General features: G+C 35.8%; 1 protein-coding gene and 1 long non-coding RNA gene across 5 annotated transcripts; both read right to left on the minus strand.

The window, feature by feature from the left end:
• Nucleotides 1–15,059: 15,059 nt before the first annotated feature.
• Nucleotides 15,060–31,162, minus strand: LOC121411454. Of its 2 annotated transcripts, XR_005969469.1 has the most exons (7): nt 31,076–31,162; nt 22,686–22,769; nt 21,854–22,140; nt 20,333–21,015; nt 19,678–19,837; nt 17,419–17,535; nt 15,060–16,727 (listed from the first exon to the last, which is right to left on the minus strand). It is a non-coding gene; the product is annotated as an uncharacterized LOC121411454 (long non-coding RNA). The 2 variants fall into 2 exon arrangements; XR_005969470.1 differs by lacking the exons at nt 15,060–16,727; nt 17,419–17,535 and adding an exon at nt 18,880–18,993.
• Nucleotides 31,163–33,357: 2,195 nt separating this feature from the next.
• LOC121411455 (cAMP-dependent protein kinase type II regulatory subunit) lies at nt 33,358–88,833 on the minus strand. 3 transcript variants are annotated; one of them, XM_041604200.1, is made up of 14 exons: nt 88,231–88,831; nt 85,743–85,778; nt 79,534–79,586; nt 78,272–78,355; nt 70,408–70,449; nt 64,930–64,994; nt 63,272–63,413; nt 55,215–55,316; nt 52,480–52,554; nt 51,731–51,796; nt 43,741–43,746; nt 40,517–40,574; nt 38,653–38,721; nt 33,358–38,105 (listed from the first exon to the last, which is right to left on the minus strand). In XM_041604200.1, exons 1-14 carry the CDS (start codon nt 88,436–88,438, stop codon nt 37,999–38,001), a joined length of 1,113 nt encoding a protein of 370 aa, XP_041460134.1. In that variant the 5' UTR covers nt 88,439–88,831; the 3' UTR covers nt 33,358–37,998. The 3 variants fall into 3 exon arrangements, with proteins under 3 accessions (XP_041460134.1, XP_041460135.1, XP_041460136.1); XM_041604201.1 differs by lacking the exon at nt 43,741–43,746; XM_041604202.1 differs by lacking the exons at nt 33,358–38,105; nt 38,653–38,721; nt 40,517–40,574; nt 43,741–43,746 and adding an exon at nt 47,729–49,064 and having other exon boundaries at nt 88,231–88,833.
• Nucleotides 88,834–144,179: the final 55,346 nt, after the last annotated feature.

Consider the following 144,179-nt stretch of genomic DNA (forward strand, 5'->3'; position numbering starts at 1 on the left):
AGAGAATTGATGAATTCGTGTGTATAGGCCTATTTTGAAATAATAAAAAAAACAGTGAGAAAAATATTGGAAGGAAAGTTGAGAGAAATTTTTTACAAGATCCATTGTTTTCCCATTATGATCGTGGTGATTCATTTTGAGCACAGAGTCTTGTTAGGCCCCTATTGCATAATGAAGCCCACTCAATCAATTTAGTTTTTGACCAAGGAATACCAAGGAATTCCGCTACACCACGGAAGCGCCGTAGTGTAGCGGTACTGACTCTCGCCTTGTTATCAGAGGGTCGTGTGTTCGAATCCCACCATGTCCTAGCGCCCTTTGGCAAGGCGTCAATCCACACTTTGCCACTCTCACCCAGGTGCTAATTGGGTACCGGTAGGAAACAACCGTCATTGTGGTTGGTTTGGCAAGTTTGCGCCTAACAGGCTGCTTGGAATGCTATGAATCCAGTGACCGGGTAATAACAATTGTGAAGCGCTTTGAACAGTCGTAGATTGATAAAGCGCTATATAAATGCCAATTATTATTATTCTTATTATTATGAGTAACTGGTAGAAATTATACGAGTCCCCAAATCAAGCATGTCCACGAAATAAATAAAAAGAGAAAAAAAATATCATTACCCTTCTCAAGAATAAAATGACTGAAAATAATAGAATATAATCTTTGTAATTTCTTATAGTTACTAAATGTATGAAGTAAGTGTGTGTGTGTGTATTTGAGTTTTGTCAGACGTGTATCAATCAGATATGATTATTTACGTCTGGGACCGACCTTTAACGTCACCATCCGAAAGACGTGACCAGGGCTCGAACCTCGAACCTCTGCATCAATTTGTAACTTCCCCACAGCTTGGATTACAGGCGCACGCCACAACGCCCAGTAAGTGCTCAAAGGGCTGTTTATAAATTGGAAAAATCGTTACCAAGAGAGGGCGCTACACACCAAATTTGAATTAAAGGATAAAAAAGTTATAGAAATTGTTTGATTAGAAAAGTTTTGTTTAGTTGTGACGACATAAACAAGCAGCTGCCCTAGTTTTGAGGACTCCATGATGATGTCTTTTTTTAAATCATTTTACTTTTGTCAACTACACATGCCCCATTTGTTATGCATAAATTTCATTTTTTGTAATGGTTCGTGATGACCTTATTATGTTTTCTTTCTAAGAACAGGTGTGAAATGATTTGTCTATAATGAAGAAACGGTAAAAAAACATTTTAAATTTTATGAGAAAATTACATTACATTGATTTTTTTACCATACGATATGTAGGACAGCTGCTCGCATATAACATCACAAATCAAATAAACAAAGGTCAAGTCTACCTCAGAAAAATGTTGATTTGAATCAATAGAGAAAAATCAGAAAAGCATAATGCTGAAAATTTCCTCAAATCAGATGCAAAATAAGAAAGGTATGACATTTTAAGTTTTCGCTTATTTTTCACAAGTTATATGCACAATTAATACCATGGTCACATTTGCTCTACGGTGGCTATACGGCGAGTCGAAAACAGCCGTTTTATTCATTTTTATTCAAACCACCTATATTTAGCTGGTACAAAAATGTTAAAACGGCTGTCTTTGACTCGCCGTACGGCCGCCGTAGAACAAATGTGACCATGGTATAAGTGACATGCAAATGAGAGAATCGATGATGCCCCTCACTATTTCTTTTGTTTTTTATTGTTTGAATTATTTAATATAACGTGGGGGCGTCGTGATCTAGTGGTTATACGGCTCTCGCCTTTCAATCAAAGGGACATGAGTACGAATCCCAGCCATGGCGTGTTTTCCTTCAGCAAGAAATTTACCCACACTGTGTTGCACTCGACCCAGGTGAGGTGAATGGGTACCCAGTAGCATTTATTCCTTGAATATGATACCAAGTATCAAGCGCAGTAGAGTATATGCAATTATAGTAGCTGCGCTGTACAAATGGAACATATAATCATTATCATTACATTTCAATTTTTACAGATTTGACAATAAAGACCAACTTGACTGAACCATAATGTTAAACAGTGGTAATTGCAAACGTGCTCAGGGAGAAATAATACTTTGTTTCACAGGAAAATGATAAAAAAAAGAATATTTCATATAACAAAATGGAAACGAAATAGTGACAATAAGTCAATAACGACCAACTTGACTGAACCACAAAATATTAAACAATGGCCATTACCACATGCTCAAGGAGAATTGATAATTTGTTTCACAGGAAAATGAGGAGAAAATAAGAATGTTTCATATTTCATATAAGAAAATGGAAAAGAAATACTGAGTGAGTGATATCATCGGTTCCCTCATTTGCATACCGTCCAGAATGTGTATATAACTATTTTGTGAAATTAGCGAAACTTAAACTGGTAGTGTGTTAATATTGTTGCGTAGACTCCAAGTGGTTTATAAGAAATTCCATTACATTGAATTGAAAAGTGAAAAAAATATCATGAAAATTGTATTTATTACCAAGAAAATGGTGTATGATGTAGCAGTTCTCAGTTTGAGGTATCATATAAAAGAGTAGAAAATTAACTTTTGAGACATGTGCTATTCTTTTTGAAAATTTAGTTACTGCCCGCTAAGCGAATTTTGGCAACCCTTTATTCAAATTGTGTATTCTTACTGATGCAAGAATTAAAACTTGATTTGGTAATAGCCGGCATTAAATGTTTATTGTGGATAAATCATCGACAATCATCGGTTTGATTAATGATTTAGGACGCGCTGTATTGTATTAACTTATTTCAAACTTATGGATTGGGCTGAAACTTTGAGGAGTAATCTTTGTCTGTTGATTTCCAATCACTTATTTTTTCAAAATTGGCATGAAAAAAGGCGAAAATGATCATGATGATCGACAATGTTTCACATATTTTTCCTTTTCTTTACATTTCTATCAGTGCAAAAATTCCTGGCGTGGACCAGTCCCGATTTCTGCCTGGTGAATCCGGAACCATGATAGTTAAAAGTGGAATAGGACATCACCAACAATGCGGCCTGGGGACCGTTTCATCAACATTTTTGTCCGACAAGTTGTCAGATCTGACATCTTTCCTTGATTCTGATTGGCTGAGAGGCACTGTTACTATAGTAACTGTCGGATAAAATGGGACTTGTCGGATAAAACGTCCGACAAGTCCTTTCATGAAACGCTCCCCAGGTCAGCGAGGAATAGAGCAGCTTTTGATCAGGATGGGAGGACGGGTCTGTTGGATAGCAATTAGGAGAACGTTTGCTTGGAAGGCATCCGCATGCCGTTATCTTATGGTATGGTGAAATGAGGTGGCGTCATCGCTGTATGGCCAATTGGATTTCCTATATCTAGAGTTTCCTACCCGACCTAGTTTCACCATGAGAAGGAATAGGATGTGGACGGTGAGAAGGACTATGATCGACGAATGCTGATACCTTGGTTGGAAAGTACAGCCGATGCAGTCTCATCATGGTGAGGGGTGATCAAGCCAAGGGATCCAGTCGGTATTCCGCCGGCCTAAACCCAGGGGCCCGTATTCTGAAGTCGGGTTTAGGAGAGCCAATTGGAGCACAAATCCCTTGCAGTACACAATGGCACCGACATTGTTCGTAATTTTCTGGAAATGATTACTGAACAATTTCTTCGTTATGAAAGCAAAATGAAACAAAATTGTAAACATGAGGAATATACAATGTAAACAAAATTTTTGCACGGAGTTTACCCGTTAAACCTGACTTAAGAATACGGGCCAGGGACTTTACAGGTCAAGTTCATTGCCCATCCCAGAAAACTGTTGATCAAAGTAACAAGCATAACGCTGAAAATTTCATCAAAATCGGATGTAAGATAAAAAAGTTTTGACACTGAAAACTTCGCGTATTTTTCACAAAGCAGTTCTATGCATAACTCGGCGACATGCAAATGAGAGAGTTAATGATGTCTCTCATTTGTTTCTTTAATGATTTATCAAGATTGCATTGCAGTATTATAGATTTGAAAAAAAGGATCAACTTGACTGAACCATAAAATGATGGTAATAAACAATGGTAAATCCACATGTTCTGGGAGGAATAAACTTTGTTTTACAGGAGAATGAGGGGAAATTAGAATATTTCCTTTGATAAAATAAGAAATGGTGCGTTGGTGACGTCATCACTACCCCCATTTGTATACCGTCCAGGATGTGCAAATATAGTTACTGTTCTGCTGAAATTAACTTCAAAATGTCATAAGCTCCTTATTTTCATATCTGACTTTGATGGATTTTTCAGTGATATGCTGCAATGTATAGTTGGATTTTTCATTTTTTCATTCAAATCCACAGTTTGTTAGGGTGGACCTGTCCTTTGTCCATGGTGATCACCCTAGGAATAATAATATTGACGATGAATTCATCAAAATGACGTGTTTAGAGACTTCAAAAGGCAATGTTTGGCAATTTCTCGGCCACTTTGCTTCCTCGCACATTCCTATAAAAATCGCATAATGTCTACGCCTGTGTTTGTTCTAAAATTGCCTTCTTATAGCCATGATTTTGGTTAAGTGTCTGCAGCATCCCTGCTTAAAAACATACAGTAGTTTGATACAAATGTTCCCTAGGGTGCATGGCAATTTAGGAGGGAGTAGTTGAAAATGCCGAGCAGAAAATAAAATGGAGAGAAAAAAAATCAGAATCTGTTATAGTTCAAAAAGGAAATGCGACAGAAATGCAGCTTGGGGTTTAAACTTTATTTATTTTTTTATCATTCGCTTTACTCTCTCGGGTAAAAATTGCAAAAAAATTGGTTTTGACCACGCTTGATCGCTTCTTTCCTTGTTTATGTGAGAAAGGTGTACATGGCTTGACCGTCACTTACATACTGTATCAAGGGTGTGAAAGGATGCATTTTTAATGTGAAAATAGGAAATCTTAATCCTACAAAGAAAATTATATGGATAACGCTTCCCCTTGTGGCACTTGTGGCATATTGGAAAAAAGCACTATCCTACGCCACTGATCTCTATCCCTTGTAAAGTTGTACCATGGACCTATTACGGTCCATGGTTGTACTAATTGAAATATATATACTCCTATTTCATTTCATTGATAATTTTGGATGCCCAAGTCAGCAACAGGATAGCGCCTTGCTTTTACATCGGCTTAATAGGATTTGTTTAGCCACCAAAATTGTTAATCAAATCGATGTTGCAATAATACATCTTGAAGCCTATAAATGAAATGTACATCGTAAATACAGGCTTGTAGCAGTGTATGTATTTTTTTTGTGACTGGGCGTATGATAATTCCATATGATCATCTTCAATGAGTGATATTCTTATAGCTATGGTTTATTTAACACTGGTTAACTTAGAATACACGTTTATGGAGTGCCACTGTTGTTAATCCACTCACCATGTAAAAATATTTCAATCTTACAGCAAAAGAAGGTGTAAACAAAATTGTTGTGTCGTGATTATAAGAAGAATTGGAATATACGAAAATATTATGATCTTTAATTTGATAATTGTTATCTTTGCCATGAATATGGAAGGAGTATCATGAAACCAAGCATTCCCTAGAAGTTTAATCTAAAATTCTACTTAAGATTAGGGTTAAACCTAGGGTTCGCACCATTGTTTGGTAATTTTGGTAAACTTCAAGGCACATAAAATAAGTTTACCAAAGGAATATTGTGCGCGTAAGTGGAAAAGGTGAAAAATAAAGGTATGCTTTCAATAAGCCAGTTCGGAGTTCTATTCTACGCATGATAAGAAGGAGGTCACTTTTGTTCTGAAGTGACATGGTGGTTTAATATTCAATGGGATAAGCACCAACTTTGATGCATTGATTATTCATATATTCTTTTTGTGTTTTTCCATTGGATCCACACAAAAAACACCAACGTCAACTAGCGAGTAGTATATCACAGTTGGCCAAGTACATTGTTGTTGTAGCAACATGCTAATACATTCAAAGTAGAAATGCAACAAATACCTTCATACATTGTTTATTAGTGTGTTATTCTGCTATGTAAGACATGCTTACATAATCTGCCTATCATAAAGGAAGAAATGAAAGGTTATATTGCCCATGAGGCAACTCCGAACTGGTCTATTGCTGGTATTTCCCTAACCCTATTAATAAGGTATGGTAGATCATCTGAAGTACGCTTTTCACTTGGTAAATCTGAACTCAAGTTCTTCTGTAAATGTCATTTCAATAGAATTTGTTATTTTGCCTGTAAAGTTGATAATTAAATTATCGTTTTCATTTGGCTACCGCACACCTTTCGATAGGTCTGCGACCCGATTTTGGAATATCTAATATCTAATCGTAATGACGTCATAGCAAAGCAGACGATCGACTACGATTTGAAGTCAGTCTTGCCTTTTCTCCAAATAAAGGATTGCAGTAATCCAAAAGTTCGGATTTTGATAACATTACAGTTAATTTGAACTACATATGAACAGAATCTATTCACTTGTATTTTCAACAATAAAAAAATAAGAAAATTCAAAGTGCGATTTGTTCCAAAGTCAGGTCAGAGAACGACCAGTCGTAAGGTGTGCGGTGGCCATTACAACTGCATTTGACTACTTGTCTTTATTCAGTACTAGTTTCATAGAAATGTTCTTCTTTCATCCATCCTCCTCTCTCTCTCTTGTTGTTATTCTTCTTCTACCTCCTCTTGTCCTCCTTCTTCATCTTCTTCCTTATCTTCTTCTTTATCTTCTTATTCATCTTCTTCCTTATCTTCTTCTTTATCTTCTTATTCATCTTCTTCTTCTCTTTCTTCATCTTCTTCAATCTGCTCCTTTTTCTTCTTCTTTTCTTTTCTTCCTTTCAGTTCTTCTCTTCTCTCCTTAAACCCTTCTCACTCTACATTCACACAGCCCTTGGAAAACAGAATGAACTTCATAAAATGTATGTCAAAATTAATAAATCTGATTCACACGTCATCTCGGCCAAAAAAAAATCAAATTCCTCAAATCCTAAACCTCTTTATGTTTAAAGATGAAAATTTCACTTTACCGTTTATGAATAACCTTTAGCATTGTCAGTTTGAAGTAATGTCTATTCTTTAATTGTAAAAGAGATGATACTATTCCTGCTTAGCATCTCTTAGTGCAACGTTGATAACTATTCAAGGATATTGATCACGTGTCTGACAAAATATTAAACACGTCAGAAAATCACAATCAGTTTTAAACAAAATTACATTCATTTTGTGAAGTTCATTTGTAAATAAATTAAATGAAAGATCCCCTATTTTTACCATCTGGAATGTTGCAAAGTGCATTGCTCTTGAGGTATTCACTATTGATTAAACATTTCACTATTCATAATTTTTCTTTGGATTATGGGAAAAACTTTGGGGGTGATTGAGCCCCTTTAATTGGGTGGACATTAAAAGAAATCAAAAGATTTCTTATTAAAATTACAGGATAGTTTACCATCAAAATCAATCCACTTTACAACATTTTAGAAAGTAAAAAGGGTACGGGAGCAGAATGACCCGCTGCAAGCCAAAATATGACATTCTTGAAATTACTCTAAAAGCTAAAATTATCAATTTTGGGGCGTTTCACTGATCCTGGTCATTCAACTGCAAAATTACTACTACCTTGTGTGGTTAAATATTTGGCTAAAATAGTGCAAAAAGGCAATCCAAATCAAGAGGACTGATTAAAATAGGAATTTTTTGTCTCTATTAATACCAAACTCTGTCCAAAAAAAAATTAGTCATTCAGTGCCAAATAACTTCATGAAAATTTTATCTTTTACTTCACAGCAAAACTGGGGGGGGGGGGGTAGAAATTATACAATGAGTAAACCCCACCAAATGTGGATTGCCTCTTGTGCATTGTTTTTGTTCAGAGATGCCAGTCGGTTTTATTCATTTGGCCTGGAAAAAAGGTGAAATTTCTAAAGCCCCCGAAGTTATTTACAATGTAAAGCCTGAGAAGGAATGTTATCGGGACGTAAATCTGGCAAAAACAAGGGGCCGATTGCACAAAAGGGTCTTTGCAAGGACCGTCTTTCGTGTCGCCCATCTTTTATGATGCGCCATGTGAAACGCATTTTGAATAAATCATCTGCAAACATATTTCATTCGTCCGTTAAAATAAGCAAAATATTTGTTTATAAAATGATATATCAGGAAATTGTATAAAATTTGATTTAAAAGCAAGCTAGCGAATCTTATTTTTTATCATAAATTTCAGAAACACCCCGCTTATAAGCGTATCATAAAAGATGGGCCACACGAAAGATGGTCCTTGGAAAGACCATTTCGTGCAATCGGCCCCAGGATACTAGCATCTCTGAGAGTAGCAATGATGAACTTGAGAGCTGGGTTTCAGGAATGTCAACTTTGGCTTGCAAAAAAGGTCCCATGACATTTGCTCCTGTGGTAATTGCCTCTTGGGCAAAAGTCACACTACTATGGTGCAGGCATGGCGAGTCGAAAATGGCAGTTTTAATTTCTAGATAAACCGCCAGGTACAAAAAGATTGCAATCATTAAAAAGGCTTTTATTTACTCGTCATGCAGTCACCATAGGGGAAGGGTGACGGCGCCTTAAGCAAAACCCTAAACTCTATCCCAATTATTACATTCTAACCAAAACCCCTAATATCACAAACTTAACCACATATGTTAGCGGAGCAATTGTCACAGGAGCAAATGTCACATTAAAAGGAGGGGGGGGATTGAACTTAACCAGGGGTTAAAATGGGGTGGGACAAGACATGGTGCACAAATACATTAATCAATACAGAGAAGCAAGCTTTTCATTTTTTCATGGAATTTATTATAAAAAAAAAAGGACCAGCAGCCAAGAAGATTCATTCAAGTAGGAGGTTTCCATAGCAACCGACCTCTCGATTCAATGGTGCAAACCCTAATCCTCACAAAATGAGAAGCAGCCTGGGGAGGGGTCTTCCTGCCAGAATCACTCAATTAGTGACGTTGCTACCCAGAGTCTAATTTTCAAGTGTGCTATGCGGGTGCACTGGACACTGTCATGCATGATATACCCCATCTCTAATGTAGGTGCTCCATTGTCAAATTTAATGATACTTTGTGCAGTCAAGTGTATGCAAGACAATGAATTGATTTTCCAAGCAATTGTGTAAGTTTTCCAAGGGTAATAGCAGGGGCTGCAGAACCATTGTTTTAAGGGGCGGTGGGGCTGACCATGCCCATAATCACAATCAGATGGTAATTTAACATTTTTGTAAAAGTGGGGAGAGGGGGAGGAGCAAAGACTCCCCTGGTTCTGTTGCCCCTGAATAGTATTGGGGAGCAAATTTTCAGCACTGAAACATCCACATTTTACCCTTTTTTAATACTAAAAAAAGCCACCTTATTTCCTTTATTTCCATCCCCTCCTCCCCTCTTTTCTCCCTCTTCTCTTGACAGATTTACCTGTTAATCCACTAATTGGGCTCTCCCCATACCTCCTTGTACTATCCATTCAGGGAAGCACTTTATGAAGATTTTCTTCAGTAATATTTACAGTCAGATGTTATAAGCTAGTGTAAATCATTGCATCTGATTGGCTGACAAAACGCTTCATGAAATGCTACCTGTAACTGTCAATCTTCTACTGTTTCACATCATTTCAACATTTATTATCCATGACTGATATTGAAATGTTCTAAGTAATTCATTTTATCTTTTTTTTATTTTTTTTTTATGGGGGGGGGGCTTGTGCATTTCAAATGAGCAAATGGAAAATTCTACAATTATTTTGAAAATAAATCAATCCCTTTATGTACATGATGCAGTATAGCAGTTGTGTTTATATGAACTGCAATGCACACTGCTTGTTGATTAATATTTAGAAATAAACCAATTGGGGGAAGATTTTTTTTTTCCAATTTTTTTTTTTTTAATTTGTCTTCCCCGTCATTTATTCATTCACCACCATATAGCAACCAAATGAATGCCTTCATACCGTATCCACCACTTGTTTCCACACAACTCTGAGAGATAAGGCAAAGGGCAGCCGAAATGTAAAGATATGTGATACGGGTTACCGGTAAACCCTGAACATAGGCTCATCCTGAGAAAGTGCACTTTATATCCCACAATGGTTTAAATAATTATGGTAATAATTAGAAAATTCAAATAGCGCTTAATACTTTGTTTCTAAGTGCTTTACATTGAAATTATTGTTACTAATGGCCCATCAATCGTTACAGTACAATGCATGTATCCTAGCCATAAAGTGCAATGTCAAATGTCAGAGACAGCACCCAACAAAATTTCAAAAGAAATTGTTCCAAACCAGGATGTAGGAAACCATCCTTTAGCCCAAGGGTCACTGGCAGAATAATATACCAGAAGAAGCAATGCCAGTTTTCAGAGGCAACACCCCTAAAAAGTAAAGAATTCTCACCAGACAGGGATGTAGGGAACCATTGGATCATGAAGAAGCAATGCAAAATTTTTTAGAAATGGCAACTTATCCAAAATGAGTTCCAGACTTGGTGTAGCTAGGAAACCTATTCTTTCGCCAAAGGGTCATTGACAGTTGAAACAACGTAACAATGAATCAATGGCATATTTTACAGACAGCATCCGACAAAATGTCAAAATTTCTTCCGAGACTGGGATGAAGGAAACCACTTCTTCAGCCAAAGGTCATCAACAGTTGGAACAATCTACCAGAAGAACCAATCAATTACACTCTCTATCTTTAAACAGAAACTTTAAAAACTAGGTTACTACCAGGCTCGAGTCCCCCTAAGACCCTGTCACAGTCATCAATCTGTTTGAAGATGCTGCCGAGGCTACTCAAAGCATGACAACCCTCTTTCAATGATCACAATTGTACCGTTTTGAAGAGTCATTTCGCTCTGACTTCTTGAGGGTGAATTCCTTGTGTGTGAATGCTGATTTCTCCGAGCCATAGATCCCTTCCCAAAGTTGAAACATCAAGAGTAAGCAAGGGTACCACCTTAGAGCACAGAATGGTCTTTGATCACTCCGATTTACCAAGACTTCACACCGACTTTTAATTTATTAGAGTCAAATGACTTTGATGAAATCCAATAACTAAAGGGAAACACCACAAATGGATGGAAAAGACTAGGAATGCTCAACAGAGACGAATAATTCCTCTAAAGGCCTCTGCACACCTTGCGACTGGTCCAAAATCAGATTGATTTGGGAACAAATCATATTTAATAATTTTCTGAAAATGTGGATGAATTATCTTTTTATTTGATTAAAAAAATAAATAAGAATACTCATAAAATTTCTTCATGATTGCAAGGCTTTATTTTGGAGTAAAGGGCAAATCAGTTTAAGATCATAGCCAATTGTACAATTGCTATGACGTCAATATGACTTTATATTTAATTTGCTTTTGATAGCATAGTCACAGATTTAAAAATAAGTATTCATACAATGACTTAGAACTTTAAACATTAAGATGTCTCCATGTTTGCAACTAAATTTCCTTTTTTTTTAAATTAGGTTGAAGACCAATCATAAATTGTGCAGTTGCCTTAAAAAACCCGAGATCTACGCTCTTACAAGATAGGAAAGGAATTGATACCATTTAGCCATATACATCAGAACATTATCAAGTCTCCAAATAATTATTCAGAACATCTGTATGACACAATATATCGGTAGAACAATCAAAGATGCAGCACCTTATGAAATATTAGCATCTGAAATCCCAATAGAAAATGTGTGACTTGCATGATGTTTTGAAGAGCACCAGATATCACATGTGAGCTGAAAAGAACTCCATCCCTCTTGGTCACACAGTACTTTGGAATTAACACATTACCAAGTTAGATGTTTCATAAAGCTGTTTGTAAGATACAAGTAAAATTATGAACGACTGGTGATCCTTTTCTATGGTAAATAAAATACACCTGATTTTCATTGGTGTTGATTAAGTTCCCAAGAAAGGGTCACCGATCATTCTTAAAGTCGCTTATAACTTACAAAAAGCTTTATGAAACACCTGCCAGATTTCCAAACACCGAATGCAAAGACTTCTCATGCACTTGAAACAAATTTTCAGATGTCAGCAATGTCCTCTTAAAAAACTGCTCAACAGATCCTTTCTTCCCTTCTTGGCGCAGCCACAAATGGTTATCAGCGGACCTGGGTCAATTTTAAAGTGCAAACCTGCCACAAAGTGGAAAGGGCCATTACAAAAATTGATAGGAGTCATCTAGAAACACTCAAATGGCAAGGCTCTTGTATATGGATTGAAAAGTAGATGAAGCTAGCAGGAAAGACAAATAAAATTTGACATTGCACTTCTATAACTAGATTCAAGACCAACATGTATTGCTGTGATTGATGGAGAATTTTTTGTCTGTTTTTGGTTTTTCTTTTTGTTTTTACACATTGTAGAATAACCATTTAAGCACGCAATCCTCAAAGAATGGGTGAAACCTTCAAAGTTTACTAGTAGGCCTATTTTTTTGTGTGAATACAATTTTTTTGGCGGACCAACCTATATTCATCACAAAATCCTACCATTTCAACGCAGGCCGTTATCTCCACACGTTCTGCGATTACATGATGGATACACACACGGCATTCGCACTAACGCTTTTGTATATGGTCCTGCACTCGGTAACAGCACAAACACGAGGTTTATGGCGGTGAATGAGGAAAGGGCCAAATTCGGCCGTGATAGAGTTTGAAATTTACTCTAATTAGTCTGTCCAGAAATTCAAATGTACAGAAAAGGGAAGACCTACACTGCAAAATAATTATTTCTTCTTTTTGATATGAGATCAAAGAATGTAAATAAAAGAAAATCACTATGTCTTCTTAGCACAATATTATATCAGTCATGGCAAATATGTTGCAACGGTGTGAAACAGATGAATTTAGACCAACAGCTACTGAGCAGATAGTACACGGAGGTAAAGACAGATGACAATTAATGGATCAACAGATAAAAGAATTATTGTGAGGGTGAGAGAGTGAAACATGAGGGGAGGAGGGGGCAGTAATGAGAAATGAAGAGTATTTGGAACAAAAAGAGTGGCTAGATCAAAAGGATATAGAAAAGGGGTGCAGTAGCAGTTACTTAAAGAAAAGGGCAATGGAAATTTTCTTTAAGCCGTAAAAATTTATCAGAATTGCCGTTAGGAATAGTTTTGTGATAGATTTTCACAAAAAGAATTTCTTTTTTTTTATCTTATGAATTCAAAAAGTGCAATTGAGGTAAAATATGGATAAAAACCCCGATGTGGAAGAAATAGCTCCCCAATATTTCCACAAAGATTATTACCCTCAGAGTAATAATTGCTGGAAAACCCATTGCATTGTCTAACATACTCTAGGCTACACAGAATACCATTAAACTCGACAAAGAAAGCACTTACATTAGGGAAGTAGTATATCATACACAGCAGTGTCCAGTGCCCCTCTCTGCACACTGAAAACTAGTCCTTTGGGTAGTGACATCACTAATTGTGTGATTCTGGCAGGAAGATCCCAGCTCAAACCAGACAGCAAGCCAAGTTTGTGAGGTTCAGGACTACACCATCACTCGACGAGGTCAATTGCTATGGTCCTCCAGCTTGAATGAATCTTCCTGGCTGCCGGTCTTACATTTTTATTTCAAAAAAAGAAAAAGAAAATCATGAATACAATGCAAGGATACAGTACAGACAACAATATACTATAGGGCAGGTCCAAGCTATCTGACATACAAGTACAGCTTACACAAGAGAAAAATCAGAGGGGTGTTTCACAAAAGATTCAAAAGTGGCTAAAAGAAAGCAGGTGTCAAAATTAACAGACCATCATATTGTTTGGACCATGCTCAGAGGATGCACTCTACTGTGTATTAATCAATGAGACTGAGCATCAAATATTGTGCACAGTGCACATGAATAATTAAGCATGACTTTTCTAGTTGGGGTTGTTCATTTGTGAAACACTCCCAATAATTATGTTGTGGAGGTCATAAACTTTCCATCTGAGAACATAGAAGCGCTTTGAATGCTATCTAATGTGAGTTTGTTTGTTCTATTAAGAAAACCCCCACATGACTTATAGATGTATATTACTATACATGTATATTACTTGAAATTTGAAAGAAACAGATGGAATTTTCAATGGCACACACCTCTGCTATGGCCAAATCCAGAATATATTATGCAACCAACTTCTAATATTTTGAAATTATGACCTTTGAACTTGAACTTGTGACTAGAAAATCTAATCATATCATCCTTACTCGACTTAAATGCATTATCCAAGATTGAAGATGAACTCTTAAACAGTTCTTCAATTAATATAAGACATATCATTGTTTGTAATGATCTATGTGACCTTTGACCTTTAACCCCTACCTCACAACCCCCAAAATTCCCCCAAATTTATAAGTACAATTGTCATTCCATTACACGTACACAATTAAAATTGGAAGCTGAACCATTAACCCTAGTCTACAGTAACTGGGCTATTTCATACCAGGTTTTTACTTCAGATCATGGACGCTGATCACGCGATTGCTGTGAAAAATTGCATGCACATAGAGCCCAATGTAAACTACAAGACTGTAGTAAAAAAAAATATATTTTTCATATTTTTAAAGTAATCAATTGTACAAATAAATGTATGAAATTATGTTTTTGCTTGTAACTCATTAGGTACCATAGAATTTTTTTTCTAAAAAATTATTCACAAAAATTTGCTTATCAGGAATTGTTTTGTGAATTTCTTATGTCTTATATTTTTCAATGAACTATGTTTGCATAATAGACAGAATAAAATAAATTCATTTTCAAACAGTACAATAATAAAATTATGATTTTTTGTTGAAACACAATTTGTATTAATTTACTTTCTTTTTTTTTTGGGGGGGGGACAATTTTTGGGTATATATGCATCAATGCATACATGTATAAAAACTTAATTTTGATTTTGGCAAAATGGGCTCAAAGATTGTTCAAGACTTGAATAGCGACACTCACAAAATTTTGCGCAGCATAGCAGCCATGAAATTTGTTAACCACAGGAATAAAATCTTCTTTAATAACTTACAAAACAAAATATGTGCATACCGATTTTCATTGCGATTGCGTAGTCAAAGTCCAAGACAAGTAGGTCCAGGGTAAAAAACCAGAGATAAAACTCAATAGGGAAAAACTCTGGAAAACCTTTGGATCCACTTTTGCAGAAGTCAACACAATATAAATGAAAATACAAACCTTGTCGAGATAGAGTTGTAAAATGAGTTATCTCCACAAATATCTCCCAGGCTTAATTACCACAGCTTAATTCTACTTGCCTATTATTTTCCAACCTTAGGCACATTATCTACTCCCAGAAAACATTCTTTACAAGTTACAAAGCAGGCATTTGTTCATGAAATAATACATAACTACGAAACTCTGAACTAGGGTTCTAGCTATAACAAATTTAGTGCTGGTAAGAATAATTATGAAGAGGCACAGCTGCAAAGCACAGATTGTACAACAAAATAATTTTACTTCAGATTGATGGTGACTGTCTTGGTATGATAATGCATGCAGAATTTGCACTTTTTTTTTGCAAAAACTAGGACTCTGATAGCTTGAAATACAATCTAAGTGGTGCATTCTCAGCAAATTTTGATTCTATTTTCAGAAAATTTGAACCGGGCGGTGCATCCAATTTCAACCCAAGAGCCAGGTGGTATTGGGCGGCTCTGCCCTGCACCACCCGGCACTTCCCAATGTGGCTAAAACCCTGCTCTAAAGTATCAGCAAAGAAAGAAAGAGCTTGGACCTGCCCCTTAGAGCTACATAAAATTCATCATAAAATAAATTAAAAATATGGGTTCATGAGAAGTGAATGCAAATGCAAGTCACCTATTTGATACTAAAAATGTTTCGAAATAAACTGAAATAAAGTTTGATCTTTTTCATTCAATTTGGCAGATATCTCCCATATCGATTGAAAACCTGAACTTGAATTCTAGAAAATGGGCCCTGGTAATTGATTGCAAATACAAAAATACTATGTTCTGAATGGGTCCTGGTACAATCTTGATTGGAATTAGTGTCTGGTTGTCACTATGTGTAACAGTGCCATTACATAAACAAAACCACTGGGGTATTAAAAGGTAGTAGCTTTGTTCAGGATTCAAAATCAAAATTAATTATTCAGCTGGTAATTCAATTATAATTGCAGTCCTTTAGACAAGTCCTTATTGGTAATTCAATTTAAATTGCAATCCATGAAATGAGTCCTTTGTTGGTAATTCAATTATAATCAAAGCCCTTTAGATTAGTCCTTATTTACACCTTCACTTGGATTAATTGTTCAGATAAAACTTCTTGAATTTTTTTTTCAATCCTTACTACCAGTCTAAGGAAAAAGTGGTTGACCAACAATTTTTTTTTAACTTATGATGATTAACACATTGATGGTGCTTGTATTGTGATTCGCACAAATAACAAGGATTTTTTTTCAGGCCGTAAAATAGCACATACAATATTTAGTTCACCAAATGGAATATACTGTAGATCACAGATTTTGAATGTACGTTTAACACTGGGACAGAGAGGGTAGATAATGACTGGTGTCTATTTTTTTTATCATACTTCACAAAAACACCAATAACTTTTCAAACCAGAAATTCCGGAGTTTACTAGCCAACCCTGCACGTAGATAAAGATTCAAGATTGGGTCCTTGTCTCGGGTAGAACATCTCTCATTTATTCCTGGAAGATGGTTATCACCAGTTAGGGGATGTATCCATGTTGTACACCGAGTGGTATTACTGCAAGTGTAAAGTGAAAGTATAAAATATTATTCTAACCATATTTCCTTTTCAAAACACACATTTTAAAGTTGCATTTGGGAGAAATGTACAATCACCAATATGGTATATATTTTTCTTTTCCATTTTCAGCTTGTTGATATTATACACATCATGCAGACATGATACGTGACAGCAAAACAGTTTTAGACATGTCATTTATTTAATATCCCTCTGCATCACTTTGGAAGTTGATATGGTTTATGTTATCCAACTAGAAGTTAGTAGCAGTGATGCACTTTGCCTTCAACCCACATATTACCCTTTTTCTTTGCTGTGCTAAAAAGAAATTGTGAATCTTTGTCTCTGTGCTACAAATATCTAATATCAATATGGAATTCAATTTACAAAAGATTGAACCAAAACACAATGTGCAATAAAAACAATATGTATCTGAAGTGTTACACATATCAAACTTCAAGCAAGATCAAAATCAAAGGTTTGAAATGGCTCCTTTCCAGAAAAGATTTCCTTCCAAAATCTTGTCAGATGATGTACTAAAAATGGGATCTCAGTTTTATCATAACAAAGAAATAAGACAATTATGTTGCCCAAGAAACTGTGATTAATGCTGGTTAATCGAGACTGCTGGTTTTACACTGGATAGAATGAACTATTATCAGCTCAAATAAGAAGCATGCTCTTGACTTACATTCAACAAGTGCCCTCACAGATTTCAAAAGTCGATAGGTCCTTCATGTTCAGCAAGTTAACCAATTGGTCAGAATCCATTCGTCCGTCTTCGGGCATTCTCTTTCCATTATACCGGCTACAGCAAAATGAAATAAAATACATCATCATTTAGTGGAATGATCAATAACACACCGAGTGATATACCAAATGCTTTCACAATATTAACCCTAAACAGACTGGGCTATTTCGACGCCTAAGAAGACTGAATCAGCCCCCCCTATGATCTCGGTCGTCGATCGCGCGATCGCGACGAAAATTGGCAAGCGCGTTACCCATGGCATTATCTACAAAATTAAAATATCAAATTCTGTGAAAAATCTCATTGCTCATTATTTATGCTAATTTATGCGTAAAATCATAAGTTTGCTCTAATTAATAAAATAATGCCCCTAAACTGCTAATTTTTGTTTCACATACTCTAGCTAAGCATCTGATCAAATTCATTTTTTATAAATTTCAAAAAAACATTTTCTTATGTATTCTATTGTTTTCTAAATTTTTTATGTATTTTTTTGTTTTTCAACTTTTTATTTTTTATTGTTTTTCCAATGGAAATTGTCGGGACTTTATTTGACCATAAACAAGATAAAATTAATTGATTTTAAGCAATGAAAGGAAAAATAATGCTACATTTATGAACTTTGGCTAAAAACACTATTTGCATTGGATTTGTACACAAATTCACGTTTTTGAGTAAATTTGGGTCTGCATGCACTTACGAAATGTTGCATAGTTTCGAAACCGTGTACCCGGGGCTCACAATTTTGGCCTCAAAAGTTGCGCGAGACTTGAAAGTAAAAAGTCAGTGAGCGACGTGGTCAAAAAATTTTGAGCGGCGGAATTATCACAAAAAATGTCGGGGGGATGAACACCTACACTATAACATAAAATGAAAACCAAAAAAATTAACTTCTGAAGGTTTCCATGGTGAAGAAGAAGAGAGAGTGCAAAGGACCATCCAAACTCAATGTTTCGACAAGTGTGTTCTCATCCCCTACTGGTATCAGCGGAGAGTCAGAGAAGCGTTGGAGATTGAGTAACATAATACTGTCCTTCAAAGACAGTGGCCTCCAACTTTAAAGTAATATATGGTTTACCGTTCTCCACAAAGAGGCTAATTACGACATATTAGCTCCCACACTTACACTATTGAAGACAACAAGAACACACTTGTCGAGTTTGGGTGGTCCTTTTCAAGACCAACATATAGCCATGAAATAATACATGGTATACCGTGAAACCCGCTACACTCTTAACCTAAAAATCATTTTATGGTGACAATAATTACTTATTTATTTGAGAATAAATAGAAGATTCATTTCCAAAAGAATTGTGATTAATGCTGGCTAATCAAGCCAGTTGGCTGCACCGTGAATTGTCACCAGATCAAATAAGAGTCATATTTTTTACTTACTTTCAACACCTTAACCGTCTCCTTAGCTCCTGTTAAAGAGTTCATCCTTTATGTTTGGCAAGATAACCGGAAGGTCAGAATCCATTCCTCCCTCCTCTAGCATTCTCTTCCTTGTAAGTGCTACAGTAAAAATAACACAGAAATCATCAATAGTACTATTAGAAATGAAATGTGCAATTATGATACACTAGGTGATATATTCCACCATATATATTTAGTCACTAATTAAACCCTAAAAGCAACAAGTGGAATGCGTCTGGCGGTCTCACCTGCATCACGCGATTCAATATAGCAGCAGTGCTGATTAAAAACTACTATAACTCACACAAGATGCTCAGTGATACTTGGTTACTCTTATGTCCACGTTTTATGAACTAGACCAATACACTTACAGAGATATGATGGTAATTCAACAAAACCCCCAACATGGCCAAAGTTCATTGACCTTACATGACCTTTGACCTTGATGATGTGACCTGAAACTTGCACAGGATGTTCAGTGATACTTGATTACTCTTATCATTTGTTAATGATAATGCAGGCACCTTGGGTATATTACAGTATGCAAAAGTACTTGGCAGAAGCAGCTTGTGCTTGTTGCCAGTTAGAAATACCCTTGAGTGTGCTGCAATGTCACAACACATAAACAAATGTGCATTATTTGTATAACATTGCACAGCAAGTTGCCTGTATGGGGAGTTGTCAGATTTTGACATACATGTATTGTGCGATATGCTCTAATATTGCGCAGACAAGCATTTTATATTGCCCTAAAAAAATAATTGTAAATACGGCACAACTTACCACTTGTTCTAGTGACATATTTCTAGACATTTCCTTGAGTACGTTGAGTTCATCCTCCATCATAGCGATGACTTCTTTACGATCTACTGTAGCTCCATATACCACGATTCCTGTCGGGCCACTTCTGCCAGATGAATCCTCCAATAGCACCCTGTGCTTGCTGCAGGGAGAAACATAAATTGAGAATGAAATTATGTTCTCAATTAAATTTGCAAATTGAAAAAAAAATATCTCAAAATGATTGTGAAATGTTTATAGAAATTTTATCATTTTTTCTTCTAATTTTACATGTACAACAAACTTTTCTTCAGGGTGAACTACCCCTTTAAGTTATACATGACCATTATTTCGCCATTAGATTTGCATCATGTAAACACAAATGGGGCTAGGTAAAAACACATCACCTTAAGTTCTGAAACTGTTTTTTACACTCTTCGTATTTTTGGGTTAAGTGGCAAGTTAATACTAACTAGCAAATCAGGCAGATACATCTACATGTAAATATTGAAATAAAAAAAATCTTACCTGATTTCATGAATTAATTAAATTAAAGTATAATTCACTAGTTTCCACCAAAGTGTCTGCCCAGTTTCATCAAACAGCATGATAAAATTAAATCTAACAACCCCCCCCAAAAAAAAAACAAGAAACTAACCTTCCATTGAAACTTGGGCTGAGCGGCAAAGGAGGGCCCATTCAATTGGATACTCAGTTACTTTGAGACCGGTGGACCGCATGAAATAAATATATACATTTGAAAGGCACAGCCAAGGACCTTAATTTCCATCTGATATTACAATCAAAGCAAGATCACCAAGCAGGATTTCTCAATTTCCTTGCTTGAATTTATCAGCCTATAACATAATAATTCTGTTTGCATGGGCATACCCATTTGTTTTGTCTGTTTGCAACTTATAGTTACTGGTATTCAGCTGTGGAAATACAGCAGAGTATCTAAATGTTACCAACAGAAAGAACATAATGGAAGTGTCCTCGCTACAAGATTAAAACGTTACAGGCTGGCAAAAGCCAAGCAACAAAATCAAGAAATCCTGCCCAGTAGGCTACTCTTATTTCCATGGTTCAACTTGGTTGAATAAAGGTTTTAAAACTATCATTATATGAAAATTTTAGAACAAGATTATAAACAATAGGACTCAAAGTGATTGGTCTTTGCAATCTTTGGTGACACTGAATTTCTTATGCATATTTTCTTTATTTCACTGGTCCACTGGTCTCCGCTTAAAATCACTAGCGGTCAGTGGTCAACAATAGAAATTGTAATGACTCAGCTCTCCTTGACACTCTTGATCCAATTCTCTTCATCACGTAGACGCCCTGTTAAGAAAATACATATATAAAGACAGATTGTTTACCTCTGCCTTCATTGCAGTTATAAGATTAACAAAATATGAGCATTTAAATTTTGTTTTTTAAAGCCAACCCAGGGTGTGATACTGTATATATGTGGATAGGTTCACATCAACAACAAAACTTAAAACTGAAACCCCCTGAAAATATGTGGTAACTGCACGTTACCATAAGAATGCCTTCAACTACATTTGAAATAAATCATCCACCTGAAAAAGGATGTGATATTCACATCAAATTTACTTGATCCGATTTCCCTATTATTAACTGAGCATGGTAAGGCCTAGATTAGATTGACAAATTAAAGACATTCTAAAAATAGGATCACATAGATGCCAACTAACACCTTACCCTGCTAACAAGCCTGTATTATCATTTTATAGGGGGAGATAAAAAAAATACATTTGCTTGGAGGGATGGGTTCTTACAAGTGAATATATTTGTTTGCCATATAACTTTTCAGACTTCAGAACACTAAAAATTATATCAGACAAGAAAAAAAAAATTGCACAATCCCATACATGTACATGTATATATTATTAGTGCTTTATATTCTTGTTTAAAAATGATTATGATCCCTAGATTGGAAATGCGATAAAACCTCAAATCACTCTTTATTTTTTTATAATTTCAAACATGTAAAGACATTTCCTATCAATCTCTACATGTACATGTACCTATTATTACTAAAAAAAAAACAATGAAAATAGTAATGTTGCCACTTTTAGTAAAATAAATGGGGATCGAAAAGGGCTTCAAATGATTTAATATGATTAAAAAGGAGCTCCTGGAATTAAGGACTTACCACTCTCTGAATTTGACCGCCTGGCATCGCCCTCTTCACAAAGATACCATGGTCATTCTCTGCAACATCCTCGTTGATAACTGCCAAGGATCACCCTCTTCAAAAAGACCCTGAAGTCATTCTCTGCAATATCCTCACTGTTACCTGCCAGGGTTCACCTTCGTCACAAAGATCCCAAGGTCATTCTCTGCAACATCCTCACTGTTTTCTGCCATAGTTCATCTTCTTCAGAAAGATCCCGAGGTCATTCTCTGCAACATCCTTGCTGTTACATGTACCACCAATTCCTGACAGATAGTAACAAGAATATTATCATCATTAACAATATTATCATTTTTTCCTGTATGATAGACAAGTTAACAATTGGATTGCATTGGAGAAAGATGTAATCATACAGATGCTTAACTTCATCCATGAAAAACTTAGCTAAGATTCCCTTGGTCAGTGCAAGTTGACAGGAATATGGTATGGACACTATGAATTACCAAAACCATTAAAGGTCCCCCATTGCAACAACATGCAACACTAAAGGGAGATCATTTTGGTAATATGATATCGAGAAATGATGAAAATTTGCAAAATAGTATTTAGAATGAAATTTGTCATCATTTATATTGATCTCAGAATACCGGAGGGAAAATATCTTAATCTCACAATCAGGTGAACTCTTATGTATTGGCAAGGGTGTAGGACTAATCTTCAATTTTGCTTTTTTATGGACTCACTTTCACTTTTTGTAACATAAGCAAAATTTCACCTTTTTTTAGCTTACTTCTTTTGTCGGCACATTGTATTATTACTAAAAAAATAAAATGACATCACAGATATTTACCTAGTCATGTTTCAAAGCTGCTGAAGACAATGGTATCCGTCTCTCCAAAACGTTATGGACTGTGACTGGTAATGTTCAATGATCCTAGATAACATAAACAAAAGAGGATTCAGGATTTCTTGTGTGATTGAAAATGGCGCTAAAGGTGACGAATTTGTCATTAATATTACTTATTTTCACAAATTTTGTTGATGCCAGGTTTTCAAGATTTTTGATAATTATTATAATACTAATTATTCATAATCATGTATTAAATTTTAGTATTTGTTAAATAATTTTTATCTATATATTGTTCTTCAAAACGGCAATTTATAACATTGATAATCGTAGCTACGTCATAACGAAGCGGTTCAAGGGTCAGACCTATTGTATTTGCTTTACAAACAGGTCGAGGGATCTACATGAGATTGGTCTGGTAAGATACCTTCAATTTTTAACAATTTTATTAACCAATTTTTGAGACCTTCCTACGCATTAGGCATAGAAAGGTGTAAAAATAAATATAATCACCACCATTTACGTGATATTTATCTTAAAAGATGGATTAACTAGGGAAATCCACTGGCTCACTGCAACCATCCTGTCTGTGGGGAATCTACAGGTAGGACTATGGTATGACAATGTTGTACATAGCACACACTTTAAAGATCATTAAAATATTACTTTTATGACCAAAATTAATAATTTCCATACAGTTGCAATTTATTTTTCATTAGTAACTTGGGAATAACATGTATTCACCAGAGTGCTCAAAACTTGAATTTTGGGCATATTTTTGTGTAGCCTACATGTATGCCCTCTAATCCATTGGTGGAAAGTAATATGGCAAGAAAATTTTCCTTTTTCAATCTCTATTTTTGATTAAGAAAAAAAATACTAGAGTTGAATTATAAGAGCCAATTTATATGATGAATAGCTGTAATGGAAACTGACAGTGCAAGCATCTGTATCGTAAGTGAAGAACAATAGAATTAGAAAACAAAAAACAAGAAAACATTAAAAAGTGCTAAAATGTCCCGCTTCAACCACTGAACTGAAAATACCGGTACGTATTTCTAGTTCAGTGGTTGAAGCGGGACATTTTAGCACTTTTTAATCTAGCACCGCTCATGATTTTGCCGCCCTCTATACGCGTCACGTAACTAGATTGCATTAACAATGGATCAAAGATGGCAATGACAACAAATGTGAGTAAACTCCCTTCTACTTTTATTTTTCTATTGCATTTCTGCGATATGTTCCATAACTATCCATTTTTTGCCAAACGTTGCCAACCGATATTTTTACCCATGTACAGAAGTGTTAACCTCAGATTCTAAACATAACTAGCAGTTTGGTGCATTTGTATAGTTGCCTTTTCCCTTGGTATGTGGGAGCCTATGTATTCGAGCGCCAGGCGTTAGTAGCCTGGAGGCGTCTGGGGAGTGTAAGTTTAATACTCTACGTATATCACTCCCCTAACGCCTGGATTTGCTTTACATGCCTCTCCGTGGAGGCCAGGATTACCCGTGTTGAACCTAGACCTAAATCACCAATTTTATTTTTTGTTTTTCGCCCAAAGTTATGTACATGGGCAAGTTTAATGCTTACTCCTATTTTTAAAAACTTTTTTGTACTTTTCATTAAATAAAAAGTATTAAAATTGAAAGAAGTTAAGAGCAAGAGCGTTCACTTACCCCGTCTGTTTACGTCGCCATCTTTATTTGTTTTGTTATTGATACCTAGATACACACACGGTAACACGCGTGCAGAGCTGCAACTTAGATTTAAAAAATACTTGCATTTGCCAATTAAAATCACGATTCGTAAAACATTTGTTTCGGTTGATAAATATCATAAAGTAATTTATATGATATTTATTGATTAAAACAAATATTTTGCGATTCCTGATCTATCTATCGGCAGATGCAAGTATTTTTTTAATCCAAGTTGGCAGTAGAGCTGCCAAATCGGCAGATGCAATTATTTTTTTAATCCAAGTTGGCAGTACAGCTGCCAACTTGGATTAAAAAAATACTTGCATCTGCCTCTCCACGGAGAGGCATGTAAATCAAATCCAGGTGTTAGGGGAGTGATATATGTAGAGTATTAAACTTTCACTCCCCAGACGCCTCCAGCATGTCCAGGCTAGGCGTTGCGTTAGGGGAGTGACTACGTACCGGTAGACGACTCCCCAAAGTATTTTTTTAATCCAAGTTGGCAGTAGAGCTGCCAAATCGGCAGATGCAAGTATTTCTTTTAATCCAAGTTGGCAGTACAGCTGCCAACTTGGATTAAAAAAATACTTGCATCTGCCTCTCCACGGAGAGGCATGTAAAGCAAATCCAGGCGTTAGGGGAGTGATATACATGTACGTAGAGTATTAAACTTTCACTCCCCAGACGCCTCCAGCATGTCCAGGCTAGGCGTTGCGTCAGGGGAGTGACTACGTACCGGTTGACAACTCCCCAAACGCCTCCAGGCTAAGTCTGTGCCCAGATGTCAGGAAAACTGGCACTCCTTAGACCTTCGTCCATATAATCGTGGTAAGTGCATAATTTCTGTTTTCACAATTCATTCGGAGAAATATTTAGACCATAAATCACGCTAGTCCCGTGAGTTTGGTCAAATACTAGGGTGTCTGGAGAAAAAAATTATGTTTCTTATTTCAAGAAAATATCACATTTTCTTTGTGAATTTGAAGAGAAATGACCTTCAGACTGACAGAAATGTAACATTTTTGAAAAAATTCCAATTATTGGCTGCAAAAAATAAGAATGAAATTAGGTCAATTTTCAGCATTTCTCTGCCATAGACTGTGTAGTTAAGAAATGGGACACACACAAATCCAAATTTTTAGCTTCCGAGAGCTGTTATACATTTATTATTAATGCCAAAAACTTGTCCATAAAGAGTCCAATAGATTTTTCATGCTCTTTCTGATGTTATGATTTTTATAAAGATTTTGAAACCAGATCACAATGAAAAATTGTGACAAAGTGAAAAAAATTGTGCAAAACAGAAATTTCATTTTCCCATAGAAAACGCATGGGGAAATGGCAATCTCAACACACACACAAATAAGGGTTTGCAATTTATCTCTAAATCCTTATGTAGGGACAGTGATTTTCCGCGATTACGGAAAACGGACGGAATTCACGGAATCGGCTGTTTAAAACGGAAAGTGGCTTTTCAAACGGAAAATCACAGAAAACACTTTTTTCTCAAAATGCACAAAATAGCAACAGAAATTAATCCCAAATGAGGCAAAACCTCAACAAAATACAAATATCAACTTAAAAAACACGATCTCACTTTGCAACAACAATCATAACAATCAACACTCGTAATTACACTCGAGCCTCTCCATCACTCAACCGTATCCAAATTAGTTTACACTCACGTCCGCATATAAGGCAGAATACGGCCGTGTGTTGCTGCCCTCTGCGTTCGGTCATAATATAATGATCACGGTGCATTCATCAAATCCAAAATGGCGGATAGTCGGAAGTCGTCGACTGCTCTAAACGATGTCCGAAAAGTCCCAACTTCAGCAATAAAATCCCATTTAACAATAAAATAATGCTAATAATATGAAAGGTGAGAATGTATTCAGTAGAGGCGCTGGTCAGAAAATTGGGATCGTCCCAGTTTACAGGGACTGTCTCAGTTTACAAGGATTTCTCACGCAAGAAATCTAGGAATGTTCATTCACCTGTCAAGTGCCGACACCAATCAAGTGTGCTAGTCAATGTAAACATATCAGGTTTCATAACAAGATTATTGGAAGACGGTAAGTCATGAAAAATAGACGGTGAACTGGGGGGAATTGAGGTCACTGAATCTATTTTTAGCACTCTCAATTTCCGTAATTGCTGTCTTTGTCCCGTAGGGGGAAGTGAAAAAAAAGTCCCCATAATGGCATAAACAAGGACAGTCTCAATTTATCAAGACATAATTTGTCTTGGTTTATGAGGATATCCTTGTTTTCTGGGACAATCCCAATTTTTTGACCAGTGCCTCTACTGGTATTCATGTTGATTATGTTTCTCTAAATAGTTTTTGAGCTCGAATCTCTTCGATTAACATGGATTTTAAAGCGATGTTAGTACATTGGTACATGTAGATGCAAATTTTGAGCAGCGCCACTCACACAACATGCGAGGTTAGTAATACTAACCTCGCACAACGCATGTGGTTCACTTGGACTTTGACGTTTTCATTCATCACACGAATGTGAGGGAATGAAAAACGCCAAACGTTTCAGCATTTCTCCACTATCGTACTCTTATTTTAATGATTTAAGTTTGTTTTAAAAATGAATTGGAAATTATTTATAAAAGTGTTTTTATCGCTTACCTCCAAGTCTCAACCAGGATACTCCGTTCGATCCGTCCTTAATACTGCGGTGGAAAGTACGCAAACAACAATCGAAAAGCAATTTTTTGTATCGAACATTCTCAATTCAAGTCGTCAGCGCATAATAGGAAATTGTACCAAAAATCAACAGGTTGCATCTCATGTATATACTTATTGGTAAAGTACGCCATCTTTTGACAAGATGATGATGAAAGTGGATTGAACGAACAAGAAAATAATGCTGATCACCTAGAATGCAGCTAGCTTGCAACACCGTAAACAAAGGTACGGTAGGCACTTAAGAACCAAGTTTGAAAGGACACTCGTAAAATTACGTCACTGTCGCGATGAATATTCATTAGATCGTGGTCGTGCGTGTTCAATACAAACTCTCTGCATGCATGCACTCAGTGTGTATTGAACACGCACGACCATGATCTAATGAATATTCATCGGCGAGAGTGACATAATTTTACGAGTATCCTTTCAAACTTGGTTCTTAAGTGCCTACCGGCTGCCTTGGTGAATATCGCGCGCCCTCTTTAGGCAAAAGTTGATATCAACGCTGTTCAAGAGGCATCAACGTGAAGATCACGAAAAATGCTCTTATTTTATTAAAAAAAACAGCAAAGAGAATTCAACAAACGATCCATATGGTTCGGTAAGTGTAATATAGAACAAGTAGAATTCTTAGCTATGATGTAAAGTCATAGTTATTTTAGTAAAAAGGGTGTGAAAGATTCGCGTGCACCAGGTGCATATGAATCCTTGGCTTCACACACGAGACGATTTGAAACCATGAGTGGAGCAGCGCTAGCATTTTAACATCGCTACTCGTTGCGTATTATTGGTTTTCTATGTCATATGGCCATGCGTTTTGAGTTGGGCCCATTTCCGTTACAACTCAAATTTTCCTCGAAAATCGCACCATTGTATACAATTGTATTTTTTTCTTATGTTTGACATCCTTTACCCATAAAAGTATATATATTCCGAAAGGAAATTGTGTGAGGAATTCAAAAATGCAATCAGAAAAGGCATAGGGTAATGTCATAAAAAGTTAAAGGTCAAAATATGTGGAAAACTGTGAAAAAAAACATACTTCCCAATAAATCTGAGAATCAGATAAACTTTACACCCTATAGGGAAATAACATGCATATTTCAATTCTTTAGAGTGAGACCTTTCCAGTGATATATAACTTGTTGGGGATAACTCTACCAAAATAACTGGGCGCAATCATCTTTTAAGACCAAATTTCACATCACAATTTTTGCGGGTAAATATGTATCAATGCTTGATTTACCCCTAAAATATTAATTAGTCTTGCCTTTAGTTGCATAAATACACTTGCAAACACTAACCAGTATATTATATTTACTGTGGTTATTATGAATAAAAAATGATTTCATTTGACTCAAATTGTGGGATTTGTCACCTCTTGGCTCAAAGACCGGTGGACCACAGGTTGGCAAAGTTCTGAGAGTCAGGTTTAAGATATAAATATAGGAAAATGTGAATGCACAATGAAAAGTTCTCATTACTGCTTACATGTAGCTTATTTAAAATTAGTGTGAACAAAAACAACTGACAAGTTATAAATAAATCCAGACACCTGGCAAAAATACTTTGATTATGTTATTTTAGAGTGTTATATTTTAAATATACCCTCTTGCTCAACATTCTGCAGGACATGGTCTCTTGGTACTGGGTCAATTGAATGTCAATGCACAGAACATATTTCTATGGGTACATTTGCCTCTGTTTAGTTTAATCTTTGTACCAGTTTCATTCTCAAGTAGTTTTTTTGTTTAGTTTTTTTTTATAATTTGGAAAAATATTCTCTGAACACTTTTGTGCCAGCCAAATATGTGTCATTTACTGATTTATAGAAGCAGTGTGATGTAACATTAAGAAAAAAGTAAATAGAATCAGATGAGGACTTTATTGCAACAAACAAGTTTTCATTAATAATTAAAATTGCATAAAAGGTGTATTTATATCTATTATGATACCAGAGTAATCTGAAGATTCTGACACAAAGTTATCATTATCGGTCTATGCTGTCAATATTGAAACCATGAGGTCATAATTATTAAAACAATAGATTGATTTATCTCTGAAGCCTTTAATTAGTTTGTGCTTTTCTTTTTGAAATTTATGCAGCTTCTAAATTTTATTCAAGGTGTAACCCACAACTGTATTTTATCTCTCCTCATTTCCTATACATCAGACAGTCACAATTTCAATCATGTTAATTTCATGTTTTACATCAATTAATGATACTAATTAGCTTAATTAGGTACCCTTTAAACTTAAAAGTTCAAATTTGACCCACTTATGATTGAAGAATAAGCTAGTGAGCCCCAAAACTATTACATATTTAGGTACTGTGATGTTACACATTTAGTTTCTTAATGAAATGAAAATTTATGCTCCCCTCGTCCACTCATGGTTTCAAATCGTCTCGTGTGTGAAGGATTCATATGCACCTGGTGCACGCGAATCTTTCACACCATTTTCACTAAAATAACTATGACTTTACATCATAGCTATGACTTATAATTTTTCTATAACACTTACCGAACCATATGGATCGTTTGTTGAATTCTTTTTGTTGTTTGTTTTAATAAAATAAGAGCATTTTTCGTGATCTTCACGTAGATGCCTCTTGATCAGCGTTGATATCAACTTTTGCCTAAAGAGGGCGCGCGATATTATTCACCAAGCCGGTAGGCACTTAAGAACCAATTTTGAAAGGATACTCGTAAAATTATGTCACTCTCGCCGATGAATATTCATTAGATCGTGGTCGTGCGTGTTCAATACACACCGAGTGCATGCATGCAGAGAGTTTGTATTGAACACGCACGACCAGGATCTAATGAATATTCATCGCGAGAGTGACATAATTTTACGAGTGTCCTTTCAAACTTGGTTCTTAAGTGCCTACCGTACCTTTGTTTACGGTGTTGCAAGCTAGCTGCATTCTAGGCGATCAGCATTATTTTCTTGCTCGTTCAATCCACTTTCATCATCATCTTGTCAAAAGATGGCGTACTTTACCAATAAGTATATACATGAGATGCAACCTGTTGATTTTTGGTACAATTTCCTATTACGCGCTGACGACTTGAATTGAGAATGTTCGATACAAAAAATTGCTTTTCGATTGTTGTTTGCGTACTTTCCACCGCAGTATTAAGGACGGATCGAACGGAGTATCCTGGTTGAGACTTGGAGGTAAGCGATAAAAACAGTTTTATAAATAATTTCCAATTTATTTATTTTTTTAAAACTAAAACTATTAAAAAGAAATCATTAGTGGAGAAATACTGAAACGTTTGGCGTTTTTTATTCCCTCACATTCGTGTGATGAATGAAAACGTCAAAGTTTACTATGAAACCACATGCGTTGTGCGAGGTTAGTATTACTAACCTCGCATGTTGTGTGAGTGCCCCTCGTCATGCTCCCCTCGTCTACCACCATGCAAAAATGGTCAATCGATGTTACATAATTGCTAATTACTGGTAAACGAAGTAATCTCAAGTATTTCTTTTCCTTTTAAGTAATTGGTATAAAGATTCCCTTTAATATGATACCAAATATACCCATGTAGCACATGTATTTCAAGTTTTATACCATTAATAATTTCTGTGCTTGTCGTGCAAATGTAACGATACCACCTATTTGCGGGCCCAACTTAAAACGCATGGCCATATGTAAACGGAATTGTCAATTTTTCTTGTACACAAAGTCTATGGAGTATGGGGGAAACGGAATTTCCTTTTTCAGGCCTGAACTTCCCGAAAAAAATGTGCCATATTCTTTTCAGTGTGGCTTCAGTTCAGACACCCAACAAATACACGGTACCGTAAGCCCCTGGGCTCCCGCCCGCCCGAGCGGGAGCTCCCTGGCCTGGCCTGGGTGGGTTATGCACACTGGCACCGCCACTGAGAAACTAAAAAACTGAAATTCTTATCACTTTATATCATCCACTCATACGAGATTCAAGATTCCAGGCCATAAATGAATAAATAAGATGACTCACCTCTAAATCACCATCGATTTGAAAGAAAACATCTTTTCAGTAAATAATTCCGAGCTTGCTTGCTTCTTGAATGTGGCGCCGCTCTTCTTCAACGAGCGTAGAGGGCGTCAATATTTTTTTTTTATTGGCAGCATCTCTGGAATCATGAACTATTATTGATGACGGTCCAACATCATACTATACTATTTTTATTTTTATGATGAATAATATGACAAGTACGATCACGATGATAAGGAGGGAGTACAAGATGATGAAAGTCATGGCGACGTTTTACGACCAAGAAAGAAAACATAAAGAAGGGTTCACCCGGGGGATTCACTCTTAAAAAAAAAACATGCAAAGAAAAAGGGATTGGTCAAATTCTCTATTTTGTCCGACCTAAAAAAAAAATTGGTCAAAATCAATCAAATTACTGGTAAATTTTACCCAGTAACTTAGTTGATCTGACTATTTTTCTCAGTGGGACACATTATTAGCCAAGAAAATTGTCATTCTTTTTCTGACCAATATATATATGTCATACTTTTCAGATAATAAAAATCTAATCACAAAATACAAATTTCTGTAATGAAAAGGTCAAAATTGCTCGCTTCATCTGTGAGCAGCTTTTTATAAATTTTGCTGTTTACACCGTGTCTGGAACCCTCTTTTCATTTAGACTCGTTATGTTACCACCCCTTAAAAAATCCCTCACAGAAAAAGACTTTTTTGTGTCATGCAGTCATCTACGCGGGCTGAAATTTTTGATATAGTAACAAACATACACCAAAAGGGACCTACTTTAAGAACTGTTTGGAGTGAATCATGGAGAGATAACATATCTTACTATAAACAAATGATGTGAGCGTGGAGTGCAGGCTAAAAATTATTGATATTCTGACTGAAAACTAAACATTTATGGTGAATTATCGGATGGTCTAATATCACTTGGTCTACTTATTTGTTCGTCCAACTTCACATAGTCTAAACTCATTTCTTCTAAAACCACTTCGGCTAATATCCAATAGACCAGTTCGTAGTTAACTTTATGGACAATTTTGGTCAAATGACCTTTAATTTCTTTCATTATGATAGGCAGATTTCAAAGCAAGATATTACGTAAGCATGCCTTGCATAGCAGGGTGAAGAAATTGAATAGACCAGGTGACCAGAATAGCACACCAATGAACACTTTATGAAGGTATTTGTTGCTTTCCTACTTTGAATGCATATCATAGCATGTTGCACAATGTACTTGTCAAACTGTGAAATACCAGTCGTTCGTGGACGCATTGTTGTTGTTTTTTATGTAAATGAAAATTCAATTCAAAAGAATATATGAATAATCAAGACATCGATGTTGGTGCTCATCTCATTAGATTTTAAACCACCATGGCACTTTAGTACAAATGACCTTCCTCTGATCATGTGCAGAATCTTTTGATCATGCGCAGAAAGGAACTACGAACTGGCTTATTCGTCTAATTCCCACTTGCTCTAATATTTTTTTGATATTGTGTCCCCCCTACTATTTTGGGTTGGGGGGGGGGGGATTTCCGCCCATGCCAACCTGATATGTAATAATCTTGAATATGATTTTTGTACAGGGATACTTGAAATATGTTTTGTTATTTGTATGTCAAAATGTACATCACAATTGTTGAAAATGGAAATAAATGGACCGAAATGAAATTTCACATGTTCATTAGGAGAGGAAGCTGAATGGTCTTGGCTAGAAGCACTGATTATAATTGCCATGACGTTCAGATATGGCTTCTCCTTGAAGAAATTGATATTAAAAGTACAATACCAAATGTTTAGAAAAAATACTTAAAATTTTGCTCAAAGCTTGGGGGTTTCCAGTTTCTCCCATTCAATTAGCATATTATATGCTTGACGTGTACCCCTCCAAACCAAGGGTTTGTGCACAATATTGTATATAAAAATTATTAGAAAGAGGTAGGAGGGGAAAATATATGTGAAGCCATGCAGCTTACTAATATATTGTGCAGTAAAAAAAATGAAATGTCAATTTTCTCAATAAATTGAAAATGGTTTTCATTTTATCAATTGGCAAATTATTTCATACTCGCTCCTGATGAATGTTTTTTAGTCATCGACAGGTGAACCATTAAAAAATTGACTTTTTTTCTCATTTTACATTTAATATGGGAAAGTTACTTGTAGGACTATATGATGCTACAAATTAATATTGTCAAAAAAATGGAGTTAAAATCCATGATGATACTCGCTTAAAAAAAGACACAATCAAAAATGAACAGTATGAAAACAAGAATTCATCATTTTTTTTAAGATTCTCATTTTTATTTGGAAATGACTAACACATTTTTGACAAGACAACAATGCTGTCAACAAATACAAAACCAACCTTTTCCAAAATATGATCAACAATGAAATAGTCATGAACAAGATGTCATGGTAATTGGCCTATACAGCACACTCTGTACTTCGCAAAAAAAAATCAATGACAAAATATCACTTTAGAATTTCTCAAAGTTTTAACATAGTGATAAGAATGGCAACATGAAAATGGCAGCCACAAGGTTGATTATGAAAATGCTTTATTTTGACTCCTTGTAACATGTTTTTGATCAGACAATAAAATAGTCCATTGATGCTAATTGGCAGCATATCACTTGAAAGATAAATCAAAGGTACATTTACTGCACAACAATTAATTTTGAAGAAAAGATACTTGTTTTGCTTGCCTTATAAAGAGAACAAAGAAGCCAAGTGTATTTCATCCAATAACAAGTTATTAATTTCTGGAAAAACAGAAGTGTTGTGGCCTTGAGGGCTAAGGATTGGCAGGTCGAGGGATCAAATCCTAGCCCTGACACAGCTTCCCTCACGCAAGGAAACAAGCTGATGTGTCCATCAATACCATAGTAACACAACCAATTCTTGCCAGGATATCATCTGTTACAGTAGTCCCATTCAGACTTGACACAACAAAGCCAAGGGAAACAACCCAGCAACGTTTCTTTTTTTTCCGTCTAGCTACGAAAGTTGCGTACCAGTCAAAAGGGAGTCAGCTATGAAAGTTGTGTACCAGTCAAATTTTAAAAGAAGTTGGCAAATGAACTCTGCACAACTTTGGATATTGACAATGGCAATAATGCCCTTTAAATCGAGTTGGCCATTAAAGCACAATTTTAATCAACCTTCATGGAAAAAAAATGTTGCTGGGCTTTGATTCCCCATTTCTGAATGGAGCTTTAATGTGAATACACGGAAGAAACATACCAGTACCTACAATGTATCAATATTTTAATGAGTTAATCATGTAATATCCTATGATTGTTTACACAAGGGCACCATTCATTGTGTAATGGGAATACATCATCCAAATATCACTTTGTTAATGGATCATATTTATCACTGAAAGAACATTAAACTTCGGGCAAGATGGAATGTTCTTCAGATACAACAAATAATGCATGTGGAAGGTGTGTTATTCAAGCTATATAGGGTGGATAGTATATAATTAGTACAGGAAGAATTGTGAGTAGTCATGAAAGAATAGGTGAAGAAAAACTTGTGTTAATACCCCTCTACAGTACACCCACTTGCGTAAACAAATCTTTGTTAGTCTGGAAATCGTGTAGAAGATTCTGAATGAATATGGCCATATAAATAACAAGGCCCATCGATACCCAATATCTATACAGGTTATTCACAGAATACATAACCGTTGGCAAATAATCTGATTCAATCAGAGAAATCGAAGTCCCGTCTTACAAAGAATTGTAACTGAACTGATTAATCACAACTATGAAAATCCCATGTCACAATTTTTCGCAAAGGAAATGTACACAATGTCCCTTTTGAAACAAATGAAGCACACTGTTTTACCGAGTCAATGATGCAAGTATGAGAATACAACATATTCAGAAAATGCCTTGACAAGACAAATGCATGTTGAATGTTGTTTTTACCGCCTTTCCATAGCTGTAATTGATCAGATCAATCATAAACTCTTTTGTAACACTGGGCCCTATGATCCAACAACTGAACCCTGTAAAATAGCACTCACACAGAAAAATAAAATGTTACCCAAGTTTGAGGCGTATTGAATAACCAGATTCAATTTGTGGCAAGGTTGATGATTAGTAAATAACTTTTCAACAACACACAAACAGCAATCATATAATGAATTCTCTACTCTTATAAATACTTTAATATACGTAGCTAATTTTTTTTGTAATCAATAAATCTGTCTGTGCTCTCTGTACCATATAAAATGTGCAAGTTCTGACATAAATTTTTTTACTAAAAAATGTGATATCTTTTACAATTTTAGAAATCACCAATTAGTTTAGTTACACAGGACATGCAACCTACAACTTTTGTGTAAATATAAATGAAATCTCTCTTTCTCTGCTCCTCCCTCCCTCTCTAACACACACACACACACACTCGCAGACACACTGACATATGCACACAGACTATCTCTCCCTTTCTATGCCCCCACCCCCTCTGCTAATCCTAGAAAATGAGAGGATAATGTAAGGGAAAATGTTTGGAACATATTACTTGCTGGGAGACAGGAAGGTAAGGGACTTTCACACCTTGACGTTTTAGCCAGCAGACTTGTAGCTAGCCGTTTTTTCCTCAAATCCATTTTTTTTATATATATATCAAGCATTCCATTCTTAATACCAAGAATTGCATTTTGAAACTACACAAATCGTCAAGAATTCAGATTATTTATATGAAAAATCCTATAGGTTGATATCAAGAAATTGGATCAAATGAACGGCTTGCCATAGCCTACATACGTCGGCATACGCTGGCTAAAGCACTTAGGTGCGACAACCCATGAAGTTATGTTTACATATATTTATACCCTTCTGCGCCTCATACATATATAATGTACTTAATCTTTTTTTAATTTGTGCAAATGTGAAAACAAACTTAAATAAGGGCGGGTGGGCCAGGGAAGGTGTAGACCACCTTTAGAAAATCAGAGCTAAAGATATGTGTTTTAGCTAATTTGGGGAAAGCCTTTCACAAGACCTAGAGAATCCAACATCTTGCCTGAACTAGTTCTGACCACTCATGTGTTTTAACAGAAACAGTCACCTAGGCTACCAATTTACTGTGGGATAATTCATCAGGCTATAAAATCACCTGAAAATATATACATTCTGGTTTCGTAATTTATCTTGTATGAAAAACCAAAGTTCATAAAAATGGATAATGGTTATATCAATCTGATAAAAATTTGACCGTGGCAAATTAAGCTGTTTGAAAAAATATAGAGTTGCACTCATTACACAGTACCATCATATGTTTATCTGTCAACTAATAAATCTAATGAATGCTTTGAACTTTGCAACAATAAAAATCCTGGAAGAATCAACCACATTGGACTAAAATATAAGCAAAAACAAATACATCTTTAGACAGAACGTACCACAAAACAATCATTTCAATTAATGATCTTTCCATGTGTAAGAAAATACTTCAAAATTGCATTAATTCGCTGAGCCATTTTCTTCTCCACAAGGTTCTTGTGAAAATGAGCAAACACAATACTCAAATATATTCTAATATTGAATTAATTGAACAGATACAACCTTTCATGTAAAACTTCTTTGATAATTTTATGTACAAACTATTAACAGCAAATTTGCATTCATGTTTTATACCACTAAATCAACAAAAGTTCCATGTCACTTTTGATTTAAAAGTCATCAAGAGGAGCAGTCTCCTCGACATAAATGATGTTCGACAATAAAAACCAGCTTGAAATACACATATATATTCCTATGTATATATTTATACATATAAAACCCATCCATTGTCGTTTCTGCAATTGACTTCGACAAAGCCATAAAATATGAACAATGAAACCATTCATTAAGAGATCGGATCATTATTTTCTGTGGTTTGTAATACTGATAAAATAATGTGAATCTGATTTCAACGTACACCAGTCCTTGAACGCCACGTTAGAAAAGTGGGTGTGGCCTGAAATAAACATGAGAACGCCACCTCACTCACAATGCCCATATACCTTCTGTAAATTCCCAGAGGCCATTTGAGATGTGATTTCATTTTGGAGGCAATTCAGACAGACAGAACATGGAACCGCCTACACACATTACAGTTTGATATATATCAGGGGGTATTGCAAGCAACTTCGATTGGAAGTCAAGTGCTGGTTCCAAAATTAATTAATCTTGCAATTAATTACTAAATTGTAATTGACTGCTGGGCCAGTCTTACAAAAAGATACGATTAATCCAACTGATCGTAATTCTACTGAAATCCCACAGTGTCATAACTTTCCAAAGGAAATTTGCAAAATGTCCTTTGTAAACAAAGAAGAACACACCAAATTGTCAAGAAATCGATGAATTTATAAATATACATTCATGTCTAGAATTTTTTTTAAAACAAACATGCATTTTATATATTGACATGGATCAGATAAATCGCAACTCTTTGAAAGACGGGCCCCAGGTGTATTAGCTTTTCTTTGCAACTGGAAGTCATGATAGGTTTGCATTAGCTAGTATTCTTCTATCAATTTGCCAATTTGTATATGACATTTGCAATTGATTGTAAAGAAATTGTTTTGCAACAACCCCTGATAGTATGCACAGATGCTGTGAAGATATCCCTGAAAGGTGACTAACATTAAAAATAAAAAAGAATTGACCGAAGCAGTTGCATAAACATTTCTCAAAGTTTCATCATCATGTTCACTATATCCCATAAACTTGAAGAAGTTGGCATTCAATATCAATGGGATATCCAAGGTATGTGCTTTGTGTTAGTATCTCGGATGCCTGTTACGTGAGCGAATGGCCAGCCAGTCTTAACTCAGATGTGAAATTTAATCAATGTTGCGCAACAGGTATGGGAAGCAGAAAGAATGGTTGGGGATGGTTGACTATGTGAAGGGGAAGGGGTTATTTTCCAAACAATCTTGATGTCTCCTGCTCGTAGTGCTCGATATTCCTCTTCATGATGTCCATGCAAGGACCCAGCAGCCGTTCAAACGCGTTCACGTCCAGGACTGTGGCAAGCAATACAAAAGAGGAGAGATTAAAAACATATCAGAAAATCGTAATAGACATTAACAAGTTTAAAGCCAAAATATAGTTTGAGTAAGGTGTCAATTGTATGAATTATGAGCAACTTATATTTCCAACATTAAATTCTTGCAATTTTGTGACCATTATTATCTGATTCTTTGTGTGAATGATAGAATTGAACTTTCAGATCGGAATCAGGTACATTTGAAATTCAAAAGATACGTGCAATACAATTTTAAATAACCTAATTATTATTGTTGAAAAGTAACCTTTAAATGTCATGTACAATCATTTAGCAATATTTTTCAGTGGCCAATTCTTGTTTTAAAAGGGAGAAAAGGTGGGGCAACTTCAGGCCAGGTGGGTGTTTGATTTTAAGTTACAAGACATTTTATAAAGAGCTGGTGACTCTTTATCAGGAGCTAAATCAACAAAATGAATGAATTGGTGCATCTCATTTTCTTTATGAAACAGCCCCTAGGTAGCGTTAAGTAAAAAATAAGCCACATTGGTTGAATGTATACTTACAGGCACATCGGACATCTCCTACAGCGTAGACGGAGGCAGCTCGAGGCTTGTTGGTAAGCAACGCTAGCTCTGTAATTAAAGATTGAGATCATTTCAAATTGGATCCGGGTATGAGATTATAGAACACATAAATACAATATTGATTCTTACAAGTATCGTGTACAGTTTCCAATGAAGATAAGCCTTATGATATGATAGTTATTATCTTAATGATAATTATTAGACCATGTGATACAGCACGGCATTGCACAGCGAGTATTGTACATAAGCAATATGCTCTGATACTGCACATGCAAATCATGCAGACCAAAATCCACATTTTAATGCACCATAAAATGGCCTTTATTGAATAATAATTCAAATAATTGAATAATCACCAAAAAAATAAATAACTTCAGATTTTGGAATTGTTCTAGGAATGAGACTATTAAGTATTAAAGCTCTTTAAATTTGATACCAAGTTTGTTATGATAGGGCGAATATTCGTCCTGGGTAAACGTGACATAATTATTATCATTATCAAATATCTCAAAAGATGAGAGTAATTTTAGCCAAGGACAATTTATAAACAAAATAATCGAGATTTCAGCTATTATACCCAATGCATACATGTATCTTTACAAATTATGAGGTTTATGATGGGAAGTTATATGTGTGAAACAATAACCTAGATTCTCAAATGCACACAGTCAAATTTTACATGTATGTCTCTGCAATTGCCAGGTTGAAAATATGTTGCAGTATGTTACAGAGTCACATTCAACTTCTGAAATTTTCCAAAATGACCTCTCTGTGACTTTTGACCTTTTGCCTCGTGACCCAAAAGCCTACTAAGAACAGCATCACTCCTTTATGTATACTTGGACAAAGCTTTTAGTTGATCCATAACATTGCTCTTAAATTATCACAAGTAAAAAAAGATGAACAATTGGACCCCCAGAGAACAATAAACATTAGGACTTTTGAAACCACCTTTATTGGATGCAGGCATGCAAGAATCGCTCATCCAAAAGTATGTAAAATAAACTAGGTTCGATGACTGAAATATGAGGTTTTGAAACCGTATCTGATTGTCTGATACTATTCCAAATCTGAGATCTGGATCTCATAACAAAGCAATATTGCAATATCTACAATTGTCACTTTTTGCATAGTTTTCGACAGACTTACATTTACAAGTAATAATTTGCAATTTTAATATTACATGGCTCATTATTAAATGTATAAAAAGTCCTAACACATGGCCTTGTTATTCCATATATTGCTTTATAATCTTGTAAGGCTTCTAGCCATAGGAAAGTAACAATACATCCTAAGAATTCTGTATCCTAATAAAGCCCATCCAAACAAAAAGTCAAATACCAAAAATAGAAATATCAACTAAGGACAGCAAGAGTGAAAATGTCATCAAAATAAGTTATATAATTGGAAAGCTATGAAATGTAAAGTTTTGCTTGATTCAAAAAAGCAGATATAAACACAGCATAATCACACATCAAGACCAATGAGCCATTAAACACACTATTTCTTTCGTAAAACATGTGAAATAAATGTAAATATGTTTCATATGATGAAAAAAAAGTGAGTGATATAATCCATTCTTAATTTTTGTATAACGTCCATTTTGTGTGCACAGCATTTTTGTAAAAATATACTCTAACAATCTTATTTCAAATTTGATTTTCAGCATTACTCTTGCTTTCTCATTCCCTATTAGTTTCTTGTGAAGTGGACCTGGCCTTTAATTCAGCAATATTCTTTGCAAAAACGAATAATGCAAGTTGAAGTAAACAACCTTTATTTAATGCACATATTCATAGACTTAAAAAAAAAAAGGACAAGATCATCTTCGCCTGTAACTTACCTCCAAAATATTGGCCCTGATTGTAGATTGCAACTTCCTTCTCTTCATCTGGGTTATCCTATTAGGCAAGGAATGAGAGATGTAGGGTAACTATCATTTTATATTCCAAGGATAAACATGGCTTCTGAGTACCGGTATATGAGGGGGAGGAATGCTAACTCCCTCATTAGATATCATACAAGTTTATTTTCTCTCTTTATTTTTTAGAATGTTTAGAACAATTAAAATTTCTTGGGCCATTTTCAATGTTTCTTGTTTGTAGCAAGAAAATACCTTTATTTAAAGGGAAAGGTTCATAACACCTTTATTCAAAGAGGAAGTTGGTTTTAATCCAAGCACAATAATGAGAGAAAAAAAAACACTGGTGAGGTTTGATGAAAATCTATCAAGGAATATCAAAAACAATTTTTAAAATGTTTCATTTACGATATCATATGCAACATAGTAGCAGCATAGCATCCAATGCAATTTCCATAAATTATCATGTTTTAATGTCTCATGATGAACAAAACTTTTTTTTTCATTATTTATAGAATTTATAACATTATTATTATTATTTGTGATGTCATAAAATAAAAACTTCAAAATGTAAAGTTTATTCTTTCACGGATTTTGCCAGAAATTCCCTCCTTTTGTTTTTCCCCTTTAAATGTTATGAAACCTTGTAAGATTTCATGTCCTTTAAAGTTTCTAAAACAGTCAATGACATTTGCAAAAAGAGGATGAATTAAATGCATGAAAATAGAATCCCCTTTGAATAACAATTGTAGACTACTTCAATAACATTAAAGACATAATACTATCCACATTCCTCTGGAGATTAAATGCTCTGTGGAGTCTGGATTATTCCCCCCCCCCAAAAAAAAAGGGTATAGGCATCATCCCCTATACTCAATTTACAACCACAAAAAGAAACGGGGAGTGCAATCTTCAACTGCTGAAATTAATTTTTACCCATCTTGAGAGCCAGAAGGATAGAAGAATAATGTCAAGGAAACCCATTAATGGCAATCCCACTCTCATTACCCACCATGCAACTTTCACAGGGTGCGACTTATCTGTATCGCACCCTTTTTCCCCCATCTTCTTTTTTAAATACAGGAATGTTGATAAAGTTGCATATTGATTGGAATAAGATATAGAGATAGATATCGAAAGGTCAGAGTGATCCCAGGGTAGCGATTGGGAGCTTGTTCGGGGGGAGCCTTTCACCATGGTTTCAAGAAGTGTCTAGTCAGTGACTGTTGCTATCAAATTTGCTCTCAGCGAATCAGATGCAATGATTTCAGTAGCTTATAACAGCCATCAGTGAAATTCACTGACAAATCTCTCCATGAACTGCTCTCTTTTTTCTGAATCTACACTAATGAGCTCCGGTGATGGATTGCATCACGTCTGCTGGATTTTTCTTTTCCCCAACTGATTAGATTTTTTTGCCGAGGATGTTGTGAAACAGAGTGATCCCGGTGGAACAAAATGATAGTTGGCTGGCTGCTTCACAGTTATTTAAATACAAGCACCCCTGCCCCTGGAAAGCGTAACTTTTTTCCCTCCTTTATGTGTATGTTCTCATTCACATCATCACTGTACATTGAACCAAAGAAAAGCATGACATACACCTGTACAACAAAATTTAACATAATCAATCTTCTTTTCCCCAATTTTTCCAAAAAACGCTCTTTCAATAGTTGCCCTACACTTTCTTATATGAATATTTCATACATTTCTTTAAAATATGATTTTTTTTGTTTTTTGAATTGTATAAGATGCTCTTAATACATAAAAAAAGTACTTTGCACTGAACTGAAAAGGACCAATAATATTCTGGATCAATATATGAGTATATGACTGGAAATCACCCAGCCAGCTATAGTTTGCATAAATACCCACAATTCTGAGCAAATGAACAAGAAGAAACCCAACAATATTAAACAATTGAGATTGCATAAATATTCAACCAATTTTTAATACAATATTTTCCCCCTAGCTGATGCTTTAGACCTCTACTCCCCGAATAGACCCACATAAAGAGTATGAACAGCTTCATTTTTTCCTTTATCTTTTAATCCCTTTGAACCCAATAGGCCTATTCCGGCCTACCAGTGAACATCCAAATACCCGATAAAGGCCGATATGCCAGAATACCAGCCTGAAGACATGCAACTAAAAATACATGTGTTCTATTAATGTCAGGTGATCTTTTAAAAATGATGTCATATTTCTGGTACATGTAGGAATAATTAATTCTGGGTATGGGTCAGGCCATCCAAAAATAATTTGGGGTTCAAAGGATAAAACAGAGCCAAGTTGCATATTATAATAATCATTCTCTATATCCATATGAGATAAACTCTCTCTAGTGAGAATTCCATAATAACAATGTGAAGGATACAAAAATGATCAAAAATATCAGGTCAAACAAAATTCCATTCAAACATTTTGAAATAAAACTGTAAATTGATTGAAATATTGTCAGATGTCTGATTCCAATGTTCATACTTACAACACGTTTCATAATATAGGGGTGCCACTTTACACAAAAGGTGGAAAAAAATTATCTTGTATGAGCCATATTTTTACAAAAATCAATAGTAAATGTGCCAATATTCATGCAGCCACATCTTGGGGTTGTCATGAATAATTTCCCACAATTTTCTTTTCATGGATGTTTGTGATAATAATCCACCCAGACTCGGTATAAAAAAACCACTAAAATGAAAAATATATATATTTATCTATCTTTCAAAATGAATTTCTACTTTTGTCTGAAAAGTGGCATCCCGAAGACATGGAATTGAATTACCATACAATATGAAAAGAACTAAGATAATATGACTGTTAAGATAATCATGATTTCAGATAATGAAATTCAAATTCATAATTCAAATGAATTTGAGATACTTCAGTTTTGAAAGCTCTGGAAGTCAAGAAAATTTTGAGAGGTAAGAACACACGACTCAAATCAAAGAAATCAAAGAATTTTCACAAGCAAGGATGTACATGTAGTTTCTACATCCTATTTATATCTATGCATCAGAGTAGAACCAAAATGTCATGGCATATTTTAAAATCGTTTCATACTTGGAAGCCATATGTTTCAGTATCAATAGTAATCGTAAAGAAATTGAATTTCATTATCAGAAGTAAAGATAATTCATGGCATGTGCTCAGAAATAAATAAAACACCAAAGAATCTGAGAAAAAAAAGCACACAATATACTCACTGCTTTCTGTAAAGGGTGAATTTTGATGTAGTAGAAGAGATTGAAGAAGAAATAATTTCATCATGCAAAGACGTGTGAGACATCACATTGGGCAACATCATCAGTTGGTTGGAATAGAAATAGCAACATTATTCCAGAGAAATGTTGATTGATGTTGGTGTGGTAAAAACATGGGGATTAGCAAAATGGGGTTAGGATGGGTTTGAAGGGGAACGGTGAAAAGAACAATTGAGAAAAGAGAGAAACTGGTTACGAGGTTAGCTAAAACATGAACTCAAACTAGAACTAGAACCCTGCAGCTGTAAATGTGTCAGAATCAAGAGAGATAAATACATGTTCACAATTATACTGTAGATAAGAGTTTGTACACGGTGCAATACTGGAAAATTGCAGCAACTATAAGCAACATTGCAAATACACTAATAATCAATATGCAATACACATACTGCTAAGGTAAACATATTTATATTTTACAGCTGATGTGCATAAATACCAGTTTTAATACATGTTCGTAGCATGTGGACAGAATCGAAACATGGAACTTAACATCCAAGAAAATAATTTAGCAATAGATGAAGTAAAGAATAACAGAGTTCGCCATAGTTATCCAGTTTATCAAGACTAACATATAGGGCTCAGGTTTGTGAACATTCCATCAGAATGCATGTTCTTTTCTTTCATGTAATATATTTCAATTTGCATATATACACAGCCAAATTGCGTTCTATCTTTCTTCAAATGTCAACATAAGTATACGTATGGCACACTTCTTAAAAACCTGGGGCGGTATTCTGAACATTGTCTTTTCTCCATTTTTATCTTTTCTCAAAGATATGACAAAATCGGTATTCTGGTGGATGTCATAACTTTGTCGCAAAAATTGTCTTAAATTTCGTCTCTACTTGAGCGCGCACCAAAAATATGAGGCTTTAAATGCGCGTAATTCTTTTATACAAGCAAAACTTATGACAGAGGGGTAGCAGTCATAAATTCTGTCATATCTTTTAGTACCAAATATTTCGACACCCTGCCGACTGAATAACAAGCAAATACTGATATTTAGATCAGATTGTGGTATTAGTTTTACTCATCATCCATGACAATTTTCAATATTATATTTTCATTCCACAATTAGTTGGGCCATACATATCAATTCCTCCTTTTTTCTGTTTTCCTTCTTTTTCTACTTCTCCTCTAAAATCCTTCACAGCTCCGTCTCTCTTTGTAATTAAGCGCATCAATTTTCGCATAGCTGCACGATGCCAACCACTGTATTGGGGATATGCCTTACCTATCACAGGGACTTCCTATTGGCTAGAGTGGCCCCACTGGGAACTAACAATGATTTTGATTGGTTTGCTTCCGAAAAGTTGGGTGGGAACTTATAGAGATTTGACAGGGAAAAGACATTGTTCAGAATACCGATTTGTGACAATCATAGCGGTGTCACATCTCAGAGAGAAGTGACAAAATTTATGACAGTGTTCCAGAATACCACCCCTGAATAATAACCTACAAACAGAATGAAATTCATCGAAACAGAAAAAATGGAGTACTGAATAGGAAGGAGTGAAAGAACTATCTTATTTTTTTCATTGTCAGCATTTTCATGACCATATTTAGGAAGCACACAATATAATACATCAACAAATCAAAGTTGACAGGAGTCGGTTAACAGTGGCTAAAGGTGCTTGTCCATGTAATGGCCACATGAATACATAATTAACCCTCACTAAAATCAGTGTAAATTGACCTTGTTTAGAAGTATCTGTCCTGAACCAGGATGACATTTAATAACACCAGAATTTTTTTTTTCAACAGGGCAAAGACAATGCTAATATTCATGTGGTCACATCACAACGAACCAATACGACAAATTTTGGGATGTCGATGCTTTTCATCATGACCAACCCAAACATGGTATGAAACAGTCAGTTTTTTTGTGACATCATCTCTTCAGTACAGCAAAGAAAGATATATATATGTTTTGTTTGACAAAAAGAGCACATTATCGCTTAGTAGCAAAAAATGACACATCTATTATTTCTTTCGCAAATATTAGAATGCACCTCAGGTATTAAATATTTTGCATGTTAGTAGTCATACATCAGCCTGATTCTTGCAATATACTTCTGAAAGTGAATTTAAAAAACCCATTGCACATCAACGATAAATATGGAATAAAGAATGCATGTTCTTACTTTTGTAGTTCTTATCCCGTCCCCCTCCTCCCGAACCGTATTTCGACCTTCAGTTTTTGTTGCATTCTTTTCCCTCATGTCCTTAGATCATGCGAACATCAGAGGCACCTTTCCCCCCTCTTGTTCTTTAGCTCCTTGCTAAATCACACAATGTGATGCGTCTTCATCAGCCTGCCTTTCATTTCCTAGGGCTGAAGAATTAAGCCCTGATCTCTGATACTACTAGATAAATTAAGTTTTGAAATATCCAAACTTTCGTATCCTTTGTGAGGCAATTATCATTTGAGCATAGAATGTGACTTTGATTACGAATGAATGCCCACTTTGAGCTCCATGTTTCGAACACCACGCGATGGGAGGGTCCCGAATCTTCACCAATGAATTGAAAGGCTAATTCGTTAAATATCATGCTTCTTCGCAAAAACAACAAAAACCGCTGAAGTTGACAGCGGCTGGCAATAATGAAATAAAGAGCCAGCTCATTGCAACTTTACGGAAGCTCCAGGAATTTATAATTTGGTTAATTTCCCTAGATTACAATCTAACTGGAAATTTTAGGGCGTGTTTTTTATTCATTCATTTATTTTGAAGTTAGGATAATGAGAACAGGGCTATATGCAGAGCTGCCAACCTGAACAAGAACATTTTAGCAGAAAACTGAAAATCAGTATTTTAGTGAGGAAATCAGTATTTTCAAAGAAATACAATAGGACAACACATAAAACTGGAACTTTAGAAATCAGTATTTTGCATGAAAATATCAGTATTCTTCTCATTTTTCAGTACTACCCACGGAAAATCTATGCTACTTGGCAGCTCTGTGTATGGCAAGAAGTCCATCAGAGACAGAAGAAACAAATTCTGAGTAATGCAAAACTGAATTATGCATTGGGTGTGGGTGGCACATGGATTACATGTAGCCTTTCTTCACCATGCTACATGTATATGCCCAGCTTGTGAATTATCCAGGGAAATACAATACCCAAGATGCAATATTTATAAAGTGCATGGTGAGAAGAAGTTAATAGTGGACATACAGTAAAAGTCAAGAAAAAATTCATTGCATTCTCAAGATTAAAATGGAAAAACACCATTCAAAATGTGCCACTACTTTTTTTTTCAAAGATGGATGTTATGGTGAAAATGTTCTCATACAACTACACAAAGCAGACACTAAGATGTTATATACTGGTAGTGGTTGCAAACACATCACAATGGTCAAATGCCATTCATCCATGCTGTGAAGTTTTACTAGCAAAATGATTAACGGAGTAAAGCTAAGGTATTTTTCTTTAAAATTATACTGACCTTCAGTACATGTAGGTCAGGTAAATATCACACATGGAATTGAAATTTTGAGGTGAAAATAGGGACCACTCACATATCTTCATGAAATCCAGAACATAATACTTTAGTCATGACCAGAGATGCATGGACAAGCTCACGACACCATTTAACATAACCGGGGAGGTCATAATGATAGCATTAGCACGTGATCATTTTATCCTTGCAAATTCAGGCGGATCTTTAGACTTGAAACATATAATACACCTTTATATCTTGTCTAAGTTGATTTTTCCCTAAGTTGAACTGGGCCGCATCTTACAAAGAGTTACGAATGATCCAATCAATCGTGACTCTATAGAAATCCGCCAGTGTTATAATTTTGTCAACAGGAAATTTGCAACAAAATGTCCTTTGTAAACAAAGGAGAATGCACCAAATTTTCAAGAAGTCAATGAATATATGAATATACATCATATCTCGAAAATATTTTGAACAAATTTGCATTACAGATGTTGATGTTGCTGGCTTTCGATAGTTATGGTTGATCGGCTTAATCGCATCTCTTTGTAAGACGGAGCCCAGATTTCTGTGGTCCAAAAAGATTCATCTAAGACAATGTTACAGTTGATCTGTATTATGACACGAGTTTGTCCTTGCAACTTTGGACAAAGTTCCATTGTAAAGCACAATTATTAGCTTACTATTGGGGCAATTTGTCTGTCTCGGCACATCTGCATGTAAATGTAACAAAAAATGATGCTGAGCTCTACTGGTCATATCTGACAGCGCTTCAAGCTTGCATAATTACTAACACAATTATTCACTTTCTGAAGAAATTTCCTAGGTGATTTGTTATTGTTTTAGTAATTCCTTGTGTCGGTGCAAGAACACCCTTAGCAAAACATTTTTGAGCACCCCATCGGTGCAGAAACACCTTTAAGCAATGACCTCATGTGTGCTGCTTAGGGCATTTTTGTGCACATGCATTGCGCGAAAGTGTGGTGTTAAGGGCGTTTTTGCACCGACACAATGAATTGTTCTTTATTCAAAGGCCACAGCAAGAGTTCTTTTAAAAAATCTTTCAAAACTATAGGAGCAGCTGGTGTAACTTCCGCCATTAAACTTCCAAGGAAATCTTAATTGAACAGTATATAATTGGCTACCAAGCCTTGTTACCATGGTAGTTGCCATAATGGAAAATTTATTTGTTTGCATCTGTTTGGCCCTTAACCTTGAAAGAGGTTTGAATTGTACCATTGTGCAAAACCATGGTTTATGCAAATCTATTTTATCGCGCTCCAATTTAGCACCCTTTACCAAAAGCATGCATTTATAAGTGGACTTTTTAAGCGTTTGTGTATTTAACGTGATAAAGTAATTAATACTATGAGTGTGCATAGTCCATTGTTTTGTACCATGGTACAATTGAAACCGCTTTCGAGAAGAAGGGTCTATATGACATGGGCCCCCTGATTCTACAACCTACATGAGGATCATTTGAATCCAATGAATTAGACTGTTTATAGAATTTTGCAAAATTCAACCATCAATGGTACGTTGCATTGTCGTTAGTCACACATAGTGTCCGCTTCAACCAACAGTCGCACAAAAAGGATTAAAATATTACACAGCAGATCAACCAGAATAGAAAAGTAGAGCAGAAAAGAAAAAGGCATCAGAAACTGCAATTTTTTCCACCCCAACCATTTATTCCCTGCCACCAGTTTCTTTCTATTATTGACTATTTATTTAAGATCAGCAAATCACAAATCTAGTGATTTCACGCTAAGGCTTGTACAGTACCTGAGGAACTGTTGAATTACATGTATCCTTCATCTGAAATACGAATGTACAAAACAGAAGTGTAATACACAGGTATTTTATTCCTGTCCGCAATGTATCCAAATCTAGCTCGAGGGTCGAAAGGAGTATGAACTAGTTTAGTATTTCCCAATTGGATTCTACACTGGAGGACATTTGAGTAGCTCTAACTCTTCACATGACGCTTTGTTATTATGACTGCCGGTGAAAATCAACAGGTTGGAATTATTGCCATGAAAACAAAAGTAGAAATGAAAATTGTGAAGTGTGGAACGGTCCATGTATAATGTATGTATTTTACTCAAGGTGCATTAATGCAGTCCCATGCATGTACATGTATGTCTTCATCATGTGCAACTAACGGCTAGAAGATGAACCAGAAAGTGAATGTTTTTGGGTTCGGGATATGATGAAAATATAAATCGATGGAGTAGTGACAAAAGAAAGGATGAAAGATGAGAGATGGTAAGGAATTACAGTCCAGTAAATCTTGGAAATTCTTCCATTTTGGTAACTGTTTTGTAAACTAACGTGAGCGAGAAATGAACCGGCGGTCAAGAAATTCTTCTTCAGAAAGAGATCTTTGAATGTGTCTTGCAATGTACATGTAGTTGATCTTTAAAGGGGGTAGGTCCTCCAGGCTGGATATGATAATGTCTGAATAAATAAAGTTGCTTCTCAAATTCGACACAAATCCAGTGAACCGAAAGCACTGCACTTGTTTACATTTTGTCGGCAGGGGCAACATCGTCGCTCCCAGGGGTAAAGAATGAAAAGCGAGGGGGCGGGCAATGCAATGCACCGTACTGTGCTGAATGGCAGTGGGCACTTGCGGGCTAGGCAGTGAACAGGTGGCGATTCAAGATGGCGACGAGGACGGCGAACAACAGGAGGCAGAAACCCAGAGATTCCAAGGAGAGACGCAGAAGAGCGTTAAATTGCATGGCGTGTGACTTGTGAGAGGCGGGGAAGCGACTCGCATGAGCATGCTAAGTCAAGTAGAAAGAAGGACCAAACAGAAAAACAGAAACAGAAGATGTGAAGTGGAGAGACAGCCAGACAGAATAAGAGAAAGGTAGATATATAGAGTAAGAGAGAATAAGGGAATGAGAAAGAGAGAGAGCACACAGTGATAAGATTAACATAATGTTCAAAAGTGAGTTTGCAGAACATTAAAATAAGCACAGTGAACAGATGCAGACTTTTGTAATTATACATGTACTTCTTTGTCTTCAGAAATACAAAGAGGAAATTGATAAAAACAAAGGAAATACGTAACATTGTTTTCAAACCCCAGAAATAGAAATAAAAGCTTTGATAGAGGCACCACACATTATTTTTTAAACTTATCAATAAATAGAATATCTTACAGGAACCTCTTCATTAAAAAAAATAAACTTTTCTCCTGGATTCCACAGGATGAAATACATTGTATGGAAATATATATAAGCCCTCGATGCAAATATTAGTAATACTTTTTCACACAAATAACCAAAGATGGACTTGTTCCATGTTTAAAAGTACTAAAGAAATCTTTGGAGGGACCATCCTACGATTAATTTAAGAGTTTAAAGATTATAGCTAATGATATAACAAAATACTCTTGAAAACAAGCTTTTATATGAAAGAGTAGGGCTAGATGTTGAATGGAACGCAGAGAATAGAAGAATCAAACTCTTTTCAAGTCTGAAATGTCTTGATGTGCAACAACTATTTTCTTTCTAGGACATGACATGTCCATAAAAGACAATAGAGATAATTTGACCCAGTAGTTTGAATGCCTTTCTTCTCTATTTGCAAATTGATATTTTAGCTTGGAGGGAGTAAGGAAAAACCCTTACAGTCATCTCCTTTTTTTTTTTACAAAACACAAGTCCGGACAACCTGGAAAAGGATGAGGAAAAAAAGACACTACAAATATCCAGAGGACAGAAAAATATTATCTCCCATCAAAGAATAAGTAATTAGGTTTTCCTGCTGTCTTCGTATTGCTCATTAAATGTCACGGTTCAGGAGAATGACAACCTTAAAGACTGGGAAGAAACGTTTCTCTCATTTCAGTGGGCGGGTGTATGTGTTGCAGAGAGTATGTTAAACAGAAGACATAGGAGAACAGGGTTCATTTTAAAGATTGAAAGAATTTACAAGAGAAATAAAAAATAGAGAGAAGAATAGACATAAAAAAATCATCAGTGATGAATACAATATTGTACATCTTTTCAATGCCCAGATCTAGGGCTGATTGAACATGACTTAATGAACAAGGAAAGGAAAAACACAAAATTGATTCATAGTGAATGATTAAAAGTTTAATATTAGAACAGGACACTGGTTATCAAAAAAAAATGCTATCCTCAAATGAAACTCGATATTTTAGGTCTAAATGTGTGAACTGCGTGATGTTAAGTGCTGAACTGAAACAAAACAATTAACGTAATGTGTTATTCAAGAAACAATATCTAAATGTTTGAACTATGAAGTGCAGTGCTGACTTCAAACAAATAACAGAATGTGTTATATCAAAACAATGCATGTAAGCATCTAAAACATAATGTAATGTTTCTAAGCAAAACAAATGAAGATTAAACTTTTCCATTCATGAAGATTAACCAAACAGCAAACTGGAAAGTAATAAACTGAGGGAAGGGGGATGAGAAAAGTGTAAGTATGAGTTTTCCTACCTCGCTCTTCATAGCGATTCTACACTGCCCTGCTTCAATAAAATAGCACCCATCGGCTCCATCTCCCTGTCAGAAGAAAAGAGAAGGGAATCCAATAAAAATGTCATTATTTCTTGATTCTGAAATGGAAATCTGGCGTGATCTCCATAGCTGATGAGGGGAGCTGGGTTACAGCACAGGTAATATCTTGGCTGAAAGATCACTTTCCATACGGAGGGATCTGCATAATATAGGTTCATCGGCCTCAAATGAATAATAACCTTTCGAGAATACGTTTTACCAAATCAAATTTTAATTACTGAGCACTTGAAAGTATGATCCTCTTAAACCTCTAATGCAGGCTCAGCTAATCTTCTTCAGAGGATGAATGCTAATTATTTGCATTTCAACTATCTTGTTCATTTGTGTTTAATAACGGGTCCCTGTCTTAAAGCAATGTTATTTCGAATTTGCTCCTTTGTCATTATAAATCGAAGAAATTGTCTCAGCAACATCAAATTGACTGACAGAAATACATCTTCATATATTCAAATGAGCCATGACTGGTTGTTGTACATATTTCATTTCAGCAAAAGAAGCTTTGAGTGGAAGTCAATCGTGTTTCAAATTATGCATAAGTGAAAATGATAAAAAGAGGAAACTTTTATTTTTTTTTTCATTTTATCCCAACAATTTACTGATCATTGGATGTGAATACACCACAGTCCTAACCTAGCTATGTGGCATGACAAAAAGAGAAGTTATTTTACCTGAGCAATAATGCAGTCTCCATCCTCGTATGTCCTTGATAATAATGCATCTGCAAGGTTCATACGCTCATATGGCTAAACAAGTAAAAGTAAAACAAAATAATAGTATCACTACATCGCAATTCCATCATTCAAAGGAATCAAAACAGAACATAAGGTATACATGTATCAACTGCAAATTGAATGAAACCTCTTTGTGTAAAAGTTACACATATCTACCAGGGAAAAAACTATTTTGTTTCCGGGGCTTCTTGTGAGCTCACCACCAGATCAAATTTGCCCCATTGTTCATTTCAGCTCTTTTTTAGTTTTTCAGCATTTCAGGGGCAAATTCGCCCGAGCCCCCGTGTTATTTTTTTCCTTGATAACTACATGTATGACAAGCACATTCATTAAGAGGATGTCAACATCTTTTTTTTTCCTATCTGTCATATAAATTCACAGAGGAATAAAAGTCGTTCGGTGGATTACCTGGGGTGATGAATTAAGCTTGTTGACGTCACTAATGCATGTACATGCATTACCCTAGGCATTAAACACAATCTACTTCGTAATGAGAAATTTGAAAATTACTTAAATTTGGCCCTTAGAGTTTTGAAAGTGAAAATGGACGGTAGTGGAAAGGCTGGACCACAGCACACATGTATGGAAGTACTAACGTAGAAGGGTACAGACATGGAAAAGAGAGAGAAGAGTGAGGAAAAATGGAGGGTGTTGCTAATGGGAAACTAAAAGGAGCAAATGTTAAATATAATGGGCAGATTGAGAGGAAATAAAGTGAAAATGATATTAGAGACAGGGAAAAAAGGGGGTACGGGCAATTTCGCTGCAGAAATGCTCAAAAGACCCCTGAAAAATAAGAAGAACCCAAGAAAACCCCCTTCAATGTGATGTGAAAGCTCATTAATTGTTGCAGATTTTAATAGGCAGAAGGTTGTGAAAGCTAGCCCCAGATAATATATATATATTTTGTCTGAAATTGCTGCAAGGAGATAGTGTCTACATGACTGTAGGATTGCATGAATCCATAGAAAGAAAAAAATAATTTACCTGAACAAAATAGAAATGAAAATATTTTTCAATTTGTCTTCATTAGTGGGAAGATTGTGTACTATGCACAATAAAAATGCATACAATTTTCTCTCATACTGTATTCCAGCCAAATGAGAAAAGAAATAATAATGACTTTGGTGGCTTTCGAAACTTGAGACAGACTAGAATCAATTGCATCCTTTAGGCAATGAGGTCACTGATCACACAAGGACCCTACACAGGTACATGTAGGTAATGCCAAAGTACTTGTAAATCCAGGTACGTACACATGTATTGAGCATTCACATCCTCTCCTCGCATGAAATATTTCACTGTACAAAGTCCAGTGATCACAATAGTTACTTTGCTCTTGCAAATATTCCTTTTTGTACATACACTGTCACACATACCTCTATTTCAATTGTAGTTTATTAAACCCGACTACGCACGGAATAACATTACCCAGCAAAAATGGAACCAAATACCATATTTCAAAATGAAGAGTTCAGGGTAAATTTACATATTGCCTATGGAATCCAACCCACGCTGATCCAAATTCAATGTGATGAAAACACATTTACATGATCTATTGAAAAGCATTTTGCTATTTATTTCATTTTTAAATATAGCAAATGATGAATATTAAAATAAAAGCCTTAATGATATTCACCGATGTAATTTAGACTTGGGGAAATTATGATTAAAAGGTAAACATTGCCACACAAAGGGGAAAGGAATTAGCTGACTACATGTATCTGCAAAACATCCATTTAAAGAAAACAAAAACAAAACAAAAAGGAAAAAAATTATCAGATGATAATCATCTTCAATACAGATTCCAGAGTAAATATTGAGATTAACCATTATTGCTTCTGTTCTATCTTGTCTTTTTTTCTGTCTTATCATGTATATCTTATCATGTATATCTTATCGATAAACAGATCATTCAATTGATACTTTAATTCATTTTATTCAAATACGTTCATAAATTCTCATATTAATACTGGATTTACAGAGCTATCACAATCATAAAATAAATGGATAAATGAATAACAATATGCCCAAAGACATACATACCGTGTTTACACATCGACTCGGCTCGCGTGTTGAATCCGCGAGCTGGGTTGAAGACTGCGAAGAAGGGATCAGAGATCGCGTTCATACGTACATATGAAAAGGCGAGTTCAACACGGCTCGCGGATCTCGAACGGAAGAATTATGACGTCGCAAATTTAAGGCGGGGAATTCACCGCCGGAATCGAATCTTGTCCGTGCGAACAACAACAATGCCAAAAGTGAAAGCGCGCGCAGTGACCTAGGTCAAGAGAGTTCGACACGGCTTTCTGTTTACACACGAAAAAATTGCCAAGTCTGACTCGGGTCGCGGGTTGAAACCTTCGATTTTGTAGGATCGATAAAGCCGTGTTCGACACGGCTCGCGGATCACTCTGATCGCGTTTACACAGCATAAATTGCCGTGTTGAGCACGGCTCTCGTGTTCAACCCCCGAGCCGAGTCAATGTGTAAACACGGTAACATTGTACTAGTCTTCAATAACATACATGTAGAAGTATATCAGTTTGATTACATTATTCACAATTCAATTCATCTCAGTTCACTGGAACTACCAATGAATCATTAATTTTCAACAATCATTTAATCTATAAGAATTAAATACAAATCTACACATTGGCCTTCCTTACCTCTAGAGATTTGAATATTGAGACCTTCTCAAGTAGCACTTCATACATTCGCCTCTTCTTGGCTGCATTCTTTAGTACTATTCTTCTGAAAGAAACACGGTCCTGCAGAAACAAAACAAAAATATACATTAACTTTTAGAATGATTCGTTACACATGGTAGTCAAAGGGCAAAGTCAATATAAGTTTTAGATACAAAGATGACTGCATCAATGTTGATGGTGATCATTTTATACCTGATTGCTAAAGAAAGCATGAATGTTTGTAAGCAAGTAACCAGAGGACCAATGGTTAAAGGTCTTGTCCAAGGGACTTGGTACCAAGGATAAATAAATGCCCTACAAAAGAGCACTAGTGCATAAATTTTTAACCAAACTAGGGTCACTTGAATGTGAAACCACTGCTCCCCCAAATGAGCTATCACACCTCCTCCTTACAGCTAATAACCAATTATGACACAAAAAAGTTTTTGCATGATATTGGTTCAGGATAGTCTCATATAGTGCACTTTACATTCTGATTTTCTTTTACTGGTCAATTTCAAATTAATCTACCTTGTATCAGCTTTGAAAGTCCCCAATCAGCAGTCACCACCATGATCACCATCCAAGAAATCTCTTTCAATAACGGAACTCGTTTGACACATAAATATCTAAAGTGTTCACAGGGATATAATTTACTTGTTGATCATTTTAAAAGAGGAACTCCCAGTATCTAAAGTTTAAACTTTTAGCTTTTTTATCTTGCTGAGCTACATACAGGTAGGTGGTAAAAAAATATATAAAAATTTGAACATCTCACTTTGAGCTCCTTGTAAAGGGACGATCACACATCGCCAGTTAAAAGGAGATTGGCAGAGGTTTGCCCCTGAAGAAGGATGCATTAGAGACCTTATATTATCGAGTTTGCCCAATTTGCTTCTAGTTTTTGAATTGTGCTTGCCCCACAATCTTGTTGTTCATTGAAAACAAACTAGAAAAACTATTTAATTAAGAGCCTTGACTACCTCCAAATTTGGGGGGCAAACCACCATGACATGACATCTAAACTGGCAATGTGTGATTGCCATTTAAGCCTCCAAGTGGTGTCACATTCAGAAACTGCCCTAGAGGATGCCATATCACAAGGAATGCCCTTGCATGGGCATCATCATGCATTGTCTCTCTCACTTCATTATGGGCACAAACATGGAGATGAAAATCAAAATCAAACTCATTTTCAAATTTTCTATATAAAGTTGTTTGGGGCATCAAGAAAGATGTCCTGTATCTCACATGTCTCCTGAAAGTTATACCCAAGGCAGGTGAATTTATTTGTTATTTCCCCATGCAGGTGCATGATAGAATCATCCTCAGGACTCTTCAATGTTTTCAGTGTGATCAACAAGGATGCCAAACTACTTGCTGTGTCCAATAACAACTTGAGGTTGCTGCAGGGACGCGCTGCGTTTTCACTTCATTTAACGTCCATCTGTAAACACGCCAATCTGTTTGCTACTTTTCCTATCAGGCATGGACCCATCCAGGCATTGATTCTGAAGGGAAAAGTGCAGTCAAGTGCAAGACCGTATGTCAATACCAACAGCCAAGGCCCAGCCCACCGTAATACATTTGATTACTTCCAGAGGGATGGCAAGACAAGAAATCAACATGCCATAAATCACAATTATGCAAGAGGTTTGGGGGCCAATCACTACTCCAGGGCAACTTGAAAGAGTTGTCTGTTTCATCAATTGCTCATTTCAACAATTCACCATGTTGATTGCAATGGATGTTAAGAGTTGTGTTCAGCGACATATTACCTGACATTTACCGATGCGGGCCGACTGCGTGGAATCAGGTCAATCTTGTTCAGGGCTCTTGAAAACAAGGTGGGAGAGTGATTTGGGTCTGAATACATCTCCTACATTAACATCACTTCTTATTTCACGTCTTTATTTTGGCTGTCATTCTTTATTTCTTGTTTCTGTATTTTTCCTCCTTTTCTTTCTGAGGATGAGGTGATATTTCCCTGCTCCATTTAAAAGCTATTTCAAATAATGTGCCACTATGGGAAAAGATGAAGATCTATCATGACATTTTCACGTAAACGCTACATGTACATTGACATACATGTAGATATCAACTACCTAATGTGTGAATGCCTAGAGCAAGTGCTCTAATTCATTTAAAAGTCACTTGTCTGGCTGAAAAACAGGGCATTGAAAATTACACAGACAGAGCCCATAAAAATGAAAGGTTCAATTTTTAATGGCATGATCAAAGCAAAGCAACTGCCCACGCCAAATGACTAGTTGCTGGCATCCGTTTTAAACTTGAATGAAATACTATCCATCTATCCAGTGTACCCATTTTAAGTACACCGAGATTGCACCGACATTTCTTCACAAACACCTGTGCACGTACTGAGCAATGTATATAAAATTCATCGCAGAGTGTACCCAAAACATTAGGCGGGACAGATACCTTACAATCCCTTGAGGCACTAAAGACAGCATCTTTCTCTCCATCAATTTGACTCAAGTAATTGTGTCTTGCAACTTGCAAGAAGTACAGGGGCCCGTTGCAGAAAGAGTTGCAATCAATTGCAACTCTAAAAATCAATCGCAACTTTTCAACCTATCAACAGGGCGCATTTGGGACTTGCGATTGATTTTTTTACTTGCATTTAAACGGAAATCTTCCTGCAACGGACCCCAGGGCTCCTTGCTTTTGATAAAAGTTGACATCATTAATACCCGTTTTACACAGGCTAAAATTTCTTTAACCCCGTACTATAGGTGGGGCTAAATTGCCATTTAGCCCCACCTATAGTACGGGGTTAAGCTTAGCCCACTTTCTTTTTACACAGCATTTTTGCAAAGTGGGCTAACCCCACCTTTAGTACGGGATTATTTGGCCTGCAAAAAAGCAGGGTTATCCCAGCAATTGCGGTGCTAAGAGCGATAGTACGGGGTTAAGATCGCTAGTAATGGTAAATAAAGATACATGTACTTGTAGAAATTGTTATATTTTCTCAAGTTGAGCTCATATTTTTGGCCAAGTTAACTACTAAACTAATTTTTTTCTTTCATGAATACAGGTGATTGGGGAGCCATGGTCTAGTGGTTATGACTCTAGTCTAGGGACGTGAGTTTGAATCCCAGCCATTGTTTTCTTTCAGCAGAAATGTAGGTGACTGGGTACCCTGAATGACAACAATTCCTTAATTCCTTGAATGCACTGAGCACTGGAAGGCAGCTCGAGCTTAAGCTGGAGTAATAATAGTAGTGTCCCGCAGAATATATTATTTCTAGATAGTTAGCAATACATAAATGTTACCCAGTCAAATGGCCATCTGTACAAAATTATCAATACATTTTCAATTTTTTGGGATGTATAAATCAAGATTGATGGTTTAGGAGCCTAGAACAGTCAGATATAGCTATAGAGAGAAAATCCAATATGATTGACCTCCCGAGGACAGCCCCCCTCCCCTATCTTGCAATGACCAATATGTTTGCAATATTTTTCTACCCCCTTCGGTTTTCATTGAACTATCAAGACTCTGAAATCTAATCCACACTCAATACATACATTATACAGGTAGCATGGTTGCGTCGTCGAAATGCAAGATTTGATATACAGCACGGACCATGAAAACAAGTTATGTTTATGTTCAGTGATTTCTGCTCTTCTATTTTAAAGTGAGAATCTGCAACCCAATGCTTCTCTTGCTTTGAAATTATAATGAATCAAACCATCATACAAGATTATGTCTCAGGTTTTCTGTGTAGGGTACAACACATAACTCTCAGTACTTCCAACTAAATCAGACGATAAAATAATGAAGTCAAATCATCATTTCTTCTCAAAAGGCACATCTGGCATTGGAGGAAAGCAATTACCATGTATATCATGTGTTAATCTTTAATATGAAATCACCTTCCATCAATAGGTCCTTTCAGACTGACTAAAAAACGGAGAATACCAGGTTATCAGGAAATTTACTCTAAATCTATAAACCTGATAAAAAAAATAGGTATTATTGCTGTGTGAACCAAAATCACTTGTAACATTCATGAAAGAAAATACCTGCTGGGTACAGATGTCAAAGGGTGCATGGGGTGTTTTGTCTAAGCTAGAAATTTTGTATCGCGCCCCGCATCTGCTACTCTGATACTCATATTGCTCATGCTCATAACTTCAAGAACGTGGCCCTGAAGAATCTGGTTTGGGTAGGTACGTGTACTAATGCACAAGTTAATTATTGGGTATTTTGAGGCCTGAAGAAGTTGGGGTAAATTTACGGGCATTTGGTGATCGAGTCAGTTTGAAAGTACCTAGTGGCTCTACTACTAGAGCTACAGTAGTTTAGATTAAATATTTGGTCTCAAATCGCAAGGTCCTGATGTCGATCCATAATACTGTATTTATAAGCTGGTATTTTTGCGTACATAATTTTTTGTAAATCGCAAGGGTTCCAACATTTTTGCAGGTTGTTGAATTCACTTTAGTCTCTCAAAGTTTCAAATTCTACCTTCACTTATATAACGATGTTGCAACAACACCACAACAGATTTCAACACCATACTTGAAATCACCCACTGACATGTGCTTGCATACCGCACACCCTTTTCATCTAAAATTTTTGTAAAACTAGCAACATTTGGTAAAGTTTCTTCAACACCTTTCTGCTATACTCTGAAGTTTGGGATTGTCAACTGGTACCCACGAGGCCAATAGGACCGATACATCTTCACGTGTGTGCGCTGTAAAATGTCAGATGCCAATTAAGAGAGCTGTCAGTGGTAAGAGTCTTGCTGAACCGACTGCCTTCACTTCTCGTCTAGTCAATTACACCCTACAGTAGTAGACTCATCATTGTCATCTTCATCAAACATTATATCTATAGGTGTGTTCATGCTCATTTTCAAAGGTAAAATTCAGCATTTTGATACACAGATTGAAAACAAGTACAAGTAATAGGGGAGTACTGTTTATGCTCAGGTGTAGTCCATATTGGCTGTAGAGGGGAAATGGCATTCAAAGTGTGCTGAGAGGATTGGTACTGGGTTAGGGAATTCTGGAGTGATTCCCTCGTTCGCTTTGGGAAAGATAGCTTTCCCCCAATCAATGGCCAATCTGGACTGGCTCGGGGGGGGGGGGGGGGGGTGTTTCACAAACTTAAGTCATGCTCAGTACTGGCACGCACATGTAACACGCATTCTTATTGATTAATACACAGTAACGAGAGTCCTCTCAGCATGATTTGACAAATGCGGTGATACCCCTTATAATACAGCATTCAAAGTCATAATTAAAACTTTGTGAAACACCACCCTGGTGTTGAGAAAGATCCATGGCATACTCATGACCAGCATTCTGCAACTGCTATAAAGGAACATTGGGTTTTTAAAGCATTCTTGCATTTGACTTCCTCAAAACGTCAATTTCAATTGATCGCTCAAGTTTATGACTAGCAAGCATTCAAGATGTGCATTTACTAAAATAAAATTTAAAAACAACACGAACACATTTTGGACACGTTTCAAAACGTCTATTCTGGCTCCTAAATGGTTGAGCAAGAACGCGCCTGATGTTGATGAAGAGCAAGTATCTTTTATCCTCCAATTAGGAATCCAATGAATCTGGCAACCTTAGAGCCAGCTGCATCCACATGCGTGTGTACACATGGGGTATCTCTGCACAGATAAGCGTACAGTAATTACATTCAGAAGAAAAGACAAAGTGCCGTCTCTATTTAAAGTACTGTACTCAATGCATGGTCCAAGACAGCACGTATGTATGTTTTAAAGGTAGAGTTTAAACATCATGATGCTCTTCCTCCAGTGTAGCATCCAACAATGTACATGAGACTGTGTACACTTTGATTCAGAATGATTAATCCCCCTCCCCACCCTCCCCCCCCCAAAAAAAAAGAGATACATATCACAAGCACTCCTATAAAAAGATGGCACAAGCTAGCACTGAATTTGATAAGTTCAGCAATATACATGTAGGCCTACTTGCAAGTATACACAAGTTATGTATATATGTATGTGTACATTGTGTAAATAAATTGTGAAATGGCACATTTTTTCCTTAAAGAAGGAAAATTAAATATGAAGATCATTACTACAAAGAGAAATTTTTTTTAAAAAAATAACTGTTTAAAACGGAATGTTCACTATTAAATCTAAAGATGTTATGTCACAACCTTGTACCACACAGAAAATTCGAAATCAGTTTCTTCTCATTCAGGAGAGAGTAAAAAGCAATTATCTCCACCTTCCACCATTCAAGCCTAATGACCAGAAATGACAATAAATAATTAGCCAATAAAAGCATTATTGATCTTGCTCAGACAGTCAATCCAGGAGTTAATTAATGGCAATTTGACTCTCATGTACATGTTGTGTACGGTCTCTGCACATGCAATATGCAAGTGCATAATGCGTGCTTCAATTTGACAAACACGTCACACTGTGAACAAAAGGGAGATATACACACTGTATATTTCTATTTTCTATGCAACATTGTTTGAATATTCTAGAATCCATTCATGTGCATGGGTGGGTAACAATTGGTGTAATAAAAGTATTCTGCTGGTCGTACATGTATAATTCCAAAGTATGCTCTATGTGTGATTACTATGTTCAATTATTTTATTATGCAGAAAATAAGTCTGTTTGAAAATTAAAGCGAAAGAATGAGGGCAACCAGTCAATGACACATCCCTGGCCTTAAAATTGCAAATTAAGTTTCAATGCAATTCCTGTATATCAGCTAAAACTCTACTAGAAAAATAAAGGAGAAAACCATATATTGCAGGACATTCTTACAGTGCAAAATGGAAGATTAATTGATATGTCATGCCTCAATTGCAAATTTGTTTTTGACTGATTGTAACTTCAAAACTTCATTAAGTTCTGTCAGATTTAAATCTGATTAAACTGCTGTGATCTTTTTACTAAGTAGACCAAATAAAAACTGAAGTGAGAGCTGAAGTGAAGCATGACTTTATTCTGATGAAAACATGATGCAGATCAAAGCTCACTTTATCTGATCCGCTTTGAAGTGGGCTTCGAGGTCTGCTTTATTCTGGCCAAGACCCAAAACATATAAAACAATACTCTTAAAACAATGCAGAGGCTGCATTCAAAACCAAAGATCATCCAAGAATCCAAATAGAGATATACATATGACGAGATATAATGGTAAGTCTTTGGCGTATGGAGGTACCCTCTGCTTTGAAGGTAAGCAATGTGATAATGTGATTGCATGTACGTTACATGGCATCAACGTGACCTGGATAGCAAAGTTGGCAGCGCACTAGTCATGCAAGCCAGGGTCCAGGGTTCAAATCCCGGTCGGGCAATTTAATTTCCTCACATTGATCACAAATAATACCATCTTGCAATTTACTTTTCAGTCAAAAATACTTGCACTTTTTTTTATCATTGGCTATGGGGTAAGTTGAATGTTATATCCTTTCTACAAATTACATGTAAAGTCACATTTTTATCATTATCTTGAAATTCAATGTCAGATTACAGCTTCAACTTGCACTTAGGAAATGTTAACAAAACATAACAAAACAACCACCATACTTCACCATCGAACTAAACTTTGAATATTTTAGCTTCAGCAACACAGCTTCTCCTCATTTGATACAGGGTGTTCCTAACTGGGTATCAGGGAAAAAATAATATTACCTGCAATGGGGCTATTTTCCACCTCTTCAATCAAATCTACCTATATTATCATCCTAATATTAATTTGGTTATTTTGCAGATTTATGCTATTAAAAGGTCCAAGGCTCCACTGTTTTTTTTTTCACTTCTATCGCAAAGTCCAGTTTTATAAGCATATAGGTCTAATTTCAAATATATTATTGCTAGAATCTGACATCAGCAGTAAGGTCGTGAATCAAAATTGCTTTACTGACGAGAGTCACGAGACTTAACTCAACCCGATTATATAAGATTGCAGCGCTACAAAAGGCATCAACTTGTCAGACTGTGTATAAAACGTATGTAATATGGGATTACGGGACAGCTTGCATTATAGCTACTTACCAATGCCCATAGAATGCCTTCTGTAGTAGCTACAATTGTTGCTGCCCTTGGTGTGTTGTACATGAGTGCTAGTTCACCAAAACTTCCACTGTCTTTGTAAGCTCCAACCTTGTTATCATTGACAAAGATATCATATTCTCCTCTGTAATAAAGAGAGAAAGAAAAAAAAAGGTAAATATTTGAGACGAGTGATGCAGGACTTTTATGGATGAAAAACAGTATATTGCGGTGCAAAACATTTGAAATTTTTCTACAATACATAAGTCTAGACAGAGTTATTAATACCATTCTGGAGGGGGGGCAAAGCATTTTCTTACGAAACCTGTGCACAGTACTTTTCTTGGAAAAAAATATTGCAACAAAATGAAAAGTTATCAATTATCTCTTTATAAGTGTTACAAATCACTTATTTCAAGAATTACAGTCAATTCTTGAACAAACAGTCAAGAACAGAAAGATGTTTATTATTCCCTAAAATGACACTAGAATAAAGAATAGACTATAGAAATTATCATTAAAGGACAAGAAAAAATTGATTTGAATAAATATAAGAAAATAAAACAAGCATGAAAATTTAAAATTTAAATTTCAAATTTAATCAAAATTGGATGTAAAATATAAAAGTTCTGGCCATTTTTTTTTTTATAGGGAAGGTGGATAAATCAAAGACTATTTCACACCACATTCATCATGACTCACATGACAAGCATGCAACAGAACATCCTTGCAACCTACTACAGGTACATAGTGAGGACAACACTTTAAAAGAAATCCCCATGAGATGAAACAAAACACCTCAAGTCAGTCTTCACCATCAAGGTGCACCTCAGCTTGGTTAAAATGAGAATGCCGCAGAAAAGTCACAGAGACCATGAAGAATCGATATATGGGAGCTGGCCAGGGCTCGGGTTACATGATATAGGCTGGAGAGTGAATCGCCATGGCAATAAAAGCCTTTCCTATGGGCATTCAGTGGAGAAGATATCTATGCAAGTATGCAACCCATATGCCAGACTATTCCTTTCATCTTTACTGGCTGCATACTTTAAGAAGGAATGATTCTTAGTCAGACCTGTGGCTTCAAATTACCCTTCTATGTCAAAATATAAGATTTATGCAAATTATACAATACTGATGAAAAACTTAAGTGTGTGCCATACTGTACTTTAAAAGAATACTAACAGCAAACTATCAAAATCTTAATCAAATCTTTATGGACGATTTTGATATTGTTTTTCAAGAATGTTTTTGTTGTCGTTTTTTAGGGGTTTTGATTAAATATTTATTTTAAACTTAATACTGTTTTATACTTATTCTGTCTTTGCTAACAATCATTAGGTTTGATATACAGTACATGCCGTTGAAATTTCATTAAAAACAACTCATATACTAGTCACAGCAAGCTGACATCTTGATAAAGAACTTCACTCCACTTCAATACAATCCTCTCCAATGCAAGCCTCAGGGTGCTACTTTCATACAAGCATTGCATCTTACACTGAACAGAAATACATACAAGTGTTAGGAAGATATATTTCATCCCCTTCAGCCTTTCCAATATATTCTTATATTGTTGGAGGGTGCGAGGGGATACTGACGAGGTAACGCAGGATTAGCGACGGGCTTGAAGCGGACAAGCCGTGCTCGTATATGCTCACCTATCTATGACGTAGAAGTTGTCACCATCATCTCCCTGGTCGATGACATGATCGCCTGGCGTCGTCTGGGAGAAGAGAACAAAGAAATATGGAATATAAAAGAAGTGCTGTTGAGCGAACTTCAGGGCAAAACTCTTCAAATATGTGCTTAATTCTACCTCCACTTCCAATTACCTTCCTATTTTATAAAAACATTACATGAACACCCATGGCCTTAAAATATGTTGATGTGCCATGTCCATACCACTGATCGTTAATTACAACAATAATGTGTACAGTTGATTTTCATACAATCACACATAGAGAAAAGGTGTTTGTGTGGGCATCAGAATAATAAAAGAGGTGATCATGAATCACAGAAAAAGCAAAGTGGGATTCACATAAAAAAATAAGGGGGGAAAATATGAGAAATAGATAACTGGACGTTCATGTACAGTGTACATGTAGGCATATGTGCAGTATGGATGGACGGATAGATGAATGGACATACATCTACACAAATAAATACTTTACACGTACATGTAGAGATCATGATAAATATAGATAAATGGATAGAATAGGTTATTACACAGAACATGCTGGTACATGTACATGTAGATACAGCACTAACTCAATTTGAATTTTGTACGGGTTAAACTGTACCTACATTGTGTATATTATTTACATGCAGATGAGACCTTGCAACGTTTCAGCGATGAGCTTTTTGAGAATACAATGTGATTGAAAAATGAAAACTAGAAAACAAGCATCGGTGCTCGATCGATGTCATCGAGTGCCCGTGCAGATTTTGCAAAATCAGTGCATCAATAAAAATTGAGTGTGACCGAAGGAAAGAAATGCGGCCGTTTCGTTCAATACACACAATCATCAAAATAAACAGTATGTCTAACATCTGCTACCTGTATGCTATTTACTTGATTTATATTCCCCAAAAATTAAAACTAATGTGTAATTATGATGCCTATTCACCATCAATTTTAAGTTTGTTTTGATCCCAGTTCGAGCCTCACTTTTCTGTTCGTGCCCAAATAATAATATTTCTTATGACCATACAACTTCGAAATCATAATTTAACAATAATTTGAATATAATAATCATTCATATGAATTTAGAGCTTGATGTGAAACATTTATATTTCGTTTCCACTTTAACGACGGACATCACAAATTCGTGATAGAGGGATGAGCTGCACTTGTCTCAAAAAATTATATCAGGATTGATTCTCGAACATCATCTTTGCAGAAACTCTTCTATCGTAATATCACCATAGAATACCATTTTACACGACAAAGCAGAGAAAATTATGTTTCATACTTTAATATTGCCATCAATTTGAAGCTTGTTGTGCCCAACTTGGCAGATGAGCTCTGAATTCATGAATGGAAAATATGAGGCTGTTCTCACTACGTTCCTAAACTAGTTTACTGGAAACTAGTTTAGTGGAAACTAGTTTAACGCGTAGTGAGAACGGTCAAAGCGGTCTTGGAAGCGATCTTCCAAACCAGTTTGGAAAACCACCTCGCGATGTAGTTTTCAAGATCGCTTTGCCTCGTTAAACTGGTTTTAGCGTGAGGACACAACCGTTCTTCGGGAAGCGATCTTCGCACATTTTGAGCGCGCTACTCCACACAACAGGTGTAGAATGCCTATGCTGCGGTTTCAAATTTCGCGCGAAACGTCTCACCCCACTGAGAGCGTTTCCATAGCAACAAGAGCGCTTTACGTGAAGTGATTTTGAAAACCACTTTCGTGTGATCAAGTGAGAACGCTAGCAAAGCGATCTTCCAAAGTGGTTTCCTGAATCGGTTTCCAGTAAACTAGTTTTAGAAAGCGTAATGAGAACGGCCTCATGGTCATCAATCACACATGTGCATTGTGCTTTTCTCAGAATCGACAGAGAAAAAAAAAAACGACCAGAACACTATAACATACATGTAAGTTTGCTGACATTGACAATATTTTTAGTATGGGCATAGAATCTTATTAAATCGTAATTATTTCGTTCAAAACAATAATTTACATCCAATTATCATTCATATAAATTTAGAGCTCGATTTGAGAATTCTTTGTTTCAATCGCTTTCTCTGCACTTGTGTTGTGTCTAAAATGCTCAGATCATAAACATTATTTATGGCCTACATGTATATGATACCGTCTCAATAGAACTAGGTTTTAGCCTCTTTTCTAGGGATCAGTACGTTTCTACGGAATTAGCAGTCAACTGAGGGTGTATAACACATCAGTCATGCATAACAATTTTTGTTAAGTTATCATTTATCTCAAAGTAAATGTTTTAAGTTTAACTATTCATAGAGCATCATGACATCAGGGCAGTTTCTCCGAAAATAAATGAAAGGCATCAACCTCAATTATGAACAAGTTTATAGAGCTCTGTACAGTATGACCTGTAGGTGTTAAGTATGTGGGCTTTATTGCAGTAGGATCCTGATGATGATGATGATCTGTATGACAGAGATGACATCATCTTTCAAACCACTTTGACCTACAATCTACACCTGGGAGAGCATCATCTACATGTTATCATGTGTCATCCAAGGGCATACATACTCTTTTGTAATTTTAATGCATCCCTTTAGTCACACATTGAAGGCGAATTGCCAGTTGGTCTACAGCCACTTAGGCCAGTATTCTGAAGCCAGGTTGAAGTTAAACTCAGGTTTAAAGTTGCGGTTTAAGTATGGAGAGCCAATTGTTACATAAATCACTAACAGTAGAGATATCATATTTCAGCTCATTTGGCTCTCAAATCATTCATAATTGTCTAGGAAGTATCAATAGATGATTGTCTTTACCATTGATGAATCAGGAAAGAGTACAGTAAACGTAAGAAACGTACAACTTAACAAAAAAAAATTGACACTTTTTGCTTCCCATAATTTTAGCAGAGTTAGACCATGGTCTAAATTAAACCTGACTTCAGAATAAGGGCCTTACTGTACTGCCCTATTGGTCTCATTCCTCTAATCCTATTTTGTATCAAGAATGGAATAATCAATATGAAGAAACAAGACTATAAAGAGAGACAACTTTTTTTACAACGTGTTGTGTTTTAATGCATTTGTCAGAACATTATTTCAAGTTGATTAGATGACTTCATATCATCCAAAGAAATATATTCAGTAAAAGCTATTGTTCATTTGAGTTCAGAACTAAGTTCCTTATGTGTAGTTGTAACTTTGTGTGAAATGGATCCCAGGTGTAAACAACATGAATGCACAGGCTCGCATGGCCTTCCAAATGTCTGGTATTAAATTTCATCCAAATACAGAACAATACATGCTTCCAACCAGCAACTGAAGAAGAAAAAAACTTGGAGACTGAAAATATTTACATTGTAATGACGAGGAGATTTTATTTGATTAGCAATAAAATTTCAGTTAATGATTAAGCCTTTTAATGCAGGAATCCCTTAAATTTGTCTACATGGCATGGCTAACTTGCTTGAATTCAAAAGCTTTTCTTCACAAGTTGTGCTTGTGTTGTTCTTATCCAAATAAATTCCACAATCATTCATATTTCACTTAGAGTACTTATAACATGCTAAATTACGTAATTTGGAGACCTTTTTGTGGTTATTGGTAATTTTGATCTAAAAATCAAATGGATTGGAAATTGCTTAATATTTTATTATTATTTGGCCTTAGCCTTGCTTTGAAATGAAGTAAATTAATTAAAAAAAAGTGAATCCAAAATACAAGGGGAAAAGGGAAAGCAATTGAGGTACATGCATGTTGCTCGTCTGTTTTTAATGTATTGTATACTTGCCAATCTAATATCTTGTTTCAATAAATTATGATTAAAATATTCCTTCATCTATCCAAAAATAATTTGAATTACTGGCACAGTCAAGTCAACCAAGGTATTCTGAATCCTAAGAATTCAAAACATGTATGCGAATTTGTCCTTTGTTGACCCACAGTACACATTTGTCTTAATTTAAGAGCATGCGTTGCAGCTGGAAAGTCAATTTGGATATGTCTGCTAAGGCCTAGATGGGGGAAAGATCACCCATTGTGAAAGGAATCTATCTCCATTCTTTCCCCATGCTGCTGTTTTAAGGCATTTCTTCAACTGCGATGGACGGACAGATCACTTGTTTGGCATTGCTCATCAAGACTTGAACTGTGATCAGTCAACAAATAAATGGAGGAGATCCTCCACAGAGCCCCAACATACTTTGAATGTCAATGTCGGGGTGGGATAAGTGCAAACACCCGATGTTATACTTGTTCAATCCCTGCCGGAGCACGTTCCTTGCTTTATGTATGCTGTTGGATCTCACAGTCTCAATTTTCATGTTGATGTAGACAGTGATGTAACTGTATTGCTCTCATTTTTGCATGTGATGAAAGCTTTTCAGTGAAATTGGACGATTTACAGGCATAGTAAATATAGACATTTGGTAATGGTTTTTTACAACAAAACGTCTCTCCTAGCCATTCGTGTACATGTAGAATGTGAATGCCCCTATATAAAATATAATCAGATATCAAAAGATTAATATCCAGCGTTCGATCACTAAGATCAAGTACATGTAGACCAAGTTCTTCTAAAAACACTTTCTTCTCCAATTAATATGCAGGGAGACTGAGGGAGATCCCCCCCCCCTCTAATACAACTAATTCCTTTATGAACTAAAATATAACCCAACAAAATTGTAACAGTAATAAAAAGATGAGGGATAATTCACAAAAATCCAATTACTATATCCTTATTTATAAAACAAATTTGTTTATTTATATATCAACAAGTCAAACTGGAAAGTGCATCCAATCAGTCTTAGAAAATTAAGTACCTTCCTTCAAGATTCTCCATCAATTTTCCACCCCAACGCTTCAAATCTAATCATCATATTCACACTATCCATTACGCTTGATAAATCTTCACGCTAAAGCCGTCTGCTCTCACCTTGCAGGAGATTCGTCGGGCTGGTGTAAAGCGAGTCACCTTCATGCATTCATGAGCTGTGTGACATTACCGATCCTTGATATCTACATGTTGTCTCCGACTCAGCATGACTAAACTCATGTTCACATTTGGCATCTGTGGTACACTACATAGCATTCCTCATTAAAGGGGGAAAATCTAACTCTTTGACTGCTACCAGTACTATGAAACCCTGTTCATATACACTAACATGTAGCTCTGTACAAAACTGTGTGATAATATTATACTGTCATCACTGAGGTGTTAATGTTACAGACCCTGTACCAGGCTGGCTAATTCCCAAACTCTAAAAGAAATCTGTAAGCACAGTAACCATAAATGTACTCACTTTATATGTCATGACAAAAACAAACAACATTTTTTAATTGTTGGAGGCATCTTTACATCCAGTCAATGCAACTTGCTAAAACTTGACAAATCAAACCCTTCTAAAATAAAAGGCTTTTTTAAATAGACAGATTTTGTTTCATTATATATTTTCTACATGTATATGTGAAATCTTTTACTCACCTTTTTCTCAAACATTGCATCAATGACCTCTTGCATTTGTTTCTGAAATGAAAAAAAGGGCAATAACTTATCATGAACAAAAGAGATATATGGGCAAAAGTAAATAACATGGCCTGGGTGAAAAAAAAACATCTTATCTAAAATCTGAGGGAAACAATTTGTTTCAATGGCAAAATAATCTATGGATCCTTTCTGGTCACTAATTTAGCAATATTCTGGTACATTTTATTTGATTATAATAAGACAATATTTAAATGTATCTTGTGTTTAACTAATAGATTTCTTTTCATTTCAATTCCAACACACACCATCAAGTAAAACAAAAATCATAATTTGCAAAAAAAAATGATTTATAATATATGACTGCTATCTACTAAAGATAGGAATAAACTCCAGTATATAATGTATGGCTTAGAGAAACACATTTTCTCAGAAATAACTTACTGAAGTATTAATATCAAGACTTGTTTAACCTTCGTTAGTATGGAAAAAGAAAATACATGCAAGGCATTTCCTGTTTGGTACAACCCAATTAGCTAATTGCTCCCTGCTCATCAATGTACACGTACAAGTAAGTAATATGCCCATTTTCCCCCTCATTATGCTACACGTACATTTGAACTAGCTGCACCTAATTAAAATATATGTGCTTATCCCATTTGTTACACAGGTACAAAATACTGGTTCTTTGTAAGTACTGTATCTCTCTAGAGCTCCCTCTCTCACACACACATGCACAGACACCCACATGCACACCCACGCAGACAAGCACAAACACACAAAAAAAAATCCTTTCCAGGACGAGTTTAACTTGTTGCATGTGTACGAATCACTCAACTAATGAAATTCTCTTTACTCCAAGTCCATTAATGCATCACCAAGAGCAGCAAAGTTCGCTCTAATGAAATGAATCCCAAAGGCCACCCCACCCACAGCACTTGCCCCAGATTTCTAATACCCCTTTCATAAACTCATCCTAAAATACATGTACCTGTTGTTTGGGTTGAATGCTAAACATTAGTTTTTACAAGTTCAGTGAGCAAATATTGTAGTTTGAAACGTAATCATGGTATTCAGTGCACTGCCGGAATTTGTGAAACAAGACCTTTGACCTCATCTATAACAAGCTGTATTATTGAAGAATCCAATTCTTGAAATTGAACAAAGATATGGAGTGCTGATCGAGTCCTACATGTAAGAACTGCACTCATATCCATGTAGGCCTAATGCAGCATATATAGGTGGTTTCAGACCGCCTCGAAGTTCGCCAGTTCCAGGTATTCTTTGATCGGGAAATTTACCCCGATCAGAAAATACCAGACGTAATGTGACAGCAAACTACGCGTAATTTCCCCGAAAGAAAATACCCGCTAAATAGTAGGTACTTGGCGAAATTACGAGAACTTTCGTGGGGATTTTTCCAAGGTCGCAGGTATTTTGGCAATGTGAAAGCAAATTACGGGAACTTTTAGCCCAGCGTGTCGTTGGGCGCGGCAGCGTGGGTGGCTGCTGGGCTAGTGATTTTGAATCTCGCGCCTTGCCTGTTTATCAGACCATACTGCGCATGCTCGTAACTTCGGGAACTTATCCCGAAGGATGCGTTTCGGGGCGGTGTGAATGCAGGAATAATGAACTGGTATTTTTTAGCCTTAAAAAGTTCTCGTAATTTAACAGGGATTCTTGTGATCGAGGCGGTTTGAAACCACCTTATGTATTCTCAACCTTTCATGATCACATCTGATCCACATTTGATCTGCATCCATTAATGGAAAAGGCATGACCATACCAGGCTCTACCCCTCCTCAGATTTGAAAAGGCATTAATTGTGAAGTAAACTCGGTTAGTAAAAAAAGTGAGAGGTTTCAAAAACCCAAGTCTAAATGAATGATCCTGTAATACCAGGTCACTCAGTCCCTCGGAATGGAACTAAAGGTGTGGGTCTTCTCATCGGTACCTCCTAAATTGTCTTCAAGAGTCAACAAATTATTACTCACTCAGGCACTCTGGTGACTCATCATTCACATCTACATGTACATGTGATTCCCCAATCATAAATCGTTTTGGGTAAAAGCTAGACAGTGTTCCCATGAGAACCATTACTCCTGTAAAAATTACTGTACATTCTACAGTAACATACATGTACATGTACGTGTAGGCAGGTTAAAATAGAGCAAATCTCTGGAAAGGCATATACTGTAGGTTCTATTACTCCTCAACCCATCCCATCCTCCACTAACCAATTTTTCCCAAATACATGAAATATTCAAGAGTAATATCATTTGATATACGAAAGGCAGTACTGAGGTAATAGCATGGAGGGAGGAATATTTTCCCATTATTTTACCATTGGTTAAACTATGATGGTGATCACACACAGTATTCTACACTAAATAATACTTTCAGATGTAGGCCTACAGCAAAATACATGTAACATTATTGATCAAATACAAGTACTTGATTTCTATGTCACTCAATATACAAAGATTTTTGATAATCTGAATAGGGCAGACTGATGAGGTCATGAGGAACATATTGACCATGCCAGTCCAGTCCAGTCAACTGAACTTGAAGACAGCATGAATTCTATGCCAATTCACCTCATAGCAGTATTTTTCTCTTGTTGACCAAGGTTTGCTCAGATTACAATTGGCAAACAGAAATAACTGGAGCTCCAGAACAAGACAAGTTCATTAAAAAAAAAATGGTGGAATGCATCTGAGGAGGGTCTTTTTGCGCAAAGGTTAAAAAATTCAATCGAGCTCTCCTTTTGAGTGTATTGCTCACCTGACTGAATCAGAATGAAATGTCAGATCATCGTGCAAAACTGTATCAATACTTTCTGTGTTTTCAGAGCAAATACAGCAGTCAGTGCTCAGCAGATTGGATTATAATGCATTGGATTATTATGCATCGTATTGCATGCACACGTTGATGTATAGAACTATTAATGGTAAATTGGCATTTACACACCCTAAATTTCAGGGATTTTCTTTCTTCTCTGAACAGTTGAAATAAAATATTATAAGGAGCAACTGACTTGCAGTTGCAGGTATAACTCATCATTTTCGATCTCAACCTATTGAACCGTTGAATGCATAATGTAAGCTTGTTGAGGCAACAACATTAACAACAACATCAACACTGGTGGGTTGGCTCAGTTGAAAGAGCATCCTTTCTCACAACCGAGAGGTTGGGACTTCAAACCCAGACCACGTCAGACCAAAAGTAAAAAAAAAGGGACTTGTTGCAACCCTGTTTGGGATTCAACATTTAAGGGATAGAGCCTTGTCAATCTGGGGCTGCACAGTGGCTGCCTGGCCCACAATCAATTGGGTGAATTTGTTTATTACTATTCTCATATTTCTATTTTGAAAAATAAAATATGGATTTTCACTTTTTTGTTAATGTTTTCATCATCAACAACACATCCACCACAATGTGGAATGCCTCTGGCAGTGTCACCTGCATTAGGTGATTCAATATAGAAGCAGTGTTGACATTGAAAACTACATGTATAGATGAATATTCACCAAAAAAAAACCACCTAAAAGACCTTTGACCTTGGTCATGTGAACTAAAACTCATGCAAGATGATCAGTAATAGTTGATTACCTTTACATACAATGTCCAAGTTTTATGAACCAGGTCTAAACAGCTGTACTTTTAATGTTACGATAACATTTCAAAAACTTGAACTTGCTTAAGATTTCAATTCGATGCCACCGTCGTAGTTGGAAAAGCAGTGGCAACAATGTATACATGTAGTCTTGTTCTGCTATGCAGGCGAGACAAAAATAGGGGTGAATCTGCATTTGTTGTGTACTGTACATGTACATGTAGTTAACATACAGTATAAAGTACATGTATGTGTGTTACTCAACAGGAAAATAATATCTTCTTATCCGATACTGGCCTCAAATAACATTTTGCGTTATCAGTCACACAAGCCAAAGAAAGTCTTCCACTTGGTTTGATTTGAATTTGATGAGGAACGCTATTAAGTTGGCTAGATTTCAACATACTGTACGTGTCTCCCCATGTAGACCATGGATACATCAGTTACAGACGAAGAAACACATCATTCAAGCAACAGCAGATAACATATTGTCGCTATTAAAGTATACCCCTTTCATACTTGCCTCTTCCTTTTTCGCTGGCAAAGAGAAAAATGTGCCCTTTCGCACAGACATCTCTTCCTCGGCGCAATATCGCAATATACATGTAGCATAAATTATAACGTTACTCATTAGCCCTACATGTAGTTGAACAAACTCAGAACGTGAAAATCGAACAAAAAGAAAATTGTAAACAATACTTATCAATTACAAAAGGTTCAAAAAGATTGTAAGCAAAACAAAAAGAGGGTCATAGCATTCTAATATTTTCAGTGCAATTTCAGCATGTAAAGTAAGAGACGTTTTTGTAATAAATATTATTTAAAAAAGAAAACTCTATGGATTATTGGATTGATCAGCTATCCACCTTTATTCAGCGTGAGGATTTTGGGATACCGATATATTACACCTCTGACGTCATTTCAGCAGAGAAGTTCCCTGGTGAGCTTTTTACAAATTGGCCTTCCCCCGGTGAAGTTCGCAGGGAAAACCATTTCGCAGTGGAAGTTCTCCGGTGTACTTTCATACCGGACACTTCTCCTTCGCTGGCGAACTTTGCCGGTAAAGTTCACCGGAGAAAAGCGCACTACATGTATGAAAGGGGTATAAGAAGGAAATTATGCTTACTGTATCTCATGAAGAATCTTATTTCTTACAGTGGTCTCTCGAGGGTGAATTTGTACATTATCAGTGCAATATGATTACCAGCAAATTCAAAATTCAACAATGGCTCAAGGTTGGAGTACCGTAATACATGTACATGTACCTACATATTGTCATTACTTTTACCAATGAACTGATAATTTGCTTATTGACATGAAATAATTTGAAAATGATGGGCGTTTCTTCTGACAGAAAGAGCTTATTCCATTCTTCACGAACATAATACAATTTGACTGGATTTGCAGCTTTGTCGTTGATACTTCAGTTCAGACAAGCATTCAGAAGGTTAGAGAATGACATTTAATACCAGAAGCAGATTTTGTTGGGTAAAAATAAGTGTATGTGTTTGCTAAAATTCTGCTGCTGAAATCTGCTAAAATAGTTTCTCCAGGATATTGAGCATAAAAAATACATGAGGGCAATGCACAAATTCACCATCATGACGGCCCAAATTGCTTCTAAAATTTCAAGAGTCGTAACAAGATATATATGCCAATTGCCAACAGTAAAACAATATTCCTGAACATTCAAAAAATTAATATTCTACTTTAATATGGCAGAATAATTGCCCATTGCAAAAAAGTAACCCTTAAAAAATAGCCCCGGAATCAATTTAACCTGAATGTGAAAAAAAAGGAATTACATGTACCCTGATGATGTATTGCAAGGCTCATTATGAAATACCAAAAATATTCTTTCATTCCTTTTTTTCCAAATGTACATGTACATTGTAAATAGATTCTCTGTGCAATTTTTCTCAATTTTATCATTCTTTCCTATAAAAACAGCCCAACAAAAACTTTTGTTGAACAGAATACTAAATGTACATTGGCTATTGCTGCATTAATTCCTTTACTTCAACTTTACCGAACATGTACCAAGATAAATTATTTTAAACCTAGAAAGAGAAAAAAGGAGCAGCAAACATTTCCATCTCCATATCATCCAGACATACATGTAGTAGCCATAGCAATCCATGGCAATGTTTGGTGTAAGCAAGCAGCCATGTTGTTACCATGGCGCTGCTGGGCAGTTGGGTAATCGCTATTAATGAGGTGACAGGAACTGATCGATCAATATTTCCCATTTTCTTTCCTGATTAAGGACAGCTGGCAATAAGGTTTTTTATTAATACACATATTACAAGATGCTACTACTTCAAACAGAATAGTAGCTCCATGTAATTTGTGGAACTGAATTACACAATATTTTCATAATTTTCTGGTCTTGAATTGCCTTGTTGCACAACATAATACCCTATTTTCAATTTCATCTTTACAGCAGCACACGACACTGGCACCGGTCCGACAGTCCCAGAAAAGTAGAAATTGCTGTTGGGCCAGTATAACTTTTCAGAAATAGCCAGATTTACTGGTCCGACATGACCAGTAAAAAAAACTGATACAAAACATAATGGCTCTCTAAAATTGAGAAATAACTCTCATGAATTATGTTGTGTGTGTTTGTGTACTGTATGTATATTTTTTTTCTGGGGGGCAATAAAAGCAATACAAGACAGCAAAATAAACTCAAGTATTTTTTTTCCTTTATTTTGGGGGACCATTAAATTTCACGTTCGGACCAGTAAAATATGGAAAAACTTGGTATCTACTGGTCTGACAAGAACAGGTTCGACCAGTAGAACAAAAAGGGTTAGTGTGGAGCCCTGTTTACAGTTAATATTTTTATGTCTTTATTAACAAAATACATGTAGGAACACATGAATCCTTGACCATAAACTTTGACTAATGTAGAATAGATGTGTAACATCCAGGTAAACAACAGTATGATTCTCAAGAAAAAATAAATGCACACGTACATGGCTTTATTTATTTTTTAAAAATATTCTTCAATATTAAAGGGAACGTTGAATGAAACATACATCAATTTTTAATTTGATATATCAATATCAAATGCAGTTAAATGAAATTCAAATTTTCACACTTTCTATTGCATGAAGCAGACCAACAATCACTAGCATCTACCTGTATCTTGTATGACAATTAATGATTTTCAGACTTTACTTGCCCAAAAATTTTATGGAATATTTAGACTAGGAAAATTCACAATAAAAAGTGTCTTGCAAATTGGAATGCGCACAAAGAGTTAAGACTCGTCTGCAGGCACAGACCCTGATTGAATCTTTGATCAACAGGTGGATCTCCACACAAAGACTAGGGCAGATAAAACTTGCTGTTTCAATTCAGGCCATAAGTCCCCAAGTCATTGTAGGCTTTGCATTCAGACCCCTTTATAACTCAAGTGAAGGGTTTACACACCAAGACTACTGGGCAGTCGTAGAAAGAGTTGCAATCAAACGCAACTTGGTTTTTAGCCAATCATAAGTGCATACCGGTATTCAAAACGTGCGCTTGTTCTTTTTTTTAAAACAGTTGTTTGCAATAGGCTTTCAATCTGACAGCCCTTATATTCTTCTTTCTAAAACATTTTAAAACAGTAAAAAAAACAGTTAATTTCAGAACGGACACAAGATATAAAGGTGTTTTCTACATAGAGAAGAGAAAACAGAGAGACTGGGAATAAATTACATTAAAAGCAGTTGATGCATATTGCAAGTTAAGCCACAAATGTCAAATTACCATTCTCAATCTAATCAGTCGCGCTGCATTCCTTTTCACCTTAGCAGATGCACGACTCACGATGGCTCAGTTAAGAATCAAGGAAAGAAAGTATGATTAAAAACACTGCTCCAAGGCAGAAATACATCAATGTTTCTATGTCTTTAACAACCAACTCCAACTATGCCATAAATCTTCCATCAACCATGCAATCCAATCTACATATTTGATACTGAATCTTTTGTTTTCATTTAGGTAGTGAAAATATGGTATCATTTAGTTTATTTCATACATACATTAAGCAACAAGCTCTTATACCTCATTACTGTTCAAGATAATTCTGGTGAAAGTTATTAAAGAAACAAAACGAAAACTGTATTTGGCATACATGTACATGTATGTCATGCTTCGTTACCACTGTACAAGCCGGTGAATACCAATTACGATACTAATACAAGTACAAGTATGGGTGTACATGCACAACGCTCAGATTTCTTTTTGCCGTACCTCATCTAGTGCCCTGAAGAGTAGGATATTTTTCACAGCTTCGGTAAGACGCGCTCTCTGTTCATCTGACTTCGGGTAGACCAGCTGCATTTGGACAAAGGAGAGAAAAGGGGAGGCAGAATTTACAGGAAGTGAGAGGTGGAAATTATCATAAAGCAAAGATGACTTGGAAACACTGCAGGCAGATGTACATGTACGCTTGTCAATATTGTAGATTTCACGGTTGCCTGCATGCCCGGCTGGTGAAATTGTCATTTTTGGTTACAAACCTTGAATTGCAAATTATTTTCATCACATCTTTCAATTTGCTGTCAAGACCAACAGAATATAAAGAAATCATAGATTTTCAAACCCAGTGTGAAGAAAACTTTTCATGGCTGATTTGCATTTCATACATGTGCAGCAGTTTTCCTTTCTTTTAGGATTGATACAATTCATTTTCTCCAAACATTAAAGATAATTTAGATGACCTTCTTTCTTGTATTTGTTATCATGTATTCCTACAATCATAGACCAAATACAATAAATGCAACATCTACATGCATTTTCAATCTTAATCCTTTTTTTGAGTTAATGTACCCTAAGATAAATCCCTTTCCAATAATGCCATTGAAAGAAAATCTCAGTCTATATTTTTGTTGAGTTATGTTTTTCTATGGCTTTGTGAATTAGCTGCAAGCATCCGAAGATGGTTTGTGCGTTGATACGTAACCATGGTGATAGTCCTGCCATAGAGGGCTATCTCATGGCTATTCATAAACCTGCCTTGTACCCCGTATCAGGTATCCCAATATGCCTCAGCGTACATGTAATATTCATTATTATTCGGGGTGAGACAAACAACTCATTGTAACACAATCAAATTTACTAACTTGAAAAGGCAAATTAACCACTTCCATCACATAACTTATTTTGTACTAATGATTTACATTCATCATTGAATGCAGTCAGTCTTGCCCAGCAACTTATCTTGGGAACCGTGGTTTTGTTTCTTTTAGCTTTATTTGATTGTTTGTTTCTTTCTTTACATCTTTCTGTCTTTCTTTCTTTCTATAAAGATGTGAGAACAGTGACATCATATGACATTAAATGTCACTACACGCATTATCTACCTGTTTGAAAAGAAATGTTATGAACAGAAATATATGAGTGACACTTTCTTGTCACATCATCATTATTGAAAGAAAAAATGAGAAAGAAATCAATCTTTGGAGAAAATGAACGAAAGAAGAAAAAGGAAGAATGGCTTAAATAATCCTCACCTTTTGTCCATCTGTGTCATTATCTGCCTCAGGATCATACTTCTCTGCACAAACTGAAATGAAAATATAATGAATCATATAAACAGTACATTAATGTAACTTGAAATTCACAATGGCATAAAATTGGCAAGACTAATCATGCTTATCCAAGCTAGGAAAAAAAGATAGACCTGGGGTGGTATTCTGAAAACGTTCTTATCTTTGTTCTTATCTTTTATCTTATCTCACTGAGATAAGAAGACGCTAAAATCATTGCAAATCGGTATTCTGAAAATCTTCTTAACGCGTTCTTATCTCTGTAAGGACTGCCCCCTTCTTATCTCCAACACGCCCATTTTTAAGATTTTACCAATCAAAATGCGCTTTATATTGGCAGTTTAACCAATAAGAGCGTTCCTTATGTGAAGAGAATATCATGGGCGCTGCGCGTTCACTCTTTCTGGCGCATTGCGCGAAATAGGCATTTTATACGCAATGACTGATTTTATTATTTCGAGACGTCCACGTGCACAAAAAAGAAAGAAAAGTAAATAAAGCAGGTACGAATAAAGAACAAAATATGAATAAAGAAAATAAGTAGGTATGAAAGTAAGACAGAAAAGGGTCAGAATGAGGCAGAAAAAACGATGAAAGGGACAAAGCAGAAATAATGAAAAAATAAAGAGTAAACGAAAGAAAGCAAGCAAAAAGAACTTAAAAATTAAAAAAAAAAGAAAGTTGAATGAATAAAAGAAGGAAACGGAAGAAAGAAATAGAACAATTATCAATGATAAAGTGAAGGAACAAAAATGAAGAAAAAAAAGAAATTAACTAAAATGAATACACACAAAACTAAAAAAAGGTCAAATTAATAAGATAAAATAAAGTAACAAGGAACCGAGAAAGAAAAAAAAGTCTAAAAATAAACGAATGAAAAAAAGGAGAAAAAGGGAATAAAAATTTAAAAAGTGAAGGAAGAGAAAAACAGAAAATTAAACAAAGAAATAAAAATGAGAGAAAAATAATGAAAAGAAAATTAAGGCAAATATGAAGACTACAAAAAGATAAAGGAAAGAAAGGTAAATTCAACGAAACTGGAAAGAAAAAAGGAAAGAAAGAAAGAAGGAAATAAAAAGAAAAGTGAAAATATCAAGTTGGGAAAAGAAAACGAAAAAAAATCAATGGAAAGAATAAAGAAAAAGTTAATAGAAGAAAGACAGAGAGAAGAAAGAAAGTAAAGAAAAAAAGTAAATAAAGAACGAACAAAAAAAGAATGAGCAAAAGAAAGGAAAAAAGAAAGTGAGCAAAAAAGACACAAGTGTCAGAAAGCATAAATAAAAAAAAATAAGAAAGAAAAAGTAAGAATTATTAAAGGGAAGGAAGAAAAAGGGGGAAAATGAAATGAATGATTAAAAAAGGAAAAGCTTGTATAAAAACGAAAGAATGGAAGAAAAATAAGGAAGAAAAATAAAAAGATTACAAACAAGTGAAGGAAGAAAGAAAGAAAAAGGAAAAAGAAAGAAAAGGAAGAGAAACGGGGGAAAAGTAGACAAAATACTCAGTAAAGAAAAAAAAGAAAGGGATAAAACGAAAAGGGAAAATAAAAAAGAAGAAAGATGAAGTATAAATGAAACAAAGCAAAAGAAAAAAAAAGAAATTAAAAGATTCAAACAGAACAAAAGAAAAGAAGAAAGACAGACGGATAGAAAGGAAGAAAGACAGACAGATAGAAAGGAAGAAAAAAGGAAAAGAAAGAAGGGATAGAAAAGAGACGGGCAAAATAAAGGGTGAATGAAATAAATGGTGGGAGGAATACTTGTGGGTATTTGTTACTACTAGAGGCCATCAATTTTGAGCAAGAAAAACGCGGACATCGTGAGATGTGTTTACCTTCTAGCTATCTTAAATATTATCTTAACTATCGTGAAAGATAAGAACGAAAAAAGATAAGAACGTTTTCAGAATACCACTTATCTACATTCTGTTCTTATCTTTTAGCGCGCTTTGGTATTATATGCGCGAGTTGTAAATTTACGCGCTCAGCATTGGATGGAAAGCAAGATAAGAACAAAGATAAGAACAAAAGATAAGAAAAAGATAAGAACGTTTTCAGAATACCAATTTAAGAAAGTGACGTAGATAAGAACAAAATTAAGATAAGAACGTTTTCAGAATACCGCCCCAGGAAACTTGACTGCAGGAACAACTATTTTTCCAGTAGATGCGGTAAAAGGTATACAGTACATGTACATGCCTATGTACATGTACGTACAGTCTACACACTAAAGATACATGCACTGTATCTGGGACAAAGAGCGCATAATCATTGGTTTTACTCTGTAGATGTAATATAAAAAACAAAAACTCAGGACTAAATAGCGGATTCAAATCTTCTTCCCACAAATTGTGGTACATGCATTTCCTTGCTCAGCTGGTCGAAGGGCAACAATTCAGCTGGGCAAATAACACAAGCAAAGGCCTACATATACTCTATTGAAGGCAATAGGGCATAAAAACTTGAAGGTGTGCTCAAAGGAGCTTGGGTATAAGCTAAACTATAATAGTCACAGTAAGAAATACTCTTGAAATCAAGGTTTATATCATCGATGTCCCACATTGTACACTGCAAATGAAAAAAAATTAAATAAATTAGGGCAATTTATCCCATTACCATGTTAAACATTATCCAATGTTGCAGAATTAGGCAGTACATGTAAGCTCTGAAAAGTAGCGCCCGAAAATAAAAAAATAATATATTGCCTGCAACACAGATTTATTAAACATAATACTGAGCTTTTATGTTTTATCAGGTACAGTAGGCCTATGTAATTTCTTGGTCATTGGCATTATATTAAAAATTATGCATGAATCCACATTGAAAACTACATGTACATTATATGTCATGAGCTGTTAAAAACAATCTTAATATCCTACAATGATAGAATATACATTTTTCAAATCCCCTCACAATTACAGTAAATGAAGCATCAAGTTCTTGATCTACTGAGCTCAAGTCAAGCCTGACCAGGTACAGTTAACCAACCATCTTTTGGCTGTTGGTCTTCACCCCTGAATGCATGAGCAAGCCCAGTCAGGGACGACTGATTGCACTCAAGAAGACTCCCAACGATCATTAATGAATGAACATCTTGGGGATATAGGTTTGAAATATGACGTTCATTCCACTCTATAGGCGGTGCAGCACCAGCCGGAGTTTGCTCATTCTCGAGAATTTAGCCCGATCAGCCCTCTTCGTGATAAATCTCGAAATTCAAGAAACCCCGTCTCTACATCACAGAAAGGGCGATTCCTGCTCGCGCAAGGCATCGATGCATTATGGTCTGACACTGTAAATAAATAATCCCGTGTGCGTCTGCACCTGCAAATTAGCAGGATAATTCGTAAAATAGCGCGCTATTTTGCAAATAAGCCCAAGTTGACTTGGGATTGCAATCTCGAGATTAATCCTAAGAACTAGCACGATAATTGCATCTCCATTACAAATAATCTCAAGAAGATTGTTCAGATCAGGATAATTTGAAAACTCGGGCTGGTGCAGACGGCCCTTATTACATTTTAGTTGGTATAAACTTGGGGTAATGCTTTTTTTTAACTTACTTATCAGATTACTAAAAGTTGCAATCATGCAATTATACCAAAGCACAATATTATTTTTCACTACAGTTACATACCATATTTCAACCATTCAAAATATCTATCATTCCTGAGTAATAGTTTTATCAGTGGTTGTTTGATATTATATTTGTAAAAACTCATCCGCATTAATACTATGTGCCCTGATTATTGCACATGTTCTTTTCATATTTCTTTTCACCATTGATCAACATGTTATGTATAAAGATACATGTACATGTATGGCCTACAATGAACGTGCAAAAACAAAAAGCTTAGAATAACCGACTCTCCAGTGGCTTCCATTGTGTACTGTACAACCCTCTCAAGTACCCATTACTATCGTTTTTCAAGAAGTCCAGGTGCCTTCGAAGGGGTTCTTGTGTCACTGACGCATTTCCTTCCAATAATCAATAATCACCCAGCCATTTTTTCTTCTCCAAACCAACAGTATGGGTTTGGCAAATTTGGGGACAAGTTGAGTATTCCAAGTACCAGTATACATGTACAATGTACATACCTTTATCATTGTGTAATAATTGCAAAGGCTAATAACTGCACATGAGAGCAAAATTTCTTTGCATTACATGAAGCTATACGTGTAATATGCATGTACATATTAAGACTGGTAAATTGATACATTTGTGTGTAAATATACATGCTGCATTAAGCCTTTAAAATAACTTTTCTGCATGATAGTGTCAACGTTGGGGTTGAGATTTACATTCAAGACCATCCAAACAACATATTTGAGTAAAAAAAAGAATCCAATCAAAGCAGAAGGAAAAAGTTATAGGGCGGCGCAGGGTGATTTCGCTCTCAAACTGCTCAAGAGCAGTCAAAAGACTCGAAAATACATGTAAGAAGGAGCCCAGAAAAATCCCCTTCCACTGCAATGTTAATGCTTTTCCAATTTTACAGATTTTAGGCAAAACATGTGTAAAAGTAGCCCCTAAAAAAATTTATTTTGCTTGTGTCTGTATGGATTATTTAGGTACATGTATCTTGCTGTTGCTTAACCTATCGCACCATATGTTTACAACTGATATGATGATTTGGTCATAATCTGAAAGCAGGATTGTGTTTTATCCTAATGAATATTATATTATAATGATCTTGATTTAGAATGAAGGCACCTTCAAAAGAGATTGCCATAATTCTATTTACAAAGCTGGGTCTAGAAAAAAAACAAAGAGTCTATGAGTTTGATCACTTAATTTTCTCAAACGGCTTCCAGGTCATTTCTAACCAACCCATTTATGTTTTCTCAATAAAGTGGCACTCTGGCGCTGTATTATTCCATTACACAAATAAGCCAGAGACCTGGAGTGATCTCAATGCAAACAACTTAATTGTTTGACTTCTTTGGCCTGCTCTGGGCTAAATAGTGAAAGTAAACATGAACGGGCAGATATCTAATCACGATGGGATGGAAAGTTGGAGTGTATTTAGAATTAGTGCTTTTTGTCCATGGACAGAACGGTAAAAGCGATGTTGACTTTAGTTCGAATAGCAGAATGGACTCACTGATAGTTCATTCAACCTTAGCTTCAAAGGATGACGCTCTAATTGTACCAATAACACTCCAATTCATTAGACCAATATGCTTCTTCCAGGTTAAGGTCCTTGGAACAAACCAAGGTGACCAATTGGTACAAAAGAAAAGAGTGTGTTGCTGTCCAGTTTCCAGGGCAGGCCTTAAATTTGTGAATTTGCAGGGCAATGCCATTTCATGTAGTTTTACAAGGGTATATTTCTATGTTAAATGTAGCAATAATAGCAATATCCAACTCTACATATCCTATGAGTGGGACTGCACTATTTTCTGGAAGCAACATGTATGCCAGTTTTCAAAACATCTAAAAACCAAACAAAAAATAATACATTTAATAGTTTGTTGAGAAGGTATTGGATATTATACATGTCAAGATTTGGCCAAAAATACATGTAATTGGATACACGAGGTTGAATTCAAGGTCAAAGTAAAGGTCAAAAGGATAAAGATAATTTATTTGAGATTGCTCCTATGTAAAAAGTAGTACATGTATGTTATTTCTTTCATCTTACTCCCTTTCCAATGATGCCACTTGCATAAAATTTAGACCATCTGTTAGCTGTTAGAAAATGGGTGACCACCTCCATTTTGACTAAAAATCCCCCAAAAGGGTATGTCATAGCGTGAGAACCATAAGGCACACAGCACTAAAAATGATGTCAATTAGTCTATATACAATATATTAGCAAATTTTGAATCAGTATGATTTAAATTTAATTTTTTGGGGTGATTTGACACGGAATGACCCCTTCGTGAATTTGGGGGCAATAGGGCATAAAAGGTCATGTCCTTGGTGTCCTTAGATTAATTTCAATCCTGCTCCATCTTTGAATAGAAATTGTGAATTGCTCAAAAAATTATAAGGAGGTTGTACATGTACACGTATGAATAGCAAATATACCCAAGTTTATAGGCTCTTTATTTAAATGTGACACACATACATGTACTTCACAGGGAATTCGCCTACCCTGAACCTTTTTTTACAAATATTCTATTTTTCAGATTACATTTTTTTTTCCTTAGAAAAAAAAAACATTCTTACCTGATTTCCTTCTGGCATATCTGTTCTTGGGAAGTTCTGTCAAAAATAAGAAAATGAAAATAATAATTTTTAGTAATCATATAAGAACTACCAAGGTACCAGCAGCTTTGAAGCTTTCAACAGAAAGTACATGTATTGGACATACAGTTGAGAGCAAGGGGTGCTTCATAGACTGAATAGAAAAAGACATTCCACATACATCTTTTAACTACCTGTTGGGTGTTACATAAAGCTATTCGTAAGTTACAATGTACATGTACTAGTAGCTAGTAATTACGAACAGCTTTGTAAAACACCTACCAAGTACATGTAGGTGTAGCTATTTATTAGTTACAAATTACAAGCAATAATTTACTAACAACTTGTGATCTTTTCTTTTGGAAAATGATGATATTCATTTGTGTTGATGTACTTTCAAATGGGTCATTTGAAAAGTCGCTCGTACAGTGTAATTTACAATCAACTTTATGAAACACCAACCAGATATTTTTAAAGCAAGTTATGTTCAATCATAAGGCAACTTTGGGATATTCCTTTCTGATACATGCATTAAATTACAATCGTTGTGGCGTACGTGGTTCAAACTCTCATCTTGTAATCAAGGGTCATGTGTTCGAATCCAACTCCGGCCTACAATGTACATGTACAGTAGCATCCCTTGCCAAGGCATCAATCCAAGTTTACACTTTCTACCCAAGTGTATGGGTACCCAGTATAATTTACATGTAAAAACCTCAATGCCCTCAATGAGTTTAGAAAATCTTTTGCTATCCAAGAAGTGGAGAAAGTGCATGTACTGTGTGGAGGCAAGCCAGTACCCCACGACCACAGAAATGAAATATGTAAAATGCGCAGAGGTGGTGCTCCAATAAACACTATGTAAAATGAAACATTATTAGAGGTATCAGAAACACTTTCTGCCAACATCAAAAACAGAATTACTGAAATGGCATCAACAAATAGGGCTGATCATTTTCATTGCACTGTCAATGTCATTAATCATTTCCATACCTAATAAAAGTACAGTAATCTGTATCTGTAATAGCACAATGGTAATTCAACCATGCGCAAACTTAGGTAACGCGCGAATTAAGGTCACACCATCAAACATGTACATGTGTCAACAGTCACGATGATGAAATTATAGAATGATGAAAAAGAAAAGCACTCTCATCAACAAAACAAAACAAGATATTGAAAAGTTAACCTATGGTGAAATACAATGATGGCCTTACACTTGTGAAAAGGACACTGTGAAGGCTACAAAAGGATACTTTTTTGACAGATCAATGTATTGATTATTCACTTTAAGAAGGTTGCTCTGAAGTTTAGTGACATTACATGAAGGAGACATTATCAACCCTAAAAAATATGTTTGAAGACTGTACTTATGAATTGACAAAATGTGTAGGCCTATTCCGGATGGGACCATTGATACAATGTAAGAAGTTAGAATTCCCTTTTTTCTTTACTATGACAGCCATGCCAATAACATGTAAATCTTACAATTCACAACTTTTCATCTTTCTTTCTCTTCTGTTTGTTTTATTCATTTTCCCACAAAAGATGGAGGATATAATACTAAGATATTGTTGACTAGAGAAGTTTCAGTTAAACCACAAAATACAGAGAAAACTTCATCTCTTTGCAGTTTGAGAGTAAGATCTATTTTCCTACAATATAATATTAACACATTTAAGAAAATGAATAATTTATTGCAAGATAAATGGAAATGGAGTGCATACATGTAGCTTAAGTTTAACCCCTTCCGATTCAATTCCAGCGGCAAAATAAAACAGGTTCAGCATAGACCTACACAGACTTTTGTTTCAGTGAGTTTTGTGATACGGTACCATGGGTACGGGTATTGTCTTTGGATACCTATCATCTCTAGTTTAGAATTTTTACCACTCGGCTTAGAAAGAGAAAGACAATCTGTTCAAATCATTTGCATTTTTACCCCCCCCCCTCGACAAATTTTAGTCCCACTCCCAAATCCAGTGATGCCAAGTTCAAAGACCAGCTACATGTACTCGTATGCGTGAGATTTTCTGTGAATCTGAGTGAGATCACGGACATTGTGTACAATGTATATGGTATGGGGATAGGCTGTGATAATTGCGTGAGACAGAGATTTGAGGGGATGAACAAGAGTCCAAAATGCTTGAGTCTCACGCATAATGCGTGAGACTTGTTTGGTAGCTCTGCAAATCTTGATTTCACATCACTTGTTAACTTAAAGTAAACATGTAAAAAGAGATTGATCTAAGCAAACTGATCTGTGATCACTGTAGGCCCTAATAAATTATTTAAACATGATAATGAAGTTTGGTTTAGACCCTATTTCATTTTAAGTTAGGCCTGCCTAGGGCGGTAGGGCCTAAGTTAGGCCAAGGCCTATCGGCTCGCCTAACCGGTACGGGGTAGGCATAATAAAGTTTAGATCATCTAACTCGTTAGGCCCTAGATTCAACCCATTTTTATCTACCTGGTGGTTCATCATCGATGTCAGATTCTGCATCTTCTGGTGCAGTGAAAGTCACTCCACGTTTTCCACCCAAACTTATGTTATTTTCTTGTAACTTAGCAAAGTATGTCGAAGCGAACTCGACTAAATCAGAGGGCTTTTCTCGAAGCACAGCTACGGTGAAGTCCTGCAACAAGTCGGTGAGACCATCCGGTATTTCGAAGTTCATCGTGCCGTGATCAGATGTCCAACGTAAACAAGATAAAATCTCCGATCCAGCAGCCTTGCAAGATCTTGACCCAAAGTAAACTTTCTCTAAAGCGTCTATGAAATCGTACTATTGCTTACTCCTGGATAAAACTGCCTTGCAGTTTCAAACGCCCTCCTTTTGAATAAGACATAAACACAGTTCCTACTGCAAAGCCGACAACGAAAAACACCCGCGATAAAAGGTCGGTTGACCAGCCACACACCGGCATCTAACGCTGGCCTGATCTACCCCGCTAGGGTACCCGCGAAAATACGTTGGCAACCCAATTTCTGCTGAAACTGGATGGCAGCTGCGCTACAAAAACTGCGTGAACTTTTGTGTGTGTGTGTGCGTACGGCGCGTTGCGCTTTAATGCAAGCAATATGTTGCGCCAGAAAATCGTCTCGCCAGTCTGTGAGCGAGCCATGCGCCAGCCAAGTTCACCCTTTGACCTAGAAAAATTACTCCCATTAAAATGAAATTATGTCATGGAAGGGGCAGAAGTGAAGATATCCGAAATAGGTTAACATTATCCGGCAGAAACCGGGGGCCACAATAGTTTTGGCAAAAATATTTTAGAAGGGGGAAGGGAAAACGAAAATCAAGGATAAGAAAAATGAGAAAGATTTTTTTTATAGGCCCTATTTAAGTAATTATTAAGATAAATCATAAAAAATCACAATGTTTACTCAAGATTTAAAAAATCAAAACAAAATCATGGCAACATCAAAATGTAGGTTAAAAAAATATTAAAAAATAAAAAGATAAATTTTCCGTGAAGAGACTCACGAGACGAGACGGGAAACAGAGACCAACTTTCGAGCAGAGGGGAAAAAATAAATAAAATATAAGAATAAGGAATTTACTTTTTCTTTCATTGTTCCATGGACCTTAAGTCTGCCTCTTTCTATTCTTTTATCCCAAGAGGTTGTGTCTAATCTGCCAACAAAATTTCATCCTGAAAGAAAGCCATTTTACCAGAATAACTCACTTAATTAGCCTATTGCAGGGGCCGCTGGAACAGGAGGTAATAAGGTGTGGGGGGTGAGGGCATAGCCCCTCCCCCACTTTTTACAATAAACGTGGACAGAGACAAACAAAACTCTCACCCCCCCCCCGGCTGGTCTAGCTATAGGATTTTGTTAATAATATGGTTGCACCCTATATACAAGCTCAGTTGTTGTTTTTTTTTGGGGGGGGTAGCCTCCTCCATTTCAAAACTGTTACATGATCATGACTATGTTTTCTTACGTAGAAGTTTGCTATATGTTTATTGATTATAATTATCTGTATATCAAGATGTACGTAACCAATTGAAAATGTTGGAAATGGAAATAAACAAAATGAAAAATTAAACAAGGACTGTGAACGCAATTAGGGGGGGGGCACCTGTCGGCATCCCAACCATGGCGTAATTTCCTTCAGCAAGAAATTTATCCACACTGTGCTGCACTCAACCCAGGTGAGATGAATGGGTACCCGGTAGGAAGAATTTCCTTGAATGCTTTGAGTGCCTAGGCAGCCCAGCTAAAGCCGGGGTAATAATAATAGCAGGGCCCGCTGGGAGAACAGTTTTCGGAACTGAAGCGGCTTCCCTGGGTAAATATACCTAAATTATTATTATTATTTAATAATCTGTCTTCCAAATCTGGGTCCAGTACATCCCAATCACAAATATTTCAGCGACAAGGAGAGGGGCGAAAAGCACCGAGAGATAATTATACCAATCAATCAAGTAATAAGCGCGAAGCGCGTTCAATTCACACGGGGTGGTATACCACAATTGACCGCAAACAAATGGCGATCGACGAAATGGTTTTTGTAAGGAGGCACAAACTCTTGATTTGATTTATGGAAAATGAGCACAAGATAATGGGGAATTTACTAATGCGATCTCCGGTTGAATCCTGAGATTCTTCTAAGAAAAAAAATCCCCGGACATAATTTATTGGTAATACCAACAAATAAACCAAAATTTACATCTGCGATTATTTTGTTATACGTAAAATCATGAAAACCCAAATAAAAAATAAAAAAAACATAAACCAAAATTGATGTTTTTTCATGAAAATGAAGGTTGCAAATTTTCAAGTTGGCTAAAAGTTTTTTTGTCAAGAATTTGTTGATAAAGAAAATAATTACGCCTAAATACGACCAATGAAACATAGCAACAATAATGTAATCAATTTCTATCGAGATCGGGTTTGTCAAACTTGTGTATAGGGAGCCCTCTGCGTTTAAAACATTGTAACTATTGCTTCAAGATGGTGAGTGAAAGTTAAGGGGAAGTTCACCCTGAAGAAATCTTTGTTGTAAAAATAGCAGAAAAAAAATGTAAAAAATTTTGGGTGAAGGTTTGAGGAAATCCGTTAAAGAGTAAGAAAGTTTTTAGAGTTCAAAGTTTTGGATTTTGACGTCATAAACGAGCAGCTGCCCATGTGTTATGTAATATAAAATGCATGAATTTCAAATTTTTGTATGGTTCCTGATGACTGAATTTTGTTTTCTATTTCATGATCGGGTGTGAAATGACTCGTCTATTAAAATACAAAAGGTACAGTAAAAAACATTTCAATTTTCTGAGGAAACTCACATTTCATTGATTTTTTTACCATTCGCTATGTAGGAATGCTGCTCGCATATGACGTCACAAATCAAATAATTGAAATTCTAATAACTTTTTAATTATTTGATGAATTTATCTCAAACCTTCAGCAATATTTTTCATTATCTCTTCGGCTTTTTTTGCAATAAACTTTTAGTCAGGGTGAACTTCCCTTTAAGGTTGCTATCGGGTGATTTAAATGAATCATTATTTATTATTCATCATGGAAATAAAAGCAAAAATAATAACGGATAGTCACCTATCGGTACCCCCAGAAAATAATAAATGAATAAATAATGAAATGGATTTATCAAAACACATATATTTTTAAATGAATGAATTGTTGAATAAATAACAAGTATATAAATAAATAACTAAATAAATAAACAAATAAATAAAATGAACAAATAAATGAATAAACAAATATAAAAAATAAATATATTTGAAAAAACGGCCTATATCTACAATTGCACTTACTCAACAATTCATTTTAATGATAAAATTCAAAATAATTACAAAAATAACTATAGAAGCAATCTAAGTAAATCTAGGTCTTTTAAATTTCATTAATTTCAGAAATTGGAGACTCAAATGAAAATTGGGAGAGGAAAAAAACATTGTTTGAAAACGAAGGTTGAAACCCAGGCCATTGCTGGAAGTGTCCGATTATAAAAATCTATTTGCTGCCCTCTATCAATGAACGTTGTACTCGAGAATTTTTATTTTTTAAGCGTTACGGCAAGTTTGGGTTCTCTTCCATTCTATGCGTCAGAATATCTATTTTTATCCTGACAACTAGAATTACACAAAAAAATAAAACCTCAACAAATAAAAGGGGAAAAAGTCTTCGAGAACATACAGTGGATAGGGCTATAACGGGGTAATGAATTATGACTTTAGAAAATAATTTAGTGCGAGAGAACGTACATTTTTATGAGACATGGTTTAGCTATCAATGAGTCAGACCCTGTTGATTGATAACATAATGCATATTGATTTGATAGCATTTATTCTATTCATCATAAAAACAAACACAAGGCACATACAAAGTTTGCATAAATTACATGGAAAAATTGCAGATTATATGATAATAAAATCTGGGAAACAGTTGAATAAAAAAAAGAGTGTGCATAATTTATAAATGAATGAGAAGGCAACTATAGGGAAAACCTTAATAGCGCTGCCACCTTTACAAAATCTGGAAACTGAATATTATATATATATATATATATATATATATATATTATATATATATATATATATATATATATATATATTATATATATATATATATTATATATATATATATATATATATATGTATTATTTATATATATATATATATATATATATATATATATATATATATATATTTATATATATATATATATGATTTTATAAAATACATGTAATAAATATGAATACCAGATATAAACATTGAAATATAAAGGGGAAAATACAAATTATAACACAATGAAATATATCAACGCAACGCAAGTGAGCCAAAGTTCTGACATTTTTAATTTAAACAAAATCTCAATTTTTGATAGAGTTTGACATAATATTCAGAAAATAGTATTAAATCTCACCCCTTTCCTTTCCATTTTTTAAAATAATTTTCTCATTTTATTTTCTTGGTCATGAAAATATTGCATAATGTCTATGGCCTAAAGCCCCCCCCCCCCATATGTACGTTAAAAAAGGGTGAGATCATTTACTAATTATTAAGTCGAAGTCTATTAAAAATTATATTTTAATTAGTAAAAACAACCCCAAAAATCGCTCTCTTGCGCTCATTGCTCGCGTTTTTTTTATGTAAAAAAGTTTTCCCCAACGCAACGTTCAGCCAGTCAGAATCTGGGCTCATTTACGCCATAGATAATAATTTGTCACATCTAAACGTACCACGCTCTTCTCACTGTCTGGTAGTTGATTCTCTTCCATATGCTTTTTGCCGTCACCCTCATCAATAATGTATACACAACAAATAAAAACGAATTATTATTCGTAATTATGGAGTGTTTTTTGGAAGATGACCTTTTTCGTCGTGTGTTATTACCCCCAATCAGCATAAATCTGAAATAAATCCGACTTAAAGCCGCCGATGATTGAGACAGAGACATCTGCATGACCAGCACGCAACTCTAGCTATTATCATGATTATGCTTTTGGGGGCAGGGTGGGGGATGGGGGAGGAGATGTATATGCCTGTATGGGCGGCACCAGGACATTTTTATTGGGGGAAAGACGACCTCTCTCTGTATATATTTTTTCAAGTATTACAGGTTAGGGGTTACATACAGATCATAGATTTTGTAATATAGAGATATAATTTTCATGTCAGGTGTAACAAACAGTTAAACGACCTACATGTATATACCTTGCCTTTTTAATGATAATATTTTTATCTCTTTCTATCTTTCTATTCCTCACTCCCTCATTTTTTCACTACTTGAAAAATCACAGAGGGGCGACCACCCCTACCCTTCTGTAACGCCGGTGGTGCATAAAAAGGGACCTGTGATATCATGTTTCCCCCGCTGCGGCTCCCTTAAAGACCAACTTGAGAGAGAGATGACGAAACTTTACGCCATTTCACCACTAAGCTCAAGTATAATCAAATCCTCCTAAATTTGAATTTTTAAACAAGCCGGCCCGAGGGCCCGGGATGAATGAGCATGATTGTGTAACGACACAAATGAATATGTTTAAATAACAAATGGTGTTGATGATTAAATCAAACTTTATAAGTAAGATTCTCATAAAAGACGAGGGAATATTATGTAGGATGAATAATAATTATTGTTTTCTGGAGTTGCCACGCACTCAAACTTAGCTTATAGTGGCAACCCCTGCAACTTTCTAAAAACCGATGTGTATTAATAGAAAATGCAATTTTCGTTCAATGATTTGCTTGTCAGTTATACGTGTATTATTGTATTTTCTTTGTTAATGTGTTAATGAAAAAGTGTTGCAGAAACCAATTAATGAAAAATAACAATGAAATGAAAAACAAAACAATGGATGAAAATGAAACAGAAGTAGGCATATACCGTACATGTATTGAAATGCAAAGGGAAGAAAATACAATTAATGCATGCAGGCCTGTAAATCGACAACCAGTAGTAGGTAATTGAATACATGTCTGACACTAAATTTCAAATCAATGTGCTTCTGAAAACAAATTGTATGTTTTTGTAATGGCGTAACAGCTGCTCTGCTAAAGCTATGATTAATGTGCTGGAATATACTGTTAATGTAAAGAACAAAAACGCTAACCATATACTAACCAAGAATAATCAATATTATCATAATCTTATAATTATATTTGGCATAAAAGAGAAGTAAACTTTAATTTTTACACATCAATCATCGGGTACTCATCTAACAAACTCTGGATTTCCCGTGCACACCTTTGAAGACGTTTAACTTGATCGGAAGTACAAGAAACTGCGTTCTTGCGTTGCGAGACACCAAGCTGATTCAACACAGCAAATAACATGCTTGACACCCCTCCAAGTCGAACAGTATCAAAGGTTAACAAGGGTCAAAGGTCAACATCAAAGTTTGACAATGGAAGCCGTCATGGTGGGCAATTAGTCCCTGGGTGTGAGTTCTTAGATATATCTTGCTGTTCATAAATTAAGATCAGAGAAACGTGATCAGAACAAAACAAATTTCTTGCTATCCCTGCTTTTCTTTCGTTCACGGTTTAGTTTACACACTGAAGTTTTCGATTCATGTGAAAACTTCAACATCAAGGGTGATATTCCGAGAGCCACGATTTACTCCTGGGCTAACTCACCACACTTTTATGGAGTGCTGCTAGATGTCCACTTATTCACCAACTAAAATTATTCTTATCCTCACTGGCGTAAATCCGTGTTGATGGGTGGGGGGGGGGGGTGACTGAAATATTTTGGCATTTTTTTTGCAATCATGTTTTTAGATATGCGAGGAATTGTCATTGATATGTCCACAGTGCGTACCGTGGGTCACGGCATGGAGGGGGGCACCAGCAAAATTGCGAGCGCGAAGCGCGAGCTGAAGTTTTCTTATATTTTGACCCCAAACACACTGTAAAAACTGTGGTGTTAAAACTGTCACCAATTGTTGTTAATAGAGGACCACACCCTGAGGTGTTAAAATAACACCCTAGAGATTGAACATAACACCAAATAGTGTAAATGTAACAACCATACGTGTTGTAATAACACCTATAGGTGTAAAACTAACACCACAAATCTAACACCGGTGTAAAATAACTGGTGTGGTCTTCTATGTACACCGGTTAACACCACAGTTTTTTGCTGTGCAGCGATATTTTTAGGAATATATTTTAGGAATCCATTAAGAGTATCTCACCATAGTCATCTAATGCGAGTGCCAAGCGCTTACTGATTTCATTAAAATTACATCTGAACATATTAAACACTTTTTGAAGTCATTGCAATCATGATTATCATACACATCTCACTAATCAAAAAATGCGAGCGAGAAGCGCGAGCTGAAAATTTTTGATATTCAGATCAGAAGGGACATTTTAAGGACTGAATTTTGGAATTCATGAAGAGCAGACATATCTCGCCAATCCACTAATGCGAACGTAATCCTGGACAGGAAATGTTTCGTATATATGAAGACCTTAACATGGGGCAATCACTTTTTGATTTATGAAAAATAAGCATATGTCAATACAAAAAACAATGATAACTCAAGTGCTAGGAAATATATTTGGTTTTATTGACACGGGATGTTTTAGTACAACATGATTATATATCTCGTTAAACAGACAATGCGAGCACCAGGAACAATGAAGACGTAGGCCCTGGGCAAATTATGTATCATAAACTTATGATAAAAATGTTTTTATGTAATGTAACATAACCCTCCAATATTATTATCTTTTTCACCCCATGATGGTTTATGGTTTTATTAGAGATTACATTCAAATTTTTTTGACATTCCATCTTAATTCCTTCCCAACGACCCCAACATTGAGGAATTAGAAGAAACGGGGGTTTCTCTTCAATGATATAATAAGGACATAAGTATTTCATTTGGAAATGGTGAACTGGCTCTTTATTTGCATTTTATGATTCAATAATATTCTTTTATTTGTTAAGCGGTATTTCAGGAAGAATTTTCACCAATAAAACAATTATCTCTTGTGATTTTTTTTCATTTCTTTCGTAAAAAGTGGGGGGTGTTTGTACAGGCCATCCCCCCTCCTCGAAAAGTGAGGGGGGATATATCCCCATCCCCTCCCAGGGATTCACGCCAGTGCTTATCCTAATGCAAAATATTATATATTTTTAATCGAATCAGTCTTGAAATGGGAAGAATATAATAAAATACAAAATATATTATGCATTTTAATGAATTGGTGCGGTATTTTTGCCACGAATGTGGAAGAAACCATTATGAAGCCAGCATTCCATAGGCGTGTCGCTTTAAAATTCGATATAGTTTAGACGAGGGTTAACTTTGATCGCAACACTCTTAAAAATATTGGGTAAAAATGCTTCATGATGGTAATTATGTATCCAACCAACATTGGGCATTTCTTTTGGGCATTATTGTTTATCCAGTGTGATGAAAATTTTGTTCATTCTTAAGTAATTTCTGCTTATTTTTTAACCTTACTGGACAATATGCTTCCCGCATTGGGGTAAAATACCGCCCAAAATTGGTTGGATACATAACTACCCTCGTGCTGGTTAAAATTTTGCCCAATATTTTTTACAGTGAAGTATTTTCAAATCTGAACTGGTGAGAGAGGGTGGGGGGGGGGGTTGTCAATATAATTATTGTGTAAACTGCATCAGTCACACCATATGAAGCCAATGTAGACCGATCATCATGATTATGTGCAATATTATTATCATTGGTCGGTCTATAGTGTCGGTTTGGTGAATGTGACTGAAGCATCAGAAAGGTATTTACCGGAATCGAAGATTGTTAATAAAAATGCATGTAATTCCAGTATGTCATGTGCGTGACCGACACCGATGGTAGTATGGGGATCAACTTGCAATATCCCCCGGAACATGCCCCATACAGCTCTTACTGTACGAAATGCAACCGAAAGCTCTCCGGCGCCACGAGTCACGTGATCTCCACTATTTCATTTGGTCGTGAAAAAAAAAACGCCACGCATCAGCCGAGTGAACGGAACGCACGCTCCCTCTTCACCAGGAACGACCCCAGCTATCCCGCAGGAGAGATTAGATGTGTGTGAAATTGATTTACAAGATATTATCATGGAGACAATATTTCACAAAGGAGTGATGACTCGCACGTCTTATCATATATACACTTTGGCAGTGATCGTTCTTGATAGCACATACTAAGTAGCACAAGACCACACTTGTCTATATACTGTTCAACAAGAGTTAACTTCTTAATAGACCAATCATTTGCTTATTTTATAACACTTTGAGTCAAGACATAATGGGAAACAGAAAATACAAACTTTGCCCCCCTCAAAAAAAAAAAAGAAAGAAGCAATATTGCAGTCATGAGCCTGCATGTAAATGAAAAATTATTTATGTCAAAAGTATTCGCACCAAAGAACTCTATCATTTCTTTTGGGGGTTAGGAGAAAAAAACGCCCTCAGCATAGTAAGAAATACTCTTTACCCCCCCCCCACCACCCCCCCCTCTCGTCCAAAGAGCATGAAGAGAAAAAATTGTGCTATAAAAAGGATTGATTGAAGTACTTTAGTTAATTTTCTCACCATGCCAAACAGAAAACCAATTGTATTGGTTAACGACATCATGGTTTATTAATCAAACTCTGATAATGATCCAAGCTTTAGTATACTTTATTTATTTTGAGGGCACACTAAAAAATGCACTGGTGGTTGTCATCATTTCTTATTTCAAAGTAGCTACAGTGAATTATCATTTCTACAGAAATTGTTATTTTAATGGTATGGATATGAATATGACCGGAGAGCCGTATGTTTACGGCATGTCGGTCGGCGTGAGTCCCCCTTTCAACCCGCGGGGACAGTTTAGAGAAGACTGTTTACCATATGCGCGGGAAATTAAACTCAGTGAAGCAAGAGAGAAATCTCATTTGAAATGGCGATAGTATAACCTCACTTCCCGAGAAAATGAGATCTTCATCACATACAGTTCTCACTGCATCCCGAACTCTGCCCTCTGATTGTTTCGACGTTAGGGGCACGCTCATAAGTAATGCTATATCATAAACAAAGTATCATCCCATCTGAAAATTGGGACGACATCACCTAGAGGATATTCCGTCCTTTAATGCACTATGACGTTTGCGACAAAGTTTTATTGTCGGAATAATGAATATTTTGGCATAAAAATAAGCATAGACGTGAGAGATTTTTATCATGATCAATGTAAATGTGTTGGCCAGTTAGTGACATTGGAAAAATAATAACATCTTATGCACGAGAATGAATTCATCTTGATTGCAATATAACCATCCTTAGAAGTCAGATCATATCACACATTCTCACTTGCTCACTCGCACTGTGACGTTTGTAATATGATTTCATGTCGCTGCTTTTATCACAATCGAAGATGTAAATTGATCAGCCAGCAAGAGAAATCCAAAATACATGTATATCATGCAAGAAAATGAAGTCATCAGACTTTCTTCATGATCTTAGTACAATCTTCCTGAAATGAGATATTATCATCACACACAGTTCTCACTGAATCCTCTTCTCTGCCCTCTGATTGTTTCGACGTTATAGGGCACGCTCATAGGTAATGCTATATCATAAACAAAGCATGCATCCCATATTGAAATGAGACGGCATCACCTAAAGGGTATTCCGACCTTAAATGCACTATGACGTTTGCGATATATACATTTATTGTCAAAATGTTGAATATTGTGACATGAAATAAAGCTTTGACGTGAATGCACTTTATCATGATCAAAGATATAAATGTGTTATCAAAGAGTGACATTGGGAAATGTAATTTTTTAACTATATTTAAGTAAAATCATCTTTGTTTCTTTTTAAGATGTGATGCATATTGATTTTTTTTTTCATTTTACCTTTAGCAGTAAAATGATGTTTGTTTCTCAGACAATTATATTTTATGTTTCTCTTTCAGACCTAACGTAGAGAGGCAAATAAAAGTAGTAATTTTACATTTTCCTGATACAATAAAAAATATGTTATATTTGTTTTATTTCATAAAATATAATTTTAAAAACATTTTGAGGTACACCACACCGCTTCGTAAAGAAATCAAAAAGAAATTCGATGTGTGCAGCGCTTAATGCTTACATACTGTAAAAACTTTGGTGTTAAAACTGACACCAATTGGTGTTAATAGAGGACCACACCCCGAGGTGTTAGAATTACACCCTAGAGATCAAACACAACACCAAAGAGTGTAAATGTAACAATAAAAGGTGTTGTAATAACACCTATAAGTGTAAAACTAACACCACAAATTCAACAACGGTGTAAAATAACTGGTGTGGTCCTCTATGTACACCGGTTAACACCACAGTTTTTGCTGTGTAGTGTGAACCATGACTTCTTTATCTTTTTCCGACCCCATTCTATAATTTCACGTTTGTGTTTTTGCTTAAGACTTACTCTCTCGGTGTTATTTCTGAGACTTTTACCCTATCTCTCTGTAATTTTCTTATAATGCAGGCAGGTCAGAGAGAACCCAAGTCGTTCACCCTTGAGTCTAATCAAATTTAAGACGTGGGCCAGAGTGGAAAACATACTCGTAACTCGCTTACTGGCCGCTATGGAGTTGGCCCAATAAGTCTAAGCTCAGTCGGAGTGTGTATAATAATATACACGGTTTTGGCGGTAAATGAAATTTATATGGAAATCGGGTTTATTATGCATTCGCCATATTGGACCATTACAGGTTGACATACAGATTGCCTGTGAATTGGAAATGTCCCTATTTGCTTCATGTTATAGGAGATTGAAGAGTTGTAACATTCAAAGTACATAGCATATAAACCCGCGGTTGCATTTTTTTAAAGATGATGGTGTGTTGCAAAATCGCAGTTTCCCGTCGTCTCATAGCGGGACAAAGTAGAAAAAACATTGTTTTGAAAGCAGTGTACTGTGCATGCTTCTCTCTGTATTTGGAGCGAGAAGGTTCTTACTTGCTCACCTTTCATCAAACAAGGCAAATATGACGTCAAGATTTTTTTTTTATAAACATGCACGATGTTGCTATAAGAGTGGTTAAAATTACCGAAAGGCGTAGGCGTATAATCCTTATTTTGATTATGAAAATAATGTAACGGGGGGAATGTATTACCAAAATGTTGTTTTGGTAACATTTTGTAACCAAATTTCAACTCTATATAGCAGATGGTAGCTTTTGCCTACAGTTATAACCACCGTATAGCATACAGAGGAGAAGATGTAAAAATGAGAGATGAATTGGAAATGGTAGAAATCAATTTCTGGAAATGATGTTAAAGCGCTTAAAAATTATTATCTTCGATTTATGAAATGTCATTTTTGCTCCCTCACGAATAAGAAGAGATTACCTCCAAATGCTACAATCTGCCAACTCAATTCTGACTCATGACGTCATTGGTAGAACGAAAATTGCACAGATATATTTTTTAGCATGGGTGTCGATTTGTGTATAGTGAATCTATTGTTCAAGGGGGACCGTTGATCTATTGTTTCATCCCCCACTTGAAGAGTATGACGTCACGGATCGACACCAGTGCTTTTTAGCGAGCTAAGTGACTCTTCAGGCACATTATTTTCTAACCAAATTCAACGTTACAAAATGTTTACTTTTTGCTAAAATTTGTAACCAATCTTTTGTCAGTGAATCAGAACAGCAAGTCCAACTTAGCGACAAAAATGGTTACAAACCTTCTTTTTTATTGGTAACACTGCTACAAACAAAATATAGGTTTATTTCCAATTCGTCGAATGCCAATTCGTCCAATTGCCAACCCGTCTATTATCATTTAGTTTACCACCAGTTCGTCCACTCTCGACGTGGTCTACTTTAATTTAGTCATTCTGTCTAATAACCAGTTGGTCAAATGACCATTTAGTCCGTAAACCATTCGGTCTAATTGGACTAAGTGTTAAATTGTGCAAAATGAATGAAAATGAAATGGACATTAGACCAACTGGTTATGAGACGAAATAGTCATAGACGAAATGGCGATTAGACGAAGTAATGATTGGACCGAATGGATAATGGACCAAAATACTAGACGAAATGTTGATGGACGGAATGGCATATATAGACTAAAATATGGAAGTAGACCATGTGGTGAGTGGACGAGTTGGTAGACGAATGGGCAATTTACTCAAGATAGACAACATACCAACACGGCAAATCTATAGTTACGTCTTCTCTCAATCAACCCCCCCCCCCCTCTCCCTCTATCCCCTCTCTCTCTTCTCTCCATATTATAGCAATGGAATCGAATACAACTGGCTACTTCACGAAGTTGATGAGACAAACTGTATATAAACATGGTTTCACCAGAGGTAAAAACGATTGCGGCACCATCAGGATCTTTATGGGGGAGGGCAAGTGGGGCGAAAGAAAATGTTCGGGGCAAGGCGGACAATAAAAAATATCAAGTTTTGAAGATTGAAAAAAGCATTTTCGAGCACTTACAGATTGAGAACGATACCTGTATATAACAGTACATAATACCTACTATTTACAAATTGTTCTGCGATATTTTTGTCCTTCCTTTTTCAAAGTATCGGGGGCGGGTGGGGTGCGAGGGTCCCAACTGGGAAGGCAAATACTCCAATGTGCCCCTCCCCCTGATGTCGTCACTGGATTAAATTGGATTTGAAGGAAGGTTCGGACTAAACATGAGTGACACCCAATACAAGTTGTGGAACAGGTGCAGACTGTCTCCCGGTCAAGTGCGGCGTCGAAATGGGAACCAGATGCACCGGACGACAGGAGAAAATTAGTATAAGAATAAAATGGAAGTCAACGTCAGAGTCGGAGAGAGTTGAGATAAATGGATTAAAACAATATTGATTGAAAGAATAAACATTGAAAAAAAACATGTGAGAGCCTTAATCCGATAGCAGGTCAAAATGGTGTAAAATGTTGTCTCTGCATTTAGTATACCACTTGAGAAAAGTTGAGACTCGGTAAGAACAAGGAGTTACCAGCTGATGGCTCCTTGGTAAGAAAAAAATATTCCTTTTTTAAGACATTAAAAAATGGAAAGTGCGTAAGTAAGAAATGATGCATCATGATATTTTGATGAAAGCTGGAATTAAGTTCACAATAGGAAGCTATTAACGATCGAGCAAGCTGTGAGCTAGTACATAGCCGTATGTAAAAAATGACGCATCACATCACTGAATGAAATGTAAAAGTGAGAATTCTTGGAATGAATACTGGAAAATTATATCGATATACAAGATATAACACAAGATCAAATTTATATAGAATAAGAAAATAAAATATGGACCATTTATTATAATCCAAGTGGGGGTTGAGTGATTGATGGCCCTTGCAATTATATTGAGAATGGTGCCCCTAAAAGAGTAATCGATAAAGTATGAACCACTGTAAGCTACCAAAAAGGAGCATATTTTCCCTATTTTCGTGCAATTTAAATCACCTGGATGTTGAAAAACAATTTAAGATAATAGTAATAAATTTGATCACAATTATCGAGTGAAGTAGTGATGATGTCAGCGATCACAAATGGAACTATCAACAATATTACCTGAACGCACTAAACACCTCACATCTTTAACAGTTTAAGAAACCTACAAGTTCTTGTAGTGGCAAAAAGTAAGTAGCAGATTATTGCCAGAGTCTTTCTCCCTCTCTTGTGAAAAGAAGCTTTTAAGGAAAAATTACTCTCTAAAAACACGAGTGAATTTTCACTCGCCTTTAAATCCTCTTGGTAGATATAATTATCATGGATCATTCATTTTAGGGTGAATTTAAAATGAACATAGAACGTTTCACACAAATTTCACTTTAAAAAGCGTGAAATTCACTCAACAAGACAGTTGATTCAATCCCTGCGAGGGAATTAATCACTCGATATTTACCAGAGTGTACTCATGGATAAAAGTCAAGTATGATGAGATAATTCAAGCGTTAAGATGTGGAATAATATTTGTAAACAAGAAAATACACGTGTGGAATTTCTTCAGGCACCTTAATCAAGTCTTGAATCGCGGTACACACTTAAATTGTTGGGCAACAAACTGTCCTCTGTGTTGGGTAATGTATGTTAGTACAATTATATACATATATTCTGGGCAATTGAGCAAATTTATTACCCAGTTATTAGTTTTTATTACCCAATTTGGGCAGATTTTAACCAATAGTTGTGTGGACAGTATGTTGCCCACAGCTGGGCATTTTTGACCCAACTATTTTAAGAGCGTGTCTTCTTTAGTACGATACGACAGCGATGAGACACCGATATTATATCGACCTCATTCTTCCAGTTTAAGGGTGACGTCAAGGAAGCCAGAAATGAATCGTATTTCGAAGAATTCTTTAGGGGGATGGTGATCTGGATATGACATATCGCGATGATAAAAGAGCCATCTTTGAACCAACGTCGATATCACTGGCCCCGATAGGCGGCGATGATTGCAATTTGCTTATCAAATTATGAATACCTGTATTTCTGCAGATGACGAATGATTCAGCTGAGCCGAATGGTGAGATGCGGCGTATAAAGCCTCAGATTTTGTAAAAGTGCAAGATATGTATGTATAACAACACAAGAATATAGTGAAGTTGATGATAATGATTAAAACAGTCATTGAAACCATGATCAAAACAATGATGACAACCAAAATAACAATCATAATCATGATGATTATAATAATATCAATAGCAATAATAATAATGATGATGATGATAATAATAACAATAATGAAACACGTAATAATAGTAATAACAATACAATGATGACAAATCATTACTGTTATTATTCAAGTGGTAGTAATAATAACAATAATGATTATAACGGCATTATCAACATTATAAACAATCATATTCTGATTATTTACATTTCATTCAGTTGAATGCTAACTTGTATTCGGAATTAACACAATTTTCCGATACCCGGGTACTGTATACCAATTTGATATCCCCACACATCTAGCAATGATTAAGTTGATTAAAGCAGGACGCAAGGCAAACATCGCCCGGAGGAACTCTGCAGTTTGGCATACATTTCTCCAAATCTTATTAATTTGGCTCATGACTTGGTCGAAGCCGGTAACTCTGCCCATAATGTATCTCAGATTCAGAGCTCACCTGAAGCCAGAAAAGATTTCCAGTAACGTTCCTTTATAAGGAGGGACGTATTCTATATGCGAGACGAACAGAACAGGGTTGCCGCCAACTTCGTTGTCCTCAAGTCTTGCAAATCCTCACGCATCCACAGATCTTGTAACCAAACTCGATAACAAAAAGAAAAGCCCAACGGTTTTCTAGAAAATTTTGCGCGACGGATTCAAGAATACAGAAGATGAATTGCCAAATGCCCTTCATGACAATGGTCAACCAAGAAGTCTTTGTCGAAAATTGGTGAATCAAAATAGCAGTTTCGTCCTGGATAAACAACATAATTGCATTTTTTCGTCAGCTACAAAACTAAAGACGAAACTGCTGTTCCATATAACCAAGTTTTGACAAAGACTTTCCAGCTGTTCTTTGTCTTTTGACGGGCATTTCCAAGTCATTCAGTGTATTCTTGAATACGTTCTGTGTTGCAGTGAGAAAACTCCGTATAATAGATGTAGTCGAACGCGAGAATAGGGATGGCATCAAGGTATTTTGATGGGGGCAAGAAATCATAGTTTTCTTAAATTACCAGGGGCCCGTTGCATAAAAGTTACCATTATGGTAACTTTGCCATCAATGGTAACTACCATGGTAACAATGATCAACAGCCAATCAAAATCTAGGATTCCATGAAAGTTACCATTGGATGAGTGACAAAGTTACCATAATGGTTACTTTTATGCAACGGGTCCCAGATCTAATATAGATAGACTTATACCTTTCAGGTCTCTCTTGTGGTACTCTTCTTTCATTATTTCTTCTCTTTCCAGCCATCTCCTCCATTTTCTCTTCGGTTTTGTTTTTTCCCCAACTTGCCTTTTTTTAGTATCATTTTTTTTGCTTTTTATACACAATGAGTATAAAAAATGAAAATGCGCTTCAAAACATTCGAGAATTAAGTCTCGTTCTCATACAGGTATTGAATACCTCATCTTCAAAAAATTCTCCAATGCTGAATCCGTGCACATTAAAGAAGCCGGATGACGAGTGTCTAAAAATCACACTTATTACATCATCCTAGCGACAAAGTAAATAAATGTTTGATCATGTTGATAGATATAACTAACCGAAATAAAACATTTTATTGAAATAAATAGTCTACAGAAAATGAGATAACACGAATGAAATGTCTGAATAGGAAAGAATAACCAATACACTATCATTTCATTAAAAATCATATTCTAAGCATGAAAATGAATATGAATAAAATTTAACAGCTCACACCAGGCTGAGGGAAATAATAATAAAGCTCCAACATGTCCAGGTCAGTTAGCAAATCAAATAACTACTTTTTCAAGCACTACTTGCGTGGTTTGGAAAAAATATATGTCATGAGTATTCGAGGAATCATTGTCTGTTTTGATATTCCATTCATTGATTTTATCAAAATATCTTTATAAAAGATAACGCTTTCAGATTGACTGTTTTTGTCTCACCTGCATAGCAGAGTGAGACTATAGGCGCCGCTTTTCCGACGGCGGCGGCGGCGTCAACACCAAATCTAACCGAAGGTTAAGATTTTGAAATAACAGCATAACTTAGAAAGTATATGGACCTAGTTCATGAAATTGGCCATAAGGTTAATCAAGTATTACTGAACATCCTGCCTGAGTTTCATGTCACATGACCAAGGTCAAAGGTCATTTAGGGTCAATGAACTTAGACCATGTTGGGGAATCAACATCAAAATCTTAACCTAAGGTTAAGTTTTTGAAATGTCATCATAACTTAGAAAATATATTGACCTAGTTCATGAAACATGGACATAAGAGTAATCAAGTATCACTGAACATCCTGTGCACATTTTGGGTCACATGACCAAGGTCAAAGGCCAATGAACTTTGGCCGAATTGGGGGTATCTGTTGAATTACCATCATAACTTTAAAAGTTTATGAATCTGATTCATGAAACTTGGTCATAATAGTAATCAAGTATCACTGAACATCCTGTGCAAGTTTCAAGTCACATGATCAAGGTCAAAGGTCATTAGGGGTCAATGAACTTTCCCCAAATTGGGGGTATTTGTTGAATTACCATCATAGCTTTGAAAGTATGTTGGTCTAGTTCATACAATTTGGACATAAGAGTAATCAAGTATCACTGAACATCCTGTGCACATTTTGGGTCACATGATCAAGGTCAAAGGTCAATGAACTTTGGCCGAATTGGGGTATCTGTTGAATTACCATCATAACTTTGAAGGTTTATGGATCTGATTCATGAAACTTGGACATAATAGTAATCAAGTATCACTGAACATCCTGTGCGAGTTTCAGGTCACATGATCAAGGTCAAAGGTCATGTGAGGTCAATGAACTTTGGCCACGTTGGGGGTATTTGTTGAATTGCCATTATATCTCTGTAAGTGTATTGGTCTGGTTCAACGTGGAAATAAGAGTAACCAAGTATCACTGAACATCTTTTGCGAGTTATAGTTTTCAAAGTCAGCACTGCTGCTATATTGAATCGCGTGATGCAGGTGAGATCGCCAGAGGCATGTCACTTGTTTAAACATTGTCCTGTTAATATAACTTACATGCTAAAAATACAATAGTTTGAATTCATTAAAGCAGAAAACCAGTAAAATGAATATTTTTGAACATATCATATTGAATAATTCTTCTGAATTCATGGAGGAAATAAGTCAAATGAGAATAGTTGACCATAAGACACACAGTATCGCTTGTTTTTATAAAGGTTTCAGGTCATAGGCCAAAAAAGAGTTTCACGAGACAATACAATTAGGTGCACCTTACTCGGCGTCAACCTTAAAACAACACACGCTGAGAAGCAAAGGTTGTAAAGATAAGCTTCAGATCAACCTCTGGCCTACAATCAGACAATTAGGAATAGCTAAGTGATTAAACAAGCTTGTTAACTATCTCATTGACATGACTGAATAAACCTAAGTCAAATTTTACGCATTGTCGTGTGCTGAACGCAGGCCAGGCTAGCTACCCCAATGTTTGTTTTGATTTGATTTATTGTTTCTTGAACATTATTATGAGAAGATGATGACAAAAATACTTAGTTGTAGTGTTTTACAAAGAAATACAATATCGTGAAATATGAGGAACCTATTAAAAAGCAAAGCTTGTTGTAGACATATAGGTTCCCATTCTCAACCATTGTTAGTCAATGGTTGAGAATTATATATTTTTTAAGAAAAGTCGTTGGAACTCAAACACAGACACACGCACCACCATCTACCCACACACACATCCTTTTCAATGCTGATGAAATGGATATACTACACAATATAAACATACTATTTCACATGATTTAATAATCCATCATATCTCATAAATACAAAATATTGATATCGTTGTATTAGGCTATCTAATTTATATCTTTACATCATATCTCGGAAACTAAGGGCCTATAGTCTCATATTGTAATAATTTATTTCACATTTAGGCCTATATACAGCAATTAAGGAAGTTTTCTGTGCGTCGGTTTTGGTACAGGGAAAACAAAAACAGCGTTCAGTCAAAGAAACGGCGTCTTACGGATAAGATTTCAAATATCGTCACAGCTTTTTCCATGAAATATTATTATCACTACCATAGCATGATTGAGGTGGAAGAATTATTGATATTTATTGTCTTGTCTTATCGACACGGAGAAAAAATAATTTAACACATAGATTGTACAACGAATAACAAATAAAAACATAAGTGTGATGCAGGGCTTTGTTGGCTTGTAAATTATGGAAATCACAGAAAATGTAAATCGAATGTTCCCTCTTCCGTTTGGTGGATTTTGTTACAGGGGTAAGCCTTTGGGTTTTTTTTTTTTCGAAAAAAGTGTGTGTATAATATATATTTTTGAACATGTGAATAAAACTTGGAGCAATCCCCCGTCAAAACAAAATCATATTGAATTTGCCCTTCGACCAATCATAAATCGGCCGAACTCGGCCTAAAAATGCAAGACCATCGTATAAGAATCACATTCATCTTCCCTTCTGACTGAACAGCCATTTGTTTTATTAAGGTGACGACAAGAAATACAACAAAAACAAAAATATGACAAGAGAGAGAGAGCGGTGAAAAATGGGTATTGATTATTCATTCTCCTCACGCAAGAAATGTCTAAATTTACCGCTCTACTGAACCCTCGAGAGAAGGTATGGCTAACGCTTAATATGTCTTCTCGTTTCGAAAAGTTTAAAAACAAGGTTTGCTCTTGGTTTATTTTGTGCGTTTATAATGTAGGAGTACTAAAAGATTCCTTTAATCATTGGACTACAGCATTGATTCGTAAGATATGTGAAAACCTGATACATAGGAACTGATATTTGGAATTCCCTTCCCATACATGTACGATATTTTACAATAATTTAAAAGAAAGTGAGAGGGGTATCCCTCAGAAAATAATTTTCACAAATTGTCTACAAAATATTCCTTCATTATGAGGTAAATGAAAAAAGTTTATAAATTTGAGTTAAAGATGTTGGCGATGTGTAGTTTTAATAAGCAATAGGGCTACGGTTGGTATTTTTTTACTCATTTTGTTATTTTTCCCCTTTTTTTGGGGGGGGGTATCTGCTTATTTCAACCCAAGTTTACTTCAACGAACAAGGTGAAAAGATAAAACAAACAAGAAAAAAATTTAATGTGATAAGGGCAATATACTACATGTATGCATGACAGAAATGCCCCTCTCGACATAAGGCCTCTGACTAAGAGAAATAACACAGTGACATTTCATCGACTTAAAAAAAAAGAGTGACAATAATGAATGTATTGTCGGAATTTCGAAAACACTGCGGTGGATTCAACACCTTCAAAATTCACGATTCCTGAGAAGAAAACAAAATTATCTGACTGTAAGTGACCGGACAAATAACCACAGCACCACAGGTTTGGTGAATACGTAATCCTGTTCTTATCGATTATTCATTTTTCTCCCCACGGGCATCGATATCCCATGCCGACAATTTCTTCTTCTTCTTTTTTCCCGCCATTTCTCCACCCCGTTCTCCACTCCATCAACATTTCCACTTCTATTCTGAAGATTTCATGGATCTAACATAAATCCAGATTAGTTGAGAAGAGTGAAGATGCGGTCGAACATTGGATTTAGATTTGAATTTTCATATTTTAGATTTGAATTTAAAGCTAAATTTGTCTTTAATTCTTTTAAGAATTTAAAGTTAATCCATAGATTAGAATCAAAGCTTGAATACTAGTAGTTGAATTTATTGACATTCAAACGTTAATCCTAAGATTTAGATTCAAACCATGCGGAATTTGAATCGAAACGTTAAAATATTTGAATTTAAATCGTTTAGGGTTGAAAAGTTAATCCTTACGATTAGAAATAAAGTCTATTATGGATTTTCGGATGTAACCCCCTCCCATCAGAAAAAATTATAACCATGTCTGGAAATGATTAGAATTTGTTACGTGAAACTATAAAACATCAAACAACTTTCTCAGGATTGAATTGAAAGATGCAGTGAAGTTCACAGCGAGTTGAATTATGGCATCATTAAATTGAGTTCAAATGAGGAACACATGAGTGTAAGATCGCGAGTATAATGAATTGATCACGTGTTTGATTAGACAAAGTACGAAGATGGATCAGGAGACTAACCGTGGTATCTTCATTCTGGCAGTCTCATCAAGATAATAGAGCATGCAGAAATGGAGATAAGAAGATGCCAAAATAAGTCCAAGTAGCGTGCGCCTATATGTAATCCAAGATATATAATGGATAAGTTGCGAATTGATGCAGAGGGTCGAGGTTCGATCTTCGAGCCCTGGTCACGTCTTTCAGATGTTAAAGGAATAGGTCCAGGCTGGAAATATTTATATCTCAATAAATAGAATAATAGAATTCACAGAGCAAAATGCTGAAAATTTGATCAAAACGGATATCAAATAACAAAGTTATTGAATTTTAAATATTCGCATTATTCCGGTGAAACAGTTCTAGGCATGTCTTTATGAATATTCACTAGGTGGGCAGATGATGTCATATCCCCACTTGTTCTTTTGTATTAGGTTTATTCAAACCATTTCTAACAAGAACTAAAACAATTGGATTGACAACTGCTTAAGTGCATTAGTTATTTATTGCTGCAACTTATTTCATCATAATGGAGACACATCATTTACACAGGTATGAAAAAATGAAACATTTTTCATTTCATGTAATAACATAAGAAAAAGGAAAATTGGGGATGTGACATAATCAGCCCACCTAATGAATATTCATGACGATGTGCATATAACTATTTTCACAAAATATTGATAAATTTTAGAATTCAATAACTTTCCTATTTGTCATCTGGTTTTGATGAAATGTTCAGCATTTTGCTCTGTGAATTTCACTCTATTTATTTAAATATAAATATTTTCAGCCCGGACCATCCCTTTAAAATTAATGGTAGGTCTCACACGTACATGATACCCGTCTGTAAAAACCCAATTACACACATAGGTGCAAGCGCGTGCACACACACACACAAACCCAACTCACCCACACACACACATACATTATTGATTGATTTATTTATTTATCTGTATGTAAGTACATGTATATCGGTGTAATAAAAAAGTGGAAATCAAAATGAATGATATTTTAATGAATACTCCACTAAAAGCCGCGAAGATTTTTGAAAGTGACAGGTTTTTGCCCATTCAGGGATCCTCCTAAGTAAGAAATATGAAAGGGCAGAGAGAGAAAGAGAGGGAAAGAGATATAGACAGAAGAAAGCGAGGGGAAAGTGAGAGAGACTGATAAAGAGAGAGGAAGGGAGACAGGGAGACGGAAAGGGACAGTAAGAGAAATGAAATATCAAACGGTGGTGCATGCATGGTGTTATAATCGTCTACTGGCTTTCTTAAGCCACTTTACAATGACATGATAACATATTACATTCAACCGCATATACCATAATCAATTCAATCAGATGGTGAAAAATAGCATTAACCGACAATACTCCTAGCTCTGTCAAAAGCACTTGATGTGATTTATGCCATTTTTAAAGGAAATTAATTTTAAACAGTTACATGGAGTTATATGGACCTATATCAATTTCTTCTTAAGCTATTACTTTTGTTTTGTTTTTCTTGTCTGTTTTCAATATTTTGAATATCATAATTATCAATTGTAGCAGTTTATGTATCATTACAACTCCAGGAGCTACGTTCCAAATTATTGAGAGCATGAAAATTCGTTTGGAATTAGTATGATAGTGAGTGAGCGTGTGGGTAGGTGAGTGATGGTGTGTGGGGGATCGGTGTGTATGGGCGTTTTCGTGTGTGTGTGTGTGTGTGTGTGTGTGTGTGATTTGATAAACATATTCTCATTATGTGTATCTTCATGTTTGAAGAAGAAGAAATACCATATCATTTAAAACAAAAAATGTGTTTGTGTGTGCGTTTTAAGGTGGGTGGGTGTGCGGGTGTGGGTGTCTTGTACACACGCACGCACACACACACCCTAACATATACATGGTAATTCATAAGTAGGCCTACATTCATAAATCCTTCTATCATTCACAATAATATTACTCCAACCCTGAATTGCTACTGACACAGGCATTTCGCAGATAGGAGCCTAATTTACCCCCTACACCGTACCCCCATGCTTCTGGGTTATTACCCCTAATTTGCCCGGATCATTCTTGCTATTACTCCTTGACATGTCATGTCACCGGCGATGTGCCTTAATGACCAGTGAGTCACAGGACAGAGTAACATCCAGCACCAACAGTCATAATTCACCAAATGAAATATAATATATGACGCACTGTTGGTATATAGACGCAGATATATATGTGTTTTCTTCCCCATCTCTGAGAAGAAGTTGAAGAAAATGTCTGAATATTATGGTGTATACATGTTTGTCTGGCTCTTATTCAAACAAATATATTGGAGAAGAACCGTAGTATCTGTCATATATGACTATAAATCAAGGCCATGTATTTTATATATATAATCACTGCTTAATGTTTACATTTGTGCATGAGAGTGGGTTTATTCTTAATCGATAGATAAGTTCTTTAAACGGAATAAATTCTTACCGTGTAAGCGAAAAGACAAAAGTCTTTTTAATGCGGTTTAACATAGCAAAACCTTTATGATCAGAGTAGATTAAAAAATAACGACTTTGACATAAACTTATTGACAACGTCCACATCAATATACAAAGCGAACCCTTATACAACTTATACCAAATGCACTCACAGATAATTTCGAGTACGAAAGTCCATCTACCATGCCTACCGAAAGGACATTTTTTCATCCCTTAAATGGACAGAAATTTTCTTGGCATTTACCGTGAATCTTTATAGGTGTATTTAGCGTATAATATTAAACTCGACACATGCCTTGCTATTTCAAGTAAATTGCTTGGCTATTTTCCTGTTTGTTCTTTAAAAGCTTCTCTTTGGATAAATCGAAATTAAAAGTGATCATACAATAACAATAACAATGAAAATCTAAGTGTAAAGATAATAAAGAATACTTAAACAACGGAGGCATGAATCGTCCAAATGAGTGGATCCAATTATTATAAGGGTTTACAAAGAGTTATTTAAACCTTATCAACCATGTGAATTATGTACGGGATCTCTAAACAAAATTAATGTAATGAACGGCTCCTTGAAAAGCTAGATTCATCGAAATCAATCTATAAAGCAATATCAAAAGAACTTTCGCATCGCTACCGTTCTTGAATATACGAAAATAAAGCAGTTGATGTATAAACGGTTCCGCAAGGTTTAGAAGGAGCAGCATTATATATATTTTCCTACCGTGTAGCGGCATAGTATAACGACCAGAACAGGCCTAATAAGTTTACACCTGCTTGAAGCACGGATGGAACAATAACTAATTAATCTTAATCATGCCTTAATTCGATCGTGATAAAAGAAAAGATCAGGCGCTCTCGATACTTCTCTCCTTATTAGCGGTGGATTAGACCATCAAGGATATTTTACACCTGGGGACGGTTGTATAAACAATTTCAATCAAACACAACGCAAAAATTCAATTGCAAGCTGATTTTAAGCAAATCAGACGCACGTATTCTGTTAAAGATTTGTGCATTAATATCATTTTAGTTATGTCTATAAACTTATACGCAACTCTCTGTGTAACAGCCCCCTGAATAAACGTTTAAGCCAGTGGTATGCCGACATGAGCTCTGGCAAGCCATTTCCTTAATTACATGTCTTGCTATCAAGCACTGTCTCTGATTAACGCAAAATTACTTTTTTTATGCAAAATTATTTTTTCCATTTTAAGAATTTTAATTCTTAACATTTTGCGTTGATAAAAATATTCAATTCTTGGTCTCATCAAGAAAAGGGAAACAAACCGAAACGGCTGGCAACACATAAAGCTTTCTGAGCACATTTTTTCTATTGACATAAGAAAAATTATACGAACTGCATAAAAAACGGGTCACATCACGGTAAAGGTCCAGGGATATGAGAGCCCATATAGGACAATTTTCAACGTACATTTGTGTGTATAGGTCTTCACGGCGTATGGTCAAACTTATTTTCTTTGGAAATTTAAAATTGCCACGCCATTGCAATTCGAAGGCAGGATAAACATGATAAATTTTCCACGTATTGACCCGATTTCATTAGTGTAACCAAACCTGTTGTCATCTCTCATTTCGCCACCTTTCTCCCTTTCCCTTTCTCCCCATCTTTCTCTCCATTCTTTCTGTTCCTCTTAATATTTATTTCACTGCTTTCCATTATATATGCCTGCTCTCTGCCTCTTCTCTTTCTCGTTATTTTCTGAGTAATAGTCTGTACATGGCAACAAACCAAGTCTTGCTTCGTGTACTTCGCAAACATCGGTTTGTGTCATGCATCTTTATAATGATTCATCACATCGAAAATGCTGATATCTTGATGACAGTAACTTCTCTCTCGACATCCAGTTGTAACAATAATGCCTCCCCACAACGGCGGACGTTTGTCCCCACACCCGCATCTAAATTTTCAAAACCAACATTTTTATTGCAGATTTTTTCAAACATCTGTTGCACAAGGTGGACTTTCAGATCGTTTGTCTACGTGACCATGTCAATAGCTTCGCTCGCTTGCTAATGTGTTTTTGAACACGTGCACGATGTATTCTTAGTCCTCAGAAAACACCTTATCTTGTTTCGAATGACCAACTACAACCATAGGTTTAACACTCTACCCTACCCCTACCCCAAACCTAAACTTAACATAAAACCCTATTGCAACCCTAACGCTACATCTTCCACGAAAGAAAATAAGCCCGGAGCAATTGTCGCAGGCGCAAATGTCGTGTCACCTTGACAACAGGGGCCAGTTTCATGAAACTCTGCCATTAAAACAACTCTGGCAAACAAACAAAAATTCCGGCAAACAAATATTATGCCATTGATACTTTTCTTTTATGCAACGTACCTCAGTGAAATCGAAGCCATTAAGTTCATATCTACCGGAGACCGAAACCAACTTGGAGAAGACTGCTCAAATGTCATTGTATTTTCTCTCACCCCCTCCTTTTTCTTGATCATCCCCAATTGAATGTTACTCTCGCGTATCTCTCCTATATATCTCTCTCTCTCTCTCTCTTAATAATAACAATTCCCTGCTTTATGACATTATTTGAAAAACCATACATTTTTACGACACATATAATATTGTGTCGTTTATCTCACAACTTATATCACCATAATCATGCTGAGTAATATTATCAATGCCTGCTTTTTCACTTGCTGGCCACTCTCGCTCTTTTTTTTATTGTCTCATATTCTCTTCTTTTAGCCCCCCTTTTGTCCTTTTTTCTATTGTTGTATTGTGTAAGTGTTGCAGGCGTATCACAAACCATTGCTTCCATACACATAATTTGAAAATACTTTATTCATATCCATAATGTTTAAGTTGTGCCGTAATTGATTTGTATCGCTCTAAATGCAAAAAGAATGTCAGTTGGAAGAAAAGTATTATTTATTTTAATTTCAATGACTTGTTTAGTGAAAAAAATTAAAGTCCTGAAACATAAATCCATTTCCAGAGAGCCAATGGGTCCACTTGCGATCTCTTTCCCATATTCCTCGTTCCGTCTGGCAATTCTACAGTCATTGAATTCAATCTCACACGTCAACACTGCCAGGTCCGTTCTAGCTTAGCCAAGGAGTTGAGAGAGTGTTTGGATTGATGAGATGAAAGCAGGTAATATGAGAAAGGGTCCAGTAATGGGTCCAAGGTTACGGCTCTCATTATATCCCTGACTCCCCTGATCCCGGTGATGATAGCGCTGGAAGAACGTGTGCAGGAAGAAGACGCAAAGATGGGTCCGAGAAATTTCGGCAAGCTTTGATTTCGTCATCCCTCCACAAATACCCCCTCCTCCCCACACACCCACATCACATACACACATATCTAAGCCGAACGGTATGAAATTCCACCAGGGATAGACATAACATGTAAATCCGCCCTTTTAAAGCGATGAACAAGAGTTGTGTAGATTAATAAATTGAGGATTTTAGTACAGCAACTATGTAAATGTCGCATGAAAACCGTAAAATTAGAATATAGTATGTCCGCACTTTGAGTAGGAATTTAGTTAGACATTCTAGGTAATTTCGACAAATTTGTTTAAAAGATCTTTTTAATGTTAGTTTGTCAAATGACTTATGGCTATATGGTGCTATTTAAACAATATACTCTGGCTTGGATTGTAAATTTCAAATGCATTAGTTACATCATAAAACTAAACCCCGAATCAGTTAAATTTTTATTTCAAAAATATATGTCTATATTATATTTATGTATTCCGAGAGAAAAGCCAAGGCATAAAAACAGATTTATAGTATCATTTGACTTCAACTGAAAGGCGAAATTTTAAGCATCCCTTCAAACAAACAAGATCCTTTGTAAACTCATTATGTACTCATTTTAATCTTGATCGCAAAAGTGCTTTTAAATTCATACCGTATTATTGATATTTGAAGAATAGAATTTGATGAGCATACACTGTAAAAACTGTGGTGTTAAGACTGACACAAATTGGTGTTAATAGAGAACCACACCCTGAGGTATTAAAATAACACCCTAGAGATTGAACATAACACCAAAGAGTGTAAATGTAACAACCAAAGGTGTTGTAATAACACCTATAGGTGTAAAACTAACACCACCAATTTAACACCGGTGTAAAATAACTGGTGTGGTCCTCTATGTACACCGGTTAACACCACAGTTTTTGCTGTGTATGTGCTTCTTAAATCATCTTTGTTTAATATAAATCCAATCACAACGGCCCTTCTAATGACGGGGGTATGCTCTCCAAATTAATATCATTAGGGATGAACATACGGCAATATCAATCTTGATTTAACAGAAATTATTACTTTGCATGATGCATTAAAAATTAACTCTTTAATGAAACGGAAATGTCTTATGTTGGAGTAAATTAACTTGTTAAGTTGGTCTGGATTGGATAAAAGCATATAATCATTTAATTATGGAAGGTTAAAGGATTAATGTAAGATGCTCTTCTATTCATTCAAATAAATAATGATCGTCCATTTTCATGAAACTTATTTTTCGACAAAAAAATATACAGAATCATTTTCATAATAGAATGTGAATATCAAGGGCGCGGAAGCGGGGGGGGGCAGGGGGGCACTTGCCCCCCCAAAGAAAATTTTTGGGGGGCAAAACGAGATTTTGCCCCCCCCCCCAATGTGCCCCCTAAAAGTAGAAAAATTATATTACTTAAGGACAAAAGTAAACGATGAAGGCACTTTTCTGCCTAAGAATTGTCATTTCCATTGTCAAAAATGAAAAAATTTCGCCCCTGACGGGGCAATTACACATCATAGTAAGCCTTGCGTCTTTTGACGAATATGTCCCTCTGTGAAACATACCTTTGATAAGCCCCTTTTCCATCTTATTACAGTGTGATAACGTTTAACCTTTTAATGAATACATTTCAGACTAAAACCGAATGAAAGTGGTTCACCAATGCTGTGTCGGCTAACAAACGCGCGGTCGCACAGAAACGCTCGGACCGGGGTGGTGTTTCATCAATATTTTCGTCCGACAAGTTGTCAGATCTGACAACTTTCCTGTATTCTGATAGGTTGAGAAGCATTGTTACCATAGCAACTGTCGGATAAAACAGGACTTGGCGGATAAAACGTCCGACAAGTCCTTTTATGAAATGCTCCCCGGACCCGATATCACCAATGCGCGTGAACGCTAGTTACTCGAGCAACATATGGAATCTGAAAATAGAAACCGAAAAGTTTAAAGAGTTATAGAGGCTTGAGTAGTTGCTTATTGGATAAATGAGAAGATGCTAGCTTGAGTCGGCGAATGGAGTGCAGAGCAGGAGTACTCATCTATCAACTAATCAAGCCTCTTCAAGTCTTCAACCTTTTCTGGTTTACTGTCTTTATCAGGACTACGCTCATTTGAACAAAAAATTACTCGACTATCAACTGTCCACTTCCTCCTATCAATTTCACTTTTTCGAAAACTCCACATGGTGTACCGTCAACCACATCCGCTATTGGAATGTATTGTTTTTTTTCTAAATAATGTTACATAATATACATTATGAACTGCTGTAGTTTGTTAATTCATGATTATTTACAAATTAACATTTACTGGAATTTGATATTCATCATTTCCTAGTTATGGTCACATTTCCCCCAGAAAATATGTAAAGAAAAAAGAAGATTTTGAAGGGGTCATCCAAAAGTGCTTCCCAGCCATACAAAACATGCCAAAGGAAACACATAAATCGAGTAATGTTTTAAATTTTCAGAAAAGTTTAAAATTGTTAGACAATAATTAAGCAGGTCATAATTCTTTTTCCCCCAGTTACAGAATATGAAACGTTTTGCCTATGCATGGATAATCAGGGACTGACTATCTCCAATGCTGAGGTCAGAAATGATTTGCATAAAATGGGGATTTAAGTGCTTATCGACGTCTGCCACGTCAGAACAGTATGACATTTTGAATTTGAAAAGACATTCATTAGAATGTATGTTGTTTCTAGTGTTACGCTTCTTATGCTTAATACACTCCTTGAAACTTATGATAATTGTGCTCTCTCGCGTCGTCCGTGTATGTAACTGTACATAAATAAATATTTCTGAAAGGATAATGCATGAAAAATGTAATTTCTGGTATTTTGAGTCAATATAAGCGTATTACGTAATTTAATTGATCAGACACAAAAACCACATTTTGCGCGTAGATTTTATAGGTTCTCATAAACTCTGAGTATAGTCTTTCGTAGTGAATTCTATGTTTAATTCTCAAGAAATTTATTTCTTGAATTCTCTTAGAAACGCAACTTTTATACTCCATTTTTACACAAAGTCCTTACGGGGGGGGGTCCAACCCCCTCCCCCGCTCGATCGCTTCGGTATCTCACGCTGTCAAATATATTGTGCCCCCTTCGGGATTTTGCCCCCCCAAAAAAACTGAAAGTGTTCCGGCGCGCCTGGTGAATATACAATGGGTATAGCAATGGTGCTTTAAAGGACCCGTACATTTATTTCTGACGTAGTTCTAAATAGGCATATCATTGAAATTGATATCATCATTATTATAACTATAATCACAAAAGTTGTTACCAAGAAACTGCAGGAAAGCATTCATGTATTTAGATAGAGAATGATGATCGTATAAATTACCATTGTATTTCTAACACCACAAATCATATATTTTCACAATTTTTAAATATATTATGTATCGATCAACACTCTTAAAAACTAATGTAAATATTGCTATTTAAAACTTAGGTCATATTAAACTATACTTTGAAATATTCCGAGGTAAAAACCGATGTTTTTTTTTAAAGAATTTATTTTTAGTTTACGAACTAGAATATGTGCAAGAGCAAATGTGAGGTCGTATACGGTCATGATGGGTCTGACACCCCTTTGCCACCTTTTTATCCTGTATAGCAAATTTTATCATTCTACTATAGCGACATTCCCATACACTTTGAAAAGAGTGAGGCGTCTACTGATGAAACCTGAAACCGCAACTCATGACGTCATCAAGTTATCGCTTCTAGGAAAACTCTTCCATCTGACGATAAAGACAAAATGGAGGACAATTGAGACAGCAATGGACCCTCTATTGAAGCAGTGTGCATTGGGTGATTTTTGCCTTTTGCCCTCGTGGATGGATAGAATTTCACCAAGTCTCTGCAATAAAAAAAAAACGTTTCCAACGATCGATGTGTAGACTGAACAGAATTAAGAGTGTTCCATGTCTTTTCTTAAATTCTGATGATGTGATCCAGTTTCTTGTTATGACTGGAGCGGAGTGCTTTTTAACAGTGTGACCCAAAGATAAGGTAAAATGCAGCAAAACATTAACAAAAATACGACCATTTTACTTTGTTCTGTAAAAATGAAATAAAGCAAATCTGAATTTGAATTGTGCTGTTTGCTACATGAAGAACGTTGATGCAGAGGTTCGAGGTTCGAGCCCGCGTCTTTTGGATACTGACGTAAACGGGGCATAGACGTACGGTAAATAAATACACCTGATACACGTCTGTGAAAGAAAAATCAATCACACACAACACTCATCCGCGCACCCACACACGCACACACATTCTCACACATTCATTAATATTATGTCCTTGATGAAATATCAAGATTAGGCTTCATTATCACTTGATTATTACAGTGATGCACGGATGCATGAATAGTTAAAACATAGCTCCATGGTTAAAACACACTTTTTTTCAAAATCTGTTAAAATACAGGCTCAAACTTCAAGATTGACATAAATGCGTAGAGTAACAAAAACAAGACGCATGTGTTAAATAAATGTAAGCATGAAAACTCATTCAATTTCATAACTGATTTCCATAAGCTTAATTAACATGATTAAGAATGCGCTCTAACTTATTAGTGCCAATTCAATAAGAGAATCGGGAAAATCAAAGCTAAAGTTTAACCACCGAAACTGGATTTCCATCGTTGAAATGCTGGCATTCATTAATAGGCTACAAGAGCAATCGACATGAAGATAATGAAATTCTATGGTTACCACGTAAACATGGGAGAAAGTGCAAAATCAAGACTATTATAGGGCTGTCACACTTAGGTGTTATATCCAGTGTATGCCGCATATCGATATAAAAAAATGGATATCGGTGATGCCGACGTATACGTGTGACTAGCCGTTTTCTCCTTATTTAATCAAATTCCTCCATATCAATCATTCAAATACTGATAACAAGAATTGCATTATGTTCACACAAAATATTAAAAAATCCAAATTCTTTATAACTTAATCAAGAAATCATTTTGTGTTTCTAACTAAGAAAAAAAAATATCAAGTGGAATGAGAAGACGGCTTGCCCTCGCCTACGTATAGCCGGTGTACGTTGAGAAAAACATTTAGCTTTGACAGCCCCGCAAAGATTATAGGGCAAGAAAAAGTGAGTGATATGGTGTGTTGAAAGAAGGAGGGTATGGTAATTCAGATTAGTATATATGAATAAGAACAAGAAATAAGAACATAATAACTTAAAAACTAATATTCTCTGTTAAATAAAGAGCAACCTGAGAATTTCTAGGATATGGATTTTATTTATGATTGTATATAGTCACACTCACTTCCAGTACATGGCCGTACGCAGCAGGGGGGGGGGGGGGCAGGAAAGCATATGCCCCTAGTAGAAATTTGGAAACTCTTCAAAAAGTTCACCAAAAGTATGCAACAAAACCTTTTTTTCACGTGACAAAATGCAAACACGCCCCAATGACAAGCTTGGTCGCTTTGCTCCCCTTTCAAGTTTTTTCGAAAAAGTTTATACGCGTGCTGCCCCCAACAAAAATTTATGCGTACGGCGTTGTTCTAGTAGCATACTTTGAATGCAAAAGAGGAATAAGAAGTACCTGGAACTAAAGATTGAATGCCAACATAAACAGAAAGAGAATGGTTTATGAGAGTAAAATGAAAGAAAAAGAAAGAGGTAAAGAAAAAAGAAAGCGAAAAGCAGATAGGCAGACAAGGCACGGATAAAGAAAAGAAGACATGGGGAAGGAAAGAAAAGGGATATGGCCCACTGCATGTATACTTTGCAAGTTGTCCACACTCAACGGCACTACCGCTGGCGCACGTGGTGAACAATTATTGTAACATCTCGCTTTGATAATGGTCCTTGAGCAACCTATCGAGTGTTTTCCTTTCTCAAAGACCACCATAAATTTGCATTAAGTTCGCCACCATCGAACAACGTACATGCTTCATACAGATCTCTTACCCTATATATGAGAATGTTAAGAACATTAGAAAAAAATAGATGGATGAGGACTGCGTTTTAACGCGTGGTATTTCCAATTCAAGTGCATGTACCACTCTTAGACGAAACAAATGGGACTTATTATCAACTATGCTTGCCCTACATCGGGAACCACAGAAGTCTCCTCGAAACAAAGAAAGAAACTATGTCTTAAATGAATATTTGAAGGGTTTTCTTTACTCTTCTTCTTCATCTTCTGTAGTGAAAGTCCGAATTCAGTTTATTTTGTACCGTGATTATAAAAGATTACACAGAGAATTAATCCAAGCAGAATGCGCTATTTTATGATACTGCTCCCAACAAACATAGTTGACGGGTATAAAACAAGTGGAATGCCTCTGGCTGTCTCACCTGCATCACGCGATTCAATATAGCAGCAGTGCTGACTTTGAAAACTACTATCATATAAGTATTCACAAAAAACACCATTCACATAATGATACAAAACTACGTTCATTGACATTTGACCTGATTGTGACCTAAAACTTGTCAGTGAAACTTGATTACCCATATATCCACATTTTATACACTATATCTATAAATTTTTAAAGTTATGATGGCAATTCAACAAATACTCCCAACTTGGCCAAAGTTAATTGACCTTACATGACCTTTGACCTTGATCATGTGATCTGAAACTCATTGATACTTGATTACTCATATGTCCAAGTTTCATGAATCAGATCCATAAACTTTCAAAGTTATGATGGTAAAATAGAAACCCCGATTATGGCCAAAGTTAATTGATCTTTGACCTTGGTCATGTGACCTGAAATGCGCACAGGATGTTCGGTGATACTCGATTACACGTATGTCCAAGTTTTATGAACTATACCAATAAACTTTCAAAGTTATAATGGTAATTCAACAAATACCACCAACTTGGCCAAAGTTCATTGACCGTAAATGAACTTTGACCTTGATCATGTGACCTAAAACTTGCACAGGATGTACAGTGATACTTGATTACTCTTATGTCCAAGTTTCATAAATCAGATCCACAAACATTCAAAGTTATGATGGTAATTCAACAGATACACCAAATTCGGCCAAAGTTCATTGACCCCTTAATGACCTTCGACCTTGGTCATGTGACATGAAACTCAAGCAGGATATTTAGTAATACTTGATTAACCTTATGTCCAAGTTTCATGAACTAGGTTTATATATTTACTAAGTTATGATGACATTTCAAAAACTTAACCTCAGGTTAAGATTTTGATGTTGATTCCCTCAACATGGTCTAAGTTCATTCACCCTAAATAACCTTTGACCTTAGTCATGTGACCTGAAACTCAGGCAGGATGTTTAGTAATACTTGAATAACCTTATGACCATGTTTCATGCACTAGGTCCATATACTTTCTTAGTTATGCTGTCATTTCAAAAACTTAACCTTAGGTTAAGATTTGGTGTTGACGCCGCCGCAACCGCCACCGTCGGAAAAGCGGCGCCTATAGTCTCACTCTGTTATGCAGGTGAGACAAAAATGAATAGATGATTGAGATTGCCGCTTTTTTCTGTTGGGGTGGGAATTGGAATGAGAAAAAATAAGAACAATCTGCGAGATAAACAATAAAAAAAATCAACAGTAACAACATTTAAATTGACACAGATTTCACGAAATTTAGTATACCCCTAAATCTATACATGTACACTGTGACTTTTGAATTATTTCATGTATTTCATGTATTTGGCTCATTAATGATTTCAAGAACCAATAAGTCTTTCAAATTTTTCACATAGTAGTCACCATGGTCAAACGGAAACGGAAACTTCGCCATTGGCCTAGCAAATTAATTGACCCGATAGAAACATGTTATTTTGTGAAGTGGGCTACTTCATTTGATGCGTTTATAATGTATATATAAAATACATCGACTAAAATCAGAGATTTTTTAGTTCTGTTTGTTTGTATTTATTTCCATATAAAAAGATAAAATATATACATGATCTATTCAACATAACATACAGATGGAGGATGACCCATTTCAGCGGTATCAATAAGATACCACTGTTCTTCCATGGGGTCCTTAGTTCTCGATAATCCTCTAAAAATTCTCGTGAATAAGATAATCATGAATACCTACTTATTTGATTTATGAGACGGAGGTAATCTTTTGACAATTTCCGACACCACTTGGATACATTTTAGCCAAGAAAAAAAGGAAGTCCCCGGATGTTGGATGTATAGTCCAGGAAATTCCCGTTTTCGGGCAAAACATATTTTCGTCAAGGGCGAATCCATGGGTCCGACAACATATAAATACAAATTCTTTTTTTTTTATGAATGAATTTCTTCAAGGATCTATCAAATAACAAGTAATAACATGACTTACATCGTAAAAAATAATTTATTGCAAAATTTTAATTTGATCCTTCAAAGGGGGGGGCGCATTTTCATACGGAAAATTTGACAAGGAAAAAAAGAAAGGTTTTCACCAAAACTTGAAGGTCGTTTCCTCGACGAAATTTTTTTATTGTCATGCAAAATATTGACTATGGCTCTCAAGGGGGGGGGGGCGGCGGATGTGCCCCTGGATCCCCCCCCCCCGTACAATCCGCCATATTATGTATGTTAAATACCATGGAACTACTAGCTCCACGTTGAAAACCATGACAGCAATAATGCAGCATCCTACAACCATCAAAAGGATCTACTCACTAGCATTAAAGACGACAATATAGATTTGCCACACGTGAAACAAAACTCCGGGCTATTATTGTGAATCGCGCTCGTCTAACCCCTTGACAGACACAGAATGCCCCCGATGGGACTAAGCAATTTTCTCCTACTTTTACTAGGTCAAGATTTCACATGTTCATTAAGAGAGGAAGGAAGCTGAATGCGGTCTTGGCTAGAAGCACTGATTATCTTTGACATTGCAATGTCGTTCAGATTCCACAAGAAGGAGAACACAGTCAAATATGAATATGATTTATTTCGATATACATCATTCATTATCATCTTTTCACGACAAGATTTCACGCATTTTCTGTAAATGTAAATCCATTAGGGGTACCCCAGGGAACTCTCTTATACTCTTTTATCTATAGCACAAACCACACGTACTTAAAAGAACATCACACAATGTTACTATTTTATTCACGACTCTGGTTTAAGATGAGGACGGCAGTTCTATCTGTGAACATAATTTAAAATAGTAGACACATCGGAAAAAAATAAAAGGTATCACTTCATATTTTCTTTTGACAGTTTTTCAAGAATCAAGATTTTGTTTTTCTAGGGGGGGTTGAATATTTTGTTTTGTTTTTTTAATGGTTTCGAAAAAAAATTAAGTAGCTTATGACTTACATCTACATTAGCGTAAACATATTCCTATCAAACAATATAAATGATATGATTGAGTCAGTGCTCAGTCATATTTATGATCGTATCGCAGGATCTCCAAGACCTATAAAACCCAATAATGTACGTATTGGGGAATTATCGTCATGAAAAAAACATTAGAACATTAGCACACCATTTTACACGCCTCGGTTGTGGGTTTTGTAAATAAAACTCTTCAAAACCGAGATTTCTTCCCTTCCCACATTCTGAAGAGGAGATGACCACCACTTCGTTGTCTCTTCCTTCCATTATCATGAATAAAAAGCATGTAGTGGATTAAGGGAAGAAATGAGCGTGATGGGGTCCTTAAATTACAGCGTCATCGAATGTTCCTTATTTCGTTAATTTTGGTCGTTTTCCTTGTAATAATACTTTCGGCGGAACAAACAGGTCCCGTTCCCCTAGATTTATCAAAAGAGTGAAAGTTCAACGACTTTCCAGTGTCCACGCGTGTGTATTCGACCAAAGATTGACGTGAAGTGTTTATCTGAGTCGGGCAGCATTGTGAATTGGCGCGAAAGAGGACGCGGCATAATCTTCACCCGCAGACGATCGACAGCATGGCTTAATCATTGTAAGATATGAAACTACTCGGCTGTATAAAATACGATGGCAAATCTCTCTCTCACTCTTTCTACACAGTAAAAACGCCGTTTAAACGTTTAAACATATGAACATAGTTGTTTAACAGTATAAACAACCATGATTAATATTATCTATTGAGGATTTTAATATTAAAAATACACTTTGCTGTTTAAGATGTTAAACACTTGTTTAAACTAGTATGTAAGGTTCATAGTAAAAAGTGTTTAATATAACTTTTAACCAGCGTTTACATACTATATAACTCTCTTTCCCACGTCCCTCTTTCTCTTCCCCCGTCTGTCCGCTTCCCTTCATTTCTCTCCTCTTTCTTTTTTAATTGAAAGAAGAGTGCAATTTTGGCATTCCCTAAAATCAGCAATATACCGCAGCTATGGAACAATTTGCTCGCTTAATCAGTCCTGCTTGTAAGATTTTATCCATCGGTAATTGAAAATATAACCAAGGATCTGCTTTCTAATGGTAGTGAATGGAGAGAACATAAATGGAGAGTACATAAACCTCTCCCTCTCTTTCTTTGCCCCCTCTTTCTCTGTCCCCCTATCTCCCTTTCTGTCTTTCTCCCTCTTTCCTTGTAGTGCTTTCTTTCCCTTGTTTTACTCTCTGCTCCTCTCTCTAATTCTTTCTTTCCCTCCAAAACATAATTCTGAAAGCAAACATCCATACTTATCAATATGACTACATGCAACATTGAAAGGGTATATTGAAAAAGAGACATTTGGGTTTTCCATACTGTAAACAATAACATTTTGAATGATATTTCATAAGAGCCATTGCCACTTTATATTACTCAACATGAAGAAAAAAACATTAATGTCTTTATGAACTCCTGTAATAACTAGCAGATGATATATCTATGACGTATCCTACACTTGTTAAAAAAACAAACGAGCAGTCAAAACAACGCCAACAGTATAGGTTATTAAATCTGGCAAAAATCTTATTCCTGTTTAAGCGCGAAACCAAAGGAAAACATAAATGCGCTCTTGTAAGGCATCGTTCGTTAAATCAGTTTTCTTAAATCTCGGATAGCAAATTAAAGAAAAACATAACCTTGTCAAAGTGTGGCGCGGCTAATGGCCATCCTTGTCCAAAGGTGTGTTTTGTTGTAAAGAAAAGGGGGTGTGAAATAGATTTAATATTAGTAATGCTCGAGTAATGTTAGCACGATGTAATTAAACTTTGTTGGAAAAAACAACTTTCACAACATAATACTTCTATCAGACACTCCTTACAACTCCAAGTATTTAAAAGTGTTCATGTCTTCATAGAAAAGGAAATTTTATTGATATCAAACAATTTAATTTTGTACATAAGGTGAATACACTGGCGGAAAGATTGGGAGTGTTGGAGGGATATGAACCCCCGCCCCCCCAAAAAAAAAAATCAAAAAAGGAAGAAAACGGGGAATGAAAAAGTCAAAATGGTGAAATACTCATTTTCTAAATGTTATGTCAAAATCTATCACACAATTCAAGACTCAATATCAAAACAAAGGTCTACTTCCTACACAGTCGTGCAAGGCAGTTGACCGCAGAAGCTGAGACAAATCGTCGCTGACAAACCACAACAACAACAACAATACAGACGTCATTTCAATTATTTCTTTTGAACGTTTAATCCTTATACAAGTTGTTCTTACCTGCCTACAGTCAGGTAAGAATGGACACGGCACGTCTGATCTTTTCAAGCCCTTCAGATCTCTTGCGATTGCTCTCATCGTTCTCAAGGCACTAATCGATACACCGTGCAGGTGTCAACAGACCGGGTTAATGACTGCCAACCCGGGGAGTGTTTCATCAAAGCATATTTTCGGTTATTTTCACTGACAAATTTCCACAAAGCCAACCAGATGCAAGGATTTCAGTAGCTTCTCACAGCTTGTCAGTGAAAATCGCTGCGTTTTTGTTTCATCAAAATGCTCCCTATATCTTGGCCGCCAAATCGACGTAAAAGGCAACATCTTAACCGCTTTAACGTGAACAAAATAATGTTAATAAGGTTAGAGTTGTTTTCTTTAGATTGTTTTTAAATGTTTTGTGATAAGACTGAATTAATCTCCTCGGAATTGAGTATTAACTTTGAAACAAATTTGCCAGAATCATGTGAAAACTTAACAGAAACCGGTTCGTTGATTTGAAAGTGACCAATAAAACAGAGGGGAAAAGCGAAGAGCACAATTATCGTTAATGGAAAGTGGAAAATGGGAGTTATCCGAAGTGGTAAATATACTACGGGGCAATTCGATCCAAGGTTGTGAGAGGAACTGTTTTTGCAGACACAAAAAATGGTCTGTCTGGGTTGTAATGGAGAAAAATATTGTTGTATATGTAGATTAACCAGCAACTTAACAAAATAAAAAAAAACATGAAGGTGGGATTCCATCACATTCGTCATCCGGGTTTGCCACCATTTTTAAAATTATTTCACGAAATACCCCCCCTCCCGAATAAGTAAAATCGAACATTCATTCAATACCATCGAGTCCAATTCATTTCAAAATTGTCTCCAAATATTTGAAACATAGCTATAGGGGCCGCGGGACGGTTTGGAAAGTGGGGTGGGTGAGCTGAAAGAGGAGGTGAGGGGCCTCAGCCCTCCCTCCCCGGTTCCGCGTCCCCTGAACTAAAGCGATTCGTCAATCTCAACTAAATCTTGAAATAGATTTAACTAAAGGAACCGCACAAGGCCCCCATAGTTATCGTAATTGACACAGTACTAGCACACTGATGCAATTAGTAATAACAGGCAATGTACATTACTGTAAATTGCATAAACAAAAAAGGGGAAAAACCCACCTTGGAAAAAAAATCATTTAAAAAATCTGGTAGGTTTGTACGGTGTTCTCATCCCCATTCATGAAAGAATACGATTCCATCTTTAATGGGCAGGTTCTATACTTCATTGCTTCCCTAAAATGTCCATTTCACTTTCACTGATGACCCTTTCGGTTCATCACCATGGCAACAAACAATTTTTATTTCATTTCATTCCATTTTCCAAGATTGATTGGAGCATACGGGTTATTAAGAATTTTGCATGAATCATGCTTCCAACATGCCTGTAGCTATGTAATGTGCCATGAGTCTTCAATATCATTTGTATGGGTCCTATAGCATATATACATACGAATAAAAGTTGCGATTGATTGTAAATATTGACTTTTTTAGTAATAAAGATTGATAAATCAATAAATATAATTCCAATTATCTTGATCGTTGTTTGTGTATGTTATAACTGAGGCGGAGAATTTTGCAATGATTTTACCTTGCATGCATGCGTAAAGAAAAAAAAATCGGCGTTCAATATATATGTGTTTGCGTGTGAATCTTTAAAAAATAATTGGTTCGGTTTTGCAGAGTGGCAATAATCACTTTTTACTTAAAAATTTACAAAAGAAAATTTACAATTATCTCATGGGATATTTTTTACGTTCAAAATGCTAATAAACTATGAATGGAGAATAAAAAGGAAATAATTGTATACTCTGGGAAAATAAAAGGGATATAAATATATAAATGCATATATTGATGAATAAATGAATAGACGAATAAACTGATTAGGAAAGAAATAAACGAATGACTAAAAATAGTATTCTATTATCTTGTCACCTAAAATAAAGTGCTTCAATTCCAAATTGGGAGCATTGGAATAACAGTGTAACAGTCGATAAAGCTACATGTGTTTAAACTCTCAGCATAGAGTACTGGGAATATACACTGACAAAATCTCTATTATATGCTGAAAGCAGGAAAAATTACCATCAAATATTTCTCAATTCACTATTGCTCCTGGCACCATTCCATTAAGAGGTAAATGTGATTTATTGCTAATGCATGGCAGGGTGACCTCTCACAAACCTAAAAAACGGCCCGAAATGCAGTCAGATGAATTATTTCTCGATCCATAAATCTCAAAAAGAGGAGGTGATCCCATACATATTGTTTATTTATCTAAAGGGTCGTATTAAGTCAGTTTCTGATGTAAAAGGAGGATCTCGTCTCGTTCTAAAACGTAAAATCAATATTATCAAGATGAATGTCAGCAAACCAGCAGTATGACAAATACAATAAAAAAAATTCTATTACACAATTCCTCATGTTGTTACTGTTTTTCTTTTCCTAATCCTGCTTCTTATATTTCTTATCTCCATTTCCCTTCTTCTTCTTCTTCTCCTCCTCCTCCTCCTCCTTCTCTTCTTCCTATTTCTTCTTCTTCTTTTTCTTCTACTTTTCTCCTCCACGTCCTCCTTCTCCTCCTTTTCTAGTCCTTCTTCTCCTTCTCCTTCTTCTTCTTCTTCTTCTTATTATTATTGTTATTGTCCTTCTCTTTCTTGCTCCACCACTTCTTCTTTTTTTTCTAATGTTCTCTCTCATTGGTCTTGCTCTTGTGCTTTGTTCTTTTCTTTTCGTTTTTTTTTCCCCTGCTAATCACATTTAGTTCTACGATGATGACGACATAACAATGGGGAGTGATTCTGACTATGATATAGGTGACAAATCTGAGTGAAAATATACCTATAAACAAATCAAAACAAGAACAAGAACATAACCTCAAAATACAGAAATTCTTAGTTTCTACACTGTAAAAACTGCGGTGTTAAAACTGACACCAATTGGTGTTAATAGAGGACCACACCCTGAGGTGTTAAAATTACACCCAAGAGATTAAACGTAACACCAAAGAGTGTAAATGTAACAACAAAAGGTGTTGTAATAACACCTATAGGTGTAAAACTAACACCACCAATTTAACACCGGTGTAAAATAACTGGTGTGGTCCTCTATGTACACCGGTTAACACCAGTCCAAACATCATATGAATAATGACCGGGAAAGGTGAACAACCGAATCGATCGGTGAATTTAGTCAGATCCTCGAAAGAGAGAAACCCTAACCCGGTATAGCGGTGGATGGGATAGTTTGACATCAATAAGGTATATAATGGCTTCAATTAGATGGAATGGCTTAGATGTCAAAGACAAGGTGGTGTAAGTTCATGGGAATGGATGACAGCGTATGGGAAGCTCTAGCAGCCCCCCCCCCCCTATGAAAAAGAGATAAAGAAAAAAGCAAAATAGAGAAATTGGGGAGGGCGGGATCCAATGACGTCATGTCTTACTATTGTATACACAATCTAGTAAATATCACCATCAGAGGTAGTTCAACTTTATTTCATAAAACCCACTACGCAATGAGAACGTTGGGCAACATACTTTCCACTGCATTGGGTAATGTATGTTGGTAAAATATAATATTCTGGGCAATTATTTTCCAACTGAGCAAATATATTACACAATTCCTAGTTTTTATTACCAAATTTGGGCAGATTTTAACTTAGAGTTGTGTGAACAGTATGTTACCCAAGATTGGTAAAAAGTTGGGCATTTTTTGCTCAACAATTTTAAGAGTGTAGTTTGTGAATAGTATCAAGAATCCTTGATTTTTTTTATTCATAGTATCTCTACAGTGCTCTCCGATGTGATGTTAATGTAAATTGGTTTTAACAATTACATTTGAGATAGCACAAAGTTTGCTATATTGGAAAAGTTTTGACCAACCTAAAATAGAGACTTTTAAGGAAACTGTAATTTTTAATGAATATTGTGCCCCTACCTATTAAAAAAATGTGTCAATACTCATACTCTTATGCAATCCATTCAATAGTCTTTTTACTTTATTTGCGAGGCTTGTAATCGATATCAATCGAAAATAGTCATTGTATATTTTACGTTATGGCACAACATTGCAGAACTTCGTTCTTCTTTAAACTAACACCGTGAGATTGACAATGATTATGTAATTTTATCTGTTAACGATTGATTACTAAAACTGTAATTCAATTTAAAAAAAATACTTGATAAGATCAAACAATATCGGAATATTGGGTAATTTAATACATTTATCTACTGCAAACTGGTAGTCAATTTTCAGTTTTCTCTCCTATTATACAGGTTCATAACATGAATCAAAATTAGAGACTGTATATTTCATTTTATTGCACAACATTGCAGAACTCATTTCTTTAAACTATAACACACCGTGAGATTGACAAGGATTGTGTAATAATATCTGTTGTATTTCAATTTAATACATAAAAAATGTTAAACGTTATCGGTATATTGGGTATTTTAAAGGGGAATCCAGCCTTGGCCATAAAATGTTGTGTTGGGAAGAAGAAAAATAAATTAAACAGAATGGCGAAAGTTTGAAAGAAATCGGACAAGCGATAAGAAAGTTATAGCTGCTTTAAAATTGAGATCTCTAATAGTATGTAGATTTCAAATTGGCAACTGGGTAAGTAAATTATGACAAGGGGCAAGGACAACTTTCCCATAGGCCATGTACTTTATTATCAGGGATTTGTGGTTTTCTCCTAAGTACCTATTCCCCTGGGGCAGTAATCTAAATATAACCCATGTAGTATATTGTTTTATGTCCTCATGAAAGAAAAATATAATTTGAAATAAAACTTTAGGGAAAAATTACATTTTAGCCATAATATGTATTGGAGTACATGGAAGAGTAGTCCTTGCCTTACATCACTATGACATCCCATATGCGGCCAATTTGAAGTCTCCATGGGTATAGTGATTACCAATATTTACAACTTTTAAAAATTCATAACTTTCTTGTTGTTTGTCCAATATTGTTCAAACTTTCACCTATTAACTTGTCTGATTTTTCTTTTTCTTATAAAAACAAGTTTTTATTTGGGTTGGATTCCCTTTAACACAATTATCTACTGGTAAGCTGGTATTCAACTTTCAGGCACAGCGCTACATGGGGGGGAGTGGGGGCGATCGCCCCTATCGTTTTCAAGTATTCAAAATTAAGAAAAGCGGAGAAAGTAAGAAAAAGAGAATGAAAAGGAAGATAGAACAATAATAATTGAAAAACTAGAACTGCAATCGTTTCAGAACGATGTGCATGCATTGACGCCTCTGATTTAATAGAGGGCAAGAAACAGAAGGAGATAGAAAGAAAACTGTAGATGATATACATTCTCAAAATATTAGAGGGCGCTATTTCTTAAAGGAATGGTCACTGATGCGTAAAACACAGTTAGATTATGTGAAATGATACAATTGGCAAACCCTGAAAATATGAGACAAAAATAAATTCAAAGGAAGTTATGGCAATTCAACTATTTTAAGACTTTGCAATAGAGGGCGCTATTTCTAAAGTTATGGTCACTAATTATGGATAACATGTCTACCAAATTAGAATGAATTTTGATGAGGAACGGTGGCAGGGGAGGACTAACAAATATTACATGTTAATCAAATTGGATATTAGCACTTTTTGCTGTCCATAGGAAGTTACATTCTCGAGTAAAATTTTTTAGACCATATTGGCGGCCCATATGTGGTTGTTGAAAATGTGTGCATTGTGAGCAGGATACCATGTGTTCAGATTGACTTATCTTGAAATTTTCTGTTGTATAACCCATCTAGACGTGGCTATGTCGTATTTGGTATCACTAGAAAGAGTATTCCAATGCGGTGACATTGATACCACTTTTATTTGTGTGGAGGCAATAGACCGGAAGTAAATGCCATATAAAGAAAGACATTAAAAATGAAGGTTTTGCACAATAATTTTAAGCTACCGTCAGCAATTTGTTAGTTACAAAACATTAACGAATTGTTTAAGTATATATCAATACTCATATCTGCCAAGTTAAAAAGGATAAGCTTCAATAATAAGGAAATAAGAGCAAGTTGAAGTTGTGCTGGCAGTAAAGTGCATTTTTGGGTATTTTGCTGATTTTCAGGAGCATTTTTGAGATATTTCGTCAGTTGTAAGGTATATATTTTTTTAAATGGCATGAAAGGGCATATCTTGAAGACCCTAAATCCAAGAAAGGGTACGGGTTTGGCCATGCATGACGCAATGAGGGGCATTCAAAGGTAAGCGTTTTTGAAACTTTAGAGGGCGCTATTTCAATGACAGAAGATCAATCATGCGTGAAAACTTAGTAGCATGTATGCTATGATACTGTGATCAATTTCTAAAAGAATGAGCGCAAAATGAATAAAAACACAAAAGTTACGGCCATTTTACGACTTTTAGACATTACATTTCAATAAATATGAAGTTTTTGAAGGAAGGCTATTTCGGATTTGAATTTAAGGCATGAAGATGGCATTTTGAAGGTCAAGTTATGCGTCGCAGATGATGGAGCAACTCTTGGACTATCTATAGCAATTTGTTAGAAGTCTGTAGCATGCAGGATAACTGAGATATGAAAGAATGAAGAATGGTATGCAAATGGACTTGAAATTGACAAAATGGCGCCTGGATGGTCATGCATGAGTGATTTTGGAAAATGGAAGACGAGAGGCACAACTAGGGATGCTGGACAACATGTCTACCAAATTTGGATGAATTTGGATCAGGGACGGAGTCAGGGTAGAGCTAACAAAACCATGTGTTAAACAAATGGGATTTTGGTGGAAGAAGAAGAAGAAGAAGACTAGAACTGCAATCGTTTCAGAACGATGTGCATGCATTGACGCCTCTGATTTAATAGAGGGCAGAAACAGAAAGAGATAGAAAGAAAACTGTAGATGATATACATTCTCAAAATATTAGAGGGCGCTATTTCTTAAAGGAATGGTCACTGATGCGTAAAACACAGTTAGATTATGTGAAATGATACAATTGGCAAACCCTGAAAATATGAGACAAAAATAAATTCAAAGGAAGTTATGGCAATTCAACTATTTTAAGACTTTGCAATAGAGGGCGCTATTTCTAAAGTTATGGTCACTAATTATGGATAACATGTCTACCAAATTAGAATGAATTTGATGAGTAACGGTGGCAGGGGAGGACTAACAAATATTACATGTTAATCAAATTGGATATTAGCACTTTTTGCTGTCCATAGGAAGTTACATTCTCGAGTAAAATTTTTTAGACCATATTGGCGGCCCATACGTGGTGGTTGTTGAAAATGTGTGCATTGTGAGCAGTATACCATGTGTTCAGATTGACTTATCTTGAAATTTTCTGTTGTAACCTATGTCGTATTTGGTATCACTGGAAAGAGTATTCCAATGCGGTGACATTGATACCACTTTTATTTGTGTGGAGGCAATAGACCGGAAGTAAATGCCATATAAAGAAAGACATTAAAAATGAAGGTTTTGCACAATAATTTTAAGCTACCGTCAGCAATTTGTTAGTTACAAAACATTAACGAACTGTTTAAGTATATATCAATACTCATATCTGCCAAGTTAAAAGAATAAGCTTCAATAATAAGGAAATAAGAGCAAGTTGAAGTTGTGCTGGCAGTAAAGTGCATTTTGGGTATTTTGCTGATTTTCGGGAGCATTTTTGAGATATTTCGTCAGTTGTAAGGTATATATTTTTTTAAATGGCATGAAAGGGCATATCTTGAAGACCCTAAATCCAAGAAAGGGTACGGGTTTGGCCATGCATGACGCAATGAGGGGCATTCAAAGGTAAGCGTTTTTGAAACTTTAGAGGGCGCTATTTCAATGACGGAAGATCAATGATGCGTGAAAACATAGTAGCATGTTTGTTATGATACCGTGATTAATTTCTAAAAGAATGAGCGCAAAATGAATAAAAACACAAAAGTTACGGCCATTTTACGATTTTTAGACATTACATTTCAATAAATATGAAGTTTTTGAAGGAAGGCTATTTCGGATTTGAATTTAAGGCATGAAGATGGCATTTTGAAGGTCAAGTTATACGTCGCAGATGATGGAGCAACTCTTGGACTATCTATAGCAATTTGTTAGAAGTCTGTAGCATGCAGGATAACTGAGATATGAAAGAATGAAGAATGGTATGCAAATGGACTTGAAATTGACAAAATGGCGCCTGGATGGTCATGCATGAGTGATTTTGGAAAATGGAAGACGAGAGGCACAACTAGGGATGCTGGACAACATGTCTACCAAATTTGGATGAATTTGGATCAGGGACGGAGTCAGGGTAGAGCTAACAAAACCATGTGTTAAACAAATGGGATTTTGGTGGAAGAAGAAGAAGAAGAAGACTAGAACTGCAATCGTTTCAGAACGATGTGCATGCATTGACGCCTCTGATCTAATAGAGGGCAAGAAACAGAAAGAGATAGAAAGAAAACTGTAGATGATATACATTCTCAAAATATTAGAGGGCGCTATTTCTTAAAGGAATGGTCACTGATGCGTAAAACACAGTTAGATTATGTGAAATGACACAATTGGCAAACCCTGAAAATATGAGACAAAAATAAATTCAAAGGAAGTTATGGCAATTCAACTATTTTAAGACTTTGCAATAGAGGGCGCTATTTCTAAAGTTATGGTCACTAATTATGGATAACATGTCTACCAAATTAGAATGAATTTTGATGAGGAACGGTGGCAGGGAGGACTAACAAATATTACATGTTAATCAAATTGGATATTAGCACATTTTGCTGTCCATAGGAAGTTACATTCTCGAGTAAAAATTTTTAGACCATATTGGCGGCCCATACGTGGTTGTTGAAAATGTGTGCATTGTGAGCAGTATACCATGTGTTCAGATTGACTTATCTTGAAATTTTCTGTTGTAACCTATGTCGTATTTGGTATCACTGGAAAGAGTATTCCAATGCGGTGACATTGATACCACTTTTATTTGTGTGGAAGCAATAGACCGGAAGTAAATGCCATATAAAGAAAGACATTAAAAATGAAGGTTTTGCACAATAATTTTAAGCTACCGTCAGCAATTTGTTAGTTTCTGTTACAAAACATTAACGAACTGTTTAAGTATATATCAATACTCATATCTGCCAAGTTAAAAAGAATAAGCTTCAATAATGAGGAATAAGAGCAAGTTGAAGTTGTGCTGGCAGTAAAGTGCATTTGGGGTATTTTGCTGATTTTCGGGAGCATTTTTGAGATATTTCGTCAGTTGTAAGGTATATATTTTTTTAAAATGGCATGAAAGGGCATATCTTGAAGACCCTAAATCCAAGAAAGGGTACGGGTTTGGCCATGCATGACGCAATGAGGGGCATTCAAAGATAAGCGTTTTTGAAACTTTAGAGGGCGCTATTTCAATGACGGAAGATCAATGATGCGTGAAAACTTAGTAGCATGTATGTTATGATACCGTGATCAATTTCTAAAAGAATGAGCGCAAAATGAATAAAAACACAAAAGTTACGGCCATTTTACGACTTTTAGACATTACATTTCAATAAATATGAAGTTTTTGAAGGAAGGCTATTTCGGATTTGAATTTAAGGCATGAAGATGGCATTTTGAAGGTCAAGTTATACGTCGCAGATGATGGAGCAACTCTTGGACTATCTATAGCAATTTGTTAGAAGTCTGTAGCATGCAGGATGACTGAGATATGAAAGAATGAAGAATGGTATGCAAATGGACTTGAAATTGACAAAATGGCGCCTAGATGGTCATGCATGAGTGATTTTGGAAAATGGAAGACGAGAGGCACAACTAGGGATGCTGGACAACATGTCTACCAAATTTGGATGAATTTGGATGAGGGACGGAGTCAGGGTAGAGCTAACAAAACCATGTGTTAAACAAATGGGATTTTGGTGGAAGAAGAAGAAGAAGAAGAAGAAGAAGAAGAAGAAGAAGAAGAAGATTACGGAATAGGAATATGGAACAAGAACAATGCATTGTCGCCATTGGGCGTCAATGCAACTAGAACTGCAATCGTTTCAGAACGATGTGCATGCATTGACGCCTCTGATTTAATAGAGGGCAAGAAACATAAGGAGATAGAGAGAAAACTCTAGATGATATACATTCTCAAAATGTTAGAGGGCGCTATTTCTTAAAGGAATGGTCACTGATGCGTAAAACACATTTGGATTATGTGAAATGATACAATTGGCAAACCCTAAAATATGAGACAAAAATAAATTCAAATAAGGAAGTTATGGCAATTCAACTATTTTAAGACTTTGCAATAGAGGGCGCTATTTCTAAAGTTATTGTCACTAATTATGGATAACACGTCTACTAAATTAGAATGAATTTGGAGGAGGAACGGTGGCAGGGGAGGACTAACAAAAATTACATGTTAATCAAATTGAATTGTAGCACATTTTGCTCTCCATAGGAAGTTACATTCTGGAGTAAACAATTTTAGACCATTTGGCACCCCATACGTTGTTGTTGAAAATGTGTGCATTGTGAGCAGTATACCATATGTTCAGATTGACCTATCTTGAAATTTTCTGTTGTAACCTATGTCGTATTTGGTATCACTGAAAAGAGTATTCCAATGCGGTGACATTGATACCACTTTTATTTGTGAGCAGGCAATAGACCGGAAGTAAATGCCATATAAAGAAAGACATTAAAAATGAAGGTTTTGCACAATAATTCGAAGCTGGCGTCAGATTTTTGTCAGTTTCTGTTACAAAAGGTTGACGAACGGTTGAAGTATATATCAATACTCATATCAGCCAAGTTAGAAAGAATAAGCTTCAATAATAAGGAAATAAGAGCAAGTTAAAGTTGTGCTGGCAGTAAAGTGCATTTTTGGGTATTTTGCTGATTTTCGGGAGCATTTTTGAGATATTTCGTCAGTTGTAAGGTATATATTTTTTTGAATGGCATGAAAGATAATATCTTGAAGACCCTAAATTCAAAAAAGGGTACGGGTTTGGCCACGCATGACGCAATGAGGAGCATTCAAAGGTAAGCGTTTTTGAAACTTTAGAGGGCGCTATTTCAATGACGGAAGGTCAATGATGCGTGAAAATTCAGTAACTTGTATTTTATGATACCGTTATCAATTCCTGAAAGAATGAGCTCAAAATGAATAAAAACAAGAAAATTATGGCCATTTTACAATTTTTTTACTTTACATTTCAATAAATATGAACTTTTTGAAGGAAGGCTATTTCGGATTTGAATTTAGGACATGAAGATGGCATTTTGAAGGTCAGGTTATACGTCGCAGATGATGGAGCAACTCTTTGACTATCTATAGCAATTTGTTAGAAGTCTGTAGCATGCAGGATAATTGAGATATGAAAGAATGAAGAATGGTATGCAAATGGACTTGAAATTGACAAAATGGCGCCTGGATGGTCATGCATGAGTGATTTTGGAAAATGCAAGACGAGAGGCACAACTAGGGATGCTGGACAACATGTCTACCAAATTTGGATGAATTTGGATGAGGGACGAGTCAGGGTAGTCAGGGTAGAGCTAACAAAACCATGTGTTAAACAAATGGGATTTTGGTGGAAGAAGAAGAAGAAGATTACGGAATAGGAATATGGAACAAGAACAATGCATTGTCGCCATTGGGCGTCAATGCAACTAGAACTGCAATCGTTTCAGAACGATGTGCATGCATTGACGCCTCTGATTTAATAGAGGGCAAGAAACAGAAAGAGATAGAAAGAAAACTGTAGATGATATACATTCTCAAAATATTAGAGGGCGCTTTTTCTTAAAGGAATGGTCACTGATGCGTAAAACACAGTTAGATTATGTGAAATGATACAATTGGCAAACCCTGAAAATATGAGACAAAACTAAATTCAAAGGAAGTTATGGCAATTCAACTATTTTAAGACTTTGCAATAGAGGGCGCTATTTATAAAGTTCTGGTCACTAATTATGGATAACATGTCTACCAAATTAGAATGAATTTTGATGAGGAACGGTGGCAGGGGAGGACTAACAAATATTACATGTTAATCAAATTGGATATTAGCACATTTTGCTGTCCATAGGAAGTTACATTCTCGAGTAAAATTTTTTAGACCATATTGGCGGCCCATACGTGGTTGTTGAAAATGTGTGCATTGTGAGCAGTATACCATGTGTTCAGATTGACTTATCTTGAAATTTTCTGTTGTAACCTATGTCGTATTTGGTATCACTGGAAAGAGTATTCCAATGCGGTGACATTGATACCACTTTTTTTGTGCGGAGGCAATAGACCGGAAGTAAATGCCATATAAAGAAAGACATTAAAAATGAAGGTTTTGCACAATAATTTTAAGCTACCGTCAGCAATTTGTTAGTTTCTGTTACAAAACATTAACGAACTGTTTAAGTATATATCAATACTCATATCTGCCAAGTTAAAAAGAATAAGCTTCAATAATAAGGAAATAAGAGCAAGTTGAAGTTGTGCTGGCAGTAAAGTGCATTTTTGGGTATTTTGCTGATTTTCGGGAGCATTTTTGAGATATTTCGTCAGTTGTAAGGTATATATTTTTTAAATGGCATGAAAGGGCATATCTTGAAGACCCTAAATCCAAGAAAGGGTACGGGTTTGGCCATGCATGACGCAATGAGGCATTCAAAGGTAAGCGTTTTTGAAACTTTAGAGGGCGCTATTTCAATGACGGAAGATCAATGATGCGTGAAAACTTAGTAGCATGTATGTTATGATACCGTGATCAATTTCTAAAAGAATGAGCGCAAAATGAATAAAAACACAAAAGTTACGGCCATTTTACGACTTTTAGACATTACATTTCAATAAATATGAAGTTTTTGAAGGAAGGCTATTTCGGATTTGAATTTAAGGCATGAAGATGGCATTTTGAAGGTCAAGTTATGCGTCGCAGATGATGGAGCAACTCTTGGACTATCTATAGCAATTTGTTAGAAGTCTGTAGCATGCAGGATAACTGAGATATGAAAGAATGAAGAATGGTATGCAAATGGACTTGAAATTGACAAAATGGCGCCTGGATGGTCATGCATGAGTGATTTTGGAAAATGGAAGACGAGAGGCACAACTAGGGATGCTGGACAACATGTCTACCAAATTTGGATGAATTTGGATCAGGGACGGAGTCAGGGTAGAGCTAACAAAACCATGTGTTAAACAAATGGGATTTTGGTGGAAGAAGAAGAAGAAGAAGAAGACTAGAACTGCAATCGTTTCAGAACGATGTGCATGCATTGACGCCTCTGATTTAATAGAGGGCAAGAAACAGAAGGAGATAGAGAGAAAACTCTAGATGATATACATTCTCAAAATATTAGAGGGCGCTATTTTTTTAAAGAATGGTCACCGATGCATAAAACACAGTTGGAGTATGTGAAATGATACAATTGGCAAACCCTGAAAACATGAGACCCAAAATAAATTCAAACAAGGAAGTTATGGCAATTAAACTATTTCAAGACTTTGCACGAGAGGGCGCTATTTCTAAAGGTTATGGTCACTAATTATGGACAATATGTCTATCAAATCAAAATGAATTTGGATGAGAAACGGAGGCAGCCGAAGACTAACAAAAATTACATTTAATCAAATTGGATTTTGGCAGATTTTGCCTTCCATAGGAAGTTACATTCTCGAGTCAAACAGATTTCGTCCATTTTTAGACCATGTGGCCGCTGAACAAAGAGAGAGAGAGATAAAGACGTAGAGAGAGTAATAGAAATAAGCATACAAATTCACTGACAATTCATTAACGTAACCCAGTGTTAAGTACATATCAGAACGATGTGCATGCATGAACTGAGTTTATCAATGCAATAGACACTGTGTACAATTCTGTTGTTGATAATGTGTGCATAGTGAGCAGTATACCATGTGTTCAGATTGACTTATCTTGAAATTTTCTGTTGTAACCTATGTCGTATTTGGTATCACTGGAAAGAGTATTCCAATGCGGTGACATTGATACCACTTTTATTTGTGCGCAGGCAATAGACCGGAAGTAAATGCCATATAAAGAAAGACATTAAAAATGAAGGTTTTGCACAATAATTTTAAGCTGACGTCAGCAATTTGTTAGTTTCTGTTACAAAACATTAATGAACTGTTGAAGTATATATCAATACTCATATCTGCCAAGTTAGAAAGAATAAGCTTCAATAATAAGGAAATAAGAGCAAGTTGAAGTTGTGCTGGCATTAAAGTGCATTTTGGGGTATTTTGCTGATTTTCGGGAGCATTTTTCAGATATTTCGTCAGTTGTAAGGTATATATTTTTTTAAATGGCATGAAAGGGCATATCTTGAAGACCCTAAATCCAAGAAAGGGTACGGGTTTGGCCGTGCATGACGCAATGAGGAGCATTCAAAGATAAGTGTTTTTGAAACTTTAGAGGGCGCTATTTCAATGACGAAAAATCAGTGATGCGTGAAAACTGAGTATTATGTATGATATGGTACTGTAATCAACTCCTGAATATATGAGCTCGAAATGAATAAAAACAAGAAAAATTATGGCCATTTTACGATTTTTTACTTTACATTTTAATAAATATGAAGTTTTTGAAGGAAGGCTATTTCGGATTTGAATTTAAGGCATGAAGATGGCATTTTGAAGGTCGAGTTATACGTCGCAGATGACGGAGCAACTCTTGGACTATCTATAGCAATTTGTTAGAAGTCTTTAGCATGCAGGATAACTGAGATATGAAAGAATGAAGAATGGTATGCAAATGGACTTGAAATTGACAAAATGGCGCCTGGATGGTCATGCATGAGTGATTTTGGAAAATGGAAGACGAGAGGCACAACTAGGGATGCTGGACAACATGTCTACCAAATTTGGTTGAATTTGGATGAAGGACGGAGTCAGGGTAGAGCTAACAAAACCATGTGTTAAACAAATGGGATTTTGGTGGAAGAAGAAGAAGAAGAAGAAGAAGACTAGAACTGCAATCGTTTCAGAACGATGTGCATGCATTGACGCCTCTGATTTAATAGAGGGCAAGAAACAGGAAGAGATAGAAAGAAAACTGTAGATGATATACATTCTCAAAATATTAGAGGGCGCTATTTCTTAAAGGAATGGTCACTGATGCGTAAAACACAGTTAGATTATGTGAAATGATACAATTGGCAAACCCTGAAAATATGAGACAAAAATAAATTCAAAGGAAGTTATGGCAATTCAACTATTTTAAGACTTTGCAATAGAGGGCGCTATTTCTAAAGTTATGGTCACTAATTATGGATAACATGTCTACCAAATTAGAATGAATTTTGATGAGGAACGGTGGCAGGGGAGGACTAACAAATATTACATGTTAATCAAATTGGATATTAGCACATTTTGCTGTCCATAGGAAGTTACATTCTCGAGTTAAATTTTTTAGACCATATTGGCGGCCCATACGTGGTTGTTGAAAATGTGTGCATTGTGAGCAGCTTACCATGTGTTCAGATTGACTTATCTTGAAATTTTCTGTTGTAACCTATGTCGTATTTTGTATCACTGGAAAGAGTATTCCAATGCAGTCACATTGATACCACTTTTTATTTGGGTGGAGGCAATAGACCGGAAGTAAATGCCATATAAAGAAAGACATTAAAAATGAAGGTTTTGCACAATTATTTTAAGCTACCGTCAGCAATTTGTTAGTTTCTGTTACAAAACATTAACAAACTGTTTAAGTGTATATCAATACTCATATCTGCCAAGTTAAAAAGAATAAGCTTCAATAATAAGGAAATAAGAGCAAGTTGAAGTTGTGCTGGCATTAAAGTGCATTTTGGGGTATTTTGCTGATTTTCGGGAGCATTTTTGAGATATTTCGTCAGTTGTAAGGTATATATTTTTTTAATGGCATGAAAGGGCATATCTTGAAGACCCTAAATCCAAGAAAGGGTACGGGTTTGGCCATGCATGACGCAATGAGGAGCAATCAAAGGTAAGTGTTTTTGAAACTTTAGAGGGCGCTATTTCAATGACGAAAAATCAGTGATGCGTGAAAACTGAGTAGTATGTATGATATGGTACTGTAATCAACTCCTGAATATATGAGCTCGAAATGAATAAAAACAAGAAAATTATGGCCATTTTACGATTTTTTTACTTTACATTTTAATAAATATGAAGTTTTTGAAGGAAGGCTATTTCGGATTTGAATTTAAGGCATGAAGATGGCATTTTGAAAGTCAAGTTATACGTCGCAGATGACGGAGCAACTCTTGGACTATCTATAGCAATTTGTTAGAAGTCTTTAGCATGCAGGATAACCGAGATATGAAAGAATGAAGAATGGTATGCAAATGGACTTGAAATTGACAAAATGGCGCCTGGATGGTCATGCATGAGTGATTTTGGAAAATGGAAGACGAGAGGCACAACTAGGGATGCTGGGGCAACATGTCTACCAAATTTGGTTGAATTTGGATGAAGGACGGAGCCAGGGTAGAGCTAACAAAACCATGTGTTAAACAAATGGGATTTTGGTGGAAGAAGAAGAAGAAGAAGAAGAAGAAGAAGAAGAAGAAGAAGATTACGGAATAGGAATATGGAACAAGAACAATGCATTGTCGCCATTGGGCGTCAATGCAATTACGGAATAGGAATATGGAACAAGAACAATGCATTGTCGCCATTGGGCGTCAATGCAATTACGGAATAGGAATATGGAACAAGAACAATGCATTGTCGCCATTGGGCGTCAATGCAAAGAAGATTACGGAATAGGAATATGGAACAAGAACAATGCATTGTCGCCATTGGGCGTCAATGCAACTAGAACTGCAATCGTTTCAGAACGATGTGCATGCATTGACGCCTCTGATTTAATAGAGGGCAA

Source organism: Lytechinus variegatus, chromosome 3 (assembly GCF_018143015.1).
Source record: "Lytechinus variegatus isolate NC3 chromosome 3, Lvar_3.0, whole genome shotgun sequence".
Classification (NCBI taxonomy): Eukaryota; Metazoa; Echinodermata; class Echinoidea; order Temnopleuroida; family Toxopneustidae; genus Lytechinus; species Lytechinus variegatus.

Bases quoted from the DNA above. Each gene is read 5' to 3' on its own strand.
- LOC121411455 (XM_041604200.1), bottom strand. From the start codon at position 88,438: ATGAACTTCGAAATACCGGATGGTCTCACCGACTTGTTGCAGGACTTC. The intron at 64,995-70,407 runs GTGAGTAAAAGA...CTCTTCTCCCAG, and splicing joins ATGCAATGTTTGAGAAAAAG to ACGACGCCAGGCGATCATGT. The intron at 52,555-55,214 runs GTAAGGAAGGCC...TTACTTGTTTAG, and splicing joins CAATATTCAAATCTCTAGAG to CCATATGAGCGTATGAACCT.